Source organism: Arachis hypogaea, chromosome 18 (genome assembly GCF_003086295.3).
Source record: "Arachis hypogaea cultivar Tifrunner chromosome 18, arahy.Tifrunner.gnm2.J5K5, whole genome shotgun sequence".
Taxonomy (NCBI): Eukaryota; Viridiplantae; Streptophyta; class Magnoliopsida; order Fabales; family Fabaceae; genus Arachis; species Arachis hypogaea.
This window is the reverse complement of record NC_092053.1, coordinates 10458143-10600732: the sequence shown is the minus strand read 5'-3', so window position 1 is coordinate 10600732 and position 142590 is coordinate 10458143. Positions and strand designations below refer to the sequence as shown.

The 142590-nt window shown below is 33.8% G+C and overlaps 9 protein-coding genes, 2 long non-coding RNA genes and 1 other non-coding gene across 17 annotated transcripts; 7 read left to right on the top strand and 5 right to left on the bottom strand.

Annotated features, from left to right (window-relative positions):
- The first annotated feature begins 19042 nt into the window (after nucleotides 1-19042).
- LOC112769553 (protein FAR-RED IMPAIRED RESPONSE 1-like) lies at nucleotides 19043-21335 on the top strand. Its single transcript, XM_025814060.1, has 5 exons — nucleotides 19043-19407; nucleotides 19495-19904; nucleotides 20335-20420; nucleotides 21007-21088; nucleotides 21304-21335. The coding sequence occupies exons 1-5, from the start codon at nucleotides 19043-19045 to the stop codon at nucleotides 21333-21335; spliced, it is 975 nt and encodes a 324-aa protein (XP_025669845.1).
- A 4342-nt stretch (nucleotides 21336-25677) lies between these two features.
- On the top strand, nucleotides 25678-28140 carry LOC112771045 (E3 ubiquitin-protein ligase RMA1H1). Its single transcript, XM_025815614.3, has 2 exons — nucleotides 25678-25819; nucleotides 27084-28140. Exon 2 carries the CDS (start codon nucleotides 27125-27127, stop codon nucleotides 27869-27871), a length of 747 nt encoding a protein of 248 aa, XP_025671399.1. The 5' UTR covers nucleotides 25678-25819; nucleotides 27084-27124; the 3' UTR covers nucleotides 27872-28140.
- A 14462-nt stretch (nucleotides 28141-42602) lies between these two features.
- Nucleotides 42603-44521, bottom strand: LOC112773168 (uncharacterized). The gene is made up of 2 exons (XR_003187829.3): nucleotides 44182-44521; nucleotides 42603-43677 (listed from the first exon to the last, which is right to left on the bottom strand). It is a non-coding gene; the product is annotated as an uncharacterized lncRNA (long non-coding RNA).
- Nucleotides 44522-50983: 6462 nt separating this feature from the next.
- LOC112771992 (pentatricopeptide repeat-containing protein At2g20710, mitochondrial) lies at nucleotides 50984-53302 on the bottom strand. Its single transcript, XM_025816865.3, has 2 exons — nucleotides 52930-53302; nucleotides 50984-52392 (listed from the first exon to the last, which is right to left on the bottom strand). Exons 1-2 carry the CDS (start codon nucleotides 53191-53193, stop codon nucleotides 51166-51168), a joined length of 1491 nt encoding a protein of 496 aa, XP_025672650.1. The 5' UTR covers nucleotides 53194-53302; the 3' UTR covers nucleotides 50984-51165.
- Nucleotides 53303-56307: 3005 nt separating this feature from the next.
- LOC114925842 (uncharacterized) lies at nucleotides 56308-57065 on the top strand. Its single transcript, XM_029295213.2, has 2 exons — nucleotides 56308-56726; nucleotides 56805-57065. The coding sequence occupies exons 1-2, from the start codon at nucleotides 56334-56336 to the stop codon at nucleotides 56979-56981; spliced, it is 570 nt and encodes a 189-aa protein (XP_029151046.1). The 5' UTR covers nucleotides 56308-56333; the 3' UTR covers nucleotides 56982-57065.
- Nucleotides 57066-60384: 3319 nt separating this feature from the next.
- On the bottom strand, nucleotides 60385-63602 carry LOC112770877 (uncharacterized). Of its 5 annotated transcripts, none has more exons than XR_011875969.1 (5): nucleotides 63111-63473; nucleotides 61556-62848; nucleotides 61106-61366; nucleotides 60825-60916; nucleotides 60385-60728 (listed from the first exon to the last, which is right to left on the bottom strand). XR_011875969.1 is itself a non-coding variant. In XM_025815347.3 (5 exons), the coding sequence occupies exons 2-5, from the start codon at nucleotides 62672-62674 to the stop codon at nucleotides 60648-60650; spliced, it is 1578 nt and encodes a 525-aa protein (XP_025671132.1). In that variant the 5' UTR covers nucleotides 62675-62848; nucleotides 63111-63473; the 3' UTR covers nucleotides 60385-60647. The 5 variants fall into 5 exon arrangements, 3 of the variants coding, with proteins under 3 accessions (XP_025671132.1, XP_025671131.1, XP_025671133.1); XM_025815347.3 differs by having other exon boundaries at nucleotides 60825-60941; XR_003186802.3 differs by having other exon boundaries at nucleotides 61556-63473.
- A 26159-nt stretch (nucleotides 63603-89761) lies between these two features.
- TRNAV-UAC (transfer RNA valine (anticodon UAC)) lies at nucleotides 89762-89834 on the bottom strand. Its single transcript has one exon. It is a non-coding gene; the product is annotated as a tRNA-Val (tRNA).
- Nucleotides 89835-89932: 98 nt separating this feature from the next.
- Nucleotides 89933-91273, top strand: LOC112771530 (uncharacterized). The gene is made up of 3 exons (XR_003187105.3): nucleotides 89933-90329; nucleotides 90501-90575; nucleotides 90741-91273. It is a non-coding gene; the product is annotated as an uncharacterized lncRNA (long non-coding RNA).
- A 3565-nt stretch (nucleotides 91274-94838) lies between these two features.
- Nucleotides 94839-95537, top strand: LOC140181231 (uncharacterized). Its single transcript, XM_072224757.1, has one exon. The coding sequence runs from the start codon at nucleotides 94839-94841 to the stop codon at nucleotides 95535-95537; it is 699 nt and encodes a 232-aa protein (XP_072080858.1).
- A 2746-nt stretch (nucleotides 95538-98283) lies between these two features.
- On the top strand, nucleotides 98284-100970 carry LOC112771528 (uncharacterized). Of its 2 annotated transcripts, XM_072225700.1 has the most exons (3): nucleotides 98284-99076; nucleotides 99192-99279; nucleotides 99373-100970. In XM_072225700.1, the coding sequence occupies exon 3, from the start codon at nucleotides 99933-99935 to the stop codon at nucleotides 100659-100661; it is 729 nt and encodes a 242-aa protein (XP_072081801.1). In that variant the 5' UTR covers nucleotides 98284-99076; nucleotides 99192-99279; nucleotides 99373-99932; the 3' UTR covers nucleotides 100662-100970. The 2 variants fall into 2 exon arrangements, with proteins under 2 accessions (XP_072081801.1, XP_025672083.1); XM_025816298.3 differs by lacking the exon at nucleotides 98284-99076 and having other exon boundaries at nucleotides 99158-99279.
- A 7596-nt stretch (nucleotides 100971-108566) lies between these two features.
- Nucleotides 108567-110250, bottom strand: LOC112771529 (uncharacterized). Its single transcript, XM_025816299.3, has 3 exons — nucleotides 110090-110250; nucleotides 109214-109388; nucleotides 108567-108884 (listed from the first exon to the last, which is right to left on the bottom strand). Exons 1-3 carry the CDS (start codon nucleotides 110111-110113, stop codon nucleotides 108769-108771), a joined length of 315 nt encoding a protein of 104 aa, XP_025672084.1. The 5' UTR covers nucleotides 110114-110250; the 3' UTR covers nucleotides 108567-108768.
- Nucleotides 110251-117769: 7519 nt separating this feature from the next.
- LOC112772395 (pentatricopeptide repeat-containing protein At2g20710, mitochondrial-like) lies at nucleotides 117770-120013 on the top strand. The gene is made up of 2 exons (XM_025817332.3): nucleotides 117770-118187; nucleotides 118724-120013. Exons 1-2 carry the CDS (start codon nucleotides 117891-117893, stop codon nucleotides 119798-119800), a joined length of 1374 nt encoding a protein of 457 aa, XP_025673117.1. The 5' UTR covers nucleotides 117770-117890; the 3' UTR covers nucleotides 119801-120013.
- The last annotated feature ends 22577 nt before the right edge of the window (nucleotides 120014-142590 follow it).

Here is a 142590-nt window from a genome sequence, read left to right as displayed (position 1 = left end):
TAATTTTATCATTTTGTGCAAGTTTATCGAGTTCTATGAACCTTTAAATAATAGGGGATGTTCTCATAAAGACGCGTAAAACGTCTTTTTATAAAGATACTTATGTGTCGTATTATTATTGGACATATTAATGAATCGGTTATTTTTAAATTTTTTAACAAATTAAAATAAAATCAATTTTTTTATAACAATAACAATAAATTTAATTGTTATCAGATTCGGTCGAACCGACCAACATAATCTACTGGATCTTTTTTTTTAAATAAAAATCAGGGATATATTTGTCTTTTTATCAAAAAATTAAATATAATTCAGTTTAGATTATGTAAATTGATCAGATCAAATCGGGTCTAATAATTATAGTATGGACAATTGAGTTTATTATTGTTGCTATAATAAACCGATTTTATTCTGTTTTATTAAAAAATAAATTATTAACCGATTTAATAAAGATATCCAATAATATCATGACACATGTAAACGTTTTTAAAAAAAAAGACATTTTTAATATCTTTATCGAAATAATCTCTTTAAATAATTACTTGTTTACTATATATACTTAATAATTTTGACTAAATCAAACATTATAACTAAGTCAAATATTACAACTACCCAACTTATCCAAATTACCAATAAATCAATTTACTTCGTTACTAACGTGATCATATAATATTCTTGTTTTCTTTGATAAAAAAAATAGTTTACACTCTTCAAAAAAGATAAAACTGAAAAGAAAACTTATTTTATGAAGAGTAAGTAATTAATAGTAAATTAAAAAAATAATTATTTAATAGTTTCAAAATATTAACATCTGTATGTTCTATTTCATTGAGTATAAAAATCAACTCTCTTATTTATAATATGATATGTTTTCTCCATGCAAAACACGAGATCCTTTTTAACACTGACGTCCATTTTTCTATTCAGTATCTTTTTTCCTCTCATAAAGTCTTATATAATTAAAACCAGTCTATAAGCCAAGGGAACCGGTTACTTCCCATTATATTATATTACAAAGTTAAGGTAACAAGCAAATTAATTAGAACGAATCTATGTTGACTTCTCTTGTGGTAGGCTTAATATAATATTAGATAGGTTGACATTTATGTATGTGGTATATATATATAGTCATCAAGGCCAGCATGGATATGTTATTATTAGGCTCATTTTTTTTGTTATAGAAATTTCGTTTGTGTTGTACATAATTATGGATTTCTGGAGTGTTATATTAATATGTGAGATAGCTTTTGTTTAGTTTCAGTGTGAAAAATTCGAATTATACGAGTTATTTATATAAAAAATATGATGATCAAATTAAAGGGTCCGATTTGTATTTTTAAATTTTTTTATTTTTAAAAATAAAAATCAAAGGGTTTGATTATAACATTAATTTTTTTTTATTTTCTAAACCACAAATCAGACCGTCCGATTTGTGATTGTTTGTTTAAAAAAAACAAAACAATACAAAAAAATTAGAGGCACCGATTTCTATAACCCATAGCAACGTAAAACACTTCTCTTCTTATACCATCCTGTGATACACGTTTCTCCCTCTCACACGAAAAAGAATTTGCGTTATTATTATTGTTGGTAATGTTGTTGATGTAAATATTATTTTTTTAGTTTTGTAATTTTATTAAATTTATAATTAAATTTTTATATTTTTTAATTAAATTTTTATATTATTTTTAATTTTATAATTAATTTTTTATTAGTGTAAAATATATTAAAATTGATGAAATATTTTTACATAAATTAAAAATATTCATAATTAAAAATTTAATTAGATATTTAATAATATTTTTTAAAAGAATAATATTCTATTAATTTTAATATTTTTAACATAAAAATAATTTAATTACAAAATTAAAAATACTATAAAGACTCAATTAAAAAAAATAAAAAAGTATACAATTTATTTACAAATTTAATTAAACTACAGGAATTATCAGAATAATTAAATCTAATCAAAATATATATATATATATATATATACGTATTATATCTACTAAATATTCTTGAATGTTTTTTGCCCTTTTTTTTTTTTACAGAAAAGCTCTGCATACAAGCCATTAGGGCTTGTATGCTTTACAAGTTCATTAACGAATAAATCCCAAAAACGCGCTGCAAGGTCTACGTCCAATACACGCGCTATATAAAGATCCCGCGTATATATAACTACCAAATTTAAAAGATTTGTTTCCTTCTTCGTCCTCCTTATTTCTAGATTTGCTCGTTCTCCTTATTTCGTTCTTCGTTCTTCTTCTCGTTCTTCTCTCTTTGTAACTCCAGTTTCGTTTTCTATTCGATTTTTTGTTTTCTGAAATCAAAGTTTGAACTCGTTTTGAAGATAATGGATGATTCAACCTCAGATTGTCAGCTGAATCAAGGCGAAGTGGATTATGAATTTGAATCTAACGAAGTTCCTGAGGTTTGATTTACATACGATTACTCTAAATTTTGTTGCAGTAATTTGTATAGTATTGTGTAGCTGAATAATTCGTGAACATTGACTGTGAGACTAACGCGTCAACATAAATCTATGAATTGAATGTAATGTATTAGTTTTGATTGATTATCTGGAATTTATAGCAGACGCTCGGGTGTAGATCAGAACTTTTTTGGGTGTATTTTTTTGGGAAGTGTGGGTGTATTTACAGTTTATGGCTTTTTCTGTTATTTTAGCTGAGTTGTTGTTGTTCGGGTGTATTATATCAGACATGATTGGGTGTGTTTTTAGTTTTTGACATGGTGTATTCTGCAGCCTGTTTATTTACAGTTTATTGTTTTTTTTGTTATTTTAGGTGAGTTGTTGTTGTTCGGGTGTATTATATCAGACATGATAGGGTGTATTTTTATTTTTTGTCATGGTGTATTCTGCAGCCTGTGTATTTACAGCTTATGGCTTTTATTGTCATTTTAGTTGAGTTGTTGCCGTTCGGGTGTATTATATTAGTAATGATTGGGTGTATTTATAATTTTTAATATGGTGTATTCTGCAGCCTCTCTCTGTTGTTGATGACCAGTTTGTTTCGAAGGTTGGAATGACCTTTACCACCCTTGAAGATGCTGGAAAATTTTACAGGAACTACGCCAAGGCTGCAGATTTTTCTACAAGAGTTCAGAGCACAAATAGGAAGGGAAACGAGATTAAGAATCAATTGATTACATGTAGTAGAGAGGGAAAATGGAAATCTAAAATATCTCTGACCGAGAAGACGAATCCGACAGCCGGTTTAAACTGTCCTGCAAGAATTTATATACACACATTGAAGGATGTTGGTGCTTGGATCATTTAAAAGGTTGTGCTGGATCATTCACACCCTTGCTGTCCAAGTAAAGCAGAGATGCTCAAACAGCACAGGGAACTAAGCATGTCCATTCGTCGTACAATAGAGAATAACGAGGAGGCTGGTATCAGACCAAGCAAAACTTACCAATCATTTGTTGCGGCTGCCGGGGGTCACCACGAGTTAAATTTTATTGAAAAGGATGTGAGGAATTACATTACCAGGGAAGTACGGAATGTTTCCGAACAAGAAGATGCAAAGGAATTCGGAAAATATTTGTTAAGAATGAAAGAGAAGAATCAGAATTTATTTTTTGAGCTTGAACTCGAGGAGGATCAATCAATTAAGCTGGCTTTTTGGGCCGATGCAAGAAGTCGAGCTGCCTTTGAGTATTTCGGAGATGTTATTTCATTTGACACCACCTACAAAATAAACAGGTAACAAACTGTCCGTGTTTATGATGCTAAATTAATGTATTTTTATGAATCCGCAGCAGAGGTGTATATTGGCTATTTTTGGGTGTATACAAAGCATTTGTTGGGTGTACTTAATGATTTTCTATTCTGCACTATGGTAATTTGTTTCAGGTATAATTTGGTTTGTGGTTCTTTTGTCGGGGTGAATCACTACGGTCAGTCAACACTTCTCGGATGCTCTTTGATGAAAAACAAAGAAATTGAATCATTCAAATGGTTATTCAATGTTAGCTTCGTTGCATGGGAGGAAATGCTCCGAAAGGGTTTCTCACCGATCAATGCGCATCATTGAAAAGGGCTTTAGAGGCCTGTATGCCAACAACAATTCACCGTTGGTGTATTTGGCACATCATGAAGAAGATTCCAAGCAAATTAAACGGGTACAAGGGACATGCAGATATTGAACAAGAAATGAGCCAAGTTGTTTGGAACTCTCATAGCAAAGACTCATTTGATAGGAATTGGAATGATTTTCTACTAAATTTTGGTCTTGTGGACAACAAGTTGCTTTCAGGTAGTGTTTGGTTAAAATCTACAGCAGAGGTGTAAATTTAATTTTTATCGGGTGTATTTATAGTCTGTTTTTGGGTGTATTATGCAGATCTCTATGAAGACTGTCATATATGGGTTCCAATCTATCTGGATCACCACTTCTGGGCAGGGATGAGAAGCACACAAAGGAGCGAGAGCATGCATTCATTTTTTAACAAGTTTATTACCCGGAACAGCTCGCTTATTCAATTCGTCAAACAATACGATAATTGCCTCGGAAGCAGGGAGCAAGCAGAGAGAGAATCAGATACTGCAGATTTTCATACGGTCATACCGTGTGCAACCAAATCCTCCATTGAAGCTCAGTTTCAAGATGTGTACACTCATCAAAAGTTTAGGGAAGTCCAAGCGCAATTCAGAGGAAAGGCGAATTGCATCACTAGATTAACGAATTCTGCTCTAGGCTATTCAGTATATGAGGTTGGAGAACAAGTTTCCATCTCAATATTCAACAAGTTTGTGGTTACTTATGACTTAGTTGCAGCCGAGGTAAAATTCCAATTCTTATTATTCGAGTCGAGAGGGATACTGTGTCGTCACGCACTAAGCGTGTTAAGCTTTGAACAAGTAAGCCAGGTGTCACCTAGATATATACTGGAACGATGGAGCAAGAAGGTAAAGAGGCGACACACACACATCAAGAACAGCCACGACGAGCCACTGTTGGAGCCAAGAAGCAAGAGGTTTGACCAATTGGTTTTTCGTTTGCAAAATATTTGCGAATTTGCATCCGAATTGGAGGAGCTGACTGTAATTCTACACCGTGCGTACGATAACGTCATGGCTGAGATGGAATCATTGAAAGTCAAAAGGAAGGGGACATCTTCTTTATCTCACGAAGACGCCAACTTGGAATCTATTAACGAGCTTCAAAGCCCCCCAAGGATTCGAACAAGAGGATGTCCAAAAAATAGGGTAGCTTCAAAGTTGGACAAATAGATTGCAAATGCCACAAAGAAGAAGAAAACGAAAGTTTTAAGCGAGGTAAAAGTGATGTTCTTTAAATTTGTGGTGATTGAGTTTATTTTTCTCGTTAATAATTTAGCTAATATGTGAGTTTGTTATATTCAAATAAACCTGTTTGATACTGCATCAGTGGTGCATTCAAATTCCAGCCAATATCAAGGACATGTTATGAATTATCAGTTCAGGGTACCAGCAGCAGGGGATAACTCTTTGGGTGTATAGTTACAGAATATGGGTGTAAAAGAACTGTTCTTTTGGGTGTATTTTTGTGAATTTTCTTGTGATTCACATTTTACATATAGATACATATATATACTTCAGAATCTTGTTTTTATGTTATAAAATACTGTTTTTTTTTTTTACAACGGTTTAAGGGTTTTAGGTATTAGAGTTTAGGGTTTTAGGGTTTACAGGTTAGGGGGTAAGGGTTTAGGTTTTAAGTGTTTAGGGTTCAGGGTTTTAGGCACAAAGCATCAGGGGGGATAGATTTCAGGGTGTATATTCAACTTTCTTTGGGTGTAAAAAATGGCAGGTTATGGGTGTATATTTGATTTGATGTTTTCCTTCATATTATAGTACCTGTAATTCATACATTTTGAATACAGAAGACAGAGTTTAATTATTGAAAGAAATTTCACAATAAACTGTATTATAATTGTCAAATATTTACAACATGTCTTCCATTTGTTACAAGACTATATAACATTTACATTAAGCAGTGTCAACATCCTGAGAATCTATCTGACAATATGGACTCAATAACAACGAGGATGGCTTGGACAGTCTGATTGCATTACTTCCCCTAATGGCTTCATCTTTGTCTAGATTCATGTCATGAAATAGAATTCGGGAAGCATATTCTACACTAAAGTGGTCCACCTCGTCCTACAGTAAAAAAGAATATTCTGTTTAATCAACCATGTTAATTGAGTAATGTAATACAGAGTTATTTAGTTTTAAACATATTTACCTGGGTCCATTTGTCCCACTCATACTTCCGCCTCTTAATGTTTGCGGGTTCAAATATCTCAAGCCACTTCATTATGTAAATAGCACAGTCATAGCTGAAAACAGAAAAATAAATTATAAATTACATATAGGAAAGTTTAATTTTCAGATTAAAAGATTTATACCTTGTCTTTTGGCCCGAGATGTGAGGGTATGGTGCTACAATTTCCCTGTCCTTGTCCTTTGATTTCAGAGGTGCCCCCCAGCATATACTTTAATTCGTGAAATTACGTATCCCTTAAAACACAAAACAAATCAGTAATAAATGAATAATTTCAATAAAAAGATACACCCAAAGGAGTTAATAGTTACCCCTTATGTTAAACAGAAATACACCCAACTATATATATATATATATATATATATATATATATAGAGAGAGAGAGAGAGAGAGAGAGAGAGAGAGAGAGAGAGAGAGAGAGAGAGAACCAACTTACAACAAATGTATTCACCACAGTTCTCGCATCGGAAGGAGATTTGTTGTGTAATAGGTCGACTATATAAAATTTCCTCTTGCTTGTATCAGATATCCATAACCACCAATGATGTGAATGGTAAACATGTGTAAATATCTGAAATATGTTCAGATTAAACACTGTTTTAGTTTATTTGGCACATAAGTAAAAAATGGTAATAAGTAGTTTTAGAAATGAAAACTCACATAACGATGTGATTTTAATTTTTGAAGGTCCAAGAAGGGTATGAACATTGGGTAGTCTTCCACCCTGAATGGCTTATTATTTTTAGGCTGTAAGAATACCCCCTCTGGATGATTTGCAAGGACCATGTTCTGCAAAAATTGAGAACAACCAAATGAATCCAGAAAATACACCCAAACGAATAAACAACTGACACCCAATTGAACACAGAAAATACACCCAAATGAATAAATAGAATACACCCAATGTAAGAAAAAAAATACATCCTAAGGAATGCAGAAAATACACCTAAAATTCGTTGAAGCAACCCTTGCCACAATATCTGGGGGGAGACAGTATACTTCTTCTTGAAACCTTTGAATATTTTGTTGGTTTACGATGAAGCACATGGCAGAGACAATCTAGAAAAAGATGCCAAAATCAATTTTACATCAATCAGGATTGTAGTTAATTTGGTGATAAAAAAATTAATGTTGTTGTGATATTACCTCAGCTTCTATATGCATTTTAGGCGCGAGTGATGCAAGGTGGAATTTTGACAGAGTGTATATATCTTGGGCTTGGAGTCTGCAGATGTTGTCAAACTCATCAGTTAGCCCATCTACGTAGGTCTTCACTCGTATAGCCCAGTGGTAGCATTTCTGTTTCATGTCAGTAGTATTTAAATTCGGCCTGACATGAGTTTCAAACTTCTCGAAACTCTCTGCCCCACTCTCCTTTGGAATCTGCGGACTTTTTTCTTCTTTTGTCACCCCACCACTTGCAATTTTATGTACCAGATCCTCTAATTGTTCTAACAGTTTTGGGGTTTCTGGAGTTTTTGCCATGTGTTCATCTTGCGTTGACGCCCCCTCCTGCGTTGTTGTTTCTTCTTGGCTGGAATCAGTGAAGCCAAGGCTGAATGATGGCATCGGATTTTTTTTAGGAACGTACGATGCTGTACATGCCATCATCATCAACGCAGCAGCGTCTTCTGGGGCTGGATTACTGCGTGATCATGTATAACATATTATAAGAATAAGAATATACGGATGATAACCAAAATATTGATTTTACTCTAATGAACTTACATTTTAGATGGAGCTGGGGGAAGTGTGGGTGTGCTTTCTTCAAGTTGTTGGGGGATTCAGGAGTGCTGCACGGCACATAAAATTAATCATGACGTAAAAAAAACTATTCAGGGGCAATATACACCCAAACTGTAACCCAATATACACCCAAATTATAAACAAATATATACCCAATACTGTTTCTTACGTTTTTGTAGTTCCTTCAATTTGTAGCAGAGGGGTTGGTTCATATTCTGTCTCAGGTGTTTCTTCAAATTCTGGCACAGTGGTTGTTTGGGACACTGGTAGACAAACTTGAATCGGAACTCTAAACAAGAAGAAAAATGAAAGGTTAACAATGCCTTTGAAAATAAAAAGGTTATAAGGTTGAAATATTCTTGAAAAACTCACATTGCAAGCCCTTCAGACGGTGTCTCTTTCCTCACAACCATCATATTCGAATCAGCCGGCTCACTGGCTGACTCTTCAACCAGACTCAACCTAAAATACACCAAAAAAAAGTCAAAAATACACTCGAACAATTCAAAAGAAAGACAGGCTTTGTTTTTTGAGAACTTACATACTTGCAGTTTTTGCTTTTTTTTTCCTGCCTTTTTTTTCTCGAATAAAACAATAAAGGGTTTTTTTTTCTAAAAAATATATATACAAAATTAGAAGTAGAAGGTAATAAAAGAACAAAAGTAACAGTTATTTGAAAGAGAAATTACATGCTCTCTGCCGGTCTGTTTACACTACTTTGTTCTATGTGTCCTTGAGAGGAAGGATCATCACTTTCCAAGTTTACGTCCGGTATTCTAAACAGAGTTTATGTTATTCAGACAAAATATCATACGGTTAAATCATGATAACAAGATTTTATCAAATAAAGCTTCTTACGTTTTAGAGGAGACATAGTGACCTTCCGTCGATCGCAGGTCAGCTTCCTTCTCCCTGCGAAACAAGAAATAATTATTAGCAAAGAAAACACCCTAAAATCTGAAATATATACCCCAACAAGACATACCCCTCTGCAGCAGATTTTTCATTGTTTTCTCTTAAGAATTCATCTAGATCTTCACTTCCAATTTCAGATATGACAGTACATGCATAAAAGAACATGTTAATAACAAAAATAATCTTGATGATAGACGGTAATATAGCTTACAAAGTATTGTATCCATGATAGGATTGATCTTGTTCAGGAGATGAATGCTCAACAACAACCTTTTTTCTTTTTGGATTGTGTCCTGGGTGGGAAAAACAAGTATGAATCAGAAATAAAAAATTAATTTTATCACAAAATATTATCCAAAGAAGTGCTTATTTTTTTGGTATTTTGTGTGTCTTTTTCTTTTTTTCTTTTTGCTTCTTCACTGGTGATGATTCTTTGCTTCTATAAGTTAATAAGAGATACTTCAGTTAATACATGAAATCTTGATAATAAAGCCAAAAGAAAGGAGTAATAATTTCAGAACATTACTCATCAGTTGATTCAGATTCGGAATCAGAATCCTCTTGACTCTTCTTTCTTTTTTTGGAGTCTATTCTGAAAAGCAAACAATCATTATTTAAAACATACTAAAGATATAAAATACACCCAAATGAATGCACAAGATACACCCAAATGAATGCACAATATACACCCAACATAATAAACAAAATACACCCAACTTAATAAACAACATACACCCAACTTGATAAACAAAATACACCCAAATGGGTCAACAAAATACACCCAACTTGATAAAAAAAAATACACCTAAGTATGGTACTTACTTTTTTCCTTTTTTGCAGGGTTCTTTTCTTGGTGAATCCTCTGAGTCTTCTTGAGTCTCAGACTCAGAGGTAGAACTGTCACTATCAGTTGTTTCTGTCTCTGAAGACGATGTTGAACTTGCCTTCCTTTTTTTTTTGTTTTTTTATTTCTTCTTTTTTTTCTTTTTTCTCTATTTTTTTCATTTTCTCTCTTGTTTCCGCCATCTTTACAATCCCTTGAAACATTAGAAATTTTAGTTAGCAGCATTCATGTAAATAAAATACACCCAACATATTATGTTCACTTACCATATTTTTCTCTATTTCCGCCCTCATTCTTTCAACCAACTGCTCCTTACTCCAGTTGGCAATTCAGGGTTTTGGAGGTCTTTCTGCCCTCTTCTTGTCTTTATTTTTAGAAAGATGAAAGTAAATTATCATCAGGGCAAAGAGGCAGCCATCAATTGCCTTTTCTTTTTCTCCTTGTAATTGGTTATGCCCTTGATGATAAAACTCAAAACATGCTCTCTCCAGTTTCGCTCTGTTATGGTGTCCATCTCAAAAATTGGGGCCAGATGCACAGGTGAGATTTTGTTTATTGTCGTTGGTAAAAGGAATACCATCTGTATATAGAGGATGAAAATCCTCTTGAATATTAGGCGATCCTGTTCGTTACCAACGCCAATATCCATCATCTCATCTGTAAGATTTTTGAGGGTCTTACTTTGGAATCTTCTAAAAATTTCTTTATCATCCTCAGAAAGTTTCTTATAATTAACTTTATGAGGAAATAGATCCCCTACAAAAAGGAAAACAACATAGTATGAAAATCAGTTCAAATACACCCAAGCATCAATTTAAATACACCCAAGCATCAGTTAATATACACCTATAATTTTTAGCGAGTTACCTGATGCGTTGATGCCAAGCGTATCACCTATTATTTTTGGTCTTATTTTAAAAGAACCGTAGCCAGTTTCCAGTCTGTTCTCCCCTAATTTGAAGTTGTTAGCCAACTCCCTTAATACTTGGTGATGCACCCTTAGTGGCGGAATGTGCATCAAGCCACCGAATCCCAAATCCCTAACAATCGTTTTCTTCTCCTCACTCATGTTTCTGAATTTCTCACTTAACAAATGTATTGCACATTTAAGGTCTTTGGTTTGCTGTAAACAAAAATAAAATTATAGTCAGATGTATTTCTATTATATAAAACTGATTTCATCTAAGACATATATTTGTTCTTACATTTTTTTCAGCTTGGTTTCTCGCTGCCATTTTTTCTGAAATGAAAAATACACCCATAGATATTAGTAAGATACACCCATAGATATGAGTCAGATACACCCATAGATATCAGTAAGATACACCCATAGATATGATTCAGATATACCCATATATATCAGTCAGATATCACTCAAACATGCATTAATATACAAGGTCAAGTAACATTACAAGGTCAAGCAATATACACCCATGGAAAAGCAAATATAAGAACATTTGCAACTGCTGACTATTACACTATATCAGTTCAGAAATATACACCCAACAATTTATGCCATATACACCCAACAAATTATTCCATATACACCCACCAAACTACGGAATATACCCCCCAAAAATCAGTTACCAGAAGAACTAGAACAACAAGAACAGTAACACCTAGAAGAACTAAGAAGAACAGTGTAACATAGAACCAAGAATAACAGTAAAACCTAGAACAAGTAGAACATTATAAATTGTAAAATGAGACGTAGAACAAGAAGAACAGTAAAACGTATAACAACGTAGAAGAACAGTAAAACCTAGTTCTTCGATTTCGAAATGTGAAAAATATACAGGATGACTAAAATAGTAACGTAACGTACCTTGAGTATTATAACTTTGTTTTTTTTGGAGATTCTTGTTCGAGAGTTCTATGTTGTGTTGATGGCATTTTCGAATCTTAGCGACGAGTTGTATATCTTCAGTTTCGAATGTTGCTCGAAAATGGAATGATTGTGTTTTCTTTGAATGGCTTTGAGAAGTGGAAGAGTGCGCCATTAAGGAGCGGTTTACGCGAAGTGCAACCGTTTGAGTGGAGCGCGTGTAATGACGTTCCATTCAATGTAATTCACTGCGCGTGTGCAAGGATTATGAGCTGAAAACTTGTATGACTTATAGGGTTTAGGAGGCCCGTATTAAATGATCCTGCATTAATACTTATGTCTACCACCGTCACCAAATATTGTTCTTACACAATCATTCTTAATTCAGAAATCAGAAGTTATATAACAATTGGTGTACAGTTTTTTCTTTTTTATTGTGTTTTACTTATCCCCATTTTGAGCATTTTTTTGGGAAAAAAGGACAAAATTTAAGGGAAAATAGAAGTTTTTTTTATTATTTTTTCTTGGTTCTTATTCTGTATATTTTATAATCTCTCAAGTGTTATAAAAAAAAAAAGAAAAAAGTTTATCTATTTTTAAGAAATAGGTTAAAATTTTATATTTATTAAATAAAAATATTTAAAAAAATTTATTGTTTATTATATATCTTAAATACATAGGAACGGATCTATTGTTGAATTCTGGAAAGATAGTGATCAAGAGGGACGGGTCCACATTGAAATTTAAGGGGTATTTGCCCCCACTAAAATTTTGCAAAGCAAATAAAAATTATATATGAATGTATATCTTTATCTTCATCATTATATTGTTTTTGCCCCATAATAAATTATAATTTTTTTTAGTTTCATGTTAAAAAAATTGTTTTATTAAACTTAACATACAAAAATATTTATCTTGTTAAATTTAATTTAGTATCAAAATTATAAATAAATAAATAAATCAATTCAATAAAAAATAATAAGTAGTGATAATGTATTTTTTAAACTAAGCAATTAATTAATTACTAAATTGAAGCTTAGTTTTTTAAATATAAGTAAAATTATTAGTATTTTTTTTTCAAAAATTAGTTGAGATAAAATAATTTATTAATTATATTTTTATTTTAAAATATATAGTGTTTTTTATTTTAAATTTTTAAAATTATATAATATTTTTATTTTAACTTTTAAATAATTTTGCTTATAATAGATTTTTAGTTAAAAACGTTTTTAATACCATAAATATTATAACAAATGAATTTTTTTAATTGTGTGAGACTGTGGGAGATAATCAATAGTTAAAACTTGTAATTAGCAGTAAAGTAATTGTTTATAAGAGCATATAATTTAATTTTAATGCATTGACAATATAAACTTTTATATGTAGTCATTCAATCATATGTTTTTATAATTATTCATGACGAATATAAAAGATTAATTTTTTTATTTGACAATACATAATTGATTAGATGTATAAAAATCTTTAAATTAATAATGTACAAAAATTAAATTAAAAAATATTAAGTTATTTTGAAAATAAAGAAAAAAAATTTATTATAAGTTAAGTTTTTTTATTTTATATAAATATATTTTTTATATATAAATTTAGTTTTTTCTAATATATTTATCTCCACTATTAAAATTTTTTGGATTCGTCACTATAATCTAAATTAAAGAAATGAAAAAGAAAAAGAAAAATTGTGATTACTGAAAAAATGAAAGAGTTTGGTACAATTAAAAAGTGAGAATTCTCCCGAAACTAATTAACTAAGCTACCAATAAAAATAATATGCAACTAATGCAAGTAATACCCATTAGGAAACATCTATTACCATTATTGTGGAAGCAAGCACTCCGAATCTAATTTAATTTTTTGTTAAGTAGTATATGATAATAAATATTATTTGTTTTTATTAAATTATTGAATTTGGTTTTACAATAATTTTTTATTAAATTTTTCATACTTAATAGTTAATTTAAAAATTTTAAATATTAAATATTTATTAGAATAATCAATTCTTAATTTAAATGAAATTTAAAAGGGTATTATTTATCTTTTTTTAAATTAATTTTAATTTTTTCGATAAAAATTACATTAATTGAACAGATTTTTTCAACTACAAATATCAATCAAAGTTTGCTTTTAATTATATAAGAAACAAATTTTTAAATAATTGTTACTAACATATATAAAAAAAGAAACATTTTAATTATATTGTTAAAAAAAATTACTCATTTTTTAAAATATAAATCTTAAAAAATAGAATTCTATATTATATATTATTATTTAAATTATTATTTTAGTATTTTAATTTATAAATTAAATATTTTAAAATTTAATTATATTTTATAATAACAAAATATAATTATAATAATAATCATACTATATATACATAAAAATAATTATTTATATAGAATATATATAATATTTGATCACTAATTTTTATATATATGTAATATTTTTATGATAAAAATTATTATTATATTATATATATATATTTTCTTATTAAAATTTTTTAAATCTATCACTAGCTAAGAGGTCAGTGCCAACACTCAACACACCAAAAGGAGTGAGAAGGAGAAGAAAAACAAAAACAAAAAGAAAAATAAAAAATGAGCAAGAAGCAACAAAGTTGGTACTTAGTAATGACTTCACTGCATAAATTTGATGGGGAATAATAATTTAGTTATTGCATAAGATTGTCTTTGATTAAATACGGAAAAAGTCTTACGTTAATTAAATTACAGAGACGAAAATAGAATTACTATGTACAGTGCTGTCTATTAGACTGCGTTTATTTATAAAAATAAGGGTAAATATATTTTTTGTTTCTTAAGTTTGATAAAAAATTTTAAAAATATTTTTAAATTTTATTTTAATTTTTTTTTTAAGTTTTTTATTTGTATTAAATATATTCTTGACAGCTAATTTTTTAAAAAATTTAAGATCAATTAAACAATAATTTTATAAGAACAATCCTTCAATATAAGCAAATCAAGCATAATTTCCATGCATTATTGTTATATTGGTCTTAAATTTTTTGAAAATTTAGACGTCGATGATATATTTGATGCAATTCGAAAACTTCTGAGACAAAATTGAAATAAAATAAAATTTAGGAGTATTTTTGAAATTTTTACCAAACTTTAGAAACAAAAAGTATACTTTACTCTAAAAACAAAATACTAAAATAGGAACACAGAAATATAAAATTATGTTTAACAAAAGAGACATAGATAGAAACTGTATTTAAAAACACTGAATTGATATATTTTGTGTTTATCTTGATAGAAAGGACAAAAAATACTAACAAAAAATACAACTTATTTTTTATTTTTTTATTATTTCTGTTAATTTTTCATAAATATATTTTTTGTTAGGGATAAGTATTGTTTTGGTCTCTAACGTTGAGGGTCAAAATCGAAACCATCCCTAACGTAAATTTGGATTTAGAATCATCCTTAACTTTTTTTCGTATTAAAATCGTCCTTTTAACTTTTTTTGGACAAAAATGCCCTCCACTACCATCAGCACATTTACCTCCACCACCAAATTCAACACAGAAGCAGAAATTCAACACAAATTCAACAAATCCAGAAATCAGAAATTCAATAAATCAACACAAATTCAACGAATTCAACAACCAAATCAACACACAACAACAATAAAATTAGAAAACAACAAATCAAAATCAAAAGCAAAGGCAGTCACAAAAGTAGAAGCAGAGGCAGTCATAGAAGCAGAAGCAGAAGAAAAAGAAGAAGAAGAAACAGATGCAGAACTATCAGCGCTTGGCCACCCATCACTAGCGGCGGCGGCGGAGCGTGCGAGGACCGGCGATGCACTCCACCCTCAGATCCCTCTCTCTCCTCGGCCACCCATCACCACCAGACCGACGACGGAACATGCGCAGACCAGCTCAGCCTCGGATCCTCCTCTCTCTCCTTCGCGCGCCGCCCTCCTCGCGTTGGGCTCCTCTTCCCGGCGGCGCACTCCACGGCGGCAGAAGCATGCATGAACGGTCCTCCCCTCCATCAGCGCTTCCTCTCTCTTTCTCCTCTTCTCTTCTCCCCCGTCGCAGCCCCCTTTCCTTTCTTCTTTCTTTCGGCGACGGCGATGGCAGCTCCAAGCTTTGCCGGTGCCGTCCCCTCCCCCCTTCCCCTTCCCCTCTTCCTTTCTCCTTTCCCCTCTCCCTCCCCTCCCCTCCCCTCCCCCCTTCGTGTTTCCTTTCAGCCTCCCCAAAACGCGTTTCCTTCCCCCTCCCAAAATGCGTTCTTTTGTTTTTTTTTTTATTTTATAATTTTTTTATTAAAGTAGGCATATTTTAGAAATAAAAATAAAAATTTTATTAGAAATGACAATTTAAATACAGAAAAACGTTAAAGATGATTCTAAATAAAAAATTACGTTGGGAACGATTTCGATTCTGACCCCAACATTAGGGACCAAAACAATGCTTATCTCTTTTTATTATTATATTTTTCATCTCAAATTTTTTAAATAAAATAAATAAAAATAAATTAAATTTTTATAATTTATTTTATTTTATCATTAAATAAGATATAAAAACACAAAATTTTATATTTCTATTATTTATGTCTTATTTTTCATGTTTATTTTATCCTATTCTTATAAACAAACACAATTTTACTGACTTATAGTTGGAATCTCAAATACGTAGGACATACTTATTCCAGTTAATCATCTTATTAGTTTAGTTAATATATAAAATTTAATATGTTATTAATATAAAATAATTTTATATAAATATTTAATTATATAATATTATATTAATAAAAATAATTATTTTTAATATTAATTACATAAATAATTATTTAAAAACAAATATAATTATATAATTGTATAAAATTTTTTATATTATTAATGTATTAAAATTAAATTTTAATATATATCTTAAAAATATATATTAAATTATTAATTAAATATTTTTATAAAAAATAAAATTTTTAAATTTTTAATATATTTATTTTATTTTTATTAAAAAAATTAAAACTTTTATTAATAACAATATAAGAACGCATGCTGCATCATACATTGATTAATCATTATCAGCATTTATTACCATTTGGCCCATTGTATTGAAATTTCTTTATGCATCGGAAAATTAATTAACCTTCGATCTATACTCTATAGTAAACAGTAAACTATGGGTGGTTCCGTGGTGATGGAAGAAGAAACTAGAAAGTATCATCCCCTAGAAAATTAATGAAAACAGTGGGTAGGCATAGAACAACAAAACTTCCATCTATCAAAATATCCGTTGCATAGCCAACTGTTTAAAAGGTTCGTTTAATCTGGGGTCAGTAAATGTGTAAAACACTAAAACTGCCTTTATTTATAGATATAAGACATTAAAATAAAAATATAAACTTATATTTTGTGTTTAAAGTCATTAAAAATATAATATTTTATGTCTAAAAATGTTATATTTTTAGACATTAAATTAAAAAAATATTATGTTTAAAAATATTAAATTAATATATTTTGTATTTATTTTATTAAAAAAAATATAAAGATACTAATAATAAATATAATTTACTTTTATTAAACTTTATTATTATATTTTTTTCAATTTTTTTAAATAAAAATTTAAAATAATTATATTTTATGTTTTATTTTATTTTATTTTTAAATAAAATATAAAAATACTATTTTTTATATCTCTCTTGAGAACCAAACGCAGCTAAAAATTAATCTATATATGCGTGTATTATTATTAGACACAAAATATATCTATTAATCTACTTTTTCCTTTATTTAAATATATAAACTAATAATCAGTACAGTATTAACTAAAATGATAAATATCTTATATTTAATTAAACTAGTTTAAGTTTAAATATTAGAAATAATAAACAAATTTTAATAAATGCTACATAGAAAGGCAATTATTTAACAAAAAATTAAAATATATACCAAAATTTCCTAAATTATATATATCAGTAGATAGTAGATGAAAAAATGATGATGATAATGATGACGACTTGATGATGATGAAATTAAAACAAACAAACAAATAAATTATTATTATATCATTGGAAATAAGTGGGTTAATGGTAATAAGTGATTGAGTAATGAAATATAACAAACTTCATTTTGGATAAATAATTTAACAAAAATGCTTTATATTTATGTAAAAAATGCATCTAAGTTATTCAAGTCTTTTTTGACAAACATGCCTCTCTCATCTCCTCACTCGTTTGTAATTTACGCACCACATATAACGTAAATCTTTTTTGCGTTGCAACCTAAACCATTACTCAACGTAAACCTTTTACTGCAACCTAAACCTTTTTCTCTGCTCGCGTTTTCTTCCTCTTCTTCTTTTTCTTCTCTGCTCGCGTTCTCCTTCAATGTAATAAGCTTTGTTGTTCTCCTCTGGTCGCGTTCATCTTCTTTGTTTTCTTCTTTAGATCTGCTTACATTGCATTTATCTTCTTCCTATTGTTCTTCGTTTTCTTTTTCGATATGCACTTCTGAATCGAAACAATGAATGACTAAACTTCAAATCAGTTGAATGAGAGCGATTTGGATTATTCTTCTGAAACGAATCAAATTGACGAGGTTTGGATTATTCAACTTTGAATCGAATTGAATGGACGGTGGTGTACTGAATTGAATTGATAATCTGTAAATTGTAGATAGAGCTGTTTGAATTTGATTTTATATAATGGATTATGTTTCGTTCACTCAGTACTATACAATTGTTTCACCATGAGTACGTTTTTGGTTCATTATGCAGAAAGCTGTTTGAATTTGATTTTATATAATAGATTATGTTTCATTCACTCAATACTATACAATTATTTCACAATGAGTACGTGTTCGATTCATTATGCAGAAAGCTATTTGAATTTTATTTTATATAATGGATTATGTTTCGTTCATTCAGTATTATACAATTGTTTCACTATGAGTACGTGTTCGGTTCGTTATGCAAAAAGCTGATTGAATTTGATTTTATATAATGGATTATGTTTCGTTCATTCAGTGTTGGACAATTGTTTCACCATAACAACATGTTCGGTTTATTCTGCAGACCAGGTGTTTTGTGGATGAACAATTTGTCCCCAAGATCGGGATGATTTTCAAGACATTAGAATAAGTTAGAAAGTTCTACAAAAATTATTCCAACTTGCTGATTTTTCTACCAAAATAAGGAACATGACTCGAGACGGAGACAAGATTAAGAATTAACTAATTGTATGCAGCAGAGAGGGGAGGTGGAAATCCAAGATATCTCCTACTCTGAAGACAAATCCCTCAGCCAGCATAAACTATCCAGCCAGGATATACGTACACATATTGAAGGGCGTGGGTCTCTAGACAATTTCCAAAGTTGTTCTGAATCATTCACACCCCTGCTGTCCAGACCGGGCAAAGATGCTCAAACAACACATGGAGCTAAGCATGTTCGTGCGTCGCACCATTGAAACCAACGAGGAAGCTGGAATCAGACCTAGAAAAACTTACCAATCATTCGTAGCAGCAGCCGGCAGTCACCGTGAATTAAGTTTTATAGAAAAAGATGTGAGAAATTACATCACACGGGAAGTACGGAATGTGTCCGAAAAAGACGATGCCGAAAAATTCGGGAAGTACCTATTAAGAATGAAAGAGAAGAACCACAATTTCTTTTTCGAACTCAACCTCGAAGGTGATCACTCCATCAGACATGCATTATGGGCCGACGCAAGAAGCAGGGCGGCATGCGAGTATTTTGGAGATGTCATTTCATTCGACACCACATACAATACAAACAGGTATTCAGTTCACCCAAATTAAGTTTGTACATTCACCATATGTACACATTTCGGTTCACCAATTTGTTAGAGTGTGCATTTATGCAGGTACAATATGGTTTTTGGTTCTTTTGTGAGCGTGAATCATCACGGTCAGTCGACACTTCTCGGATGCGCGCTGATGAAAAATGAGGACATCCAATCATTCAAATGGCTATTCGAGTGTTGGCTCCGTTGCATGGGAGCCAAGGCACCAAAAGACATTCTCACCGACCAATGCGCATCAATGCAAAGGGCCATTGAGATGTGCATGCCAACAACAATTCACCACTGGTACATCTGGCACATCATGAAGAAGATCCCAAACAAACTAAACGCCAAGCGACATGAAAAAATGGAACAAGAGATGAGCCACGTCGTTTCGAACTCGTTCACAAAAGAGGCATTCGACAGAAACTGGAACGATTTTCTCACAAGGTATGGCCTCGAAGGCAACAAGTGGCTCTCAAGTAACCGAGGTTTTAATTTGAATTATTTTGGGTCAAAACATGCACAGATTTTGGTTTAGTACAGCTCATTGGTTCGGTTCATTTTGCAGAGCTGTCCGAGGATAGACATATATGGATTCCAGTTTGCTTGGATCACCACTTCTGGGTCGGGATGAGAAGCACACAAAAGAGCGAGAGCATGCACGCATTTTTCAACAAGTTCATCACACGCACCAGCTCTTTGAGTCAATTCGTAAAGCAATACGACAATTGTCTAGCAAGCAGAGAGCAAAGAGAGAGAGAGAATTCAACGCTGCAGATTTCATGCCGTCATATCGCGCGCAACAAAATCACCAATAGAGGTGCAGTTTCAGCACGTGTACACCCACTTCAGGAAAGTTCAAGCACAATTCAGAGGAAAGGTGAAACTGCATCACAAGATCAATGCATTCCACACTAGGTTTCACAAGATACGAAGTTGTAGAGCAGGTTTCCAACTCCATATTTAATAAGTTTTTAGTCACCTACGACGCAGTATCACAAGAGGTAAAGTGCTAGTGCCTATTGTTCGAATCAAGGGGCATACTGTGCAGCCATTCCCTAAGCGTCCTAAACTTCGAGCGAGTGGATGACGTGGCACCAAAATACATACCGGAGCGCTGGAGCAAGAATATAAAGAAGAGGCACACACACATCAAAAGCAACCAAGACGAGTCTCTATTGGAGCCAAGAAGCAAGAGATTTGACGATTTGGTGTTTCGGTCGCACAATATATGTGAATTTGCATCCGAGTCCAAGGAGATGACCGAAATTCTACATCGGGCGTTTGACAATATCATGGCCGAGATGCAATAATATCAAGCGAGAAGTAAAGAAAAAAGTTCGTTATCCCATTAAGAAGCGACGTTGAGCGACGTGAACGACCTTCAAAGTCTGCCACGTGTCAGAACAAGAGGTTGGCCCAAGAACAGACTTGGATCAAACCTGAAAAAAAAGATCTCTAACACCACGAAGAAGAAAAAAAAAAGCCAGCTCCAAGCGAGGTAAAATTGATTTGCTTTCGATTAGGAAAACATTCATTTGTGCATTTTGCTAATATACAATTTATTTTCTTTTTTTTTTTGTTTTGCAGTTGAATCTTTTAGACGGCGGACCAACGATTCAGCCAAGTTTAAACTTTTACAATGCACCAGATATGAATTATCCCGGAGAGGGTTATACGAGTTTTTATTAACATAAATTTTCTTTCATCTATGAGCACATTTTGGTTCACTGAAGTTATAGGAGGGTTAATTTTTGACTATTGTTAGTCTTTATTGAATAGTCACTTTTTTTGGTTTTGTTTTTTATATTAGATTTTGTGAAATTCTTTATTCAATAATCACTTTTTTTTTGTTTATTGAATAGTCAATTTGTTGTGTTATGTCAGAAAGTTCATGTGCTTTTGAAACTGAATACTGATATATATATTGATATATCTCTTTGCTATATTGATATATACTGATATATACTGAATAATGAATAGTCACATTTTCGGTTCACTGGGTGTATTAATTTCGGTTCATTTGTTTATTTGGGGTTCATAATGTTTGATAAACACCCTGATTCTATTCACTGTGATTCTGGAACAAAATAACAGCCAGATAGTTCCAACAGATATATACATCTTGAATCAGATATAAATATTAACATTAGATATATACATTAACATTAACATTAGATAATATACATTAAGATTTACATTAATATTCAGATATATACATTGAAAGAAGCAGTGCTTTTTTAAACAAAATAGTGTTAATTACAACCAGTCAAACAAAGTATATCCTATTTACTACTATATATCCCTAGATGTGAATTTACAAAAAGGATTGGAGAGGGCAGCAGATGGTTTCGAGAGTCTTATTGCTTCACATGCCCGAATGATTTGGTCTCTCATTTTTGTTCAGTTTGTGGAAGATAATATTTGGACCATATTCAAGCCTGAAAGTATCAATCTCTTTCTACATTTCAATTGACAGAAATTAGTTACATAAGAAATGAATCCAACTCAATAAGAATTTTATTTTATTAATTTTGAAACTTACTTGTGTCCAAACTTTATATTGATACCTCTTCCCGTTTTTGATCTTTCGAGGATCAATTGTTTCAAGCCATTTCATGACGTATATGCCACAATCATAGCTTACCACTAAAAAGTGATAAACATTCAATCATCAAAAAAATCATTCATGCATGCAAAAGGACCAAACTGAACACACTAACAATCAAGTAAATGAAAATGGCCAATCCCATTGAACCGAACGACATTTATGCACTGAATAAAACATGATAAATTATGAAACACCTAGAAAAGTATTTCTGCATGCAAAAGAAGCTACCTGAACACACTAACAACCAGCTGAATAAAAAATTATCAACTCCATTGAAAAGTGATAAACATTCAATCATCAAGAAAATCATTCATGCATGCAAAATGACCAAACTGAACACACTAACAATCAAGTGAATGAAAATAGCCCACCCCATTGAACCCAATGCCATTCACGTGTTGAATAAAATGTAATAGACATTGAATTAGCTACAAAATCATTTTTTCATACAAAAAGATCCAACTGAACACACTAACAATCAAGTGAATCAAAATGACCAACTTTACTGAATTGAACACCATTCATGTTGTGAATAAAATGTGATAAGCATTTAATCAGCAACAAAAGCATTTTTGAATGCAAAAAGACTCAACTGAACACACAAACAATCAAGTGAATGAAAATAACCAACTCGATTGAACTGAACGCCATCCATGTGCTGAATAAAACATGATAGACATTCAATAATCAAGAAAAATATTTCTATATGCAAAAAGACTTAACTGAACACACTAACAATCAAGTGAATGAAAATGAGTAACTCCACTGAATCGAGCAACATGCATGTGCTGAATAAAACATATAAACATTCATTCATCAAGAATAATATTTTTGCATGCAAAAGAACTCAAGTGAACATACCAACAATCAAGTGAATAAAAAATAGCAACTCTACTGAATTGAATGAAAATAAGAACACATTTAATTTCAAGCCCTTGTTACGCTGTAAAAATGGAATCAGAATATGTCGATCTACTAAATGAGGCAACTCTATCCAGTAAACCTAAAATGCAACTAGGAGAAACGCGGGATTGCAATATTTAAAATGAATAGTAGTTTTTTCTCATACCATCGTCAGTCTTTATTGCTGTGGTGGTTCATTTTTGCTTCTTCCTTGCGAAATCTTCTCGCGATTTTTCTCTAGTAGTGGTTTCCGCAGAGAACGTGAGTGAAGTTCAAGTGATTTTGAGAGAGATTCGAAGAGAAGGAATGGTTTCATATGTGTTGAAGAAGAAGGAACATTTTTTCATAATAAAGCGCGAATAAAGTAGCGATTTCGTGTGTATTGGACGCGTGTATTTCACGTTTCATTTAATGGTATTGGATTTTTTTAGTGTTGGGTCAGCTTGGATAGACTTAAATACAAAATTACATGGATCATAGATGTGTAGCATGAGCGATAATTTAATTAAATTTTTTTTTGACAAAAAATTTTAAATAATAAATATTTATATTAAAAACAGTTTATAAATAAATTATTTTGTATTTGTTATTTTAGTTTTAAAAGTGTTTATTTTAAAAGAAGTGATAAAAAAACTCTTTATTAAAGAGAAGTTATGTTTTTTAATTTTTTTATAAACACTTAAATAACTTCTTAAAAAATTATAATTTGATTTTGAAAAATACATTAAACATTAATATTATAATTTTTTATAAATTAAAATTAAAAAAAATTATTTATAAATCTATTCAAACTGACACTAAATATAATATAATTTTTTTATACGAAAGATAGAAAGACTCAAATTCACAATTTTTTAATTAAGTATAAAAAAATTATACCATTTGAATTATAACTAATTAACATAATTGTTCTGTTGTTTGGAATTATGATTGAAACAGTATATAATTTAATATTTTATTAAAACTCCTTTTACTATAGTTTCGGTTCCCTTTCAATCAAGGAATCAATTGGAATGGAAATTCATATATTAATAAAAATAACGATTTAACAAATTTTAAAAACTTTTACTAATAATAATTTTATTATGTATCCTAAAAATACATAATAACTAAATCCTAAAAATAATTAGTTATTTACAAACACATTCTAAAATATTTGATCAACTATTTTATATGTCTGATACGAAGATATTAGAAAAATCATCATCATTTCATTTAATTGGAATGCATTTTAACCACCAAATTACAATATTATCTCCTTCTATTACTAAAATATATCCAAACAAAATAATAGAGAAATTAATTAAGTTCTTCTCACTCCACTCTATCTTCAGATGCCTTTAAAGTTGAATAGGATTCATTGGCTTTGTGATAATAACGATAACAAACAAACAATGACTCTCATTTTATAATATCGCATGTCGGCTTTGGTTGATAATATAATTTATATAGCTTTAGCGCAAGTTGAATACTTGAATTATATATTTATATGTATAGAATTTAGATAATATTTTCAATTATTTCTAATCAATTTTTAAAGATTTCAATAAAATCCATAACATTAGTTATAAATTTGAGATATTAATTATTAGCTATAGTTGTGGTGCACTTGGCAAAATATCATCATGTGCCTCACAAACTCTCTATCAATTACGTTAATAGACATCACATAACAACTAATTTGCCTTTTGAGTTTTTATTCATTAAATTAATTAGAGAATAAAAATTCAAATATGAAATTGATTCTTATTTCTATATGAATATATTAAAATTTAATGTTTTCTAAATTTTCACTTTTTAGTTTCTTAAAATAATAGTTAGATTTAAAAAAATTCACTAATTACAAGGTGGCGCGTAAGTTGCTATAATTGGCGGCATATTGACTGTTGAGTATGGTATGACTACCTTTAGTGCTGCGAATATTTTTTATTATTATTATTTTCTATTTTAAGGCTGTTTTTAATATTTTCTACATCAAGAATTATGAGTTAGAAGGAGTCAAATCCAATTTAATCCAATAAAGAAATCACTAAATCATCAAAACGAAAGTTGCTTAGCTGTGAAAATCTTCCATCTTCATTTTAAATATCGAAGATTCAAGTTTTTTCGCGTTATTTTAGTATTTAAAATTTTAATAATTTATCTATTTATCTTTTTTTTATGAAGGATTATTTTATGTAAATTCACGAATACTTTGTATGTGGGTATAAAGTAAATAAAAATTTTATTTTCATTTTTAAAAATTTAATATTATTATTCTAAAATTTCACTAAATGAAATAATTTTACAATTTAAATTAGATTTAATTATTATATTTATCTTTATAGTTTTACTATTTTTTTAATCAAATCTTTATAATGTAAAAAATTTATAATTAAATTTTTATATCAGATAAAAATTTTAGTTAAAGTTTTTAAACTATATTTTTAAAGAATACACATTTTTTTTGGAGTATTTATTTTGGTGTTTAATGTAGAACAAATTATAAGTTATTCTAAAATATTCTAAGTAAAAATTAATAAAATTTTAATTACAAATTAAGTATAAAATTTAAGTAAAAAAATAATAAAACAATAAATTAACAAAATAATTAAAATTTTAAATTATATTTGGAGTTAATTTATTTTTCTGACATTCATATTTGGGGGCCTCTCAAAGAGTCAAATAAGGAAGCCACATTTGAAGCTTCTTTAAGATTTTGTTACTACTTTACACACTCTCTCTCTCTCTCCTATAAAATCAAAATCAAAGGCTTTCTCATACCCTCTTTGTTTCTCTCTCTCATTCTTCACCTTCCAAATTCCCAATTCTAAATCCAAAACGCAACCTTTTTCTCTCCTTCTTCAACCACTACTTCTTCTTCTTCACTTCGCTCCTTATCTTATCGCTGTAAGTTCTCAAATACCCTTCTCTTTTAATTCTTCTCCTTCTTCTTCTTCCTCTTCTTCTTCTCTATCGCTCTCTCGCGTTAGCAGCATGCAATTCAAAGTTTCTTTGTGATTTCTGCTTGATTTGTTTGCTTAGGTTGTTGAGTTCAGCTGCTGTTTATATTTCCAAAGAAAAAGGCCTCTTTTTTTTTGTCTAATGCTACTGAATTGATCCTTTGCTTTGGGGATTTCGGATTTTGGAACAATTTTGCAATAGATTGTGATACTTTGCGTCTTTTCCTGATATATGTTCAATCATCTTCTGTATTGGTTAAAGTTTGCAGAGATTTGCGTTCAAAGCTACGAACAAATTGTTTATACCTTTTCTTCTTTTCTTTCCTTCCCCGTTTGTTTGTTGATCCGCATTTTCTATTATTTTTAATTAACTTTCTGACCCGTTCTTGTTCAAACTCATGGAATTTCGGACCCTCTTTTCTTTATATATATAATTATTATTGCTTAAGCTTCAGATCAGTTTATTTGGCATTTGCCAAAATATCTCCTTTTTTTTTCTAGGTTGGCAAGAATTTGACTTTAACTCCTGAATTTTCTGCCATATAGTACATAGTAATTTAATTCTTTAATGTTTCCCTAAGAAAAATTTAGTGGTTAGAGTTTCTCTTATTAGTTTCTTCCTAGATATTTGATTTTATTATTTTAGTTAGGTGGTTAGGTGAGCAATGATTTCTGACACTCAAATTATGAAAATTATGTCTAGCTAACCAACCTCTTAGTATTTGCTCGGAAGGTTCTATTTTATTTTTTCTTATCCTTTATCTCTCTTAATGTAAGAGATTTAATCTGTTAGGTTATCTGTAATTTCTATCCCTTTTTCAAGAAAATTAGAAAATTAACCATATTGTTGTTACCCTCTTATTGCGTGCTGAAATAAGTTTTAACATAATCTTTGTATTAACTATTAAAAGTTAACAAAATTGGTTAGGTAAGGTCATGTTTTCCTTCACTGCACCTACCTAAACTGCTTTCGCCCTCTGTCACTTTATCCATTAGAAAACTAGCGGAGAGGTTACAGTTTGCATCATAAATACAAGTGGAGTTAACAGATGGATCTGTTAAATCAGATTTCATACTGATTATTTAGTGGCATAGTATGAATTCTATATAAATTTGTTGATTTGAGTGCAATATTATGTCCCCTCTTTTTTCTTTTTTGGGTCAATCTGTTTGATCTTATTAATTTTTATATATTTGCATTCCCTTTTCAGATTCAGGCACTGCTATAATACATTGTAGAAACGCAAAAAGAATGGATTTACATCAGTATTTTGAAGGGGGTATGCCCCAAATGGATTATTTTGAAGATAATTCATCTCTGGAAATGTGGAAATGTGCTAGTGATAGTGATGCCATTGCAGATTCAGATGGAAATGCCTCTGGTGGTGGCTTTGAATGCAACATCTGCCTCGAATGCGTGCAGGATCCGGTAGTCACTCTTTGTGGTCATCTCTACTGCTGGCCCTGCATTTACAAGTGGCTTAATTTCCGAAACATCTCTTCCGAAACCGGAGAGAAGAGGAAGCCACAATGTCCAGTATGCAAGTCGGAAATTTCTCAGTCCTCCCTTGTTCCCCTATACGGCCGTGGCCAAGCTAGCTCAGCCTCAGAAGACAAGGCTCACCAAGCCGGAGTTGTCATACCGCGGCGACCCCTTGGTCCAGGATCATCAAGTACTGCAAACGTTTCCCAACCTTCATCTCGAGTTTATCATTCCCATTATCCTGATCCTTCTCAACAATTCAACTCCATTCCAGGTAGTTACTCTTCGCCGCTAACAAACTCCTTTAACACCACATATGGAATCATTGGCGAAACAATATATGCAAGGGTATTTGGAAACCAGGTGACCAACATATACACATACCCCAATTCATACCATCTTGCTGGGAACAATAATCCAAGGATTAGAAGGTATCTAATGGAAGCTGATAGATCACTTAGCAGAATATGTTTCTTCCTCTTTTGTTGCACGGTTTTGTGTCTTCTCTTATTCTGATCACTATTGCATTCTTTTTTTTATCCAATACATTCCTGTATAGATTACAAGCCTTGTGAGGGTCCTGCCATATGTATCATAGGTTAGAGAAGTTGCATATTCAGCTATGAGATATGTGTAATTAGTATGTTACCGATCTCCCAGATATATATGAAATAGAAGTCTGCATTAATTTGCTGTTGCATTCAATTTTGGTTCTCAGCTTGTTGTATACTGAACTATGTCATATAGTTAAGAATTTATTATAAATCATATAGGAAAGTAATGTATATGGCTTGCGTATTTTACTTGTAATTCACTGATTCAGGATAAGATGGCTTTGCTTATGGTTAAGGGTAGGCACAGGATATCTTAATTAATGATTAAATAGTTGTGTTCTGTTACTAGTTAAATTAAAAATAACAAGTTGCCTACAGCATAAGTGTTTATAACGACATAGAAACTTGTTTTGGTTGCGTTTCTTTTTCTTGGTTCTGGTAGTGGTTCTCTTTTGTGATGATAAATTGAAAATAACTGTAAGACACATAAGAAGCAAAGGAAGAGTTCAATCAGCAACTAAAGCTATAATGATCTGAGTAGTAAGATTTTCTCCAAACGCAAATAATTTGCCTTACCAAACGTGTTTTTCACTTTTTCGCCCTTAAGATTTGAATGCTTGTCAAGAAAATGAAATTGAGAATAATCTTTGAATTAAAAGAAATCCACCTTCATGAGGTTTTTCAGAATTTAATTTTAATGGACTAGAATATGAAGTAATTGGAATTTTTTCATTTATAAAATAAAAAAAATTATTATTTCCCCTAACATAATTTTTGGACTTTTAAGTCCTCAAATACAATATTTTTTTTTTTGGCATTTAAGCAAGTTTGTCGGACTCCGGCGAATTCTATAAAAATTGGCAAGTTCGCCTAATCCCGGCGAACTCCCTTCTAAGTTTTTTTTTTAATTTATAATAAAAAAAAAATCCTTGAAGAAGCCATGATTGTTCTCCGTGTATTTTTGTGTATTTCTATATACTGTTTGTAGTTCTATATACTATTTGGAGATGATGATAATGAATTAAAAATACGGAATTGAAAAAAAACTTAAAAGGGAGTTTGCCGGGAGTTAGGCGAACTTGTCAATTTTTTATAGAGTTCGCGGAGATCTGGCGAACTTGCTTAAATGAAAAAAAAAAAAAATCGTATTTGGGGAATTAAAGTCTAAAAATCATGTTGGGGAAATAATAATTTTTTTTATTTTATAAATAAAAGAATCCTGAAGTAATTTTATACTTTAATTGTGTGAATAGTTATTTAAAAAATTAAATAAAATTAAATAATTGTCTAAAATAATTTATGCTATTAGTGAATTAAAATTAATTTTTTTTATAATGTATTTTAGAAATAAAGTTTCAATTTAACTATTTTATTAGGCTTATTTTAACCACTCCTTAAACCTACTTTTATATTATTAATATCCACAAACCATATAAAAAAAATAAAAGACCCAACATAGTCTAGTTTCAAACATAACATTGGCTATCATTTTCAATAAACTATTTAGTATGAAAAGACTAAAAGGAAATTAATTGCCATACCATTGAAGCAATATCTTTTCTAGAGGTAATGCCACAAGTAACTTTATTCTGACGCATTGCATATGAATTACAAGTTTATGTATGAAGAGTGAGGACAAGACTTATAATTATATAACGTTGGTTTTCTTTTTATCACATGAAAGTGACTCCTCAGCCAAATTATTGTGAGTTGGTTGAAGCATAATAACTGCTATATATGATATATTTGACAAAAAAGACCAATTCTGCTCCTATATCAATTTCATTGCCTAAATTGGAGAAGACATTGCACCGAGAGAGATTTTAACCTTAAACTATATTCTAGAAAGTTACATAATTTAGGTGGGAAATGCGTCATTTTTTTCAAACTTTTGCTTATAAGCTGTGTATCACAATTTGAATAATATCATAAAAAAAAAGTTGGATGCGTGACTTTACTCTCAGAACTTGTAGATGAGATAAAGGATAAGCATTAGTGGGACTGCCCTTTAAAGAAGCAACTTGGACATGGTTTTTGTCTTCATTTGCTAGATTCTGAAATGCAACCGCTTGCTGATGCTTTATTTTTATTTACTTTATTGAAAAACAATTAGAATATAAACTAAAGTTCTATTTGTTGAGTCAGTATTACGCTACATGATATTTTATGGATCAACGATGATGCATAACTTATATTAGTGAGAGATTGCTATGAGCCATTTTCCATGTGACTAGCCAGTAGCCACATTTACCGTGTTTTGTTATGTTTATTGTTAGTCATGTCTTTGCAATTTTTATGTCCTTATACAAACAAACTTTTATTTGTTGGGTAGATTAGTATGAGAAGATGACAAAATGTTATATTTGTGTAGTGGTTTTAAGGCACGATTAGATCGTTTTTTTATAGAGATATTTGTTTCCATACTTAGTTGTTATAGGGTTGATGATAATACTCTCTCAGGATACAATGAAACCTAAGAATTTCTTAATTAGCAATAGTAAAAAATTTTCAACTCTTTTGAACAAAGAAAATTTCTTAATGGTTGATTAAAATGTACACTTAGTACTTGTATCTCTGAAATAGTGGACAAGGACTTATTTATACATATTGCACATAGCAATTATGATTAGTTACGAATACAAATAGTTGTGTCTTTTCTATTGCCAATAGATACAATGTTTTGAATGTACACAATTTTTAAAGAGTTGTGTCCCTTTAGCCAATAGACACAATATTTTGAACATACACAATTCTTAAAAGGTTGTGTCCCTTCAACCAAATGGTACTAAACGGTTAGTAACTGTTTATTAATATTAATAATAATATTAATAATAATATCAATAATATTAATAATATTAATTAATCAAATTTATAAATACCCTTCAATCCTCCATTATTTATAAAATTTAAATGTCATACAAGTATATGCATAAAAAATGTGTCACTAAGATTAAACATTCTTTTAGTGTAAATTTTAAAGTTCTAACGAAGTAATAGGTGTCTAATCGATTAAACTTATACTCCATATGCTAATATCAAAAATCACACACATTACTTATACCCTTCAAGTTCAAGAGTTTACAATTTTAAGCACTTATATGGCCTTGTGCTCATCCTGGTTTCATGAATATTTATGAGAATAAAACCTCTAAAATTCTCGATTAGAGCGGTACTACTCTTATATTTATATAGGTGGAATCTTTTGATAGATAATATTATCATTCCATTAAGATTTTAAACTCACCCTCCTAATTTATTGTAAATAGCATTAAATCATATACCTTAGTGCTCCAATTGCTAAATAACTTGTTATTGCCTATTAAACCTTGAAACTAGTGGTCTACTAGAATAAGGTTGGGTTCCCATCATTTAGCAATAATAGGTTTTAATTCCATTTTAGCAGTAGTCTCTTTGATTTTATCCCTTGATAAACCTTTAGTCAAAGGATCTGCTAAATTTCTTTGAGATCTTACATAAGTGATGGTAATTACACCATCATCTATTAGTTGCCTCACAAACTCATGTCTCAAACTTATATGTCTAGACTTTCCATTATATACCTTATTATATGCTCGAGACATGGTTGATTCACTATCACAGAAGATTGAAATGGTTGTCGTCTGCTGTGGCCACAGCTTTAACCATTCCGCTTCTTTACCTGCGGCTGATAAAGCTACAAACTCAGCCTCCATAGTAGAATGTGTAATACATGTTTGTTTCTTTGAGACCTAACTTATTGCTCCACCACCTATGGTAAAAATCCATTATGAAGTGGATTTGTTATCACTAAGATTTGTAATCCAACTTGCGTCGGAATAACCTTCTAAAACTGCGGAATAATCACTATAATGTAATCCCAAGTTTATAGTTTTCTTGAGATAACTAAGAACTCTTGTTATATCTTTCCAATGTTGATTGCTAGGCTTTCCTGTAAACCTTGATAATTTGCACATAGCAAATGCTATATCAGGTTTAGTACAATGCATTGCATACATTAAACTTCCTATAGCACTAGCATATTCTAATTGTGCTATAGGTCTTCCCATGTTTCCTTCTAATTTAAGATTAGGATCATACGGCGTATTGGATTCTTTAATTATGAGATGATCAAACTTTTCCAATACCTTTTTGATATAATGAGATTGACTTAAAGTAAAGCCAACTTCATTCTTATGCACCTTTATACCTAATATTGTATCAACTTCATTCAAATCCTTCATCTTGAATTTAGAAGTTAGATACTCCTTCGTTATACGAATTCCTTCTAAATTTGTTTCGATGATTAACATATCATCAGCATATAAACAAATGATTACTCCATAATCTTTAGTAAATTTTGAGTAAATACATTTATCCGCACTATTATGTGAGAAGCCATTTGATAACACCACTGAATCAAATTTCTCATGCCATTGTTTAGGCGCTTGTTTTAGCCCATACAAAGACTTAATTAATTTGAAAACTTTCTTTTCATTTTCGGGTAGCACATAGCTTTCCGGTTGCTCCATATATATTTCTTGTGAAACGTTAGTATCATTTTGGGAAAATTCTAAATTAGAAGTTGAATAATTGATAAATTTGTTTTCAATAAATTCTACATCTCTTGATTCAACAACTACATTAGACACTAAGTCTAATATTTATATGCTTTAGAATTTTGAACATATCCTATAAAAGTGCCTTTTATGCCTCTTGGCCCTAATTTGGTTCTCTTTTGATCAGGAACTCGATAAAAGGCTAAACACCCCCACACTTTAAGATAATTTAATTAGGTTTCTTTCCTTTCCAAATTTCATAAGGAAAAACCTTTCTATGTCTTGATGGTATCCTATTATGGATATGACATGATATCAATAATGCTTCACCCACAAATTGTAAGTCAATTTTGCATTTAGTAACATTGAATTAACCATATCCACTAAGGTACGGTTTTTCCTTTTTTTTTTCTTTCCGCCAAACCATTTTGTTGTGGAGTATATTGAGTGGAAGATTCATGAACAATACCACATAATTCACAAAAATTATCAAATTCATTAAAAAAAATATTCTTCACTTTGTAGTGTTTCAGGGATCACCACTTGTAGATCATGAAGTCTACTTACAAGGATTTGTAATTCATGAATTTGATCCATGACAGACATAGTATCATTCATAATAAATTCAAAATATTTCATCATAATAAACTTATTTGTTCCTTGTCGCTTAGTATTGTACTTTTCTTCCAAAGATTTTCAAATCTCCAACGGTGATTGAATTAACATATGACCTCGACATGCAATAGTATCTGCATCACGTTTCTTCTTCAGTTGAACAATCTTTTCTTCCTCTTCCAGTGTGAAATTTTCAGCAGCATTAGCAATTGGTGTAGTCTTTGAGTTAATCACATATGCAAGATTGAGAACTGAAAGAAGAAACGCCATTTTGTCCTTCCAACTATTGAAGTTCGTTCCATCAAAGCAATCAAACTTGACAAACTCTTGATTTATGACCTTGAACATGGTGTTTTGATCTTGTGCCATCTTCAAGAAATATCTCTCTAAAATTGTTGGGTAAATTAGTATGAGAAGATGACAAAATCTTATATTTGTGTAGTGGTTTCAAGGCACGATTAGATCGCTTTCTTTAGAGAGATATTTGTCCCCACACTTAGTTGCTATAGGGTTGATGATAATACTCTCCCAGAATACAATGAAACCTAAGAATTTCTTAATTAGCAATAGTAAGAAATTCTCAACTCTCTTGAACAAAGAAAATTTCTTAATAGTTGATTAAAATGTACACTTAGTACTTGTATCTCTGAAATAGTGGACAATTATTTATACATATTGTACGTAGCAATTATGATTAATTACGTATACAAATGGTTGTGTCTTTTCTATTGTCAATAGATACAATGTTTTAAACATACACAATTCTTAAAGAGTTGTATTCCTTTAGCCAATAGACACAATGTTTTGAACATACGCAATCTTTAAAATGTTGTGTCCCTTTAACCAAATAATACTAAACAGTTAGTAACCATTTATTAATATTAATAATAATATCAATAATATTAATAATATTAATTAATCAAATTTGTAAATACCCTTCCTTATTATCATGAGTTAGGCACATATAAAAATCTGGTTCAGCCATCTGGATGATTCTTCTAGAAGTCAAACGGATTGGTTCAATTTGTTCGAAGTTCGAACACGTCCGTTTTAATATGTTTAAGCCGGACGGTTCAATTATATATCAAATGAAGTATACATGAATATCCAAAATAAAAATCCCCCCATTTAAAGGAAGATGAATGCTATAGTATCTATTATATTATATTTAAATTATTAAAAAGGATAAATAAATAATAGTTAATAAATTTTATATAATTTATTTTTTATTTTAAAAAATAAATTAAACAATTTAGACACCATAACAAAGACACCATAAAATTCACTTTAAAGAAAATTCGTTGAACTAAATGAATTAATCCCTTTTTTTTGTCTAAAGGAATAACTTTTAACAAAAAAAATCTATTTTTAGGTTAAAATTTTTTTGTCTGATTTTTTTTTTGCCTTTTTAATAAGTTATTGACTTAAAATTTGAGATATTTTGATTAAATCATGAGGTATTTGTGTTGGATTATTAAAAAAATATAAAAAAAATGAGAAAAAAAATAAACGGACTAAACAAATCATTCCGTTTATTTCACACAGCAAGTCCCTTTAATTCATGGGTTAATTTGATTGAATTTGTTAAATGTCTTATTTTAGGGATCTTTCTTAGACAAAAATTACTCATTTAAACTTTTAAAAGTGGTTAAACAGGATTCTAGAGTTTCGTTTATTTTAGTCATGATGATGAGTTAAAACTCGACTAAGATTGTGTTTGAAATTTGTATTTAACACACAAATGAAGAGATAGAGATAGAGACATATATTTTCTGTTTTTACAACAAAAAAGCTGTATCTTTTTTTCATAACAAAACAGATTTTATATATACGATTTTGTTTCTTGAGAGACTCAATTACCTGAGAATCTTGGTGGTATTCACTCACGGATTCAAAAAAATTTTGTAGCGAAAACAACAATATTACAATGGTGGCTACTCTGATAAAGTTGTCAGTTTCATCTTTTTGTAAAGACGTTTTTTATTTTGTGGTTGTTATTGATTTAAAAGCGTATCACTAAAAGTGTTACTTAAAGAGAAAGTGTTATCCTTAATCGTTAACTTGGCTCTGATACCAATTTTTCAATTTTGACTTTTCTTTTAATTTCTTTTTCGAAATTTCTACTAACTCTTCATATTTTGCTTCGAATAAGTTTATAATTTGTATAGATTCAATTGGTGGTGCTTTATTCAAAGGATTTTGATAAAAATAATTTGCAACTTCGTAATTTAAAGTATTAACCATTTCTACAATTTCTCTTGTATTTATTATATGATTATTTATTACTAATCCTTGATGTATATTTATAATTCTGATTTCGTACTTATAGTTTTTTAATTCTGTTCTAATTTCTATCATTATAATATTTTTTTACATGGATTATTATATATAAAATCTTTTATCTGTTTGTCTTTTTCTTTAATATAATTTCTCAAATCCTTAAAAATTTCTTTTATTTCTACACTTTCTCTTGTTTCTAAATATCTTTCTAATTTTTCAATTTCATTCTTCATTTTTTCTTTCAACAGCTTTAATTCTTTTAAATCGTAATATGGTTTCCAGGCATTTATAAATTTCTTAAATTTAATTCCAACTTGTTTATGTTTATTCTTATTTCTATCCTTTTTATTATAAGATCATCAATTTCGATCTAAAGATTATTTAATTCTCTTTTATACTCCTCTATTTTACTTTTTAATTTTCTCGCTCTTTTCCTTTTTATTTTATTTTCTGATTTTTCAATCTTTTTATGCTTTATCATAATTCCTAAAAACAGTTTTGTTTAACATTATTTATTTTAGAATTTCTGCAAACTCTATCATCGATTCATCACTATTTTCTAGAGATTCTTTTAATTTATTTAGCTCTTCAACTTCTCTTTTCAACTTGTTATAGATTATTTTTAGAGCTTCAAATGCTCTTTGATTTATTTCAGAAAACTGCAAATAATTCAAACGATTCTCTCTTTCAAAGAGCTCTTGTTTCTTATCTTGATAAGTTACATATATTTCTTCTTTATTTATTGTCATAATTTAGTATTTAGGGTTTCATTTAATTTTTTGACCTTTTTTGTTAATTCTTTTATTTCAGAATTTTCTTCTTTAATCTCTAACTTAGATAAATTTAAAGGACTATTAATTTTAGATTCTCTTATTTAAAAATTCGATGAAACCAATTTTCCTGATGGTTCTTTTAATAATAGAACTGGGTTTTCAATAGCTTTATATTTTGGTATTTCTGTTTTTACAATTTTCTGAAATAATTCATCGACATAAATTCTTTCTCTATTTTTAAATATTATACTATGATAGCTATTTGTTAAAGCATAATTTATTGCATATGTAATTGAAAATGGTTATTCATCTTGTTCCATTAGATTCTTTCTGTGAAATTTATAAGCCAAACTTATAGATCTTCCAAGATTTTCAGTTGATAAAGGTATAGCATATCCAAGATGGGCATTAAATTTAACATTTACATTTGCCAAATTTCCATGAACAATTCCAATTATTTGATCTATTGGGTTATCAGTAATTCTTTTGTCACAGATTGCTAAACTTATTGGTGAATTAATTCCTTTCATATATGTAGATTTGATTAAGACTTGTATGGTACTAATATGAATCCATCCAATTTTAGATCTTTTTTGTTGATCCTTAATTTTCTCAATCTGTTTACTCAATTTTTCATCATTTATCAAAGCTATTTCAAGTTCTCCATTGGCAGATTTTATCTTTATAGGGGTTTCAAGTTGAATTTTTTCATAGTATATTATATTTTTTCTATTAAAAACTTCTTTTAAAAGACTTTGTTTATTAAAATTTTCATTTGATTTGAGATTTAATTCTGTTTTTAGAACAGCCTGTTTTTCATTATCTAATAAAGCAGTTAATCTATAATAATCAGATTCTTCCGTTAATTCTAAACTTTCTAAATAATTCATAACTAAAAGACTAAGATGAAGATGTACCTTTTTGGAGAAAAACTTCCTTTATTTAATATATTTTACATAAGGTATTTTTATCTCCAAAGGGGAGATTGTAGATACTAACTCCAGAGGGGAGTTTAGAACTATTTTTCCCTAAGGGAATTCTTTGTCAGACTACAGAATTGCCTCGGTAGCTTCCTCCTTGCTCTCCTAGTATATGAGTACTCTTAGCCTTCTGCTTTCTGTTTTCTGATACCCTCTTCAATTGCCTAAGCAACCTATTTATAATAGTTGGGTCTGATGGACAATTCCCATCTTTACCCTTCTTATGACGTCATTGCTTACGTCATTGTTTATTATCTTGCACCAGCTACATTATTGGTGCTTTATGACCTAAGCGCTTACGTCATTATGCAATAATGTTGAAGGATGCTTCAGATGCACTGTCCTCTTCTTTTATCGTGTGGGCTTCAGATGCACTGTCCTCTTCTTTTATCATGTGGGTTGATTCCGTTTCATTATTGCTTTCTTCATATATTTCTGAGGCACATAGCTGGCACTTGTAGTCTTCTCTATCTTTTATCAAATAGCAGAGATTCCTCTTTGTCCCTTCAGGGAGCTTTTCTAAAAGTCCAGATAAATTATAGAATGCTGATTCAAATTCCACCAAGAGTCTCATCTCTCTTTCTTCGATTTCATTTCTTTTACTGGACACAAGCAGAGTATTTCTACTTTTATAATTAATCCTTGTGTGAGATTCCTTCGTTATTTTTTGAGTTCTTTCAAAGACCCTTGCTAATGTGCTGGCTAGTCTTCCTTCATGACTGTAAATTGTTAAATCTTGAATTCGATCAATTGGTTAAAAATTTCCTGGAAAGACGGACATGAATATTACTTGGTGTGCTGGAACCAAGCATTCTTCTTCTTCATTAAAAATAGGTTGACTGTTTGTAAATTTTAGGGATACATCCCTTGGATTTATATTGTCAATCATATTTTTAAATCTCTTTACTGCATCAACAAATCCTGCAAGAAACTCACTAATAATTTTTAGATCATTAAAAATTAAAATTGTATCAATTAATCCATACTGGAAAAACTGATAAGTGTCAGATGGGGAAGCATCTGGAAAGATAACCAGCTTTGTTAGCTGTTCTTTGGCAATAGGATAATATTCCAAAATTGCCCTTTTTTTTTCAGTCCAATTCAGGACTATATTAAGGGTTTCTTTGAGATTTGATCTACAAACCCTTTTCTTTTTCTTCATTTCAGCCCATGTAGGAATGTTTCTTATTATTCCTGTTCTCTGAGTTTGAATTGGAGCTTTATCTGCTCTTTTTAGGGTTTGCTCTAGATGAAGAGCTTCATATTCCCTGAAGGATTCCTTTGCCTCTTCCAGTGTTAAAAATCCTCCTTTATGAATTATCCTTGATTGATGTGTGAATGGTGCTGCTTTTTTCCAGGCATCATATACTCCTTTCATGGGGCCATTATAAATTACATAATATTTTTTATCTTGGGTGAATTTTTTAATAATTTCAGCAATTGTTATATTTTCTGAAATTTTTTCTTCACCTGATTTGTCCACCATGCTTAGCTGGCTGAACTCTGATGGTTTCGCTTGTTGTGTTGATTTTATTGCTTCAATGGCCTTCTTGAGAGATTGGATCTGTGTTCTTATTTGCTGACAATGCTTGCATTTTTCGAGTTCTTGCTCATATTTTTGAATTTCTTGATCTAATGCGTTGTAGACGAACTCCATTCTCTTGTTAATGTATCTGCAATAACATTTTTGTCACCCTTAATATATTCAATCTTTATTGGATATTGTAACAAAAATAATTGCCATCTTACCAATCGTCCATGATTATAATCAACTTTTAAATTATATCGTATGAAACCTGTTAGGTAACTTGAATCTGTCCTTAATGTAAATTCTCTTGGTAGTAAATCAATTTTCCATTTTTTAAGAGATTTAATTGTTGCTAGAGTTTCCTTTTCATGAGTAGTATATCTCTATTCTGTTGGAGTAAAAGTCCCTGAAATATACCTGCAAAGTAATTCCTTTGGGGAATATTTAGAATCTAGTGATTCTTTTTCTTGTTCCAAACTTTTTATAACTTTCTTAGCTTTTAGACATCCTGACCAGGTTATGTTCGAAGCATCTGTTTCTACTATTAAGTAGTCGTTTTCTTCTGGAATATAAAGTTCTGGAAGTTTTTCACATAATTCTTTGACTCTTTGAATTTGTATACTATCTTTTTCTTCCCATTTTCATTCTTTTTTAGTATTTATTTTTGAGAATAAGCTTTTAGTGTATTCTGTTATATTTTTTAAAAATCCTTTATCAGAAATATAATTTATACACCCTAAAAATCTTTGTAATTGTTTTCTATCTTCTATTTTATTAGGAAATAAATGTATCTTTTCTAAAATATTTGGTTGAAGTTTTAGCTTTCCTTGAGTGGATAGAATTAATCCAAGAAACTCTATTTCTTATTTTGCTATTCTTGCTTTCTTTTTGCTAAGAACTAATCCTTTTTCTTTACATCTTTCTAAAACTATTAATAATTTTTGAAAATGATCTTCTTTATCCTGTTTTGTAAAAATTAATATATCATCAATGTAAACTAAAACAAATTCATTTAACTCTTTTAAATTTTCTTCCATAAATCTTTGATAAATACCTGGGGCTTGTTTTAATCCGAATGGTAATACATTCCATTCATAGAGCAACACACTTGTTGATTCTTTTGTTGGGCAAGTAAAAGCAGTTAATTTCTTTGTTTCTTCGTCTAAACGAAGTTGCCAATATCCTGATTTTGCATCAAGAGATGAAAACCAAGTTGCTCCTTTGATTTTTTCTAAAATAGAATCTTTTCTTGGAAATTTATGAGCATCACCAATAGTTGCTTCATTCATCTTCTTATAATTAATTACCATTCTTCGTTTTCCTCTTTTAATTTTATTATTGTTTTCGACATAAAAGGCTGGAGTCGCATGAGAACTTTTACTTAATCTTATAATTCCTTTTTCCAAAAGATCTTTACATTCTAATGAGAACTCTTTTCTATCTCTTGCGGAATAAAGAATTTTATTTGGAACATTTATTTCTTTTGTAGGATCTTTTAATTTAATGCTTACTAATTCTTTATTTGTATTTTTAATATCTAAAGGATTTTCAGCGCAAATTTCATCCAAAAGTTCTTCTATCTTTATTTCAATATTATTTTTTGGAATATTTATCTGAAAATATAAATTTAAATAACATGTTTCTAATATAGAAAATATTTTAAATTTTAAAATCTTATCTATAGTAGTAGTTGGTATTTTTATACGTTTTGATTTTTGATTTATTGAAGAATCGTGTGGAGCTTTTAAAACTATTTATGTTAATTCTTGAATGAATGGATGATATAGCTTTAAAAAGTTATTTCCTATAATAAAATCCATTCCAGAATCTAACATATATATAGATGGAACAATGAACCTATAATTTTGAATAAATATTTCAGCCATCTCTGCTTTTTGGTCAATTTTATGTATTGATTTGTCAGCTATTCTAACTCTTAATGATTTCTTTAATTTTTTCCAATCAAGTTTTATATTTGTACTAGCAAAGCATTGTGTTGCTCCAGTATCTATGAAAGCATTTATAAACTTTTCTGTTATTTTTATAGTAATAAATGTGGCATTATTACTCAGTCTCTGAGTCTGTTTCTGAGACATATTCAAAAATATAGTCTAAGTTATCATATGATTCTTCTAATGGTTCCATGAAACAAGACTTAGCAATTTCTATTTGTTTGGTAAGGTCCTTTTTATCCTTCTTTTTTGGACATTCATTTGCATAGTGTCCTTCTTCTTGGCAATACCAACACTTATAATTTTCTTTTTTATTTGGACAATAGTCATTTTTTTGTCTTTTATTTTTATTGTTATTTCTTTTTCTAAAATACCTATTTTTTCTCCAGTTTGGATAGTATTTTCTTTTTCTAAATTGATATTTTCTTTTTCTTTGAAAATTTTTATTAAGACCATATTTTTGAGGTATTTCTTCATTATCCTGACAGCAAATTCTAATTATATTTGCAAATCTTTTTTGAGTCGCTTCTTGCATACAACGTTCTTTTATTTCCTCTCTTATTGCAGAGGTTGCTCCACCAAAATTATTTTCAATTGTCCCTCTATTTATTTCTCTTATAAATCTTTCCATTATAAATTCATTAGCAGGATATGGAAGTTTTGTTATATACATACTAAGATAATGGTCTTTATCTTCTTCTTTTAATTTATAATAATGTATTCTATATTCACATATATAAGATTCCACATTACATAATCATATATTTGAATATTAGCTAAATGGTTTTTTTGCTTCTTGATATTCTTTATTATAGACTTCTTGTCTATGATCTATAATATTTTTTCCAAAAAATTCTTTATATAGAATCATCATTATATGTAATATCTTGTCATAAGCTGTTGTTTTTGTTGCTAATTCTTCTATTATTTGGTTTTCTATTGATGTCATATAATCTCTTACAGTTCCTTTAGTATGAAACCCTATATAATTCCAGATATCTCTTCCAAACAATTCACTAAGTTTTGGATTAGTAAAGACTTCTAATAAAAAGGAATTCAACCAGTTCTCGAAAATTTCTTTTTCATTCTTTTTACAGTCTAAATCGAGCATTCTTTCTCCTTCCATTTCCTGGATTTTAGGAACGTATTTTGATGGTATTTTTGTGTACTTTGAATCTTTATTCATAAATCCCTTTTTAAAAGCATAATTTTCAAAACCTGTTTCCCATTTAAATTGAGATTGATTATCCTTAGATGTTCTAGCTTCATTTTTTACTTGTTTTGGAATTGTTGGTTCTTCATCACTTGAATAATCTAAGATGTGTTCTTCATTTTCTATATTTTCAGAATTTACTAATTCTTCTTCTATTTGAAATTCTTGTTCTATAATATTATTTTCTTGAGCCATTTTTAATTGTTTAAAAAGCATTGTAACTTCTTCTATTTTTTCTTCAATATTCATAATTTCAATGGTGGTTTTACTTTTAATTCTGTTATATTGATTATATTTTGAAAATTTTCTTCTTTGGGATTCTCTTTCTGAAAATATTTATTTAATATCTGTTTAATTTTGTTTATATTAGATTCCTCTTTTTCCTTATTTCTTTGAAATTTTATGGATACTAATATTTCTTCAAGCATATCTACTATAGAATTTAATTGTGGGTTAAAAGTATGATAAAGATGTGGGGAATAATTTCCATGGTAATATTTTTTAGAAATTCCGTGTGAAAAATAAGTTTTTTCAGGTTTTTGAAGTCCTTCAATAAAACTTATAGTAAAATAAAGATTTTGAGAAAAATCATTTTGCATTGATTTTAAGAATTCGGTGTCATTGCAATTAACATTAGTTAAAATCATTAGTTTTTGATCTATTAATTTTGATAATTTAATTATTTCTCTCTTAAATCTTCTAATTTACTTTTTTCCATTAGGTAACGCTTTTTTTATAAAAAGCTATGGTTCTAAGTGTTTTGTAGTGAAAAGTGTGGCTTTAGAATGTATGGTTTAGGTTTTGCCACGTAGGCGTCTTTAGAAAAAGTTGTTTGTAGGATCTTTATTTGAGTGGTGGCTTATTACAATAGTACAAAAAAAATGATAAAAAAATTAATATCTATATTCCAAAGTATATAAATAAATTTTTAATAATCAAATTAGTAACACATCAAGAATAGTCTTTCATTGCTTGAACTGCTTTCTCCATATTATTATCCGCGCAGTAGTGTTCTGCCAAACTTTCCCATGTAGACGCTTGCAATTGCTTGCCGCTATCCAAAAGCCTCTTGATACAAGCCTCAGCCTTATCCAACATACCCAATTTACAATAACTATGGATCATAAGATGTGGAATTCTGGTATCGAAAACTTTGTAATTGGACTCCCATTCTTCCATGATCTTCTCAGCTCCAAAAATGTCACCTAACTTCACCAAAGAGCTTAACATTAACAAGTGACCTTGGTTGTAAAATCGCTTCCTGAGTTTGCACTTCCCCCAAATTCCATAAACCTTAGCCTTATTACCAATACCAGCATATATAGTTAGAATAGATAAACAGGCAACAGGGTTGCCTAAAGCTAGCTGCTCTGATTTCTTCAGTGCTGACAAGGCCTTCTCGACATTGCCACCTTTCAGATAACCGTTTTTCTGCGTAGGTACGCCAACTAACAGTTACCAGAGGATCAACTTCCATCCTGATTAGTTACTTGTCTATCCCTTGTATGTCTGCAGCAACAACATGTGCATTCAAGAGAATAGTATATGTACCAGGCTCGCGTAGGTCCTTTTCCATCATTTCTTGCATTAGGCTATCCAATTTCTCATATTTGCCTAACTCTGCATACAGTTTCAACATCTTATTGTAACACATGGGGGAGGACATGGGATAAATCTCCCTGATTTTCTTCATCGGAGCCTCCACTTTCTCCAAAGATTTATGCTCTGCATAGCATTCCGCGAGGCAACATTTATCTTGAATTTAATTCGGGAATTAGGAATGTCTTGGTAGAAGTTCTCAGTTTGTTCAAGGCCACGAACTATCGATAGCAATTTGAGATGTCTGCTGAGGTCAAGTCATATTTTTCTGACTCACGCATCCATTCTGATAACTAACAAAAGCAATGTTCCATCAACTCTCCATATTAGGAGTCATTAGTCAAGCACAGCAATACTATAAGCATCGTTTAAAAAATTGAACTAACTAGTGAAACCTTGCTATCAATTATCATGATTCAATTGACTTACCCGGTTGAAATTATAATCGAATCAATGGTTGGGCAATACAAAAATATCAAAACACAACTATAAGTAAACCCTATCCTTATCCCGTTAGATTAATAAAACAAACACCACCATAGTATCTTGTCGTATACCATAAACTAACTAAACAAACTAGCATCGAAGTAACATAGAACAGAACATCATTTTCAACTTGCACAAACTTTGCCTAAATAAATGAAACAAAACAATGATCCGATTATAACTTATATTGTCAGTCACTACAAGACGAACATGAATCCCAATCAGAAACCAGCTGCATTCAGTGTTTTAGATGAAACTATGAAAGGGTACCATTGAATAAGCTTCACTATATCGTAAAAGAAAAGTAAAACCTCAAGGGCGTGCGTATAGCAACGTCTCCGACAGAGGCATGCGATGAGATATCGGATATTTTCGTGAGTGATGGATCCGCCATCTTGAACCCATTGGTTGAGAATGGAGGTCACTGGGGTTGTGGGGTCCCGATTATCCTGGACTATTTTAGCTTCGAGTTCATCGAAAGAATGAAAAGAAGAAATCAGTGATTTTGTTGAGTATAATTGATAGGCAGAAAGACGGGAGGTATTGAAAAGTTTGCAAATTGATCGAAATAACATCATCACTTCCACTCTCAACTCTCGACTCTGCGTTTCTCTCCTTCCTCAGAAGAAGGCCAAATATACGATTACGAATGAGAGAACGTGAACAGGCCCAAAAAAATAAAAAATAATATTAAAAAATAATTAAAAAATAATATTACGAAATTATAAGAGTTTGTCAATAAAAAATAATTCTTGTTTTATCAAAAAAAAAAAAAAGAATTTAAATAGTATATTTATCTATAATAATATTATAAAATTATAAATTTTTTAAAATAAATTAGATCTCAATATTTATCTTTTTTATAACTTTGAAAATTAATAATAACAAATATAAAAGATTTTATAAAATAAGAGAAAGAAAGGAACATAAGATTCGTATTCTGCTTTGACACCTCCTGTATAGTGAACAATATATATTATAAGTTAGCATTTTTTTTGTTAATAACACTTCTCTGATAAACGCTTTTGAAAAAAATATGTACGACAGTGAGATCTGAATAAATAATTTAAAAAGAGTGACATTTTGGTAATAAATTTTAAAAATTATATTCTAAGTAAAAAAGTTAAGAGAGATAAAGTGAATACTGAGTAGAGAAAAGGAAATTTTTTTTTTAATTTTAAAAAAAATATATTTCAATTGTAATAAAAAAATTAAAAAAAATGTTATGTGACATATTTTTATTATCAATTTGATAATATTAATAGATTTTAGTTTCACTTACAATAAAAAATATCAAGTGACATATTTCAGTTATTAAATTAGTAATTAGTGATAAAGAGTGTTAAAGATTAGTAAATTTTGTAATTTTTAGCCATCAATTAGTTATTATTAGTATTTTTAATGATATGAAATTTTATCTAATGGTATGAGATTACTCATTTTTCTTTTGCTGATTAAGTATTGGCCAAATTTTAATAAAAATACTGATTACCTAAATTTCTCATTAGTGATAATATAAAAGAGATAGAGTGAGTAGAGATAAAACAGAAAAGAAAAGAGAAAAAAGGAGAGACTCTTTTATTTTAAAAGAAAAAATTTAATTCAATTAAAATTTTGAGAGTATCATGGATTAGTAATAATATATAATAGAGTGAATATCCCACTCGGCACCTGAAAATTATCTCGAAAGGACAACGAGGCCTCCAAGAAAAAAAAACATTCAATCTGGCCTCTGATATTTTTTTTGGGACTGATTAGTCCCTATACCAAAAAAAATAACATTTAACTTTTTTTGGCATAAGAGTCTCGTTGTCCTTTCGAATTAATTGTCAGAAACCGAATTGAATTTTTTTTTGTCAAAGACCTCATTATTTTTCGAGGTAATTGTCAGAGGCTATTTTAGATTTTATTCTATATAATATATACAATGAATTAGTAATAACATATAAAAAAGATAAAACGGATTAAAGAGAGACAGAAAAACGTAAATGGAGAGTGCTTATTAAAGTGCATTTAAATTGCATTTTTATTTTTTATTTTTATTTTCATTTTCAGTATTTTTTTATTTTTTGAATTTTATGAAAGAAAAGAAAATAATGAAGACAATAAAATTCTGTTTTCACCTTTTATTTTCTTTTTTTTTTATAAAATTCTGAAAATAAAAAATATTTAAAATAAAAATAAAAAAATAAAAACATAAACTAAACACACTTTTAATTTTAGAGAAAAAAATTTTATTTCAATTACTCTCGTGTTAAAATATATAATTTAAAAAGTCAGAAGAGATAGAATAAATAAATGAGGAGGAGAGAACTTTTAGTCTTAAAAAAATATATATATCATTTTAAGGTACATGCTATGGTAAAGAGATGATTTTTTTTTGGATAGATGGTTTATATATCTATCTAAAAAAATGTGTTATATTATTTTTTCATTCATTTTTGAATTAAATCATGCACTCCTTTTCATTCGCTTTACGCAAAAACCTCTTTATTATAGAATTATTCATTTTAATTAATTATAGTGAGATAGAGTGTAATATGACATATTTTTATTGTCAAATTAATAATATATAATATATTTTAATTTTAGTTATGATAAAAAAATATTATATGATACATCTCGATTGTTTAATTAGTAGTTAGTAATAATATATATATAAAAAAATAAGAGTAAAGTATCGTTTTCGTCCCAACGTTTGGGGTAAATTTTATTTGTATCCTTAACGTTTATAAAAGTAATTCAATATTATCTTACTATCAATTATATTAACAAATCATATTATATTTTTCAATTATTCTCACTGAGATGTATTCATTCTCAATTAGGTCTCACTTGGATGTGTTTTATTTTAATATTATATCCACTATTTGTGTTTAGATTCAATTATGTCCCTAGAAAAGTGAATTATGTAAATGTTGTAGGGATTATTTTCAACATTTGATGAGCTATTTTTCGGAGTAGATCATCGATTTTATCCCAAATATTTGTATTCTAACTTTAAGAAGAGATTTTTTAAACTCAAACTAAAGCAATCATGATGTGTAATTGACAATAGGATAACATTGAATCACTTTTACAAACGTTAGGGATACAAATAGGACGATTTAAATGTTAGGGACACAAATAGGATTTACCCCAAACGTTGGGGACAAAAATGATACTTTACTCAAAAAATAAAGTATGTAGAGAAAGAAGAGACATAAAAAAAAGAAGAAGAATAAGAGATCTCTTTGATTTTGAAGAAAAAGATTCAATAGACTTCAATTTAATTATAACGAAAGAGTGTCATATTGCCATGTAATAAATTTTAGTTGTAAAATTAATAATATAATAGATATAAAATTTAACTAATATATTCCTTAAGGATATATTTTTAAAATATAATAATAGAAAATTTTTAATGTTTTTGATGTATTTAATGCATTGAAAATGTAAAAAAAATATTTTTAATAATAACTGTTATAAAACATTTTTTTATGGTATGCTTAGGATACAAGTTAACAAAACTCTAATATATAATAGATATACATTAAGCGATGATTCGTCTATTTAAATTGGCTTTTAAATTACGTTTTTTAAAATTAATTATTTTTATTTATGTGACCATTATATTTGTGTAAAACCTAAACTCTTTAACATCAATATTATATGAAAATTAAATTTTAAAAATATGTCATTTTCTTATGAAAAAATATCTTTTTTGGTTTTTGATTATTTGTCTAAAGAACAAAGTGACCGTTCGCAGTTCAAAATTTTTTAATCGTTTCCCAATCATTCAAGTAATTATTCTAAATGGTCCTTAACTATTAAGTAATTGGTATAAGTAGCTTCTGCAAATGATAATTAGTGAAGTGTCAAAAACTATTTAGACACTACGGTTGAGAACCGAATAGAAGTTTTCAAATTGTATCAGTCATTTTATCTTTTGAATAAATAATCAGATCCGAAGATGACTCTTTTATTATCTAGGATTGATTAGGTATATAATTAGGTTTTGATACGTATAAATGCGCAATAATATAAGAATAAAGTTTTACATTTAAATAAAATATTTAATTAAGTCTAACTAAATTATTATAACAACTTTTGAAATCACGCGCCTTCTTCTTTTCTGTTTTTTTCTCCTCTTTCTCTTTCTTTCTCTTCTTTTTTTTTTTACTAACATCTCAGATGCTGTTTTTTCTTCTCCTTAGTTTTTCTCTTTTTTCTTTCATTATTGTCGTCACCACTATCATCGTTACCTTCTCCTCTTTTTCCCTTTTTTCATTCAATTTTTTCTTTTCATTTGTTTTCCTCCTCTTCCTTCTCCATCATCATCATCATCGTTATAATTATATCGTCGTCATTATCGTCGTTATCGTCATCTTCTTTATTGTTATCGTCGTTATTATTACCGTTATCGTTGAATTTTTGTCATATTAACAACGTTGTCCAATCCAAAATTAATTTGGATGTGTTTTATTTTTGTTCATAATTCAGTCATGTTTGTGTGCTTATTTTCGAAATGAGTTTGCGTGTCGTAATCATTAAGTAATTTCGGTATAAAAACTAAGAAACTTATGTGTATTTGTTAAGAAATTTCGATGTATTTTTATTCTGATAAGTTCTGCATAATTCAAAATTCAGCACAACGATGAGGGGTCAAACCCTTCCTTCTTCAAAGTAAGAAAGAATATTATCTACAACCCGACCAAAAAGCACACAATTATCCAATTATTCTCGCACATTAACTTGCTAATGAAATGTCGCAGTACGAAAGTGTAAATCATTCCATAACTATTTGCGTTAGGCTATGATAAATTACTCTAAGTCTTGCAACTGCTTCTTCTTAGCTTCTTCTTCTTTTTCATCATCATCTTCTTTTTTTTCTTATTCATCTTTTTCTTCTTGTTTTACACTCTTACAAAGAATAAAAATAATGAACCTACATTCATTCAACTAAAAGAAAGAAAGAAATAAAAAAAAAAAAAGAAAAAATGCAGCATTAAAGAAGACACTTTTGTTTTTTTTAGCAAAGTTTCGGTGTAAAAACTAAGAAATTTATGTGTATTTATTTAGAAATTTCAGTGTATTTTTATTTTGATAAATTTTTGATAATTTAAAATTCTTCATCTTCCTCCTTTTCCTCCTCTTTTTTTCTTATTCATCTTTTTCTTTTTGTTTTATCTTCTCAAGTTTCTTCTTGTTTTACTCTCTTAATAAGAATAAAGACAAAAAACATAAACAAAGAAGAAGAAAAAATAGATAATGGTGCAAAATTACTAGGAAGAGGATAAATCTACGTTCATTCAACTAAAAGAAAGAAAGAAATAAGGAAAAAAAATATAGCATTAAAAAAGATATTTTTGTACTTTTGTAGTAAAGTTTCGATATAAAAACTAACAAATTTATGTGTACTTGTTAATAAATTTTGGTGTATTTTTATTCTAATAAGTTTTGCATAATTTAAAATTCTTCTTCTTCCTCTTCTTCCTCCTCATCCTGCTTCTTCTTCTTCATTTTCATCATTATCTTCTTTTTATTTTTATTCATCTTTTCCTTCTTATTTTACCTTCTCAAATTTCTTCTTGTTTTACTCTCTTAACAAGAATAAAAAATTAAAAACAAAAAAATTAAATAAAGAAGAAGAAACACATAATGCTGCAAAATTATTAAGAAGACGATGAACCTACATTCATTCAACTAAAAGAAAGAAAGAAATAAGGAAAAAAGAAGAAGAAAAGAAATACAGCATTAAAGAAGATATTTTTGTGCTTTTGTAGCAAAGTTTCAGTATAAAAACTAAGAAATTTAGGTATATTTTAGTGTATTTTTATTCTGATAAGTTATGCATAATTCAAAACTCTTTCTTTTCCTCCTCCTCATATTCTATTGCCTTTTTTTCATCATCTTCTTCTTATTTCATTATCTTATAATTCTTTTTGTTTCACTCTTTTAAAAAGAATAAAAAAAAAAGAAAAATCAATGCAGCAAAATTACTAGAAAGAAAATGAAGAAAAGAAAGAACGCAGCAACAACAATAAAAGAACAATGATAAAGAAAAAACATGCAAAGAAGAAGAAAGACCGCAACGAAGAAGGAGGAGGAATGCCAAAAAAAAAAGAAGAATACAAAGAAAAAGAATGAACGCCAAGACGAAGAAAAATATGTTTACATTAGTGAAGTACACGTGTACACGTATAATGAAAATGATTTTTGTTGGATTTAGACTAATTTAGTTACACTTGGTTAGCAAAAAACTTAAATATATAGTATTATTGTTAATTACTGCCGTATAACGAGAATATGACTACTACTGTTAGTTTGTAGAACAGTCATATTACTATAACTATCTACATTTTGTCAATACATTATGCCAGCTAAATGTTTTTTATTAAGATTTTTGCTAAAAAGTCATCTAAATATTAATTAAAATTATTATAAAAGAAAAAATTTCATCATCTTCTTACCGAGTATCTTTAGAACACTAAAAACACTCTTACCTAAATTTTTACTAAACTATTAATTTGAGTTGTATATCCACACGTGTCAATTGGGGTATTCGGACTTGCAATTGACGGCAGTACCATGGATAAGAGGATTTACCGGAATATTTGCAGTAGCTTCTTCCGAGTTGAATGCTTTGGTTTGATGTAGTGATGATGATGAGTTAAGAATCGACCAAGATTACGTTTGAATTTTGTATCTAACAGAGACGAAGAGATAGAGACAAAGAAACAAACATATTCTTTCCTTTTTTTTTTCAACAGAAAAACTGTGTCTCTATTTTTTTCTTCATAACGAAACAAGTTTCTATATCTATGGTTTTGTAACTTGAGAGACACTCCATTACCTGAAAACCCTGGTGGTAGCAACTGTAATGCATCAAACCACCCATGGGATGATGTCCAAAACCAGCAATAGCAGAAAGAATTTTTTCTTAATTGCACAATTGAAGAGTGATATAGTAATCCAGTTAATTAGTTGTAGTACATTTAAATTAACTTACTTTATACTTAACATAATCTACGATAAAAACAAATAATAATTATAAAAATATCTATAGACGCTTAAAATCATGGAGGGTGAAATAAAAAAATGCATTTCCTAAACATTGTTTAAAAGTTGAAGTGAAAAAAATAGATCGCTGATTTAATGGCAAATCATGATGAAAGATTCAACTTCAGTCTCTACTACATTAAACAAAGGTGGACAAAAAGTAATCACTAATCTGTCAGCTATGACTACATAATCTACTCTTTCTTGGCCACATTTTGAGACATGTAATTTAGTTCTGCGACTAAACTTTACCTTCAAACATCATTTGTATCCTCATCAAGATGTTCAGTGTCTTCATCTAATTGATTTTCCACTCTAATCAGATCAATGGCTTTTGCATCAGGGATTTCACCATGAACATAACTTACTAGTTTATCATAGGTTGCAACAGAGAGATAACCACCATCACTATAGAACTTGAGAATCTGAAGCACTGAGTCCAAATCTCCTTTTTCCTTCAGGTACTCTAAAGATGCAGCCAAAACTAAGGGATTAGGCCTCCATCTTGGTCTTTTTGCCGAGAGCACATTCTTCATTGCTTGAACTGCTTTCTCCATATCATTATCTGTGCAATAGTGATCTGCCAAATTATCCCATGTAGACGCATGCAATTGCCTGCCACTATCCAAAAGCCTCTTGATATAAGCCTCAACCTTATCCAACATACCCAATTTACAATAAGCACGGATCATAAGATGTGGAATTCTGGTGTCGAAAACTTTATAATTGGATTCCCATTCTTCCAAGATCTTCTCTGCTCCATCAATGTCAGCTAGCTTCACCAAAGAGCTTAACATACAGAGGTAATCTTTGTTCTGAAATCCATTCAAGGCTTTGCACTTATCCCAAATTCGATAAACCTCATCCTTATTACCAATAGTAGCATATATAGTTTGAATAGATTCATAGGCAAGCCTCTTGCTCCTGCCTACAGCTAATCGCTCTGATTTCTTCAGTGCTGACAAGGCCTTCTCGACATTGCCACCTTTCAGATATCCATTTGCTGCAGTAGTGTAAGTATACCAATCAACAGTTGCAAGAGGATCAGCTTCCATCCTCATTAGTAACTTCTCCATCCCTTCTATGTCTGCAGCAGCCACATACGCATTCAACCGAATAGTATATGTAGCACCGTTGCATATGTCCTTTTCCATCATTTCTCGCATTAGACTATCCAATTTGTCATATTTTCCTAACTGCGCATAGAGTTTCAACATCATATTGTAACACGTGGGGGAGTTCACAGGACAAACCTTCTTAATTTTCTTCATGATAGCCTCTGCTTTCTCCAAAGATTTATGCTCTGCATAGCATTTCAAGAGGGCAGCATTTACCTTGAATCCAATTAGGGCATCAGGAATGCCTCTGTAGAAGCTCTCGGTTTGTTCAAGGCCACGAACTTTCGATATCAAGTTGAGATGTTTAGCAACGTCTCCTGGGGTCAAGTTATATTTACTTGACTCACTCATCCATTCTGATATCTAACAAAAGCAATGTTTCATCAACTCCCGATATTAGGTGCCATTAGTCAAGCACAACAATACTATAAACATCGTTTTAAAAATTGAACTAACTCGTAAACCTCCCTATCAATTATCACGATTCAATTGACTTACCCGGTTGAAATTATAATCTAATCAATGATTAGGCAATACAAAAATATCAATAACAAGTAACAACTATAACTAAAACTTATCCTTATCCATATCCCTTTAGAAGTGATAAGATTAATGAAACAAACGCCACCATAGTATCTTATCGTATACATAAACTAACTAAACAAACTAGCACCAAAGTAACATAGAACAGAACATAATTTTCAACTTGCACAAACTTTGCCTAAATAAATGAAACAAAACAATGATCCGACTATAATTTATATTGTCAGCCACCAAAAACGAACATGAATCCGAATCAGAAACAAGCTGCATTCAGTGTGTAAGATTAAAGGGGTACCATTGAATAAGCTTTACTATATCCTAAAAGAAAGGTAAAGATTGGAACTTGAAGTGTAAAACCTGAAGGGCGTGCGTGTAGCGACGTGAATAAGAGAGGGTTGAGATGAGATGTTGGATTTGCTTGTGAGTGAGGGATCCGCCATGTTGAAGCCATTGGTTGAGAACGGGAGTCAGTGGGATTGTGGGGTCCCCATTATCCCCAATTATTTGATGATGGAGTTCTGAGAAAGAAGAAGAAGAAGAAAGAAGTGATTCTGTTGAGTATAATTGATAGGCAGAAACACGTGAGCTATTGAAAAGTTTGAAACTTGATCGAAACAACATCGTCACTTTCACTCTCAACTCTCAAGTCTGCGTTTCTCTCCTTCCTCACAACTAGGGCGAGTATACGAATGCCCAACAAACACTGACCGATGATTCGTGATTTTAAATTATTTTTTAAACAGTATATTTAAAAACTAATTAAATTATTTTTATTGATGTGACAATTATATTTATGTAAAATCCTAAATTATTTTACATCAACAAAATATTATGATGTACAGACAGATACGAGACACGATACGATATGAGATATGTGGATACATGAATTTTAAAATTTTATAAAACATGGAGACACAACATATATATAAAATATAAAGTATTTTTTAGATAAATTATAATAAAATTTTTGATATTTCATTAATATTAAAATATAAAATAATTTTTTAACCACTTTTAATGTCTTTTAACTATATAAAAGTATCTAAAACATTTTTATTTTAATATATAATAATATATATTATTTCTAAACTCATTTTAAGAATACATATTAAGAATAAGGCTGGACACACTGATGGCATTTAAGTGTATCCAAGTGTGTCCAGAGAAAAAATTTTTATTTTTTAGTAAGACACGGTTGGACACGGCAAACACGCGTATCGAACGAGCGTCGATGAGTGTCATATCTGAAATGTGTCCAACACGCGGACACGACAACTCAACGAAGTGTCCATGCTTTATAGACAAAATGTGAACATTAAATTCTAAAAATATGTCATTTTTAATTTTTGGGTAAAGTACATTTTTTATTTTTAATATTTTTGAACTTTTTTAAAAATATCTCTAATGTTTATTTTGATTTAATTTTGTCTCTAACGTTTAAAAATATTTCAATTGACCCTTCTTCTTTCTCCTCTTTAATGATTTTATTTGTTGTCTGAGAATAAAATTAAAAAATCAGAAAAAAGAATAAGGCTCAATTCATCGTAATAATATAAAAGCAACGGCTCAATTCACCATAATTATATAAAAATAGCAACAAATTAACGTATTATAATATAATAACTGAAACTAAAAAAAATTAAAAAGCTTACCTGATAATGTGAAGACAAAATGCGGAGGGAGAATAGGGAGACCAAGCACGATGATGCAAAGACTGATGAGGAAGAGGCAGAAGCGACACAAGCAGCGATAAAAGCCCCATCGGATAAGGACACGATGATGACGATGAGAGACACACAGTGGCACATGAACAAGTAGACGCGACAACGTAGCAAAGGCGAGCCACGGACGGAGACAACAGACGTAGTGCCGGAGATGCACAGGAGTCGGGACAAGACGTAAAAGAGACGGTGACATGGAAGCAACTGTGCGGTGGGTGGCGACAGATTTATGAGTGTGCCTGTGTGAGAGAGTAAGCAGGAAGCGAGATGGAGGAGAAAGGCGAGACACGATTCGTGAGTACACGATGTGGTAGATCTGGCGAGAGGCGCAGTAACGATGAACTGAGGTGAAATAGAGAGAGTTGGGGGTTTACTGTTCAAATTAGGAAGAGAAAGAAGAAAGGGGTCAGTTTGTGTAACAAAGGAACTAAAATAACGTCGTTTATGTGTGAACAGCAAAACGACGAGTAAATACCCATAGTAGTCCCTGAGATTCACGCAATTACTCATAGTAATCCCTAAGATTTCGAATTCCCTATTGTAGTCCTCCAGATAGAGCTCCGAGCACTCAAACTAGTCCCTGGCCATATTTCAGGTGATGACTCATCACCGGAACGCTGACGTGGCCTAAGATTGCCACGTGGGACATGTCCAAAACGACGTCGTTTTGGGTTTGGCGCCCTTGAAAGCCAAAAACGACGCCGTATAGTTGTTACTTAATATGAAAAACAGTTTTCTCCACCAACACAAACACTTCGTCTCTTCTTCTTCCACCTTCTGAGTTCTTCTTCATCTCCCCAACAATGGCGTAGCCGTAGGGTTGTATGTGCTGGGTTAACAAAAATTTAAGAGAAGAAGTCATCTGATCAGAAGTTGTTGTTGCTCTTCCCTTCCCTTCGTTCACCACAAAGACGAGGTTCTGACGTTGTGATCAGACTCAAGGTAACCTTTTTTTTTTAAGTTTGCATTTTGAATACAGTGTTGTTTGATGATAGCATTGGTCAGTGTTGTTGAGGTTCTGGAGTTTTGGTGTCATTGTAGTGTCTAGGGTTTGAATGTTGGTTGGGGTTTGTGGGGTTGCTGTAATACCAATGAAACAGGGAAGAAACAGGGATTAGTATGGAGGTTTGGAAAAAAAAGTTTTCTTGTGGTGATTATTTTTCCTTTTTAATGCATGAATAGGCTTTCAAATTCTCCCTATGTATTGTAAAAATTTTAAATTTCTTGCAGATGGAGGAGAAGTTGGACATCATGTTTCATCATGGGGGTGACTTCAAAAAAAATGCAGAAGGAATTATGATATATTCTCCGGACAATAAGGCCTGTTTAGGTGATCTAGACACTGATACTCTAGATGTGTTCTACATAAGGAACTACCATAGGGAGCTTGGGTACAATGACATTAAACAGTGCTGGTGGCATGTTCCTGGAAAATGTTTGGAGAAGGGGTTGAGAAATGTAAACAGTGACAAAGACATAAGAGACATGGTGAATTGTGCTAGAACAAATGAGGGATTGATTGATATATATTTCGAGCATACAGTGTCAGTGCCGGAGGTGTTAGAGGGAGATAACACAGTTGTGTACTTGGATGATCATGGTGGAGAGGGATGTAATGCAGGTACAGATACTGATGTGAGTCCCCCAGTTACAGAGACTCATGCAATCATAGTTGCTCCTCCTATCCCTAAGGTTGTACCCAACACTTCTTGCAAATCCAGTAAAAAAAAAAACAGAACATCTCCACGGCAATCACAACCATCACACTCCAAAACTGCCAATCCTTCCAAGACAACCAAACCTGTGAAGAAGAACAACTCCCCAAAAGTTACCAAGTCCACCAAGCCCACCAAGCCCACCAAGCTCACGAAGCCCATCCAGCTCACCAAGCCCACCAAAATCAGCCAGCCCACGAAATCCAGTCAGAACACCAAATCAGATAGGAGCAAGAAGCAGAAACTGTCCAAGAGACCAAGTATTTCCAGGAGACCATGCACACGGTCTGCTGCTAAAATCAAGACAAAACCTGGAAAACTAAAGATGAAGCGGAGGATGGATGCGGACGAGAAGAGTGCTTCTGGAACTAAGAAGCCTAAAGTTGACCCAAAACTCTCAGGCAACACTGCAGATGGTGTACACCTAAAGAGACAGCTGGGTGCATTTACATGCAGTTACTGTGGTGATAAGGGGCATACAAAGAGAGGCTGCAAAAAGAAAAAAGATGCTGATGCTGCTACTGCTGCTGCTGCAGCAGCAGCCGCTGCCGCTGCCGCCAAGGCAGCTGAGAAGAAGAAAAATGATGAAGTTCATACTGTGCCTGAGAAGCCGGTTCATCAGCCCCAAGACGTGTCTGGCCAAGCAGATTTGGGAAGCAATCCCCAGGAGATCGAATTAACTCAGCCTTCTGCTTCTGAGCAAGAGGATTCTGAAAAGGTAACTAAAATTTTACATTTGAGTATGTTGTTATTTCCATGCATAAATAGTAGTTAATGCCACTTATTTCTCCTATAGGATCCTGCACCGAAAAGACCTTCCAAGCTGTCACCACGAAGACGATCCTCTAATCAGCCAACCGCACCAACAGTGAATCCCTTGCAGGGTGCATCTTCAGCAACATCTTCAAAGTTTGCCAACTTGATGCAGTTCATCCCAACGCCAGGATTTAGGCCTCCAAGAAAGAAGAATTGAATACTAGATATATGTACTTAGGAGTTTCTGTTTTGTGTTTTGTTATTAGTATTTTCTATCGTATAATGACTAGATGGTAAACTGTGATGCAAAGGCCTTTTTGGTATGCCTTGGCCTTGCTTTTGATGAAACTACTGATAGCAGCAACATGGTTTCTAGGCTGCCTTTTACAGTCAACTTTTATTGTTTCTTGATAGACAATGGAATTTATGTTAATATGCTATGCTATGTGCTTTACCATTCAAGAAGCAGTTTCTTTATTTTTTTTCATACACAATGGAATTTAAATTAACAACAATTTCATAGTTAATAACACTTTTCATTCCATCAAGAAGCAGATTTTTACAAATGTTGATAACAAGGAACCCAAAACCACCAATTCATTCATCATTTACAATACAGGATCACCAACAACACTGTCAATACACACACACCTAACACTAACAACTGGGTCATCACTTTTTGCATCTGGACATCCTCCTCCAACCTTCGAAGCCTCCAATCAACGTTGATCTTCACTTCATCACCACATGATTCTGACTTTTCAACATGTTCCTCATTCACAGAATCTGCCCACACAAAAAGCCCGCACCATCTCTTCCCACTTGTCTGCAACCAATAAAGGATCAAAGTTTGGAGAGGAACAGCACAAGAATAGTCAGGGGAGGCATAACAACACAAGAACAGTCAGGGGAGGAGAATAACAGCAACAAAAGTGATTACTCTAACCTACATTATAATTGGGGCAGCCATAGAACGGTTTGTTCGGATTCGAATCTGTGCCAGACCATCTGAGAACTGGCCTACAGCCACAGCCGCACCATTCTGGCGGCGCCGATCTTCTGCTCTTCGTTTGCGTTCTACTCCAATTCCAGCTAGATGGGGAACGAACAGAGCTTCCACCTCCAGTGCTACCTCCACCAATCATCGACATCAGTAGCAGCCCCGGATGAGAGTGCATGAACAGGAACAAGTGTATGGAAGAGGAAGAAGAAGAGGTGAACAAGACGAAGAGGGGAGGTGTATGAGAATTTGGGGATTTAGGGTTAATTATACTACGAGGGACCAATCTGGGTAAAAATTGGAACTTAGCCAGCTCAGCTAGCTGCAGCAGTCCAGCGTGGCAATCTTAGGCCACGTCAGCGTTCCGGTGATGAGTCATCACCTGAAATATGGCCAGGGACTAGTTTGAGTGCTCGGAGCTCTATCTGGAGGACTACAATAGGGAATTCGAAATCTTAGGGATTACTATGAGTAATTGCGTGAATCTCAGGGACTACTATGGAAATGGACGGAGGGCCAACTTGAGTCATGTCTTAAAATTTCAAAGTATAATTTGGGTCAATTGAAAATTAAAGGACTAAATTGAGTTGGAGGTCAAATTTCAGGGGTCAGTGTGAGTATTAACTCTTATGACGATGAACGGGCGCTAAACACCATTTTAAAAATTCACAAGTATAAAGTTCAAGATTCGTCGTAACTCTAAACTAGAATTCAACCCTCTTCAAAGTTTAGTAAAAGATATCATAAATTCAAATCAATAACCGGGAGTTTAATCCCGAGTCGTTCTCTCTAGAAATCACAATTGAATGCTCAATTATTGCCTATGAAAAAAAGGGGTTCGTTCATAATTGACAAGAATTGAAATAACAAGAAATTAAAGAGCAATGCAATATCTAAACAGCAAGAGAAATTAGACTAAAAGCAATTAAGAAAATTAACTAGAAAATGAAAACAAATTCAAATGCTAAAATGATCTTTATAAGGGTTGAGGGTTAAGGATCACCATCCTTGTCACTAACCACAACATGATAATTACAAAGAGTAAATCTAATTAGTGTAAAAGATTAGCATCAATGGAAACAAGATTAATTAAAATCTCTAAATTATCAATCAACTTGGGCATTAGTAACTCAAGATTACCCAGATTTCCAATCCAAGTCAAGAATGAAAAATAGACTCTATAACTAATTCAAACATTTTGTCAAACACTTGGTGTGCATAAAAGAAAAACATCATAAATTACTAAAATTAATAAAAACTACAACTAACTATTACAAGAAAGCAATAATAACAACTCAATTAAGTATGAATAAAACATAAAACATCAAGTTGCATTAAAGAAAAATTAGAATTCAACAATAATTCATAAACTAAAAATAGCAAAATAGAGAAAGCAACAAAAAAATCTAAGAAACTAAAATAGCAAAATAAAAAATTATAAGCTCAAAACTACAAGTAAACAAAACTAAAATCTAGAACTAGAGAAAATTAACTAGAAACCCTAGAATTCTAGAGAGAAGTTGGAGCTTCTATCTCTAGAATTTTAACTAAAACATCATAAAACTAAACATGAGACTATTTAGTGTTTTCCCTTATATTCTTCGTTGAAATACTTCAAAAATCTGATGCTTGAGGCCTTTTTGGGGCCCAAATCGCAAGTCTACGTGCTCATTCATCCAGGCACGTAACAGCACTGTCGCTTAAGCGAAAAATTTCGTTTAGACTAAATTTTCTCGTTTGGGCGAGACAAAAAATGCTGAACTTTTTATTTTGTGATTCTTTTCTCTTTTAGCCATATTTTCTACTCTCCCTTAAACCTAAATTAACCTAAAACACTAACAAACATATCAAAATACCAAGTAGATGATTAAAGATTCAAACCTATTTAATTTATGGCCAAAAATCATAAAAATTTCTCATTAATCACATTTAGAATCAAGAGTTACAAATCTAGTCACTTAAGCACAAAAAGTATAAAAAAATTACATAAAATCCCTAAAATGCATACAATAATTCACATAAAATTAGACTTCATCATGCAACTACTTTTAAAAATTTGGACACTGATACTACTGTAATTATCTATATATCGTCAATACATTATGCCAGCTAAATTATTTTTATTAAGATTTTTCTAATAAGTGATTAAATATTAATTAAAAAACTATAAAAGAAAAAAATATTAAAAATTATTCAAAAGACTATTTATGCATTAAATACACAAAAGATAACCAAAAAAAAACATTATCTTTTTAACAAGTATATTTAGAACACTAAAATCACTTCTGAACTAAATTTTTATTAAAATATTAATTTGACTTGTATATCCACAATACACAAAGGTGCAAATTGATGGTATTTGGGCGTACAAATGACTGTAGAATCATAGATAAGAGAATTTATTAGTCAATTTACCCGAGATACTTAAGACGGTTGAGCCATCTTTTAAGTTTCTAAATTAGTTTTGCTTTGGTGCAAATATGCTAATTTATTGTGTTGAGTTGCAACTGAGTGGCTATTTCTTTCGTTTGCCACTCATGAGACCTCGTTCTCACTCTTTTGTTCAACTCTCCGATACAGTATTCGTATTTCATACGCAACTAAGCTATTATATGTTTGATTTAGAGTAGCAACACTGACTTCACTGTGATTTAGTTTTCGAATTATGTACTACTTACATTGTACACGTATGTCATCAATGTACAATCCCAATGCTTAATCAGGTCTCTAGTCTACGAGGTTTATATATCCAAATCTGGCAAACCTACCTTAACCTGAAAAGCTACACAATTACTCATAGTTCTTACAATTATTAACAGACGGCAATATGTAAAAGATTATCTAATTGTTATGTGAGAATCAATCCCAGGGTAAGCAAAAATCCTATGCCCCACTCTGAGCACCGTCACCACACTCAAGCTCAGCACGATAAAAAGGCAGCAATTTTATGGGTTCAACTTTTTCCTACAAGCACAGCAAACGCAATATATTACCTTAAGATGCAAAACGCAACATTGCCCAAATTTATATGAAACTAATGCATAAAAAAGATTTGGGTACCTGAAATACCTCCTCCGATGGAGGGAAGTCAAGACCAATTGAGCAATTCTGCACCACTTCGGGATTTTTTATCCAATTCAGGCGTCCATGAACTGTCAGCATTTGGAACTTGAATTTCTGAAGATTTTCGAATAATCTTATTTTGAGACACATCAAATATTTACCAAAGGAAATATTGATACTGAAACAATTTATTTGTTCTTTTCCTTAAAAAAATGGGCTAAAGCATGTTTAATAAAAGTTGAAAGACGAAGCAAGGATTATCCAAGTAATGATCAAACCTCATCCAATGTAAAGGGTGTACGCTCAAGGCTATGCTCATCAACATCAGTGGTGGCCATACCAGTACCCTGGCACTCTGGGCAGAATACACATTTAATTCGTTTTTCAGGGTCATCTCTTTTCACAGTTTGGTTATCGCTAACTACAGCCTTCTTCTTTGCTGCTCGTCTAGTTGGAAGTACTAGTCGATTTTTTATTATGATAGATTCACACATGAGTATCCAGTGTATAATGCAGGAAGCATGAAACACATGAAATAACTGCAAGTAAATGTCACGTGTCAGTATTGTTTTAATCTGATAAATGTAACACATGTAATACTAAAAAAAGAAAAAAAAAAAAAAAAAAAAAACCATTTTTTGAAATGTAATTTCAAATTCAATATCACAAGATTCTATTTCAAGTTGTATTAAACCAATAACTAACTCAAGATAACAAAATGTCCTTACCCCAATCTTATTCCGAGTACTGCATGCTAGTTTTCCAGTCTCTAAATTCAGAAGTGCTGCTACATCTTTACCAGGAAACATTTTTTGATGACATACATTACATAGTTTCTCTGCTGCTATCCGTTTTCGCCGTCTCAATTCTTTTCTTGCAGCCTTGCTCGAAATTATTTGAGCAAGAAGCTGCTTGTCATTTTGATCAATAGGCAATCTTGTCGTGGAATCCTTTGAGGTTTCTGTAGACGAATCATGTGATCTTTTCTTTCTCTTTCGGCCTCCATCTCCCTCACTTTCTGAGTCTGACACACTAGCAGATGACAATGACGATATTTTCTTTCTCTTTCGGCCATCATCTCTCTCACTTTCTGACTCTGACATACTAGCAGACGGCAGAGATGACTTGTCTTCTTCAAATATCCGCCCCAAGTCACCATTATAGGAGAAAATAACAAGAGCAAAATCATGCTTTGTAACCTTGCCATAATCTTGTTCAACATTCTTCTCTTGTCCTAACCATTCACACCATATTCTTCTAACCCCGCTGACCCGATGATCCTTCTCAAGGAACCTGGCAGCAATCTTTCCCCAGCCTATATTCCTGACCTTTATATCAACATTTTCGTCCCCAAATTGCAACTTCCGAATCACCAAAGTATGACCATCATCCAGTGTATCATCAGCTGAACTTGGTTGAACATCTGACTGAATGGGTTCATCAATCTTCACAAGAGAGAGATCCTTGTCACTGTCAATGTCTGTAAGCTTCAACAGCTTTATCCGACTAGCATCTGTTGTTTCCAAGTCTTTATCTGTTTCACTTGAATTATGAAAGAAAACAAGACCATCATTAAAAGGCCAGGGATTTGGTTTCAGAAGAGTGATCTTAGCAGTAGACAGTCTCAGCGTATGCAAATTGCCTCTCAAATGTTGATACAGAACATCATCAGTGAAACACGTCTTAAGACACAGAATGCAGAAAAAAACGTTGTTCTTCTTTCCAAGCTTACGTAGCTCAACGTAGGGATGCCCTTGTGCTCTAACATTTCTCAGTATTTTCTTTGCCAATTGTTCTTTCAGCTCAGCAATAGTAGCCTTCGAAAGTCCTTTATTCTTCCCTCTCATTTCGAATTTCCTCCAAAAGCAACCAAATCCAAGATTCAACACCACAAACTTCAAGAACCACCACAAACACTCAGATACAACGAGAATTGCTCCAAAATTACAAAAAACACAAGCTTCTAACGCTTCTTCCAGATCAAGATTCCACGAAAACTCATGCTAGCTCAGCTCCAAATCCTAGGGATTCCAATTTCCACAACAGCAAGACAGAAAAGATTTTTCATACTGACAACAGTTTCAATCGACAGGAAATTTGACTAAAATTCAGCTCCCGCACAAGCATTGACCAACACAAACAGCAAGAATTCGAAACGCATGGCAAGAAGCCGCAAGTCAACTATCCTAATTCCTGGAATTTCGAGCTAAACAGCGAAGAACAAAAGACGAACACCGAAAAAGCGAGAAGAGTAAAACAGCTAAATCGAAGTGGAGGAAGAACCTTTTCAAAACGACGTCGTAAAACCAGATATTCGTTGCGTGGCACGTATAGAAGAAGTGTTAGGTAATTGCGGAGATCGAGCATGTCTGATGAAGGCGTCGAGGAGCAGTGAGAGAACTTCACAGGAGCGCGAATCCTCCATTGGCATCTCCATCTGCCGCAGAGAAACGGAGAAGGGGAAGGTGTTTGGACGGAGAGAAAGCGCGATAAAGTGAGGGAAAATTGAGAGGGAAAGAAAGAAAATAAACCAAGAAAATGAAAAAGAAACTGGAGAGAGAGAAGAAAAAAGGGAAAACTAATCGTAACTGAAATTTCAATTGGAGAAATGAAGAGTATTTGTTATGGCTATGAAAATGTGATGGTAGTAGCACGATTCTCGTGGTGGATTAAATAGTGCCCCGCATCGGTGGGTGTGAGGAGTTTGGTGATCTGTGCCGGATTCGTTTCTGGCCGTTTGATTCTTGTCGATCTAACGGTGCTTGAGTGCCGTTGAAGCTTTTTGGATAAGGGACTACCAGATTACTGGGAGTTGAAGCAGATTCGAATTTTGAATTTAGATGCTTTTAGACAATTTTTTTTGTTTAATTATTGATTTGATATTTATAGTTTTGCGAAATTTTTAATTAAATTTTTATATATTTTTTTTTAAATTGGATATTTACACTAATTTATTTTTTTAATTAAATTTTTATATTTTTTATTTGAATTTCTGCACTAATTTTTTTTAGTCAATTTTTTATATAATTAAGCTAATTAAAGATTTAATTAAAAAAAATTTAGTTTAAAAATTTAATTAAAAAAATATAAAGACCTAATTAAAATTTCGCAAAACTATTGAACCAATAGAGTAATTAAATTTTTTTTTTCACTATCCTAGTCTCAAATAATTTCATAATTTCTAAAACTAACCTAATTATTATTAGCATTTAGCTCTAATGCTCTACCATAGATAGATATGAAAGATACACATATCACATTATTTTAGTTTGTTGAATAATTGAGCACAATATATAATAAACAGGTATATTTTATATTTATAAGATGGTATAGTTTTTTTCATTATTGAGTTGGTATAAATCTGGATCTCATATTTTATTTATTTATTTCCTATCTTAATCATATCAAGGAAGGCATAATAAGAGTGAATATTCCATTTCATCCTCTTTATTCCCACCCATAAGAAAGAGGTTCAATCAAAAGGGCATGACTTAACATTAACAGTGACACACAAATATTGTGATCTGCATTTACATAGAATCGTAGATCATGAGAATCAACCGTTTTAGACGTCTTAATATTTTTGGTTAATTGATATGCAAGTTTCTTCAATTTTATTCAATGTTCAAATAAGACTCTATCATTTAAAAAATCGTAACTGAATTATTACTTTTAACAAATTTTTACAGTGATATTAGAGTATGATGTGTTTAACTAGAGTGTGAACTATAGATTATGCAAATGAGACTAAAAGATTTATCATTTTAAATTTTTAAAAAATTTATAAGCACAAATTTGACCTATAATATAGTTTTATTCTTTGAAAGAATAGTAGAATATACGATACCAACAAGGTGTCGTTTATGGTGTCCATAAATTTTGATGGCTATGTTGGAGTGAAACCCCATAATGGTCCCTCAGATTCAGCCCGTGCACCAATGTTACCCCTGACTTTCGAAATGCTCTAATTGCACCCTTCAGATTGAGCTCCGTGCGAAATCCTGGTCCCTCCACCCAATTCCGGCGTGACTCAGCAGCCGGAGCGCTGAGCTGGCAGCTTATTGTCCACGTAGGCAGCCTTAAACGGCTAGCTGATGTGGAGGATCTTCAAGCAATGTCGAAATTCACTGAATTAGTCCCTGGTACCAACTATAAACCCTAAGTTGTTCTTCCCTCTTCGTATGTGAATTGGTTCGTCGTCCAACTCTCCCTCTTCTTCCCTCTTATTCTTCTTCTTCGTCCTCTCCCGCCATGAGTGACAGTCAAGCTTCTCGTAGGTCGAATCGCTCATCTGCGACTGGAATCTGGAGAGGGAACAATGTGCGTGCCCGGCGTTCAGGAGTTCCCGAGTGGTGTGGTTGTGGGTGTAGGCCTATGCTTCGGTGGTCAGGGACGGAGAGTCATCCTAATAAGCCGTTCTTCGGGTGTCCGAATTATAACGTGAGTGCAATTACTGGCTGACATTTGGCTGAAATTTATAGTGTTGGTTACTTGAGGTAGTTGTTTGATAAGGTTGATGCATGTTTGCAGACCAGTGGAAAGAATTGGTGTGGGTTATTTGTCTGGGCAGATGCGGTAAAGGATGAGGTGCCGCTGAAGTCTGATGAAGAAGATGAGCAAGGTGGGATGAAGATGAACATTGCATGGAAGGTGGGCAAACTGGAAGCAGATGTGAGAAATGTAAGCTGATGGTCCAAGTGCTTGGTTTAGGGGTATTTATGTTAGTTGTGTTTGTGTTGATGTTACTGTTGAAGGTTTGATTAGGGTGAGAGCTGAAACACAGAACCAGTGTAATCCAGTTTATGAACAATGTAATTAACATTAGATTGTTTTTGATATGTTGAATGACTATTTGGTTTTGTTCTTGTAAACATAATTGATATGGATAAGCAACAGTAGGATGAGCTTACATAAGGCACAATTCATAACTGAATCACAATAAAAATAGTTCATATAAAATTTTGCAATAATGCATTGATAACAATAACAAGCCAAAAAATTCTGAGCATTGTTTTAGGTAGATTCTAGCAACTTAATTAGTATTTAAAAGTTGCAGAGGTGTCTATAAATCAATCACCATGACCAAACAAAAGAGACTAAGATAATTGTTTCACAAAATGTTACAATCTGTCATAATCTCAACCTAACGCTAGGATGATATTCACTTCTTTCTTGGCGGTTTGAACCCTGGGGTTGGTACAAACTTCAGGAAGTTGGCAAGCCTTGCTGCAGTTGCCTCACTAGCTCCCTCCATTGGATTGACTGATGCAGAGCCAGCTGGAGGAGGTGACCTTCTTCTAAGTGGCAGTTTCCCAGGTCTTGTAGGTGTGTTCATGGTTTGTTCATGCTGCTGCAATACAGAAAATATTTGACATAAAGCCTATAAAATAAGACAAGTAATAATAGAAACATTACATGAAACATTATTAAACAAATACCTTTTGGGAGTTTTCAGCTTCAGAGTAGGAGGGCTGCGACAAATCAATTTCAGCCTGCTGGACATCCACATCCACAAGAGTGGCAGGAGCAGGGGCAGAGGCAGTAGCAGTAGCAGTAGCGGACGCTGTTGCAATTCCAGAGCCTGTAGCAGTAGCAGAGGCACTTGCAGTTTGAGGTGCATTGGAAGTAGTTGTTGTAGCTGACGCAGTGGCAGTTGCAGTTGCATTCTGAGCAGCAGCCTTAGGATCTTTAGCAGCAGCCGCCGCAGCTTTCTTCTTCTCAGCCTCTGCAACCTCAGACGCCTTCTTCTTCTGACACCCCCTTTTTGTATGACCTTTCTGCAAGCAATACTTGCAAGTGAATGGTCGTAGCTGTCTCTTTAGAGTGGTGGTTGGCTTGGATTTCTTGCTAGAGTGACTCCCCTCATCCGCGTCCTTCCTTCTCTTGGTTTGGAGCTGTCCAGGTTTCCTCTTAACCAAAGGTGCCAATGGTCTGTTGGCCTCAGATCTTTCCCATAATTGTTGGCCAGGTAAAGGATTTATGTGGTGGGAATAAGTGGCTTTATAGGACTCCATTGTGAGGAGCTTGTGGCAGAAATCCTCTGGCCACTTGTTGACCCTAGCAATAGCAGCACATGCGTGCACACATGGGATTCCTGCAACACCATCATCAACAATAACAAGTAGGTCCAGAGTAATTAGACTCACTAGGCAGAGTATTAAAATAAATAAGCCACAGATAAAGACATTACCTGTTAGCATCCAAAACTGACAAGTACATAGCCTTTTCCCCAGATCCACTACATGGTGTGTAGGGTGTCCATGTACCTCGAACTTCTCGTATCCGGTGTCTCCAGCCCAGATTGGTTGCCATTGCCTAGATTCCTTCCTCAGCTTCTCCAGCCTGCTCTTGATCACTGGGGGAAGTATCCCCACATGATTATCCAACTTCACTTTATTTTTGGCCATTGTCCTCATAACGAACATCCTAACCTCTTCCAGCAGTGTGATTATAGGCTTCCTCCTAGCTTCCTTAATCTTTGCGTTGAATACTTCGCACGCATTGTTACATATTGAGTCCAACTTTGGCTTGTGACTGAACTGAGATCTTGTCCAAGAATGTGTTGGCCACTTTTCCAGGTATACCCATGCCTCCGGATTAAGCCTCTTTAACTTTTCCCTATGTTCCCTGAATTCCTCGAATGTTGTGGCTCGTGCACAATCCCATAGCAACCCTCTTAGCTCTAGATCTTTCCATTGCTTGTTGAAATTCTTCCACAAATGCCACACACAGAAACGGTGATGCACATTGGGCATCACCTCCTGTACAGCATTTATGAGTCCCTGCAACACAGAGTGGATGCCAATAATAATTAACACAAATACAGCAGAGAGAAGTCTCTTGAATGCATAGTTATATCCTCACCCGTTTAGACCCCTACTTTCTTTATTATCACCATACTAGTCCCTGACTTTTTTAATTTTCACCATAATAGTCCCTGAGTTTCTAACAAAGGCACCATAAATGTCCCTAACTTTTACTATCGTGCATCTACATTAGTTCAACTCAGATATCAGCAGGCCTCTTACAGATCAAGGATATTGTAACACATTGACGCAAATAAACTGGAAACTAAATCAGATGGGATTAGCAGTAGTGTACCTTTTGCATATCAGATATGAAACACCAACCATGTGTCTTGTAATCTCCCAAATCTGCGTGCAGTAGTTCGAGGAACCATTTCCAGTTGGCAGTATTTTCAACTTCTACAACTGCCCAAGCAATGACATATATGTGGTGGTTTGCATCCTGCCCAATAGCTGAGAGAATCTGCCCTCCAAAGACAGTTTTCAGGAAAGCACCATCAAGTCCAATGAGTGGACGACATCCTGCCTTAAATCCATTCTTGCAGCCACTTAAACACACATACATTTTCTCAAATATCACTTCACTGTTTGGCTGTGGGATGGTGCAAATTTCCACAGTTGAACCCGGGTTTGTCTTCAGCAGTGTCTCCCCATAGTCCCTCACCATTGCATACTGAGCCTTTTCATCACCGTATACAAGGTTTCTAGCATCAGACAATGCCCTAGAAATCGAGTTCCTATTCAATGACAGATCATACTTGGTCTTGAAGAAGGTGTTTGCATCACAATGCCTGAAGTTGGGATACTTTCTGACTTTCTTCACCAGCTTACTAGCAACCCAGTTACGATTGGCTGCTCTGTTCTTATCCTCCCTTGCACAGCTGTGATCATCTCTGAAAGTCTTCACTTGCCAGCAAGTATTGTCTCTGTCCTTGGAAGCAAAGATGACCCAACCACATTCCTTCACTTTGCAAACTGCCCTAAGCCTATTCCTATCATTTTTATTGAACCGAATACGCCTCCCCTCCTGGATGGTGTACTCCCTAACAGCCTCTTTGAAATCCCACTTTGTATTAAACTTCATTCCAACCTCCAAGTGAAGCTCCCCGAACCTAGCCCCCTCTCTGAAAATAGGAAACACCTCATCAGACTCGGTCTCCTCTTCTAGTTCGTCTTCAGAATTGGGTGGGGTTTTCATCTCCAATGAATGCCAAGAGTTGGCACCATCAGAATCAGTCCCAGGATCGTATGCATCATAATCATCATTCTTATCAGTTCTAACTTTTCCAAAATCTACTTCAACATCAGAATTACCCTCCACATAAGCATCTTCATCAACACAAATCTTCTCCTTCATCTTATTCTTTCCCTTACCCTTATCCTGTGAAGCACTCCCCTTACTTGTTTTCTTCTTACCCTTTACCTTAGGTGAAGGAACAGGGTCCGCAGCACATGAATCAGATGAGCTGTCTTCACTTACTGGTTTATAGGGCTCATCTTCTGAACTATCATTTGTTTTAGAGGACTCCTCATCAGATGACATCAACATCACTGGGATCTTGCTACCCTGCCCTCTTTTCTGAGCCTTCGTGCCTCTTATCCCAGTGGCAGACCTGAGGCAATACCTCCTATGAACTTTTGTTTGACTTTGTTTCAGGGTGTTCTTGACCTGCTTTTTAACTTTTTGTTCAGATGGCACCTTAACAGATGCTTTTACCCCTTCCTCTCTAGGTCGACTCACATTAGCAGTAGGATTATTTTCATGATTTGGCCTAGAACCATCTTCTGGGGCAGCTGCAACATTTTCCTTAGCTTGAGTCCCAAGGTCCCTTATTTGATCATCAATGTATACCATAACCTCCTCCCCTTCTATCAGTTCAGGTGACGAAACCTGATGTTCAATGTAGATATCAACAAGCCCGGCATTCTGTGAACCCATCTCACACATCTCTCTTAGGTCTGCATCACTATTTAACTTCCTCAATCCCTCCCCTATGCTCTTTCCAGGTACAAGCCACCAGACTTCCTTCATTCTGTCATAACCTAGCTCCTTATAATAGTTTCTCAGGTAAAATACATCCAACCTATCCACCTCAACATCACCTAGGCAGTTTCTGTTGTCCGGATAGTAACCAATCTTTCCATCCACGCTCTTCTCAAAACTTCCTCCATGATGAAACATAATGTCCAGTACTTCATCCATCTGCCAGATAAGTTAACAAACAAATTAAACACATGCAACCTTTCTTTGAGGAAGAAAAAAAACAGAGCAAACCAAACCCCTGCCTAACAACGTAACCACAAAAACCTAACAACACAGAAATCTAAACAAGACACCAAACGAATATCAACTCTGCTTCAATCAAGACACCACGTGAACATCCATCAGTGAAAACCAAAAAAAAAAAATTTAAACTTCAACTACACATTCTGTATTACTAACCTTGTTGTAGCTGACGATGACGATAGCCTCTGCTTCAACCACTTCGTACCTGTGGCGTACTTCCTTCTCCTGGCAATGAACTCACTCAAGCAATAGCCAGAAAGAGCCCTAATGTCACACCATTCTCTGGACGACAGCGAGAGGAAACGTTTGAAGAGAAGTAGGAGAAAGCCTAACGAATGATCAACCCCCTCCTCAAGCAACGTTTCAATTCCCCTCCAAGGCAAAACGACGTCGTGCTGATTCATAAACGCCATCCACGCAAAACAGCGCCGTTTAAGGCTGCCTACGTGGACAATAAGCTGCCAGCTCAGCGCTCCGGCTGCTGAGTCACACCGGAATTGGGTGGAGGGACCAGGATTTCGCACGGAGCTCAATCTGAAGGGTGCAATTAGAGCATTTCGAAAGTCAGGGGTAACATTGGTGCACGGGCTGAATCTGAGGGACCATTATGGGGTTTCACTCGGCTATGCTGACTATCGATAAATAAATCACCTGGCACGGAAAGAAAAAAAAAACTATTGTTTGACTTATTATTTTGTCGATTTTAAACAAATCGATGGTGGTTTGATTTTAATAGTATGGGAGTAAAATCTACTCTTCTTTTGTAGATATTAATTTTCTATAAATATATCACAGGCCCTCGAATTAGACAAGAATTAAGATAAAAAATCAATTCAAAAAGTGCAAAAGACTAAAAGAAGTGTAAAAGGATTCGAAAAGTAAAAAAAATCGAAATGGTTTGCATTTAATTTTAAAGAAAGCGATTAAAATACCTTCGATTGAATCAAAGGACTTTAGAAACGGAAATTAAACGTGCTAAAATGTAAATTCGACATGGAAATTAAACAACACTTGAAAGATAAATTTGCTTAAAAAATAAAGTTTGCAACAAAGGTAAATTAAAAAGATAAAAACATGGAAGGAACCCTACAGAAAAGAAATTCGATTGCATACTCAGAAATTCGTTGGAATATGAGTGTGCTTGAGTTTGCCCGTTCATGTCCATTCTCATCATCTTGTGCTAGCATACACCCAATTGTGTTTGTAGATGCTGCAATGTACAACTTCAAAGGCTCATGTGGACAAACATTCGCCATTATTGGGGCCTTAGATAAATATGCCTTTATCGACTCAAATGCCTGTTGATGCTCATGTGTCCATTCGAACTGTGCATCATTCTTTAGTTTTACTAAAGGCGCAAACACTCGAGTTCGATCAGAAAGATTCGAAATAAAATTTCGAAAATAATTTACTTTTTCTAGGAACGAGTGCACTTCTTTTTTCGATTTAGGCAAAGACAATGTTAGTATTTTTTGAGTTAAGAAATTAACTAAATTAATTAGTGATGACAAACATTATTTTTGAGTAAAATAAATAATTAGTGTTGATTATAAATAAGTGTGTGTTACTAATTATTTATTATATGTTGCAGGCCAAAACTTAGTTTAGCAGCCCAAATTGGTATGAAAATAATATAGCAGGGTTGGTGGGTCAATAAATAAATAGAGCCCATGAGAAAACAAGGCTGGAAAAATCAAAACGGGCAAAAAGAAGTGATCCGATCCAAGCCCGAGTTGATTTCACCAAATCCCTCCAACTTACTCCCAAAGCAACGTTCTTCTCTCCTCTGTCTTAGTCAAATCACAAAACTCAGAAAAGTGAGAAAGAGAAAGAGAAAGCCTCTTCCCTAAGGTGATCATCAAAGAAGCAAGAAAGAGAAAATCCAAGCTTGAAACACAGAAGTCTAATCAGCAAATTCAAACCATATCAAGCTTAGGTTAAAGGTAACCCATTTCCTTTTACATGCAACACACTTTCTTCTCTTCATCTTCAACTCTCTGCCACTTCGTTTCGAGTTATATGGAAAAGAGAATTTCTGTTCCTCTCTGCTGTAAATCCACGGTCTCAAACATGTCTTGGGGACCAAGTTGGTTTTCAAGGGCTTAGATTAAGTTGACCATTGGAAGACTCTTGTGGTTGCTGCTTTATGGCTTTCGGTCAAGATGGAGAAGTCAGAAGCAAAGTTTCTACTCTGAGATTTAATGAGAAAAAGTGAGTCTGTGGGTTGGTGAAGCTCAAGGCTCAAGGAGTTGACCTAGGAAGAAGAACCCAGCAACATGCAAGGAGATAAAAGAAGACTTTCTGCTCATTCAGAAGCAAGGAGAGAAAACCAGAGTTTGAGAGTTGTGTTCTGAAAAGAAGTTCCTCTACTTGGATAATGCTTTCTTTCAAAGAAGCATTCGGCCAATACTGAAGAACTCAATCTGAGGTTTGCAAATCTGATTTTGCACATAGCGAAGAGGCTGTTGATGAAGTCAATCTCCTTCATGTTTTACAGATTGTGATGTACTTTTCTATGTTTATCTTTCTGTAATTTCTTGTGAGAAAAGGCATTGTGAGTAAGCTCAAGTAAAAGCCATGAGTGAAAAAAGGGTGAGTAATACACTTGAGAGAAAAGTCTAGAGTTATTTTCTGGTTTCTTTAGGTATGTCTATGTCTTGTATCTTGTACCTGTGAGGTATCTCTTTCTTAGTTTGGTTAGTACTAAGAGTGAATAGTTAGGTATTAGCATAGCCAATGTCAAGTTAGGTTAGAACTTGAGTGTGAAAGGATTGGGTCAATCCTGTGAAATTAGTGTATGTAATACTGTTAACTATAGTGAAAATTCTTCCATTGTTGTGGAGGAGACTGGACAGGTTGCATAGCACAAGGCAACCGAACCAGGATACATACTGGTGTTAGCTTTTCTCTTCTCTGTTGTGTTCTGTTTTCTGATATTCATGAGACAAAAATAAATTGTCTCATAAATTTTCGCTGCTGAGTACAACCAGAATCAGAATTGAAAGTTTGTTTTAAAAAGGTCATAACAGCAACTTAAAAGGAAGGCATATATTCAACACCCTTCTCTAAGCCTACCACAACCTTCAGTATTGCATCGGCCTTGATCTTATCAATTGCAATCCCTTTTTTCTGAACAACAAACCCTAGGAAATTCCCAGCCGACACACCAAAGGCACATATCAGAGGATTCATTTTAATCCCTTTTGTCGCATAGTAACAAACGCTTTCCTTAAGTGATCAATGTGTTGATCCACCGAAATCGATTTGACCATAACATCATCGATATATACTTCCATAAATCTCCTAATATACTCATGGAATATGGTATTCATTGCTCGCTGGTAAGTTGCACCGGCATTTTTCAAACCGAAAGGCATAACTACCCACTCATAAGTGCATAATGCCCAGGGACAACGGAAAGCAGTTTTGGGGACATCATCTTCTGCAATGAAGATTTGGTTATATCCTGAATAACCGTCCATAAAACTTAAAATTTCACTTTCCACTGTAGAATCGATCAGCATATATCTGCTATTGGCATGAAATACTCATCCTTTGGGGTGGCATTATTCAGATCTCTGAAATCAATGCACACCCTTAATTTTTCATTTTTCTTCTTTACGGGAACAATATTCGAAACTCATTCAACATAACGTGCGGTTCGAATAAATTTTGCTTTAATCAACCATTCTATTTCTTCCTTAATTTTGTGATTGATTTCTGGAGCAAAACGTCGAGGAGTTTGCTTCACAGGTCGAGCATTTGATTTCAATGCTAATCGATGTTCTACGAGAGAATGATCGACATCAGACATCTCATGATAATCCCAAGCAAAACAATCTTTAAATTCATGTAAAAGATGAAAAATTTCAGTTCGAAAAGGATCCGCAAGATCTTTACAGATATAAGTAATTCGAACATCATCAACAGAATCACAAATTAATTTCCTCTAAGGGATCTTAGGATTCAAATCCTTTTAAATGATCATCATCTTTTACTGAATATTTTTCAAAACACAAAGGTTCTAAATCATAGATGCAATCGAAAGAGAAATCAACAGATTAAACAGAATGAACTTGATCATTTGCTGGTTTAACAACAGCTTCATTTTCAATATAATGAACTTCTGCTATTTTATCAGCAGTATGACTAATAATATCATTCGAACTACATAATGAAAAAAAAACTTAAAACATGACTAAATTCGATTGAAGACATCGAACTCTTGCTACTAAAAGAAGAAATTGCATTCCTAAATGATCCAACTTCATCAGAAGAACCAACTTTATTCTCTACTGAAGGGAAATCACTTATATAATTATTTAAAATTACCAGGTAATCCGAGACATCTTGAGCATGTTCCATCGAATAACTCCTCGGATCCATTCTAAGATGAACAATCCCAACCAGTTGGGAAAACAATAAGATGTGGATGGCGCAGTTTCACGTCAGGCCTTCTGAAGACAAATAACAACCCTCACAATTATAAGAATTTAACACCCTGTCAACATTTAAAGGCTTCAATTTTGGACTATATACCCTAAAATTGACATGCAGCTACTCGACATACAAATTCGAATCAGCCTTAACAGTTTCAGGCTTTCCATCTTTTGTCCAAAGGAGGACACTCTGATGCACAGTAGATGATACAGCTCCAACACCGTGAATCCAGTCTCGACCCAATAAAGCATTATAACTTGCCTTCGAAGGCACCACCACAAAAATAGTGTTTTGCTCAGAAGATTCCACTTTCACCCCCAAAGTAACCAGACCGTTCGCGGGAGTAGAAGCACCGCTAAAGTCTGTCACAGCAATGTTGGTGGAAACCAAATCATCAGGATGCTTACCAACTTTCATCAGCATCCTCTCTAGTAAGAGACTTATTGCTGCTCCACCATCAATTAAAACTTTATTTACTTAATTCCGCTTAAAGTAGTAGTAATATGAAGTGGGCGAAGATGAGATTTTTGTTTTTCAGAAGGCCTCAGAAAATACCCTGGTTCACCCCCATATTGGATGAAAGAAAAAGATTCTTCAGCATCCATGTCATAATCTTCTTCAGGGTCGCCTTCATACTCACCCAAGTATTTCAGTTGGAATAATTGAAATAGTTCCAACCATTTCATCATATCCTTCCTCGAAATACTCTTCATCCAAGTCAACATCCTTGTCTTTGTCAGCCCCTGAAGTATGAACTATCGCCTTGCCTTTATCCAACTTCGCAGGGGAAGGAATACCCTTTGGGCATGTTTCCCCATCAGAGGGAAAAACTATTCGGGAGTGCACCGAAGGCATTGCCCCCTTGCCTTTGTCAGACTGAGGCTTCTTATTCTGAGGTGGACTCCTTCTTCCTCTACCTCTCGGGTATCCTCTGATCCGACCACGTTGATAGGGATATTGGTTTCGAGGAGGCCATCGATGTTCCCAATGTGGATTTTGCCGATATTGAGCATCTCAATTCTGAAATTCTTGACAATTCCGAATCAACTGGACACATACAGCCTGAGAACGGCTCATCAGAGTGATAGCATTCTGCTGAGGAGCCTTGGAACTTTGTCCCTCTACTTGCCGAATTGGTTGCCTCTGACCAGCCTGCTCCTCTTTATGAGCCAATTTTTTCTTCATCTTTTTTTTTTCAAAAATTACCGCAGCCTCAGCGTCAAATACAGCATTACATCAAGGACACAAAGATACGTCTCGATCTTTGATCTTTTGCTGCACCAAGAAATCTAACAAACCATCCCCTGCTCAAGGATATACTGATCAAACTTGTGACTCAAAATTACCTAGAGCCACATCAAAATCATAAGACATTCCAACCATATTTACTCCAAAATATGGTTCAACAAAACCGGCTTCATCATCGAAAGGATCAGCATCAACTTTCATCTCTTTCTTCCCATCATCAAACTTCAAATGTCCTTTTATAATTGCCTCATGAATCAAGTCCCTGAAACGAACACAACTGTTAATCGAATGACTAGTTGCTTGGTGAAATTTACAATAAGGTTTCCCTTTTAAATCTTTCACCGAAAGTAAAGTTCTACCCTCAGGCAGAATCAACTGTTTATCTTTAAGCAACACATCGAAAATCTGATCAAATTTCGAGATATCAAAACTATAATTCTTTCCACTCTTTAGTTTTCAATCATTCGATTTTTCACCACTAGGGAGCTTTTTAAGTAAAGAGCAAACATATGGAGGACCCTTCATAAGTTTAGCCAAATCAACCTCTGCTTGGAGATTGAACTCCTCTTTCGAGGACTCCATGGTCACATAAGCAACCTTCTCCTTTCGAGTAAAAGGTTTAATTTTTAACCTTTGTTCATTCTTGTATTTCTCCTTTTCCTTTTTCATAAGTTCGACCTGATGAACCCTTTCAGCCAAATGAGCTAAGTCAGGTATATACACATTAAGCAGTTTTCGACGCATATAAAATCCTAACCCCATAACTGCTATTTTCACCACTTCACTCTCAAATAATTATACGTAACATCTACTTCTAGCGTTTTTGAAACGTATCATATAATCATCGATAGTTTCACCATCTTCTCGTTTCAAAGCAACTAGATCAGTAACTGCTACATTCAACTCCCCTCAGTAAAATTGAGCATCAAAAGCAGTTTCTAACTGATTCCACGTTGTTATCGAATTTGGTCTAAGATTTAAAAACCAAGTAAACGCATTCTTCGTTAACGAAGAAGGAAAAAAACTTCATTTTCAAATTCTCATCATTGGCTAAGTTCCCAATCTCGATCAAATATCGAGCGACGTGTTTAGTAGTCGATTCTCCAACTTTTTCTGCAAATTTTGTGATTATTTTTGGATTTTTTACCCCTCTTGGCACTTCAGCTATTTGAACAACTTGAGAAAAAGCAGAGACAAAATGGGGTCGGTTCATAAAACCAACGTTCAAACCAACTCGATTGAGTACCTCTTCCACAATTCTTGTGACCTGATAACGTTCACCACCATGATTAGCACGTAATCGGGCTAAACCATCATCTGCATTTTGACCACGAGGAATTATTTGAGGATTCTCTCTGTTTAAAATATTGTTTTCATTTTGAAATATGTTTTCGAATCCCTCATTATTCCCCCTGACATCATGCCTTTCACCTTTATCATAATCAACAATTCGAGCAATTCGTTCAACTTGCCTTGTAAGCCGTTCGAATTTTCGATTCGTGATCAGCCATCATAGTATTTAGAATTGTAGTCATTTGTTGAGTCAATAAGTTGACTAAATCATGATGACTTTCCTCTACATGTTGTCGAAATACCGCCATGGAATTAGAAACATTCGATGTAGAGCCCATATTATAATCACGAGAGAATTCAGAATGCTGTTGTGGGTTTTGAGAATTATTTACTCCATTTACATTTCCAAAACGAACAGAAGGAACAAAACCATTCACCGGTGGAGTATAACCGGGAGGAAGGCTATAAGGAGGCCAACCAGTGGTTACTGGAGGCTGGACTAGTGGTAAGTTACCATGTGAACAAATATTAGGTCCAATATTTTCAGTTTGTACGCTAGTAACCACTGTACTTTCACTTACAACCAAGCCTTCCGAACGTGAAGTAACGTCCGAAGATTAGGGGTGACAACGGAGCGGGTAGGGGCGGGTTTTTGCTCTACTCGACTCCGCCCCGCCGTACAACAACCTGCATAGAACCCGCCCCACTTCTACCCGCGGGTAGTAAACATTGAACCCTAACCCGCCCTTGCAGGTACCCGCCCCGCCCCTATAATTATTAAAATCCAATAAATAAAATTAAATTTCAAAATTTATATAACTATCATCACATACATAACATAAATTAAAGTAAAAATTTAAATATGATACAATATTATTAATTATTTACTAATTATTTTACATATATTATACACATTATATATTAAAATCATATATATTATATATATAGCGGGGCGGGTATCACCTAAACCCGACCCCGACCCCGTCCCGCTGAAAACCCGCCCCGGTGCGGGGCGGGTAATTACCCGCCCCGAGCGGGTAGGGGCGGGATGGGTACCCGCGGGTTCGGGTAGTATTGCCATCCCTACGGCGAAGATTGCACAGTTACTGGTATGTTGTCATTAGTGGACAAACCACCATTCACATTTGACACTTCATCAGCCATATGAATAATCCTTCCACTTCTCAATTGCATACACCAAATGACACAAAAAAAAAAATCTTTTGACACACTTCAGTTTAAAACTATCCTACTGGGCGTGCCAATTTGTTTTGTCGATTTTAAGCAAATCGATGGTAGTTCGATTCTATTGGTCTGGGAGCGAAACCTACTCCTCTTTTGCAGGTACCAGTTTTCTATAAGTGCATCAATGGCTCTCGAATTAGACGAGAATTAAGATAGGAAATCAATTCAAAAAGTGCAAAAGACTAAAAGAAGTGTAAAAGGATTCGAAAAGTAAAAACTGACTGAAATCGAAATGGTTTGCATTGAATTTTAAAGAAAGAGATTAAAATACCTTCGATTGAATCAAAGGACTTTAGAAAAGGAAAAAGGTGCTGAAATGTAAATTCGACATGGAAATTAAACAACACTTGAAAGATAAATTTGCTTGAAAAGTAAAGTTTGCGGCAAAGGTAAATTGAAAAGATAAAAATATGGAAGGAACCCTATAGAAAAGAAACTCGATCACAGACTCAGAAATTCGCTAGGATGTGAGTGTGTTTGAGTGTTTTTCTGAAGCAAAGTTCCAACCCCTATTTCCTAAAACTTACTAATATTTATAACTCACTTCCATAACCGACCATTAATTGCATGATGCTGCCTTGTATGCGAATTCCTAGGTAACTGTTTCTGCTCTTTTGCCCATGAGCGTTACCAACAAATTCCTGACTCAGAGAAAGCCTTCGACTTCCCTATTCGTGTAACTGCTCGATTCTCCATTCGAAAAACTATTCGATTCTTCATTCAAGTAATTGCTCGATTTGTCAAGGTATTAAAATCGAGTCCGTGTCAAATAATTTCCACTTAACGCTTGCACGTGCGTCTTTTCGGCCTCTACTTCCTTCCTGATCCTTCACCAGCATTTCGAATCTTCGAAAATAATTATTTCGACTAACTCTTACTTATCACTTTTAAAATAATTTTACTTGTTACCGTAATTTTTTTAGTTTTAATAACAGTAAATTAATTTTTTCTTTTTGATTAGAATCCATTTTTTTTTAATTTTGAACAAATGGTATTCCACATTAAAAAAAATTAATAGAACAAAGAAAAGAAATTACAGCAAGAAATTAAGATGGTCAAATCAAACAACTCAGAAAGACAACAACTCGGCTTCTTACTGTCACTCAATCAAGGAACGGAGATATACGACGATGGAAATGTAAAAGTGGTGAGTATTGCTAACAACCTCTCTGTGGTGGTGGGGTTGTTAGGAATACCAATAAAAAATTGCGGTTCAAAGGCTCGAAGATGGGTATGCGACGCTTAGGTTGTTGAAGCCATCGTTTTCGTGTCCTATTATTGAAGGCGGATTGACATGACATCCATGGAGATCGGTTCAAAAGACGCTACAGAGAAGAATAGGGAAACATCGCTGTTTTAGAAGATACGATGACATTGAAGAGTAAGCCATGTAACCCGAGACAGCAACAGCGTTGTCAAGTCAAATGGCCGGAGGTTGCACCAGCAGTGAACGGCGGAACCTCAGATTTGATAAGATCCATTAGCCACCATCCATGGAGCAGCGCATAGCATCCTCCGAAGAAGATGGTTGATCAGGTCACAGAACATTGTGTCTCGGGTCGGATCTGTTTGTTGACCTGGTCCATGACCTCTTCCCAACAAAAAGTCATCTTTAACTTCAAGTTTTTTCTCCAGTTTTTTTTTTTTGGTGACTAAATAGAAAAAAAAAAAGAAAAAAAAAGAGACAAAACCAAATTAATTGGCTAGGGTCATATCTAAATCTATTAGATGTTGAAGCTCACTCCATGGTTGGCTCCAATTCGAGTGAATGTCCTCGACAGAAGCAGCTGCTTTAGCCATACAATCTGCAACACTATTTGCAGTCCTCTGAATTAAAAGAATAGAGACTCTCCAATTCCAATTCATAACCTCCTGTATATGCTTTGCCAAATCCCATTCCGGAATATCCTTACCAAGCATTCTTTGGTTTACCAAGAAAAGAGCTTCTAAACAGTCTGTTTCACAAATAACCTCACGAAATCCACTCTCCCAAGCAAGAAGTAAGCCTCTCCAAATTGCATACAATTCAGCAAAAAGAACACTGCACACTTCGACTTTCCCAGTGCAACCTTTCAACCAACATCCATCAGGATTACGAATGATACAACCAAAACCAGCATAGCCAGAAGGAGGAAACCAACTAGCATCACAATTCAATTTAACAGAATAAACTGGAGGTGGAACCCAATGCAAACAAAGTGAAGGAGGAGACAGAGATTGATGCATAGCAAAAATAGTGTGAAACTCCCTTACTGAACTACGAATCAAACTCACCACTTTACTAGCACTCCATGAATCATCTATATTAAATAAGTCATGATTCCTGCTTCTCCAAATCCACCATATGGTCGAAAAGAAAAGAAAAATATTTTCACTCCTTGCACCTCTATAGAGCCAATCATGTAAATTCGAGTTATCTGAATACAGGCCTAAAAGGTTCCAGACTTCCTTGGCACTAGGGCACTCCCGAAGACAATGAAGAATTGATTCAGAACCATTCTGACATCGATGACAGGTGCTAGATAAAGCTAAACCACGACCCAAACGAAACTCTGCCGTAGGAATAGCATTATGAAGACTGAGCCAAATCAAGAACTTGTACTTCTCAGGAATATGCAGTTGCCATACCCACAACCAATTATCATGCTCATTCCAGTCAAACTTTCTTTTGGCTAGCCAACTGTATCCACTCCTAGCTGAGTAAAGTCTAGAAGATGCCACACCCCACGACCAACCCGAACTCTCTCCAGCATTCAAATCCGGATTATAAGCATTCAAACGCTGTTTTTTCTCCAGTTTTATTATCTGCTTTTATATATCAAAAAGCTAAAAAATAAAATATTCACAAATGTTAGTTCAAAAATCTCTACACTACTATCGGAAAAATCGTTCCCTCTTGCGCTGGAAATGGAATCACCAATGCCCCTGAAAATACTTACACTACATTAATCTTTTTCTTCATTTTAGTAAATAATCATTTATACTTTTTATTTTTAATTAAAATAACCATTTTATCTTGAAAAGTTTTATGGTGGCATTGATTTTGGTGACTAAAGGTGCATAAGTTTGACCTACAAATAAAATATTGACCCATAATAAAAAATTAAATTTAAAACTAAAATAATTCTCTCTTTCTTTAAATTTCTTATAATTACTTTTATTAAAATAATTTTTTAATTATATTTATAATTATTATTTTATTATTATTTTTATTTTTAAAAAAATTTCTTATAATTATTTTTACTAAAATAACTTTTTATAATTATTTTTATTTTTTAATTATTTTTATTATTATTATTTTTAATAATTTCTAAAAATAATACCAAAATTATTTTTAATTATTTTTATTATTATTTTTTTATCAAAATAAATTTTTTTATAATTATTTTTTTTTTGTAATTTTGGAAAACTTTACCAAAATAATATTCTCTTATCATTTTTTATGATTATTTTTAAACTAACATCAAGAGGGAGAATACCATTTTGGTGTTAGCTTTTCGAAAGTACAAAAAAAATAATTATAAAAAATTATTTTTTAGAAATAAAAAATAATAAAATAATTTTGGTGTTATTTTTAGCAATTATTAAAAATAATAATAATAAAAATAATTAAAAAATAAAAAAAAATAATTATAAATATAATTATAAAATTATTTTGGTGTTATTTTTTTGAAATTCTTTTTTATAATTATGAAAATAATTATAAAAAATTATTTTGATAAAAATAATCATAAAAAATTATAAGAGAGAGAGAATCATTTTAATTTTAGATTTAATTTTTTTTATCATATGTCAATATTTTACTTGTTGGTCAAACTTATGTCACCCTTAGCCACCAAAACCAATGGCACCATAGAACTTCCCTTTTATCTTATAGTAAAAAATCTAAAGTTACTTTCGTTAATTAAGCTTTAATACTAGGGATCGGATTCGATGGTCCCAGAACGTTTGGACTATTAAATCGTTTCAGAACAAAACATGTTTTTTAAGTTTTTTAATAATTGCTAAATAGTCCTTATCTAATTTTAATTATAAATTAATTTTTTATATATTATTTAATTATAAAATTTATTTTTTATTTTATAAATTATTATTTATCATTCATCTATCATATTTATTAATAATAAAAAATAAAATCAATAATAAATTAGATCTTCTATTAATTGTAATAATCTTTTTGACAATCCAAATCGATTAAAATTTTATCTTTGATCCACTATATCCGTATAAAATTGTAAAATTGTGTTTCTTAGAAAATTAATCGATTGGATTCACAAAACAATTGATTGAATTTCAGTTTCCCATAATTCGATCGATTGAAATTCTGATTTCCCACAAAACAATCGATTAAATGTTGAACGATAGTATGATTTTTTCAAAAATCAATCAATTATAACTTTTACACAATCAATTAAACGATACTTAGAATGTGAATTTTTTTCCTAATTCAATCGATTATTCATGTTAAAAGCAATATGAAGAAACACGAACTTCTCCTTCAAAATTGAAAATATATGCATCTTGATTTAGTATTATATATATATGAAATTTAGGATAATTTGAGTATTTTATCGTCCTTTTAATATTTCATTAGAGATTGTAATTTAGGTTGAGTTATTACTTAAATATATATTCATTGTTGATTGAAGCAGAAAACACTTTTGATCGAAATACTCCTTCCTTCAATGAAAAATAATTTATCAATTAAGCATCAGTGGGTGATTCTAAATGAAAAGATAGATATGCATGCGGAAGTTTTGTTTGCATTGATAGTCTCAAGCTTGCGCTATGTTCCCAAACTTAAGGCCACATCCAATACTCCTGCTACAACCTTTTCTTTTCCATATTCTCATCTAATTGGGACACTGCCTGAGTGTTGAGACAGTGAGATAAATTTTTTCAACCGGTTTGTCTCACTGTCGAGTAATATCTCTTTTGGCGGCGTGTTTGTGAGTTGAGTTTTTGCAGCCAAAGGAAGTAAATGGACGATTAAATAGATTCTCAATTACTCTTCAAACCCTTCTCATTCCTTCCTTTTCCTTCTAAAATCTCAACTCGGATTCACACTCTGCGAATAACACAGCTTACAAAAAATAGTGAATATATATTAATCTCATGTTCAATCGATTGAATTATGAGAAATCTGAAATTCAATCGATTGTTTTGTTAATTCAATCGATTGATTTTATAAGGAACACGATTTCAAAATCTTCGACGGATGTAATGGATCAAAGATAAACTTTTGATCGATTGAAATGGTCAAAGTTATTACAATCAATGGAAGATTTAATTTGTTATTATTTTTATTTTTTATTATTAATAATATAATAAATGAATGATAAAATAATAATTTATAAAATAAAAAATAATTTTTATAATTAACTAAAATATATGAGATTAATTTGTAATTAAAATTAGAAACAGACTATTTAACAATTGTTGAAAAACTTAAAAAACATGTTTTATTAAGGGACCATTTAATGGTCCAAACGTTCTAGAACCATCGAATTCGATATCTTAATACTAGTAAAATGAAATTCACAATTGCTAATTACAAAAATATCATGCCATGTATCACTGTTGGATTGATAGGTTAATGTACAGGCATCTATAGTCACCAAATTAAAAGCCACCATAGTGCCCTGCTAACAATGGCTTTTTATTTTGGGGCTTCACCAAGTTCTTTCCTCCACGAAATCGTAGTATCACAGAACTATAATAAGGCAAGATAAATTTGGAAAATTTTAGGATGAGTAAAGTATTGTTTTTGTCCTCAAACGTTTGGGATAAGTTTTAAAGTTATTCCTAACATTTCAATCGTCCTATTTAAGTACCTAACGTTTTAAAATTGACTCAATGTTGTCCTACCGTTAGAGATCCGTTAACAGAATTAATGGCAGGACAAAATTGAGACGATTTTAAAACGTTAGGGACTTAAATAGGACGAAAACGTTAGGGATAAAAACGATACATAAAAATAAATTTTAATTTAATTTTATCTTTCAATAATATTAATTTTTTAATGTACATAGTATTCAATTATTTTTCAATTACATCTAAATAAATTACAATTAATCACATTATTTTCATTTTAAATAAATTAATTTTTTTATAATTTTAAAGAATTTTGATGTATTAGAGACAAAAAGTATAATTTATATTTTATTGTATATATATTATTTTTTTCTTTTCTGCAAGTTTATATACTAGTCATTCTACAAATATTTCATAATAACTAAAAATCTTTAAGAGTAAAATTATAAAAAAAATTAATTTATTTAAAATGAAAGTAATATGATTAAGTATAATTTACTTATATGTGATTAAAAAATAATTGAATACTATGTATAGTAAAAAATTGATATTATTGAAGGATAAAATTAAAATTTATTTCTATGTATCATTTTTGTCTCTAACGTTTTCGTCCTATTTAAGTCCCTAACGTTTCAAAATCGTTTCAATTTTGTCCCACCGTCAATTCTGTTAACGGATTCCTAACGGCAGGATAACATTGAGTCAATTTTGAAACGTTAGGGACTTAAATAGGACAATTGAAACGTTAGGGACAACTTTAGAACTTACCCCAAACGTTAGGGACAAAAACGATATTTACTCTTTTAGAATTTAGTGAACCACATTTTTTCAATATTCAATACTTCAAAGCTGAGTCTTCGAGGAATGAGGAACAAAATCTTGTATAAATTTACTTTTGAATTGTAGTGTATTTGGATTGACCGCAATAAAGATGTCATCATCAATAAAGAATCCTTTATTCTTTCAGTGGATTACAAAGCTTAGACAACGACATAAATTTTGAAACAAATCGAGATATTTAGCAGTTAGCACCATATGAGAAGACACGACCGAATAAATTACGAGAACATAAAACGAGAAGATACCACATCTAACTCAAAACTTTAAGGTATTAAGTTAATAGGTGTCTCATCTTATAAACTCCTCACTCTTCCATGCTTTCTTTGATGTTTGACTAATTTCAACACTCCTCACATTTGCAACACTAACATGTGTATTACCGGAGATTTTGACGATTTGACATGGTTGGATGATGACTTTGGAGGTGGGAGCCAATCGTGTGATTTGTGAATTTAACTCGATGGATGCCTTTCTCCCTGATAATCATTGGTGCTATCCATAAGATCATGAGAAAAGGGCATTGTTGCAAGAAATTGGTTGAGATCAAGCATCTTTCACTTTGGCAGCTGCATTTTGTTCTTATACAACTAAGTGTGTGTTTGGATTACAGTTTATAAATGGGAGTTTGCATAGAATTGATTTTGCAAATTTAATTTTGATAAAAAATAAGTTTGTGTTAAAGTTATTTATATTTGGTATTTTTTGTATCAAAATAGATTATAGTAAAATAAATATTGTTTGGTTTATACCATTCAAAATCACTTCTGGATAAAAAATTACTAAAATGGACATCAACTTAATTTTTTTTATATTATTCTATTATTTTAATTTAGATATTTAAATAGATCTTATTAGTTAATTTTATAATAAAATTAATATCTACTTACTAAAATAAAAATAACATATAAAAATAGATAAAATATATTTTTAAATAAAAATAAAAAATATAAATTTTAGATATATATATATATATATATATATATATATATATAATCAAATATGTTACATTTTTTAAATATTAAATGTTACTTTAGTATTTTTTTACATCGTACTCTTATTCTAGTACTCTCAATAATCTTATTCTTAATATTAATTTGAAATCCAACGTTTATAATTTTATTATTATCTATGATTAATTTTTTATTTAATTTATCTTTTTTAATAGAATCATAATCTATATTATAAAAATTACACTAAAACATAGTATACAAGAATTACAATTATAAAAGAGAGTACTGAAAATAATAAAAAAAAAATATTTACTTTATAGTGATTGAAACAAATTTAAAAGTTCTTGATGATCTTTTTATATAATATATTTTTAGTATTTTTAGTACTCTTTTTTTAGTATGTTATAATTTTTTACTATTATTATTATTTACAGTTAATTTTTTATTTAATTTACTCTATCTAATAGAATCAATAAATCATATTATAAAAAGATAATAACAAACATAATATACAAAAATCACAATTATAAAAGTGTATAATGTCAAACAAACAATTGAAAAAAATAAAAATAATAAATAATAGAAAAATAGAACTCATATAAATAGAAATAACAAGAATTTTATAAATAATACAATAACATATATGAAGGATAAAGTTGGTAAAAGGTAAATAAAATGTTAGTATCTATGGCCAAAAGTGCGTTAAGAAAACGCAGAAGTTAAAAATAGTTGCTTCTTGTAAACGTGGTTTTGGCAGCAAAATCACTTTTACGTTCAAGAAAAAAAAATTTGCCAAACCAAAAGTTGAAGCTTTCAAGAAACTTAAACGTGCTTCTTCCCTTCCAACGGATTTCCCAAACACACCCTAAGTACGAAGGGAGTGGCGAATTGGTCGGCCAAACAAGGAGTCAGTGGAGACTTTTACGCTAGAAACTGACTTCAGCTCTCCCTACTTTGATTGCTTCAGGACTAGAGACTATATTTTTCATCCTTGTGTTCTTTTATTTTCTTTTTTTCTTAGCTTATGTTCACAAAAAAAATATTAGATATATACTAGGAATGCTCAAGACTTGAACTGGTCTGAACCCAAAACATATTTGTTCTGGTTGGAATTGCCGATTTTTGTTTTGTGACATTTTCGAATCAATTTGGGTCATATTTCAAATATATCTAACTGGATTTGGATCTTTTAAATTTTATTTTTTATTTTTTATTTGAGAGAATAAAGTGTAATTTTTTATTATTTATTTTATAGATGAAACAAAAAAAATATTTAAAAATAAAAAATTACATTTTACTTTTTCAATTGAAAAATAAAATTTTGAGAATCTAAATTTTATCCAATTTAACCTGAGCTAGAATCATAATTTATAGTTAAAATATATAATTTACGTTAAAATTAATAATAAAATATTATATTCTCATACCTTTATTAATACTTTTTATATTTTGTAGTGTTGTTTTTGTTTTAAAATAAGTTATGTAGATATAAATATTATATAATATTTATTAAATTCAATCTTTAAGTATATCCAAAAAAATTTAATATTTAAAAATAAAATTTTATTAATTTGTTATAGAAAATTTACAAAATTATATATAGTACTTATGTATCGGGTTGACCCCGATTTTATTTTGGATTAATATAATAAATTAATTTTATTTTAGTATACATATATAAGATGCATAATATGGTGTGTCTATTTTTAAGCATAAAAATATACAAATTCTTCTTTTTTCTTTTTTTACCAAAGATATAGAGACTCAAACTCGTAATTGAGTATGGAAAGACTATTCCATTTGAGCTATTGCTTCTTGGCATATATAAATTCTTCCATCATTGTAAATTTAAGATCAATTATATAAATAGAAATTTTAGGGATAAGAAATTTAGTAATTTTGGCCATTTTTTAGTCTGTATAAATATTAAATTTTAAATTTTATTAATTTATATGTATAAATTTTAAAAAATATGAATATAAATTATATTATCTATGTGTATAAATTTTCATAAATATAAATATAAATATAAATTTATTCTTATGTGTAAATACTTATAAATGTGAATACAAACTATTATTGATTAATACGGACAAAAGATGATGATATTTGTTGCTAACGGTTATAGATATTATATAAAATCAACCATTTATTTGAGTTGGATTACTACTGAACTGTGGTATTGAACTATGCTCTCTTTTAGTGGCACCTATCCTGACCAGCATTAAAATTTCAAGCACTCATCCTTCCCAAACCACCCATCACTATCACAATTGTCGATCATCCATATCATTGTAATTATAAGATCTGGATCAGAAGATATATATATACAATTAATCAACATTAATTTTATCATATCAGTTAGTCACCCAAAATTGTTGGACAAATTTATAGGTTGTTAACATAGCATTTTTGTAATGATATATAGTCAGCATCCCTTGTCATCAAGAATGCAGAGTGTTCGACTAGCAACAATAATAAGCAATATATCCAGGAATTAGGATATATGATCTAACAACACTTTTGGACACAGGTAGCAAATTCATCTATTTCTTCTTCTTATTCTTCATTATTATTTCTATGATTGACAAATTAAAACGGATCAATTTCTTAAGGTAATCACTTTGCATGAGTTAGAAGACTATCTACTACCTTAATGTGGGTAAAGGCTAAAATTGCATAATATGATCCTCAATAAAGTTGGAATGTTGAGACTTAGAGTGTGTACAGAATTAGACTGAACAAACAGAAACAGCAAGATCTTTGAAACGAGTTCTACATAACAGAAATAATGCAAAAAAAGGTATTTATCTATTTATATATAACAACAAATTTTCTTACATATGAGAGGAAAAGAAACAAATTAGATAGCCCAAAATTATATCCTCCAACAGGGATGGAAACAAAACAAAACAAAACAAACCAAACCAAATCAAATAATAATGTAAGACTACGTTTGGGATTCACATGAGGAGATGAGACTGAATCAGCGTTTGATATGCTTGACTTTGTTCCAGCCTTTCTTGCATGAATCTCCCACAAACTTGACTCCCTTTTGAAACAGATGCTTCAGCTCCTTGGCTCTCTCCTTCACCTGCTCTTCAAACTCACCCATAATTCTTCTCACAAATCGGTTGAAGAGATAGATAAATAGATAGATATATATATATGGTGCTAGCTAGAACTAGAACCAGAACCAGAGCCAGAAGGTGCTAGAAAGGAGTGGGATATAGATATGGTAGAACTGCAACAACAAAAAACTCTTTTAAAACAAGGAAACCTCGTGGGATCCAACTCAGCACTGACACGTGGTGTTACTTATATGGGCCACGTTCGCTGGAATTTAGCACAAGCATCTTTCTTGATTGAAAACTACTATCATAATGAACAGCAGTCCAGCTTAATAGTGTAATTAATTAATTAATTATACTATAAATGATTGATTAATACTAATTAGCTAGTAAGAAATTGGTGTGGTAGTTAGTCTTAGGAACAGAACAATGGAAAAGCGAAGTGAGGGTAGCTGGCTTATTATTCCGTTGAGCACAGGCTAGCTTTGATTTGCAGGGAGGGACCACTAACTACTTTGTAAGTGGTTTCAGCATTTCACTACTTAGGTTAGATTAGATGTCTATTATTTTTACTAGCTTTTCTATATATGTAAGTCATATAAGAAAATAATAACGAGTAAATGAAAGGTTGTCCAAGTTGGTATATTCCAGCTGTATTTGTAGTACGAGTGAAGGAATGGTTTCGAATCAAAAGCAGAAAATTCTTTGTGCCTGTCTACACAGTATTCCTGTCCTTTGAATTTAAACAACGGGAATAAGCATAATTATAACATCTGTCATCATTTTATTTTGTGTTCCTTAAAAACTTTAGAATCTGAAAAGAAAAGTTACATATGCCATGTGAATTCAATAATCTTCCCGGTTTAGTATAAGCGTCCGTTGGACAGCAAATTGGGGAAAGTAAAGATTTAAAAAAAAAAAAAAAAATAGTGGATGTTAGTGTTGCTGCCCAGGATCGAACTGGGGACCTTTAGTGTGTAAGACTAACGTGATAACCACTACACCACAGCAACTCATGCTTCCCTTTTGATATCTTTTTGTTAAAGACCATAAACATAGTAGTTTCTTGCAACAATATAAAGCAGCACCTCAAAATATAAAAACCAATAATTTTAATTAAAATTTGTGCAAAACTGAGGGTTTACTTTACTCAGAACAAGTACCTTTGGTGACCGTGAATCCGTGATGCACACTTGTGACTTTCACCAAAAACAACCATTTTTTCCTTTTTGGGGTCAAGGGCTTATAAAAAACTAAAAAACTAAAAAAATTCAAAAACTCATTCTCCTCGCTCATCAGATCTCTCTCCGCCACTCATCGAAGAAGAAAGCACTTGATCTGTTTTCATCCAGCAGTAGAGATGAAGAACAATAAGCCAGAGGTAACGGTGGTTGTTGATGCAGCGGCGAGGAGAAAGAACAGCAGAAGCGGTTAGTGGTGTTGCTGCCGTCGGTGAAGAAGGAGCAGCTGCCAGGAAGTTGACGACACCGGTGAAGAGAACGGTGAAGGTAATTTATTTTTTAGAAGTTAGAATAGTCACACAAATCGTTGTGTTTTGTGCGAAATGAATGAAACTGATGAAGTGTTCTTTGACCATTAAGCTTCTCCGAAAGGTTCGTTTTCATAGATCTCAAAAACAACACCACGTTTTGATATTTACTTGATTTCCATTCATTCAGATCACTGAGGATATATCTAAGCTGCCGATTGCATCCCTCAAGGATACCATTGTGTCAACTGTTGAATCTCACCAGGTTAATTTACTATTTGCTCTGTAAAATTGTCTTAGACATGCTTTTGCTTGATAGCTGGCTTGATGATTGAACAATAATGAAGCTTATCACATAATACATTACATTAATTTATTATTGCATATTATAGTTAAGTAAGACTTTTGTTTCAAATCCATTTCAATATAGGAATTAATGAAGTGCACAATATAAGAATTAAACAGAAGTCTCGGAAATCATCGCGCATCACCTTTTGCTTTTGTTGACCTTTGGCCAATGCTTGATTCGGATTTGTTTTTGGCATTGTCCATTGTCCCCCTGCTTTTGGTGAAGATGATTTCCGAGTTTGCATTGAGAAGCACATTCTTAGGAAGGTTAGTACTGCTATGAACTTGAAATTGTTAAAAGGTATGCTTCTCTATGGTGTTTGATGTCAGAACCAACTTGGATTGTAAAATCATTTCTGTGGGGGAGTTTGTATGCATCTGTTTGTAAAAGAACATGTAGATCTACTAATTTTTTAGACCATTTTATGTTGCTGGATCCATGTTTACAAGTTTCAATTTTGTAAAACTGTCATGTTTGTTGTTGTTATGTTTTATTTATCATATACCAAATTGAAAACTACTATGACTGTTTATTTATCTTGCATGTGCTACTCCATTTTTGGTTTGTTAAGGTGGAGTTATTGAAAGAGAAATTATTGGAAAATATTCAGCAGACTTACTGGTTATTGGTTTATAATATCTTGCTTGCTCATTTTTCACGTGAACTGATTATTTATTATTTGATCTCATTTCATTCGTTCCCATTTGCTGAAGGTGTATTTTTTGGGAATATTTATGTTGTTCCTAAGTGTTTTAGGATAAGCGATTGGTTTTTCTGTCATTCCCATTTGGGAATATTTCTGTTTTTTCACAATTGGTTTTTCTAAGTAAAAGTAAGATGTATCTTGGTTTGATCATCCAAAGTCCAAACAGATGGAAAAATAGAAACAAAGCATAAAAAAAATGTGGTCAAAGTGAAATGGTGCTTCACTGCTTCAACTATTATTACTTTTGCAATATTACTTTTATTAAAAATAATTATATAAAGTTGAGTAATTTAATAACTTTTAAAATTTTATATTCGAATAAAAATAATTATATAGAGTAGTCAATGACAATATCAAAATGATAAAAATAAAATAAACATATATCATCTATCTACAAATAACATAATTTATAAAATAGTTATCATAATAGTATTCTAGCTCCTTCTATCTAACTCAAAGTAAACAAAAAAAAAAAAAAATATAGAAACACTATTATTTACAAAAAATGAGTCATATTCAAAAGTCATGTATATTTATTTTTGTTTACAGAATTTATTTTTTTAGTAGTGACCCTATGTGCGGATCTATATTTGAAGAAATCTTTCATGTCCTTACAAAAAATGCAAAGAAAAAATAAGGGCAAAAAACATAAATAAGCCAAGGGGAGAACAATTTTACACAAATCAGCCAAAGCAAAATCTGATTCATTAATCAACCAAACCACGTTTACATGTAGTTCGAACCTACCTGCTTTGAACTTTGATTGCATGTAATTCGAATCAAGTAGATTCGAATTACTCACTGACATACAAAGCAACATAATTCGAATTCAGCTGATTCGAATTACACAGTAACATGTAATTCGAATCAGGTTGATTCGAACTACTTCCAATGACGCAGTTCCATGTAATTCGAAGTGGGTTAATTCGAATTACACAAAGTATAGTTCGAACTAGGCTGGTTCGAATTATAAGGGAGCAGGGGTGTATATATATGGTTTGAACGTGAGTTGCTTTCATTAGAGGGGATAATGGCTAGTGAAGAGAGTTTTGTAGTGTTGGTTCACCACAGAGGATCGATTAAGAGGAAAACACGTTCCGGTGTGAAGTTTACTGATAAGGATCCTCTCAGTATTTTCGTGAGGCCTACGACGAGGTATGATGACCTTGTTAATTCTGTAGTGCTGAAACTTGGTCTGGAAGGTGTGAAACGGGTTAAGAAGTTTTTCTATCGCAGTCCAATCACGGTGCTCCAAGAAATCGTGAAGTATGATTGTTTCACGATCGGGAGTGATGAGGACTTGCAGGTCATGTTTCATTGTCACCGGCAGTTTCCCGAAGTGAGGACACAAGAGCTGTTGGCAAAGTTGGTTGATGTAGTATCCAGCTCGGGGGGTCGAACCGGAATACACCCACTTTAGGCACGGTAGCCGGTTCTAGCTCTAGACCTGACGTTGCTTCTTCGTCCGTCCCTGTGTACGAGCCACCCGTACAGCCTGTCGCCTCCCTTTCGTTCGCTGTTGATCTCAACGGCAGTGTAGGCGGCGAGGTTGGAATAGGGGATTTTGTGCCGACCTCTTTACAGTGTGCTGCACCGGATGGGGTTGGAGATGGATTGTTGGATGATCCAGAGGATGATGATGTGGAGCCGGATATGATTGCTGATGACAGTGGCGATGATATTGGAGCGAGTGAGCCTGCAGAGGCGGGAGGTGGTTCTAGCTCTGGCACACAGCAGTACCCTCCACATTTTTCATCTTTGGACTTGGATGCCATGAGGCAGGAGGGGGTTCCTGGGGAGGCTGCTGAATTTGGCGCTAGAGATGCGGAAGGGTTTGCAGGTCTGACAGAGTTTCAAGTTGGTCAGCAATTTCAGGATAAAGATGAGGCTGTGTTAAGTGTCAAGACTTACAGCATCCGATGAGGGGTACAGTACAAGGTAGCGGAGTCTGACTATCGACGGTATGTGGACAAGTGTTCTGAGTTTGGGAATGGGTGCACATCGTTGATTCGGCTGAGTCTTTGGCAGCGCAAGGGCATTTGGGAGGTCAAACGGTACAATGGACCGCATACGTGTCTCTCGAATTCCATCTCCAGCGACCACAGGAGTTTGTATTATCATGTGATCTCGGCATTCATTATGCCAATGGTTAGGGCTGATGCATCCGTCAGCATCAAGGTGCTCCTAAATGCCACGGCCACACACTTTGGGTTTAGGCCGACGTACAGGAGGGTCTGGTTGGCGAAGCAGAAGGCTGTTGCCTTCATCTATGGTGATTGGAATGAGTCGTACAACGAGCTCCTTAGGTTGATACTGTTGCAGTCCTTAGGACGAGCCCTGTTCGAGTTGGGGGACAGCTGGACGAGTCCCAAGCTTATTTTCACCGACTGTTCTGGACGTTTCCACCATGTATCAAAGCATTCCGTCATTGCAAGTCGTTGGTTAGTATTGACGGCACCCATCTGTATGGCAAGTATGGGGGAACGTTGCTTGTCGTGATTGCACAGGACGGGAAGTCCAACATTCTGCCTGTTGCATTCGCACTAATCGAGGGTGAGAATGCTGAGTTGTGGTCCTTCTTTCTCTCCCACCTGCGTCAGCACGTGACACCGCAACCAGGTCTGCTGGTTATATCGGACAGGCATAACGGCATCAAGGCTGCGCTTGAGGCTCCCGACGGAGGATGGCTACCTCCAGCTGCATACCGTGCATTCTGCATTCGACATGTAGCAGCAAATTTTGCCCTAACCTTCAAGGGTAAAGACGCAAGGAGGCTTCTTGTGAATGCAGCGTATGCTAAAACCGATGAAGAGTTCGATTACTAGTTTGATATTCTGCGGTCTGAAGACTGATATGTGCTTCAAATGTTCGTGATATAAAGAGTTCAAGAGTTATTTAGAAGATATTTTAGTTTACATTTTTAGAATATTTTATTTAATGTATTTTGATTTTTGTTTATTTAATTACTAGATTGGGCCTTATGTTTATGGGCTTTAGGGTTTTCTTTGTTTTAACCTAATAAGAGGTTATAAATACCTCCTTAGCTATTGTAGTCGTAGTATAGAATGATTTAGAGGTTTTAAACCTTTTTTGGTTTCGTGATGAAACCATGGTGTGGACAATTGAGGTTGAGGAGTCCTTCTCTTGTTGCATCGGGGAATCGGTTAGAAGGTTGAGGAGTCCCTTCGAATCAATTTCCGAACTATGGCGTTGACATGTTAGGTTGAGGAGTCCCTTTCTTGTTGCGTCAAGAAATTGGGTAGAAAGTAGAGTGATTCTCTTTGTACTCAATTTCAACTTATCTTTTTTGTTCCTATTTTAATTTCAATGTATCTTTTTATTCAGTTTGAATCCTTATTTTCTTATTTATCTTTTATTTCCGTATCAAAGACCCTGCCATGTGTGAGTGGGCGAACCGGATTGAGTATTCATTGTGGACACAGTATTGTGATGAGGGTTGGAGATTCGGGCACATGACGAAAAATATTTCTGAGTGTGTTAACTCAATCCTCAAGGGGGTCAGAAACTTCCCCGTGTGCTCGCTGGTGGAGGCAACATACGGAAGGTTGGCCGAACTTTTTGTCCGCAAGGGGAGAGAGGCTGAGGCCCAGCTGGGTACCGAACAACAATTCATTCAACACCTGGTGAAGTGTATCGAGGCCAACTTGAAGACGGTGAGGTGCTTCACGGTGACTTTGTACGACAGGGATAACTCGGAGTTTACCGTCGCAGAGACGACTCTCACTGGTTCTTTCTCACTGGGTAGCTACAGGGTCTCACTTGGATCTCAGACTTGTGATTGCAGATACTTTCAGGCACTTCATTTCCTGTGTCCTCACGCCCTGGCATGCTGTGCCTACTCACGGCTTACTTGGCAACCGTACGTCCACCAGGTGTATCGTCTTAGTTCGGTGTTCAGTGTGTATCGGATGGGGTTCACACCTCCCATTCTGGAGGGTTTCTGGCCACCATATGATGGGCCGACAGTGATCCCAGACCCGAACAAGAGGCGTGCGAGGGAGGGTTGTCCCAGGTCGACTCGGATACAGACCAATATGGACGAGGCAGATCCGAACCGGCCGAAGAGATGTGGCCTCTGTCGGCAACCTGGACACACACGTCGGAGTTGCCCACAGGTCGGAGGACCAACCCATACAAGGGGACATCAGTAGGTGTATTGTTAGCTTTGGTACTTTGTTGATTTCACTTTGGCGTTTAGATGCCACTGTTATAGGCTTCCTTAGTTGTAGTTGATAAGTGTTAAAATTTGTTAAACTTAATGCGATGTACTTTGCATGGGATATTAATTAATGAATATGTTCCGTTTCCGAAGTGAAGCATGAAATGTTCGATGAATACGCAAGGTAAAAACGCCATTTACAAATTACATGAATAAATGATGGGAAAAATATCCTAATAACTTAAAGAAATAATAAACACCCATTTTCAAAGTAACGGAAACACGATAAAGCAACAAAGTACTCAAACATAAATAACCAAAATACAAGTTGGATCGTAGAAGTACATGAAAGACATAAATAAAGGTGGCTAAGATACAACCCTGATAATCAAATAAAGTCATACAACATACACCAATCATCTGAACAGATGCGAACCGGTGAAGCAACGACGGGGTACCCGTGTCCCGTGGCTTCTCCGGATAAGCGGCTCTTCGTCCTTGATCTCATCCTCGTCCTTATCCGGGGCAGGCTGTGCAAGTGGCCTAGGCTAGACGGGTGCCCCAAACGGCCCGGCAACTGAATGTGACGCAGCAGTATAGGTGGAAGGAGGGGTACCACCCAATGTAAAATAGTCAGGAGAAGGCATGGTAGGAGGCTCGTTCAGATCGAAATCTAAAGGTGCCTGTGTGCTCGACGTCTGACCACGCCGACGGGCTGCATCATCCTCCTGCATGATGCCACTAATCTCATCTAGGAAGTGTGACCCGCCGAAGTCCGCATCAAGACCATCACCGGCCAGGAAGTCTGAAAACATCGTCGTCGGGCTAACCCATGGCGTACTCTCCTGAAGTGTCTGGTCATGGGCGGGGAAACCAACAAAGTAATTGCCTAGCGGCCCTGAGCCAAGTCCACCATCACCCTAGTCAGCCCCATCACCCATACTGGTCCCGTATCACTCTCCACCATGCCCGCCATAATAGGGACTAACACCCCCAACTCTAGCATGCCCTCCAGCGTCCCCCCACAGGTCCGTGCTGATCGTCGTCGTCTTCACCATGATCACTGTGATGTGATCCGCAGCACGCGCTCTCCGTCTGCCTCCATGCCCTCCTCGTCTACCACCACGTTTACCGTCTGCATCACCGTCGTCCACAGCCTGGTCCAGCCACCTCCACTCACGCTGGCTACGTTATGTCCCCACACGAGCTCTTCTCTCAACCCGACGCCTATCCGGCATGTCGTCAACATGATCCATATCAGGAACTCGCCCAGCACCCCTCTGCGTCGCCTCCACAGGAATAAGAACGGCTCTCGGATCTCCCAGGTACATCTCTGGTTACAAGAACCTCTTTCTATGCTGACTCCACCACTCCAAGAAGTCATGTGAGGGTCCAAGGTCTGCGACAACATCGAACTGGAGAACGTGGTCCGCACGGCTCTCCTAATGAAGATGCTAGAACTGCAAACTGTACGGGAACCAACGATCACCTCCTCTCCCGTCCTTCGACATCAGAAAGTCGATGTTCAGGGCGGGCTGGGGACGGGGCTGGACTCCGTCGAACTGCGGTAAAACCCTATCTATCTGATGCCACTCTATCATGGCAAAATATATCAGTGACGTCACAGACCGTCATAACCCCGTATGACGAGGCTCCAACACCTCCGGATGCACAACCTGTAGTACGTCAGAAGAGCTATACGGTATCCAGATGAGCTGCAAAAAGATTTCAACATTGTCAGGCCAATTCATGATCCAAAGTCATAAAGCTTAATTAATTAAATAAACATTGGCGGTTAGTATACTCACATATCTGGCCTGTAACATGTCTATCCCCAGCCTCTACATCTGAACTCTAGGTCCCTTTTCGCTACCGGAAGGGTTGTAACCTGACCACCTGCATCTCACATCGGTGTTATAGTAATTACAAGCGTACATGGAATTAATTAATTAAACTTGAAATAGAAAATCCGAGAATGGTACCTCGAGGCCAACGGCCAGTTGCACATATCATACCCAGCAGGCCTAAACCTAGGAAAGCGCCAAAAGATCCAAGACTAATGTAACTGTAATGGGCCCGCTAACTTCACCACATGTATGTTGGCCACTCGGCACATGCACTGGTACAACCATGCTAGTGCTGCAGACCCCTAGCTGTAGCCACTCATCTCCTCAAGCCTAGCCACGTAAGGTAGCCATCTGATGTGAATACGGTTGCCCGACTTGTCGGCAAACAGCTGAGTGCCCAACAACATCATGATATAGGCACGAGTAAAGCGCCGCATAGTCTCCTCATCTGCTGCCGTGGGGCACTCTCCAAAAGTCTCTTGGAACCAGGTGCAGTTTACTGCGAACTTCTGAACTTGGTTCGGAGGAGGAATCACTCCAAGCAACTCCTGGAACCACACCCAAGCTGGACGGCCACCTTGGATGTATATCTAGAAATCTGTCAGGCAACCACTAACAAAACGCCCGTCCACTGGCAACCCTAACTGGTACGCCACGTCCTGAAGTGTGATCGTGCACTCTCCGAACGGCATGTGGAAGGTGCGTGTTTTCGGACGCCACCGCTCGACGAAGGCACTGACAAGGGGCTCATCTAATCGGAACCATCTATCGTTCAGTCTCGCAAGATGGTATAATCCGGCCATCTGCAAGTACGGAACGTATCTCTCATTGAGTCCCATGCCCTGCTGTCGCTGCATGCTCGAGATGCAACGCTGGGGCTGCGCATTACATGGACCGCATTACATGGCAATGCTGGGGCTGGTATAATTATGCGGTCCATGTAATGCGCAGCCCCAGCGTTGCATCTCGAGCATGCGGCGGCAGCAGGGCATGCGACTCGATGAGAGATACATTCCGTACTTGCAGATGGCCGGATTATACCATCTTGCGAGACTGAACGATAGATGGTTCCGATTAGATGAGCCCCTTGTCAGTGCCTTCGTCGATCGGTGGCGTCCGGAAACGCGCACCTTCCACATGCCGTTCGGAGAGTGCACGATCACACTTCAGGACGTGGCGTACCAGTTGGAGTTGCCAGTGGACGGGCGTTATGTCAGTGGTTGCCTGACAGATTTCCAGATATGCATCCAGGGTGGCCGTCCAGCTTGGGTGTGGTTTCAGGAGTTGCTTGGAGTGATTCCTCCTCCGAGTCAAGTTCAGAAGTTCGTAGTAAACTGCACCTGGTTCTAGGAGAGTGCCCCGCGAAAGCTGATGAGGAGACTGTGCGGCGCTTTGCTTGTGCCTATATCATGATGTTGTTGGGCACTCAGCTGTTTGCCGACAAGTCCGGCAACCGTATTCACATCAGATGGCTACCCTACGTGGCTAGGCTTGAGGAGATGGGTGGCTACAGCTGGGGGTCTGTAGCACTAGCATGGTTGTACCGGTGCATGTGCCGAGTGGCCAACAGACATGTGCTGAAGTTAGCGGGCCCATTATAGCTACTTCAGTCTTGGATCTTTTGGCGCTTTCCTAGGTTTAGGCCTGCTGGGTATGATACGTGCAGCTGGCCGTTGGCCTCGAGGTACCATTCTCGGACTTTTCTATTTCAAGTTAAATTAATTAATTCCATGTACGCTTGTAATGTTATACAATTCTGTCACACTTTTAATTAGCTATAACACCGATGTGAGATGCAGATGGTCAGGTTACAACTTTTTCAGTAGCGAGAAGGGACCTAGAGTTCAGATGTGCAGGTTGAGGATAGACATGTTACAGGCCAGGGATGTGAGTATACTAACCGTCAATGTTTATTTAATTAATTAAGCTTTATGACTTTGGATCATGAATTGGCCTGACAATGTTGAAATCTTTTTGCAGTTCATCTGAATACCGTATAGCTCCCCCGACGTACTATAGGTTGTGCATCCGGAGGTGTTGGAGCATCGTCATACGGCGTTATGGCGGTCTGTGACGTCACTGATATATTTTGCCGTGATAGAGTGGCATCAGATAGATAGGGTTTTACCGCAGTTCGGCGGAGTCCAGCCCCGTCCCCAGCCCGCCCTGAACATCGACTTTCTGATGTCGAAGGACGGGATAGGAGGTGATCGTTGGTTCCCGTACAGTTTGCAGTTCTAGCATCTTCATTAGGAGAGCCGTGCGGACCACGTTCTCCGGTTCGATGTTGTCGCAGACCCTGGACCCTCACATGACTTCTTGGAGTGGTGGATTCAGCATGGAAAGAGGTTCTTGTCACCAGAGATGTACCTGGGGGATCTGAGAGCCGTTCCTATTCCTGTGGAGGCGACGCAGAGGGGTGCTGGGCGAGTTCCTGATATGGATCGTGTTGACGACGTGCCGGATAAGCGTCGGGTTGAAAAGAGAGCTCGTGTGGGACACGACGTAGCCAGCGTGAGTGGCGGTGGCTGGACCAGGCTATGGACGACGGTAACGCGGACGGTAGACGAGGAGGGCATGGAGGCAGACGGAGAGCGCGTGCTGCGGATCACGATCACAATGATCATGGTGACGACGACGACGATCAGCACGGACCTGTGGGGGGGACGCTGGAGGGCATGCTGGAGTTGGTGGGTGTTAGTCCCCATCATGGCGGGCATGGTGGAGAGTGGTACGGGTCCGGTATGGGTGATGGGGCTGACCAGGGTGATGGTGGACTTGGCTCAGGGCCGCTAGGCGATTACTTTGTTAGTGTCCACGCCCATGACCAGACACTTCAGGAGAGTACGCCATGGGTTAGCCCGACGACGATGTTTTCAGACTTGCTGGCCGGTGATGGTCTTGATGCTAACTTCGGCGGGTCACACTTCCTAGATGAGATTAGTGCCATAATGCAGGAGGATGATGCGGCCGGTCGGCGAGGTCAGACGTCGGGCACACAGGCACCTTTAGATGTCGATCTGAACGAGCCTCCTACCATGCCTGCTCCTGACTCTTTTGCATTGGGTGGTACCCCTCCTTCTGCCTATACTGATGCGTCACATTCAGTTGCTGGGCCGTCTGGGGAACCCGTCCAGCCTAGGCCACCTGAAAAGCCTGCCCCGGATGAGGAGGAGGATGAGATCAAGGACGAGGAGCTGCTTATCCGGAGAGGCCACAGGACACGGGTACCCCGTCGTTGCTTCACCGGTTCGCATCTGTTCAGATGATTGGTGTATGTTGTATGACTTTATTTGATGATCAGTGTTGTATCTTAGCCACCTTTATTTATGTCTTTCATGTACTTCTACGATCCAACTTGTATTTTGGTTATTTATGTTCGAGTACTTTGTTGTTTTATCGTGTTTCCGTTACTTTGAAAATGGGTGTTCATTGTTTCTTTAAGTTATTAGGATATTTTTCCCATCATGTATTCATGTAATTTGTAGATGGCGTTTTTGCCTTGTGTATTAATCGGACATTTCATGCTTCATTTTGGAAACGGAACATATTCATTAATTAATATCCCATGCAAAGTACATCGCATTAAGTTTAACAAATTTTAACACTTATCAACTACAACTAAGGAAACCTATAACAGTGGAATCTAAACGCCAAAGTGAAATCAACAAAGTATCAAAGCTAACAATACACCTTCTGATGTCCCCCTGTATGGGCTAGTCCTCCGACCTGTGGACAACTCCGACGTGCGTGTCCAGGTTGCCGACAGAGGCCACATCTCTTTGGTCGATTCGGATCTGCCTCGTCCATATTGGTCCGTATCTGAGTCGACCTGGGACAACCCTCCCTCGCACGCCTCTTGTTCGGGTCTGGGATCACTGTCGGCCCATCATATGGTGGCCAGAAACCCTCCAGAATGGGAGGTGTGAACCCCATCCGATACACACTGAACACCGAACTAAGGCGATACACCTGGTGGACGTACGGCTGCCAAGTAAGCCGTGAGTAAGCACAGCATGCCAGGGCGTGAGGACACAGAAAATGAAGTGCCTGAAAGTATCCGCAATCACAAGTCTGAGATCCAAGTGAGACCCTGTAGCTACCCAGTGAGAGTCCTCTCTGCGACGGTAAACTCGGAGTTATCCCTGTCGTACAAAGTCACCGTGAAGCACCTCGCCGTCTTCAAGTTGGCCTCGATACACTTCACCAGGTGTTGACTGAATTGTTGTTCGGTACCCAGCTGGGCCTCAGCCTCTCTCCCCTTGCGGACAAAAAGTTCGGCCAACCTTCCGTATGTTGCCTTCACCAGCGAGCACACCGGGAAGTTTCTGACCCCCTTGAGGATTGAGTTAATACACTCAGAAATATTTTTCGTCATGTGCCCGAATCTCCAACCCTCATCACAATGCTGTGTCCACAATGAATACTCAATCCGGTTCGCCCACTCACACATGGCAGGGTCTTCAGACCGCAGAATATCAAACCAGTAATCGAACTCTACCTCGGTCTTAGCATACGCTGCATTCACAAGAAGCCTCCTTGCGTCTTTGCCCTTGAAGGTTAGGGCAAAATTTGCTGCTACATGTCGAATGCAGAATGCACGGTATGCAGCTGGAGGTAGCCATCCTCCATCGGGAGCCTCAAGCGCGGCCTTGATGCCGTTATGCCTGTCTGATATAACCAGCAGACCCAGTTGCAGTGTCACGTGCTGACGCAGGTGGGAGAGAAAGAAGGACCACGACTCAGCATTCTCACCCTCGACTAGTGCGAATGCAACAGGCAGAATGTTGGAGTTCCCGTCCTGTGCAATCGCGACAAGCAACGTTCCCCCATACTTGCCACACAGATGGGTGCCGTCAATACTAACCAACTACTTGTAATGACAGAATGCCTCGATACATGGTGGAAACGTCCAGAACAGTCGGTGAAAATAAGCTTGGGACTCGTCCAGCTGTCCCCCAACTCGAACAGGGCTCGTCCTAAGGACTGCAACAGTACCAACCTAGGGAGCTCGTCGTACGACTCATCCCAATCACCATAGATGAAGGCAACAGCCTTCTGCTTCGCCAACCAGACCCTCCTATACGTCGGCCTAAACCCAAAGTGTGCGGCCGTGGCATTTAGGAGCACCTTGATGCTGACGGATGCATCAGCCCTAACCATTGGCATAATGAATGCCGAGATCACATGATAATCCAAACTCCTGTGGTCGCTGGAGATGGAATTCGAGAGACACGTATGCGGTCCATTGTACCGTTTGACCTCCCAAATGCCCTTGCGCTGCCGGAGACTCAGCCGAATCAACCATGTGCACCCATTCCCAAACTCAGAACACTTGCCCACATACCGTCGATAGTCAGACTCCACTACCTTGTACTGTACCCCTCATCGGATGCTGTAAGTCTTGACACTTAACACGGCCTCATCTTTATCCTGAAATTGCTGGCCAACCTGAAACTCTGTTAGACCTACAGACCCTTCCGCATCTCTAGCGCCAAATCCAGCAGCCTCCCCAGGAACCCCCTCCTGCCTCATGGTATCCAAGTCCAAAGATGAAAAATGTGGAGGGTAGTGCTGTGTGCCAGAGCTAGAACCACCTCCTGCCTCTGCAGGCTCACTCGCTCCAATATCATCGCCACTGTCATCAGCAATCATATCTGGCTCCACATCATCGTCCTCTGGATCATCCTATAATCCATCTCCAACCCCAGTCGGTGCAGCACACTGTAAAGAGGTCGGTACAAAATCCCCTATTCCAACCTCGCCGCCTACACTGCCGTTGAGATCAATAGTGAACGAAGGGGAGGCGACAGGCTGGACGGGTGGCTCGTACACAGGGACGGATGAAGAAGCAACGGCAGGTCTGGAGCTAGAACTGGCTATCGTGCCTAAAATGGGGGTATTCCGTTTCGAACCCCCCGAGCTGGATACCACATCAACCAACTTTGCCAACAGCTCTGGTGTCCTCACTTCGGAAAACTGCCGGCGACAATGAAACATGACCTGCAAGTCCTCATCACTCCCGATCGTGAAACAATCATACTTCACGGTTTCTTGGAGCACCATGATTGTCATGCGATAGAAAAACTTCTTAACCTGTTTCACACCTTCCAGACCAAGTTTCAGCACTACGGAGTTAACAAGGTCATCATACCTCGTCGTAGGCCTCACGAAAATATTGAGAGGATCCTTATCAGTGAACTTCACACCGGAACATGTTTTTCTCTTAATCGATCCTCTATGGTGAACCAACAATACAAAACTCTCCTCACTAGCCATTATCCCCCTTTAATGTGAGCAACTCACGTTCAAACCATATATATACACCTATGCTCCCTTATAATTCGAACCAGCCTGGTTCGAACTATACTTTGTGTAATTCGAATTAACCCACTTCGAATTACATGGAACTGCGTCATTGGAAGTAGTTCGAATCAACCTGATTCGAATTACGTGTTACTGTGTAATTCGAATCAGCTGAATTCGAATTATGTTGCTTTGTGTGTTAGTGAGTAATTCGAATCTACTTGATTCGAATTACATGCAATCTAAGTTCGAAGCAGGTAGGTTCGAACTACATGTAAACGTGGTTTGGTTGATTGATGAATCAGATTTTGCTTTGGCTGATTTGTGTAAAATTGTTCTCTCCTTGGCTTATTTATGTTTTTTGCCCAAAAAATAATTATGTATTTTTTTTGAAATTATAGATCAAACTATAAGAAAAAACGTTAAAATAGTTTTGAAGTAGTTTTTGAATTTGTATCAAATAAAAATCTTTCACAATTTTTTATATATCTCCTTATCAATAAATGTTCAAGTCTTGAAAAATTACAAAATTTGTAAAATTGAAATTTCTTGTTTGGTATTGGATTTTCTACCCATACACAACAAAAAGAAGCCATTAATCCCTTTATATATCATTCAAATCTATTTCTATCCGATTTCTTTTGTGCTCGATTCCTTAATATAATGATAGGTATCTACAATGTTATTCTTTATTAACATGAGTTGGTTGGCTCCTGTGAGTTTATTGCTGAAAAAAAAATTTTAATTTACTATCACTATAAAATTGTTTTTTTAACTTTATTCAACATTGGCAACATAATCTCCGTTACAACTCTCTATTAATAATTTAGTATTAGATTAGATTAGATTTAAAGTTCGAAAAATTTAATGTTGCCCCTTTTTATATATGCATCATACAATCCTAAGTCACAAACCACTCTGATTCTCTGAATACGCACCTTCCGTCCTCTCTCTCACGCTTCTCTTCCCACATGTCGCACCACTGTCTTATCTCTGGTACACCACCATCGTCACCCTTCCACGCATGCAACCAGCTTTCCCACTCGCCGTTTCTCCACCGCATGTCCTCCATTGTAGTTGTTACGCGTCGTGTCTTGTCCTTGCACCAGTCAACCCCAGCGCAGCCGCCGCATCGTCATCCATTGCAGGAGAGTTCTCGAGTTTTGACGAAAGACAACCACCACCTTGCCGCCGCTCACCGTTCGACATTCCATCGATGCTAGTTCGCAAGGGAACAACTAGCGGCGTCATCTCCCTTTCCATCCATGCCCGTGTCTTCGAGCACGTCATTGCCCTCGTCGTCCGCGCAGCGCTATCCCCATCCTCCTTTCTGTCATTCCTCGCTCGCATCGTTGTCCTCCATCACGCGGCGCTCTCGTCCTCGCGTCTTCCTTTACGTTGCCGTCCTCCATCTGGTAAAGAAAAAGTGATATGAGATTACGTGAGAGACCATACAAATAATGGGTAACATGAATGTTAATTTATATAGTATATATAACAAAGAATAACTATAAAAGGTTAGAATGAATTAAAATTTTGCTCAATTTATACTAAAGCTTTAATTTTTCAACCGTTTATGTTATTAGAATTAGGATCAAGCTCTTCTAAAATGAGAAAATTGGTAAAATGATAAAATAAAAAATTAATCATTTTTAAATTAAGATAGTAGGCTGTATATTTTATAAAAATTATAAAATCATAGTGATTAACCCTTTTATTTAACCCTCTACCAACTTTATTTTAAAAGATTCAAATTCTAGAATTAGAGTGGGTAATAAGTAAGATAAAGTAGGGTTTAAACTCTATTTTAACCATATTTACATATTTAAATTTTTTCTAAAATTCAATCCTATTTTATTCTCGGGTTGAGAATTTCTGAGCGTATTCGATTCTATCTTACTCTACTTGTAATAAATTATTTTTTAATCAAATACAATATTTAATTATTTCATAAATATATTAATAAAACACAAAATACAAAATTAAATTTATATTAAAGTTAAAAACGACAAAATATAATAAAATTTATATTAAAATTACAAAAAAAGGATGTGAATTCGATGTCAACTTCATTATATACATTTGCATATGCAGAATATGAGATGAAACTATTATTACATATTTTTAGTTATGTTGACAAATTTTGAAATATTGTTATCATCATCATTAATATATCATATATATAAACATGGATGATGATTAATAGACTACTATGGCGTGCATGTGATGAACTAGACTAGATCTACTAGCTACTATATATTTATATTTTAAGAAATGCAAGTAGCATTATATTATCCTGTAATCCGTTATATTAAAGTGCATGTTGTTCCTCTTAAGAGAATAAAGAAATTATATAAATGATGATTATATAGTTAATCATCTTACGTATATATATAAAAAATTAATTACTAATAAACTATTACGTATATATAAATACGTATTTGATATTTTATAAATTTTTTATTATATTACTACAAAAAGATTTAATTATTTAATTATTTTAATAATTAATTATTTAATTAAAAATTATGTAAATTATTTATATAAATATACTCATATAAAATAACTTATTTTTTATGTACACTCACATTTTTAATTACAAAATGTATAGAATCCGTATTCCGTAGAGCTTTTGATGCCGTGCTCTATCAAATATTATTGGATCAGAAATTAAACATGGAAAAAAGGGTCATAAGCATTTGTTCATTTTTTATTAAAAATACGGAGATTCGAACCCAGAATTTTTAAGATAGTGTTTGGCGGAGAGACATAAATTGAAAGGCTGAGATTGAAAGATAGTGACTAAAATAAATTTCAGTATTTTGTTTGGTGTAAAATGGGAGACAGAAATTGAAACAAAAATAAATTTCTAATTTAATTTACACAAAGAATAAAATTGAAATTAATTAAGTATAAAATATTATTAAAGTTTCAGTTTCTGTCTCTAAAAATTTCAGTCTCCTGTGTCCCTACTTTTTGGAGGTACTAAAATACTGAAATTTTGGAGACAGAGACAGAAATTTTAGTACCAGTCTCTAAGCCAACAAACATGATACTGAGTCTGTCTTTTAATCTCTGTCCCAATACCTCAAAACAAACGCTATGAGTATGTAGAGACTATGTCATTTAAACTATAACTCATTAACATAAGTATGTATTTGGATTACAATTTACAAACAAAGAGTTTGTATAAAATTGATTTTGTAAATTTGATTTTAATAAAAAATAAATTTGTGTTAAGGTGATTTATATTTGACAATTTGTATATCAAAATAGATTATAATTAAATAAATGTTTGGATTATACTACTCAAAATTACTTTTAGATAAAAAATTAGTAAAATCACTTTTAGATAAAAATTAATAAAATAGATATCAACTTAAATTAATTTTTATATATTATCTTATTATTTTAATTTAAATATTTAAATAGCTCTTATTAATTAATTTTATAATAAAATTAATATTTACTCACTAAAATAAAAAATAACATAAAAATTGGCAAAATATATTTTTAATTAAAACTAAAAAAATATAAATTTTAGAAAGTACTAAAAATAATAAAAAAAATTAAATATTTACCTTTGAAGTGATTGAAATAAATCAAAAAAATTTTTTTGATGTTTTTTATATAGTATATTTTTAGTACCCTTAATACTCTTTTTTAGTATGCTATAATTTTTTACTATTATTATTATTTACGATTAATTTTTTGTTTAATTTATTTTATCTAATGGGATTAATAAATCATATTATAAAAAGATAATAAAAAATAATATACAAAAATCACAATTATAAAAGTGTATAATATCAAACAAATAGTTAAAAAAATAATAAATAATAAATAATAGAAAAAGAAAATTTATATAAATAGAAATAATAAAAATTTCATAAATAATACAATAAAAGGATAAAGTTGGTAAAAAGTAAATAAAGGTTTAGTGTTGATGGCTAAAAGCCCGTTAATGAAACGCAGAAGTTAAAAATTGTTGCTTCTTGTAAACGTGAATCACTTCTGCAGTTTGCCAAACCAAAAATTGAAGCTTTCAAGAAGTTTAAACGTGCTTCTCTTTTAACGTGTTTGCCAAACACACCCTAAGTTGTTAGAAGGTACTAGAAGCACAATTGTGACTGATAACTTAAAGAATTTGTAAATTAAAATCTAGTAGAGTGATCACGATATATATGTAATTGTAACTCTAATTAGCAGTTTTGTGATTCCATTTTCTTCTGAGATGTAGAATACAATATTTAGTTTCTTTTCACATTCCTTCAGCTTCTTTTCTTTTCTTTTCTCTTTTTTTCTTTTGAGTTCTTCTACCACTTCACCTTAATTATTCTTCTCTTCATATCCAACCTCACACAATAAAGTTGATGAAGGTTGCTCTGCTTCATTTACAACTCTTTATTATGGTGCGGTGAACATGGAGAAAACAGATGTCCCAATCACGAGATTAGATGTAAAAGGTCAATATCTCAGAAATTCTGCTACAAAAAAGTGTAAGCAAGCGATGAATCTTGTACTAGGGGTGTTCGCGGTGCGGTTTGGTTCGGTTTTTGAGAGAAAAGTCATCCGATCCGATCGTTTAATTAAAATGCGGTTCGGTTTGGTTCGATTTTTTTCTCGAAGTCATCCGAACCAAACCAAACCAATTAAATTCGGTTTGGTTTGGTTCGGTTTGTTCGGTTTTTTCACTCAATTAAAAAAAATACTACCATATTATTTCACAAGTTATAATATTGAAATCGACAAACACAAATACACAATAGCTAACAATAATAATAATAATAATAATAATAATAATAATAATAATAATAATAATAATAATAATAATAATATAGCACTAGTAGAAAAGCATTCTAATCTAGTTATACATTCTAATAATAAAGAGACATTGAGATGAATGGATTAATAGCAGGGTAACAAACTAACAATGTATCAGAATTGAATATATAGATATCATGAGTCAAGAGGAATGGAGTAAGTACAACAGACATTGAGATGAATGGATTAATAGGGTAACAATGACATCAATCCAGCATTCCAGCTCCCCTCACTGAAATTGTAAGCCTAAACATTCACTAGCCTGGTCACCATCCATGATGCCATAATCTCTAAGATAAATTGTTTCAATGACATGCTTACGCCCTTCATAACATAAGCAAAACTGCCCCCAAACATGAGCCCTACAATTCAAAAATCAATGGAAATATAATAAATCAGCTAAGAAATTATGATAATCTGGTAAATCAACTACACCATAACACCACCTTCTGCTCAAAGAAGATATTATATTGGAAATTACACTTGACATCTAGTAAGAATAATTGAAGATCAAAGTGTGACTTGTTCCAACAATATTCCAGCATCAATAATATGAACAATAAAATGAACAATAAACTGATTTCAATAAACTGAACAATAAAATAGATTGAAAAAATAAAATAGACTGAACAATATTCCAGCATCAATAAACTGATTCCAACAAGTCCTCAACAAAAGCAATAAACTCAACTGAAGTTTAAATCAAGCACAGAACCAGCAATAAACAAGCAGCTGAAGTTTAAATCATTAAGCACAGAACCAGCACTGAACAATGCACTCGGAGATCTGATGCTTGTGGATTCATTCGGAAGAGGAACTGGCGGCAATCCGGATTCGCCCATATTCTCACTTGAACTGGCGTCAAACTACATAAATACAATAAATCAAGGCCAGAAACACAACAACAAATAAATTAATAACCAGCAATAAACTGCACAACAATTAATCAGCAAGTTATCAACATTCAACATTTAATCAGCATTCAACAAATAATCAGCATTCAACAAATAAATTACCAAGTTATCAACATTCAACAATTAATCAGCAACCAGCAACAGCAAGGCAGCAAGCAGGACATTTCCAATATAATGAACCATTAAACAACAATAACATGAACCATTAAACAGCAACGCAGCAAGCGCCAAGCAGGACATTTCCAATATATTCAACCATTAAACAGCAAGCCACTGAGCCAGCAACAAAACTTAGCCAAAAATTGAACCATTAATACTTACACTAATGAACAAATCAACAAAACTTAGCCAAAAATTGGTGGTCAGATACTCAGATATATAAAATTGGTGGTCAAATATATGAAATTTAAAAAATTATAAATTTAAAAATATCAATTTTGAAGATCAAATTTGTTAGTCGTGTCTACTCGGCCAATTGCACGTAGTTCATCTTTTTCTCCTCAACTATTTTGTTTATTTTTCACATAGTGTAAGAAGTTCAACACTGAGCCAGCAACAAAACTTAGCAACAAATCAACAAATCAACAGTAGCAACAAATCAACAGTAGCAACAAATCAACACTAATGAACAGAATGCAAATGGTAAACATTACCTGAATCGGTGGCTCGGGCTCCATATTGACTTGGGAGGAAGGCTGAGTGGGAGATTGGGAGGTGCTGCCGTGCTGGGTTGAACTGACGGGTTAGGGTGGTGGCGTCTCAACGGCGGCGGCGTGGTGCTGTGTTGCCGTGTCGAGTCAGTCGGTGGTGGCTTCGTCTTGACCTGATGTGCGACGGCATGGCTTCGTGTTGGCCTGAAGAGGGAGCGCTGGTGGGTGGCTGGGTGCGATGAGTACTGAAGAGGGAGTGGTGGCTGGCTGGCTGGGCGCAGGTCGGCAGCCGGCAGGTGTGGAGATTTGGAGAAGAGGGAGCGATGAGTACTGAAGCCTGAAGGTTAGGGTATGGAACTATGGATTGTGGATTTGGGGGTTAGGGTAGACGGTTAGGCGCAGTTTCGTTTGGGGGGTGGGGGTGTCGCGCAGTTTCATTTGAAAGCGGGGGGGGGGGGGGGGTATGGGCGTGTCACGCGTGTGGGGCCATGGGGGTGGGTTAGTAAACGTTTAGGGTTTTTTTACTAACCAGTTCGGTTCGGTTTGGTTAGGGTTTTCAGATTCAAAACCGAAAACCGAACCGAACCGGACAAAAAACAGCAAAATCAGTTTTTTTCGATTTTTTCGGTTATCGGTTAATTCGATTTTCGGTTCGATTCGTCGGTTTAGTTCGGTCCGGATCGGTTTTGAACACCCCTATCCTGTATCAAAGCCAACAATGGAGAATCCGATTGGAAATCTTGATATTCAAACAATTGCAAACCTAGTGAATCTAGTGAATCAACTACAGTCTATGACTACTCGCACAAATGTGAGTCCAATTTCAAATCTGGTGAGTCCTTACTTCTTGCATCCTAGAGAAAGTCCAGGAACTCCTTTAATTTCTATAATTCTTGGACCTAATAACTACCACGCTTGGAAAACAGCAATGTCGCGAGCTCTTATGTCTAAGAATAAGTGGTAGTTTGTTGATAGATCTATACCTAAACCAGCAAGAGAAGATCCATTGTTTAGTGTTTGGGAAAGATGCAATATGTATATTGTTTCTTGGTTGAATTTGTCATTAAGTCCTGAAATTGCACATAGTGTTATGTGGATTACTGTAGCAGAACAATTATGGAAGGATCTTAGGCATAGGTATTATTAGGGAGACGTTTTTCGAATGGCTGAGTTGCAAGAAGAGTTATTTGCAGCAAAGCAAGGAGATTTGAGTATCACTTTATATTTCACAAAGCTGAAAGGAATTTGGAAGGAGATGGATAACTTTAGTCCAATTCCGAATTGCAAGAATTGTACTGCAATCTGTGATTGTGGCCTAGAGGTTTGCGAACTCCAAAAAAGAAACTTATGTGGTGAGATTCTTGAGAGGTCCTAGTGATTAGTTTTCAGTGGTAAGATCTCAAGTGATGCTTATGAAGCCACTCACAAAGTTAGATGATGCTCTTTTAATACTGCTGCAACAAGAAAGACAAAATGCAGAAATAGGTGAATGCAAAACATTGATTACCACTACCAATTCGAGGGCTAATTCTCAAGGATATCAAACAATCAGAGGAGAAAGGAACTTTCACGGCATAGGTAGTAAAACAAATGGTGGCAGAGGCGGCAGAAGCAACAAACAATGTACTTTTTGTGGAAGAAGTGGTCATATTGAAGATGTATGCTACAAAAAACATGGCCTGCCACCACATTTAAGAAACAACAATGGCAGCAACATGATTAATAATGTGATAGCTGATGATAAAATTGAGAATATCAGCAATATTGCCACATCTTCTCAGGTAATAAATGGGGGTTTTGAGTTTCAATTCTCTATCGACCAGAAAATGGCACTGTTAACACATTTGGAAAAGGAGAATTCACAACATTCAAATCATAATAGCAACAACCATGTAGTCGCACTACCTTCTAATCAAGGTATTGCATGCATAATGTCTTTATCAATTTTTAGCCTAAATTCCTGGGTCATAGACTCCGGAGCCACGCATCGTTACTTTTTCAATGAAAGCATTTAGGACAATATATCACATTAAACCTTTGCATGTGAATCTACCAGATGGAACGCAAACCATAACTGACATAGCAGGCATAGTACAATTTACAGATTAATTTCACTTACTGTATGCATTATACATTTTGAAGTTCAAATTCAATCTCATATCAGTGTCAAGGTTGGATCTGATCTTAGATGCAGATTCATTTTTAATGATTCTTCTTGTGAGATCCAGGATCGTCTCTCCAAGAGAATGATTGGAGTAGCTGTGCAAAAAAGAGGACTTTATGCTTTTGAGAACCTCACAACAGTTGCATCCACAAGCATAGCATCAGTATTAACATCGATAATCTCACCTTGCAAGTCCAACAAGAGTGACACAGTCACACAGAGACACTTTGGCATTTTATACTAGGACACCTTCCAGATCAAAGATTGAGAATCATGCAACAGTTTTATAGTTTTTTAGAAAATAAAGGATTAGTTGATCCTTGTGACTCATGTCACTTTGCAAAACAAAAATGACTTCCTTATTCACTGAGTGATTCACAATCTATATCTTTGTTTAAATTGATTCATATGGACATTTGGGGGCCAATTGCAACCCCATCCATTGTAGGACATAAGTATTTTCTTACTATAATTGATGACAAGAGTAGACACACATGGTTATTTTTCATGAAATCAAAAGCTGAAACTTCACAACTTGTTCAAAACTTTGTGTATTTAGTTCAAAATCAATTTGATGCATCAGTAAAAAAAATTAGAATAGACAATGGATTGGAATTCAAACTTAACAGTTTTTACAATTCAAAGGGCATAGTGCACCGACTACTTGTGTTGAGACTTCTTAGTAAAATAGCATTGTAGAATCGAAACATCAACACTTAATTGAAGTGACCAGAGCTCTGATGTTTCGTTCTGCATTAGCAAAACTTTTTTGAAACTATGCAGCTGCTCATGCAGTGCACTTAGTTAACCGAATACCAAGTATTGTGTTGCATAATTCATCACCATACCAGATTTTAAGAAACAAATTACCATCCATTGATTACTTAAGAGTTTTTGAGTGTCTTGCATATGCTTCTACATTAAATGCCAATAGAAAAAAATTGAATAAAAGAGCTAGAAAATGTGTATATCTTAGTCATAAAATTGGAGTAAAAGGGTACATATTGTATGACTTATCAAGCAGGGATATTTTTGTGTCACAAAATGTGTTTTTATGAAAATCTCTTACTGATAAACTCCAATTTTGTGGTTTATATTGTGTTGAATTTGGTGGGTTTTATCAACTTTTCTCACATTTATTCAATGAAATAGCATGGTTTTGTAATTCTCCCTAATTTGTGCTTAAGAGTGAAAACATACTTTTTAGACCTTTAAATTGCTAATTTTAATTCACTTTAATTCTATTCGATGTCTTGATATGTTTGTTTAGTGATTTCAGGTTTATAAGACAAGAATTGGATGAAAGAAGTGAAGAGAAAAGCATGCAAAGTGGAGAACTAATGAAGAAATGAGGATTTGCAGAATTTAGGGCAACGCGTATACGTGACCCACGCGTACGCGTGGGAAGAAAGTTTGCCAAGTGACGCGTACGCGTCACCCACGCGCACGCGTGACGTTGGTCACGTGACCTCATTAAAGTGAATATGCTGGGGGCGATTTCTGAGCCATCCAGGCCCAAATCCAACTCATTTCTGAGGCTATTTGATGCAGAAATCAAGAAGGGTCAAGGGGGGAGGGGGAGAATTAGTGTAGCTTAGCAACATGTCTTAGGGTAGTTTTCTAGAGAGAGAAGCTCCCTCTTCTCTCTAGAATTAGGGTAGATTTAGGTTAAAACTCTCTTAGATTTAGTGTTTAATTATTGTTTTGATTTATTTTTCCTTGCAATTTATTGTTCTTACATCCTTACTCTTCTAGTTTTATTTGTCATTCCCTTTATTTTGTTGCCTTTATGTTTATGACACTTTGTTGCTTTTGATTTTCATTTAATGCAATTTATGTTTTATGTTCCTTTATTGTTTAATTGAATTCTTATTGTTATTTTCTTGCATTGGGTAGTTGTAGATTTAACATTTCTTGCCAATTTACCATACTTTCCTTCTATGCCTTCCAAGTGTTTGATAAAATGCTTGACTTAGGTTTAGAGTAGATTTTGTGCATTCTTGGCTTGGAAAAAGAAATTAGGTGCTCTTGAGTCATTAATACCCAACTTATGTTGGTGATCTAAAGTTGTTAGTTAATATTGTTTCCATTGACGCTAATCTTTTGTTAATTCAATTAGTAAGTTGATTAGGACTTATAGATTGAGATTAATTAGTCTTATTTAATTTTCTTCCGATGTTGGAGATAACGAAATAGGATTATCTCTTGGTAATTATTGTGATATGATTAATGACTAGGATAGAAAACTTTGATTCTCAATCCTTGCCATGAATGTCTCTTTTTATTCATTGTTATATTTAGTTGTTTGATTTACTTACTTGTCACTTTATTTTTCTTGTCATTTAAATTCTTACCTTTTTAATTTCTTGTTTTATCAACCTACCCCGTGAAACTCATAACCAATAATTAAGCACTTGATTGTAATTCCTAGGGAACGACCCGGGACTAATACTCTCGGTTATTTTTATTGGATTGAACTTGTGATAACCAAATTAAACTTTGATTGAGGATTATTTGTCGGTTTGGAACTATACTTGCAACAAAGTGATTTCTTTTATCGAGAAGAAATTCTAAGCCGACGATTTTTCTCTTTCACTTACCTTTTATAAAACTCAATTCTATTGAATCTAGAAATTGCACTCACAATGTCACACAACAAGCACCTACCTAAGCACCAAACAATTTCACACACATTGATCCTTTTGACTTTTCATTTTATAATTACTTTACATCATCTGCATCACCAACAACACATATTATCACACACAATACAACACATACACCCACCCAATCTCATGATTCATCTCATCATGTCCATTTGGTAGTTGCCATAGTGATCATATTGTCTCTGACATACCTGAACCAACAATTGATATTGTTCTTAGAGGATCAAATGCCGAAGTCTCTAGTTCAAATGGGCAAACAATCGTAAGTCCACATGAAATAGTACATAACATTCAAAGGTCAGATAGACAGCGTAAACCTCTCTCTTATCTAAAAGATTACCACTGCATGCTTGCATCCTCTAATGACTCAACTAGTCTCAATGCATCATCTAAGCACTCATACTCTCTCTCACAAATAGTTTCTTACAATTCTCTTTCACCCAAACATAAATCATTTTCATTAGCTGCATCCATGCATGTAGAACATAAGACATATGATGAGGCTGTTGTTGATCCAAATTGGAATAAAGTTGTTGATATTGAACTTTCTACTTTAGAAAAGAATAACACTTGGACTCTCACTAAACTACCTGTGGGGAAGAGGACAACATGATGTAAGTGGGTGTTTAAACTAAAGCTTAATCTGGATGGATTTGTGGAACGGTATAAAGCCTGGCTGGTTGCTAGGAATTCTCACAGATGCAAAGGGTAGACTACAGGGACACATTCAGTCCTGTAGTCAAAATGAACACATTTAGGATAGTGATGTCTATTACAGCAATAAAAAATTAGCATTTGCACTAATTAGATGTGAATATGGTATTTCTTCATGAGAATTTAGATGAAGTAGTGTATATGAAACCTCCTCTCGGATTGTCTCTCCCAGTACCAGACTTAGTATGCAAGTTGAACAGGTCCCTTTATGGGTTGAAGCAGGCAAGTCGGCAGTACAACACCAAACTTGCTGCCTCACTCATTGCGCTGGCTATCAACAATCGAAACATGATTATAGTATGTTTACAAAGTGCTCCAATGGTGCTTTTACTGTGTTGCTTATGTATGTAGACGACCTTGTACTTGCTGGGGTAACAATTTGGCAGAAATTCATCGTATGAAACAGTATTTGCATGACCTGTACAAAATCAAGGATTTGGGAGAACTCAAATACTTCCTTGGAATGGAAATTACTCGGAGCAAGAAGGGAATAGCTGTTTGTCAACACAAATATTGTCTTGATCTTCTCCAAGATTATGGCATGTTGAGAGCAAAACCAATTTCTACACCAATGGACTACACTCACCACTTATTGAAAGGCTCAAAGACTTTACTCGCTTCTAACTCTGAATATCGAAGACTAGTTGGACGACTGTTGTATCTCACAAATACCAAACTAGAAATCTGCTATGCTGTCAGCAGATTAAGTCAATTCCTCGATTGTGCCACTGATAAAAATTTTGGAGCTGGGTTACGAGTTCTAAAGTATCTAAAGGGAGCACCAGCAAAGGGGTTGTTCTTTTCATCCACCACTGATCTCACCCCATCTGATTTCTCTGACAGTGATTGGGGTACATTCCTAGATTCTAGAAAATCAGTCACGGGCTATTTTTTCTTTTTGGGGACTTCTATCATTTCTTGGAAGAGCAAGAAATAAGACACTGTCGCAGCATCCTCATGTGAACCTGAATACATGGCACTCATTTCAGCAACTCGAAAAGCACAATGGCTCACCTACATGCTTAAGGAGCTTCAGGTCAAACGAACTAAGCCAGTGGTCATCTACTGTGACAGTCAATCTGCCTTACATATCGCCACAAATCCGATTTATCACGAGAGGACAAAGCACATAGAAGTTGATTGCCATATTATGAGAAATAAATGGAAAGAGGGGATGATAAAGTTGATGCCAATTCGAAATAGTGAACAAACTGCTGATATATTGACTAAAGCTCTAACACCAAATATGTTTAGTGTATGTGAAAGCAAACTAGGACTATTAGATATACATAGTCCAAGTTTGAGAGAGGTGTTACATAAGCAAGTTGTTAGAAGGTACTAGAAGCACAATTGCGACTAGTAACTTAGAGAATTTGTACATTAAAGTCTAGTAGAGTGATCATTATATATATATATAGTTGTAACTGTAATTAGCAGTTTTGTGATTCTATTTTCTTCTTAGATGTGGAATACAATATTCAGTTTCTTTTCATATTCCTTCACCTTAATTCTTTTTCTCTTCATATCCAACCTCACACAACAGAGTTGATGAGAACTACTCTACTTCGTTTACAGCTTTTCATCAGCACCATACATATATAAATATACCTCTTTTTTATTTGTCTTCTAATTTTACTCTAAAATTAAAGAGTTTTTTTTTTCACTCACTCTATCTTTCTTAACTTTTTATTTAAGATACCATAATTTCTAAACTTATTATCAAAATATAACTTTCTTTTAAATTATATATTGTTCATTATACAAAAAGTGTTGAAGCAGATCACAAATTTTATATTTCTTTTTTTCTCTTATTTTATAAAATCTTTTATATCTATTATTATTTTTAATCTTTAAAGTTATAATAAAATTAAATGTTGAGATTTAATTTATTTTAAGAAACTTGTAATTCTATAATATTATTATAAATAAAAATATTAGTTAAATTTTATTTTTTTGATTCAAACAAGAATTATTTTTTTAATTAAATATGTTGTTAATATAATTAATTTTAATTGATTTAATAGTTAACTCATTAATTTATTTAAATAAATATTAAAATTTGATTCAAAATTTGTACATATAGCAATTTATTATACGGTCACAAATCTTTAAATATAATTTAAATTCGCATATCGGACTTGAGAATGACTGAGAAAGAAAAAAATAATTGTAGATGGGCCTGTTAACGTTGGTTCATTCGTGCTCACTCTTCTTCTGAGGAAGGAGAGAAACGCAGACTTGAGAGTTGAGAGTGAAAGTGATGATGTTGTTTCGATCAAGTTTCAAACTTTTCAATAGCTCCCGTGTTTCTGCCTATCAATTATACTCAACAGAATCACTTCTTTCTTCTTCTTCTTCTTCTTCTTCTTCTTCTTCTTCTTCTTCTTCTTTCTCAGAACTCCGACATCAAATAATTGGGGGTAATGGGGACCCCAGAATCCCTGTGACCCCCATTCTCAACCAATGGCTTCAACATGGCGGATCCCTCACTCACAATCAAATCCAATATCTCATCGCAACCCTCTCTTATTCGCGTCGCTACACGCACGCCCTTCAGGTTTTACACTTCAAGTTCCTACCTTTACTTTTCTTTTAGCACATAGTAAAGCTTATTCAATGGTACCCCTTTAATCTAACACACTGAATGCAGCTGGTTGCTGATTCGGATTCATGTTCGTTTTTGGTGGCTGACAATGTAAATTACAGTCGGATCATTGTTTTGTTTTCATTTATTTAGGCAAAGTTTGTGCAAGTTGAAAATGATGTTCGTTCTATATTACTTTGATGCTAGTTTGTTTAGTTAGTTTATGCATACGATAAGATACTATGGTGGCGTTTGTTTCATTAATCTTATCACTTCTAAAGGGATAATAATAAGTATAAGGATAAGGTTTAGTTATAGTTGCTGTTATTGATATTTTTGTGTTGCCTAATCATTGATTCGATTATAATTTCAACCGGGTAAGTCACTTGAATCATGATAATTGATAGCGAGGTTTTACTAGTTCAATTTTTTAAACGATGTTTATAGTATTGTTGTGCTTGACTAATGGCACCTAATATCGGGAGTTGATGAAACATTGCTTTTGTTAGATATCAGAATGGATGAGTGAGTCAAGTAAATATAACTTGACCCCAGGAGACGTTGCTAAACATCTCAACTTGATATCGAAAGTTCGTGGCCTTGAACAAACCGAGAGCTTCTACAGAGGCATTCCTGATGCCCTAATTGGATTCAAGGTAAATGCTGCCCTCTTGAAATGCTATGCAGAGCATAAATCTTTGGAGAAAGCGGAGGCTATCATGAAGAAAATTAAGAAGGTTCGTCCCGTGAACTCCCCCGCGTGTTACAATATGATGTTGAAACTCTATGCGCAGTTAGGCAAATATGACAAATTAGATAGTCTAATGCAAGAAATGATGGAGAAGGACATACGCAATGGTGCTATGTTTACTATTCGGTTGAATGCGTATGTGGCTGCTGCAGACATAGAAGGGATGGAGAAGTTACTAATGAGGATGGAAGTTGATCCTCTTGCAACTGTTGATTGGTATATTTACACGACTGCAGCAAATGGTTATCTGAAAGGTGGCAATGTCGAGAAGGCCTTGTCAGCACTGAACAAATCAGAGCGGTTAGCTGTAGGCAGGAGCAAGTGGCTTGCCTTTGCATCTATTCAAACTATATATGCTGCTATTGGTAATAAGGATGAGGTTTATCGAATTTGGGACAAGTGCAAAGCCTCGAATGGATTTTGGAATAAAGATTACCTCTGTATGTTAAGCTCTTTGGTGAAGCTAGGTGACATTGTTGGAGCTGAGAAGATCTCCGAAGAATGGGAATCCAATTACAAAGTATTCGACACCAGAATTCCACATCTTATGATCCATACTTATTGTAAATTGGGTATGTTGGATAAGGCTGAGGCTTATATCAAGAGGCTTTTGGATAGCGGCAAGCAATTGCATGCGTCTACATGGGATAATTTGGCAGAACACTACTGCTTGGATAATAATATGGAGAAAGCAGTTCAAGCAATGAAGACTGCGCTCTCTGCAGAAAGATCTAGACGGAGGCCTAAACCCTTTGTTTTGGCTGCATTTTTAGAGTACCTGAAGGAAAAAGGAGATTTGGAATCAGTGCTTCAGATCCTCAAGTTCTATCTATAGTGATTAGAGTGGAAAATCAATTAGATGAAGACACTGAACATCTTGATGAGGATACAAATGATGTTTGAAGGTAAAGTTTAGTTAGCAGAACTAAATTACATGTCTCAAAATGTGGCCAAGAGAGAGTAGATTATGTAGTCATAGCTGACAGATAAATGATTTCTTTTTGTCCACCTTTGTTTAATTAAGTAGCGACTAAAGTTTAAGTTTTCATCATGATGTGCCATTAAATCATCGATCTAACTTTTTCACTATCATATATGTTAACCTTTAAACAAGGTGGATACTCTAACGAAGATTTTATAATTGTCATCATTTAAAGATATTTCATTTTTGACTATTGGATCATAAATTCTAGAGTTTGATTTTCATATGTTATAAAAATGTTATCTTTGTTTAAAGTGACAAAACCAATAAGTCATACTTTTTAAACTAAGATCATTATGAAAAAATGTTTTTGACATCTTCATTAAAGTAATTGCCATCAAACAATGTTTAGGAAATGCATGGTTTTATTTCACACTACATGATTTTGAGCGTCCACAAGATATTTTTTTAAGTATTATTTGTTTTTATCATAGATTATTTTAAGTATAAAGTAAGTTAATTAAATGCAGTACCTCTAACTAACTGGATTACTATATCACTCTTTAATTGTAATTAAGAAAAAATTCTTTCTGATATGGCTATCCCATTGGTGATATACTGGCATTGATGATTTGATCTTTGATGCATAACAGTTGATACCACCAGGGATGCTCCTGGCTAGGAATTTGGATCTTCTAAATTTTAAATTTGTACTTTAGAGGGTAAAGTGTGATCTTCTACCCTTAAATAGTTTTTCTTTTATATTTATTTTTGGTTCCACCTATAAAATAAATGGTGAGATATCACACTTTACTTTCTAAAATGAAATTCAAATTTTAGAGAATTCAAATTCCCTGGCTAGTGGCTAATAAGGTGTTGGGGCATGTGGCTCATTGGATTTTGGAAAAGATAATTATATGTCTGTATATAATGCTCCTATTATAATAAATTAATAATACATCGCTCTCATATTTAAAAAAGAAATTTATTTAATTTATGTGCTAAGGGCATAATAAATTATTATTTGAGGAATGTTAGGGGTAGTAATTTTGGTGTTTTGTAACCATCAATTGGTTATCAATAGTGTTTTTAATAGTGGAAGATCACTCACTTTTGTTTTGATGGTTAAATGCTGGTCAGAAAATACAAAAGTTGCTGACTTCCTAGACTTTTCTTTATTTTTTTAAATATAAAAATTTAAATTTTTAATATATTTATCTTTTAGTTATTAAATAAAAATATTTAAAATATTTTATTAATAATAATCTTATTATATATCCTTAATACATATATTAGCTAAATTCTTAAAAAAATTTATTTATACCTGGTAAAAAATTATCTTATTATATATTAATACAATGATAAGAGTTATTGGATTATATAACTTTAATTTATTGAAATTAAAAAAATAAAATCTGCTCAAACAAAAAAAAAAAACAAATAATAATAATTCAATTAAATAATTATTTTGTTCATGCTCTGGTTCAATACTCTCTGGTTTAGGTTCAAGTAAGCTAAAAAAGACCCAGTCCAAAGGTTAGCCCCTACTGCTTACCCGACCTCCTCAAAGAGGTCAGGTTCGACATAAGCCGATAGATAGCACTTATTCAAATAAGTAACTGTCTCCTAAAATCTCTCATCCACTTTTAGAAGAGATATCTCAACAACCCTAAGATAAAGGGACAGTTATCCACCTTCAGAAATGGAACTACTCCAACGGTGGTTATTGGATCATCACCTATAAATACACTGACACACTCAGGTAAAGCTAAGTTCCAATACATTCTAAACCTGCTTATCCCCTTGCTAACTTAGACATCAGAGTGTCTTTGCAGGTACCACCCCTCCCCTCTCCCCCTATTCCTTCAAACACACAACTCGGACGGAGGCTCCCAGACGTAAAACAAGTCGAAGGCCACATTCTTTCAACATTCGGGCCTTTCATTCGAGCCCAATCATCCGGTTTTAGGTAAGCCCCAGAACATTGGCGCCATTGCCGGAGACCTAAGAGATCAACTCACAATGGCGGATGACCAAAACGAGGACGAACATACTGCATCAGAATCTGAGCAAGAGCATCAAGATGTAGTCACCAATGACAAAGCAATAATATCTCTGCAAGGAGCGGACAGACAATATAGAGAAGGTCCCTCAGGCATTCAGGATTCAAGAAGAATCTCCTCTGAGGTGCACGAGCCAGAGAAGGAGGGACAACCTCACGCTGCCGATCTCATGGGACTGCTACACGGCCATCAAGGACGGCTAGAACAGCTGAAACAAGAGCTGGAACGACAACGAGAAGCAGAGATAAACCTAAGGAGAGAAGTTGAGCGACGAAAAGAGCTTGAATAAAAGCTCTTAAAACTAGAATTCAACCTCTGAAATAAGAGTTCTCGCGTTGACCGAGAAGACACCCCATTGGGGGGAGATGATTCGTTTAGTGAAGATATCATGAGGGCAAAAGTTCCAAGGAAACTTCAAAAGCTCTGACATGGATCTGTACGACGAGACCATCGACCCAAAACACCACCTCAGCAATTTCAAAAGTCGGATGTATTTAGCCGACGCCTCTAATGCTACCCACTGCAAAGTCTTTCCAACGACTTTGACAAAGGCGGCGATGAAGTGGTTCGACAGCCTCCTCCCCAGGTCGGTCACCAGCTTCGACGACCTCTCGCGTAAGTTCTTTATGCGGTTTTCGATCCAGAAGGATAAAGTCAAGCATGCACCTAGCCTACTAGGAGTAAAACAGGAGGTCGGAGAACCCCTGAGAGATTACATGGAAAGGTTCAACAAAGCATGCTTGAAAATTCAAGATCTACCTACGGAAGCAATGATCATGGGCCTAGTAAATGAACTCCGAGAAGGACTCTTCTCTCAGTCCATCTCGAAAAGGCATCCGACTTCTTTGAGCGATGTACAAGAAAGAGCCGAAAAGTACATCAACATAGAGGAAAATGCCAAACTGCGGAAGTCGAGCTGGCGATCCGGGCACCCTCACCCATCAAGGGACAAGGAGTGGGAGCCCAAGAAGAAAGAAGAAGTCGGGTCTGAAAGGCCCAGAAGATATCATTCTTACACTCCCTTACGAGTCTCCCTAGTCGATATTTACAGAAAAATTTGTCACACTGAAAAACTACCTCTCCCTCGGCCTATCAAGAACAAGAAGGGGGAAGTCAGCGAATACTGTGAATATCACAGGTTATATGGACACTCTACCAATGATTGTTACGACTTAAAAAATGTGATAGAAAAGCTGGCCAGGGAAGGTCGGCTTGACAGATATCTCATGGAAAGGTCGGACAATCATGGAAAGAGGAAACGAGATGAAGAAGATCGGAGAGATCCGCCACCACGGACCCCGGAACAACATATACATATGATCTCGGGAGGGTTTGCTGGAGGAGGACTCACCAAATCATCTCGTAAAAGACATCTGAAGGAAGTTTACCAGATCGGAAGCGAACTGCCGACCTCCCAACCATTTCTTTCACAAAAGAAGACGGACAGGGTATTGTTCCTGGACATGACGATCCGATGGTAACTACCATGATTCTCGCCAACGCCCATCTACATAGAACCCTGGTGGATCAGGGGAGCTCGACAGACATCTTGTTCAAGCCAGCTATTGACAAGTTGGGATTGGACGAAAAGGAGAAGTATAGGTAAACAACTTCTAGCTGGCTAACTTTAAATAACTATAATTAATAATAATTAATTTTGTATTTTAAAAATAAAATTTAAATAATCACTAATTAATGACAATTAATTAGTATGAAGAGCAATTCAAAAATACTTGTTGGCTTATTGTTAGTTAGATCCCTATTGGTTATCTAGCGAGATTGATTCAAAAAATTTAATTTTGACCCCTTTTTATATATGCGTCGTACAACCCTAAGCCACAAACTACTCTGAGTATATGCACCTTCCGTCCTCTCTCTCACGCTCCTTCTCCCACACGTCGCTCCACTGTTTTATCTCTGGTGCACCACCATCCCTCACCCTTCCTCGCGTGCAGTCAGCTCTCTCACTCGCCAATTTTTCACTGCGCATCCTCCATTGCAGCTGTGTGCCTTGTCCTTATACCTTTACGTCGCCGTCCTCCATCGCGTAAATAAAAAGAGATATAAGATTATGTAAAAGAGGATAAAGAAAATGTGTAACGTAAATGTTAATTTATATAATAGATATAACAACGAATAAATATAAAAGGTGATAATAAATTAAAATTTAATTCAATTTATACCTATTAAAAACTTTAATTTTTTAACAGTCCACGTTATTAGAATTAGGACTAAGATCCTTGACAAACCCCATTTGTAGGATTTATCTTGTATTGATTTTTGGGGATTTTATCACCTTTTACCCATATTTATTCAAGAAATAGCATGGTTTTGTATATTCTCCTTTAATTGTGCTTGAATGTGAAAACATGCTTTTTAGGACTCAAAATAGCTAAATTTATTTCACCTTGATTCTATTAGATGCCTTGATATGTTTGTTAAGTGATTTAAGGTTTAGGAGGCAAAGATTGGATCAAGGGAATGAAGAAAGAAAGCATGAAAAGTTGGAGAACTCATGAAGAAATGAAAGAACCGGAAAGCTGTCAAGCCGACCTCTTTGCACTTAAACGACCATAACTTGAGCTACAGAGGTCCAATTGATGCGGTTCCAGTTGGGTTGGAAAGCTAACATCCGGGGCTTCGAAACGATATAAGATTTGCCATAGTTGCATCGCGCATAGGGGCGCGCACGCGCACGGTACGCGGACGCGCCGATGGTGGCACATGACCCACTTAATGCAAACGTGGCCAGCGATTTTAGAAGCCTTGTGGGCCCAATCCAACTCATTTCTGATGCTATTTAAGCCAAGGATTGAAAGGGAATCAACATACTTTTACATACTTTTCATACTTTTACATACTTTTCATACTTTACTTACTTTTGACCATTAGTTTAGTTTTAGCTTAGTTTAGTAGTTAGAGTTAGTTTCTAGAGAGAGAAGCTCTCACTTCTCTCTAGAATTAGGATTAGGTTTAGTTCTTAGATCTAGATTTTAATTCATCTTCTTTTATTTCTATCTTCTCAATTCCTTGTTGTTACATTCATTCTTCTTCCATCCTTTTGTTGTAATTTCCTTTATGTTGTTCTTGCATTTTGTTGTAGATCTACTTTTGTTCCTTCCTTTCTCTTTCAATTCAATTCAAGGTAAATCATAATAATTGTGTTCATTTGATTTGTTGTTGTTTAATTCCTTGCAAATTGAGTAGTGTAGATTTGCTTTTCTTACAATTTTACTATGCTTTCCTTTTATGCCTTCCAAGTGTTTGATGAAATGCTTGGTTGGATTTTAGAGTAGAATTTTATGTTCTTGGCTTGGAAAGGTAACTTAGGAACTCTTGAGTTACTAATGTCCAAGTAATTGATGATTGGGATCCATTGACTCTAGTTCTCACTAATTGAATTAGTAGAGAGTTAGGACTTATGGACTAGGATTGACATAGCTCATTTGACTTTTCTTTACTACTAGTTAGAGGATGATTTAATGAGATTAATCCTTGCCAATTCTCATATTGTGGTTAGTGATTAGGATAGAGATCCTTGACCACCAACCCTTGCCAAGACCTTTTTAGGCCTTAGTTTACTTTCTTGCTATTTATCTTTCATGTTTCTTATTAAAACCCCAAAAATAACTCACAACCAATAACAAAACACTTCATTACAATTCCTAGGGAGAACGACCCGAGGTTTGAATACTTCGGTTATTAATTTTAGGGGTTTGTTACTTGTGACAAACAATCTTTTGTATGAAAGGATTATTGTTTGGTTTAGGAACTATACTTGCAACGAGAATTCATTTGTGAAATTCTAAACCATCAAAAATCCATTCGTCAATCCTCTAAAGTGAAAAAGTTAATAAAGTGATAAAAATGAATAATTAATTACTCTTAAATTAAGATAGTGGGGTATAAATTTCATGAAAATTACAAAATCAATAGCAATTAACCTTTTACTTTATCACTTTACCAACTTTCTCACTTTAAAAGATCTGAATTCTAGAATTAGGGCGAAAATGCATAGGACAAGGTAGGGTTTAAACTCCACTTTAACAACTAAAATGTATCACTTAACATTTTCTCAGCGCAATTAAAATTAAAATCTTTTTTCTTTAAAATTAAAGAATTCTCTTTCTTTTTTTCACTCACTTTATCTTTTTTGACTTTTTATTTAAGATACCATAATTTCTAAAACTTATTATCATAAAATCCTTTTTTTTTTCAAATTATTTATTCAGATGTTGACGTTTTTTCATTGTAGCACATGTTATTTTTTTCAAAAGTATTTATGAGAGAAGTACTTCTAATAAAAAAAAAACGTTAACTTATATTGTTCACTATACAAAAGGTACTGAAGCAGAACGCAAATCTCATATTTCTTTCTTTCTCTCATCTTATAAAATCTTTTATATTTATTATTATTTTTAATCTTTAAAGTTATAATAAAAATTAAATATTGAGATCCAATTTATTTTAAAAACTTGTAATTCCATCATATTATTATAGATAAAAATATTAGTTAAATTCCATTTTTTTGGTTCAAATAGGAATTATTTTTTTTTAATTAAATATGTTGCTAGGATAATCAACTTTAGTTGGTTTAGTAATTAATTTATTAGTCTACTTAAGTAAATGTTGAAATTTAACTTTAACTTTGTATATATAGCTATTTATTAAACAACAAACCTTTAAATAAAGTTTACATTCGCATAACAGATTTGAGGATGCCGTGGAAAAAGAAAAAATAATTGTAGTTGAGCATGTTCACGTTGGTTCATTCGTACTCGCCCTTCTTCTGAGGAAGGAGAGAAATGCAGACTTGAGAGTTGAGAGTGAAAGTAACGATGTTATTTCGATCAAGTTTTAAACTTTTCAATAGCTCCCATTTTTCTGGTTATCAATTATACTCAATAAAAGCACTTTTTTTCTTCTTCTTCTTTAGGTTTTACACTTTAAGTGAAGGTCTAGACAACTGGTGGAAGCTTTTAGATATAGAGATTCAAATGAAAGGACCCACTCGATAACACAGATAAAGGGAGAGGGGCCTAGCTTCCCCCAGGTACATCACACACTTACCCTAATTAGCCTTCTTTCTGTACTGACACTTACTTTAGTATCGGAATGTCCTTGCAAATGGCCCAACCTGCCAATCTGTCGACGAGACCACCAGCTTTCCACTCTTCAGAGTTCGCATTCAGAATTCGATCTCCATCCTACATAACCTTTCACCCAAATGGACCCTTGAAGAACCGAACATAATTGAATTGAAATCTTTCCTTTTAAAATTAAAGAGGTCTTTTTTTCCTTCTCTTCGTTTTTTATGTTTCACTTCCACCTACTCTGTCTCTCTTATATTATTACTAATTGCTAATTTAACAAATAAAATATATCACTTAATATTTTTTTATTGTAACTGAAATTAAAATATATTAATATTATCAAATTAATAATAAAAATATTCCACATAGTAATTTTTTAGTCTGTCTTATTGTAATTGAAATAATTTTTTTTAAATTAAAAATTTTTTTTCCACTCATTTAAAAATTAAAGAATTTTTTTCTTCATTCATTTTATCTCTTTTTTTTTTTTTACTTAAAATACCATCATTTCTAAAATTTATTACTAAAATATCACTCTTTTTTAATTTTTAAATTATTTATTCAGATGACATCATTCTTTCGCCGTAGTACATATTTTTTTTTTTCAAAAGCTTTTAGAAAAGTGTTTCTAACAAGAAAAATGCTAACCTATACATTGTTTACTATTCAAGAGGTGTCAAAGCAGAACACAAATTTATGTTTCTTTCTTTCTCTCATTGAAAAACCTTTCATATTTATTATGAAACCACTTTAATAAAAATATTAAAAATATCTTTTAAAGACATTTACATATGTAATGTTATTATGGGACATTTTTATTAAATCGGTTAATAATTTATTTTTTAATAAATTAGAGTAAAATCAGTTTATTATAACAACAATAATAAACTTAATTGTCCGCATTATAATTATTAGACCCAGTTTAATCCGATCAATTTACACAATATTTAAATTTTTTGATAAAAAGATAAATATATCCCTGACTTTTTATTTTGCAGATATTTAAATCCTTAATAATTTAAAAATATAATTAGGTTCCTGAAAAAAAAATCCTAACCCTAACCCCTTGTCCCTGTCCAAACCCAAATCCAAGCCTAATGTTTCATTAATCTCACTAAGCCCAGTGGGTTATATAAATTCGTCGGTTCGATCGAGTCTGATAACAATTAGGTTTATTATTATTGTTATAAAAAAATTCAGTTTTATTCTGGTTAGTTAAGAAATTAAAAAATAACAGGTTCATTAATACGTCTAATAATAATACAACACGTAAGCATTTTTACAAAAAGATGTTTTACGCATCTTTATGAGAATATCCGCTATTTATTATTATTAATTTTTAAAGATATAAAAAAATAAATATTAAGATATAATTTATTTTAAAAAACTTATAATTCATAATATTATTATAGATAAATATGTTATAAAATAACTAAATAAATAAATAAGGAAGATGTAACAAATAAAATAAAGAAATATAATTAGAGAAAGAGAGATAGAAGAGTATTTTATTGCTTTTGTTGTAGTGTATATTGCTTCAGAGCAAATCCCTATTTATATACATATAAGGGGTCACATTTTTCAAACTTCATTAATGGTAATCTCTCTTGATATCCTAAGCAACATTGAGAAATAGGCATCCACCTTATATCCTACTCACACTTATCACAACACTCCCCCTTGGATGATCATTTAGGATTATGCCTCGTTAAAACCTTACTAAAGAAAAACCCAATGGGAAAAAACTTTAGTGAAGGAAAAAGAGTACATTATCCTTTGTGATGGGAACTGCCTCGTTAAAAACCTTGCCAAGAAAAATCCAATGGGAAAAAATCTGACCAAGAAAAAAAGAGTACAGTCTCCCCCTCTTGTCGACATCATTTAATGTCTCGAAATCGGCGCATCCTAATCTCATGTATCAATCTTTCAAAGGAGAATTTTGGGAGTGACTTTGTAAATAAATCTGCCAGACTATCACTTGAGCGGATCTGTTGGAAATCAATTGTCCCTTAATTTTAAAGATCATGAGTGAAGAAGAATTTGGGAGAAATATGCTTTGTTCTATCACCTTTGATGTATCCGCCTCTAAGTTGAGCAATGCATGCTGTATTATCTTCAAATAGGACAGTTGGAGCTATCTTATGATCAATTAGCCCACATGATGACAGAATATATTGAATCAGACTCCTCAGCCAAAAACACTCGCGACTAGCTTCATGAATCGCTAGTATTTCAGCATGATTAGAGGAGGTTGCTGCTATTGTCTGTTTCGTGGACCTCCATGATATAGCTGTACCACCATATGTGAACAGGTATCCTGTTTGAGATCTCCTTTTATGTGGATCAGACAAGTAGCCAGCATCTGCATAGCCAACTAGTTGTGACTTGGATCCATAGGGATAAAACAATCCCATATCAACCGTTCCATGAAGATATCGAAAGATTTGTTTGATTCTACTCCAATGTCTTCTGGTTGGAGAGGAACTATATCTTGCTAGTAAATTCACAGCAAATGATATATCTGGTCGTGTATTATTAGCAAGATACATTAGCGCTCCAATGGCACTAAGATATGGTACTTCAGGACCAAGGATATCTTCATTCTCTTCTTTAGGACGGAATTGATCCTTCTCCACATCCAAAGATCTTACGATCATTGGGGTACTCAAGGGATGTGACTTATCCATATAAAATCTTTTCAAGATCTTCTCTGTGTATGTTGTTTGATGAATAAAGATCCCATTTTTTATATGCTCGATCTGCAGGCCGAGACAAAATTTAGTCCTTCCAAGATCTTTCATCTCAAACTCTTCTTTTAGAGTTTTTATAATTGTTGGAATCTCTTCAGGAGTCCCAATGATATTTAAATCATCAACGTACACAACAATTATAATGAATCTAGATGTAGATTTCTTTATGAAAACGCATGGACAGATATCATCATTCTTGAATCTATTTTTGGCCAGATACTCAGTAAGACGATTATACCACATTCGTCCAGATTGCTTTAGACCATATAAAGATCTTTGCAATTTGACTGAGTATAACCCTTGCGAATATTCATTGGATGGTTTAGATATCTTTAGTCCTTCAGGGACTTTCATATAGATATCTCGATCTAATGAGCCGTATAAATAGGCTGTTACCACATCCATTAAATGCATATGCAGTTTATGATATGCAGATAAACTGACCAAATAACGCAATGTTATCGCATCCACTACAGGGGAATACGTTTCTTCATAATCTATACCAGGCCTTTGTGAAAAATATTGTGCCACAAGTCGGGTTTTATAGCGCACAACTTCATTTTTCTTATTTCTTTTTCTCACAAATACCCATCGGTATCCAACAGATTTTACATCTTCAGGTGTACGGACTACAGGTCCAAAGACTTCACGTTTCGCAAGTGAGTCTAATTCAGCCTTCATTGCTTCTTCCCATTTTGGCCAATCATTTCTTTGTCGACATTCTTCGACTGATCTTGGCTCAAGATCCTTACTTTCATGTATGATATTTAATGCCACATTATATGCAAATATTTCATGATAATTGTCTTATTTCGGTCCAATTTCTCTCCTGTAAAGACATAATTTATCGAGATCTCGTCATTTTCACAATTTTCAGGTACCTGAACGTCTTCTGACGTTAAAACTATATCAAAATTTTGGACAACTGCAGGTGTCTCTACTTTGTCTTTTTCAACAGGAATCATATTTACCTCTTTTCTTTTTCGAGGATTTTTGTCTTTGGAACCGATAGGCCTGCCACGCTTTTGGCGTGAATTTGTTTCAGTGGCTACTTGTCCTACTGGGACATCAATTCGAATTGGGACATTTTTCGCTGGTATATAAGATTTAATTATCCTCTTTGTATTAGAAAATGCATCAGGCAATTCATTTGCTATTCTTTGCAAATGTATAATCTTTTGAACTTCTAGTTCACATTGCCCTGATCAAGGATCTAAATGCATCAACGATGATGCATTCCAATTAAGTTCCTTTTCAGGAAGCTTATTCTCTCTTCCTAATGTTGGAAATTTTGATTCATCAAAATGACAATCCGCAAACCGGGCTTTAGATACATCTCCAGTTTATATCTCAAGATACCTCACTATAAAGGGAGAATCATATCCAACATATATCCCCAATTTTCTTTGGGGTCCCATTTTGGTGCGATTAGGTGGTGCAATGGGAACATATATTGCACACCCAAATATTCTTAAATGGGAAACATTTGGCTGCTGGCCAAAAGCTAATTGCATAGGAGAGAACTTATGATAACTCGTTGGCCTCAAACGAATAAGTGCTGCGGCATGTAAAATAGCATGCCCCCAAACCGAAGTTGAGAGATTTGTTCTCATAAGTAAGGGGTCTAGCAATCAATTAGAGGCGTTTAATAAGTGATTCTGCTAACCCATTTTGTGTGTAAACGTAAGCTACTGGATGTTCAACATTTATTCCACTAGCCATACAATAAGCATCAAAAGCTTGGGAAGTAAATTCACCAGCATTATCAAGACGAATTGCTTTGATTGAATTTTCTAGAAATTGTATTTTTAACCGAATAATTTGAGCCAGTAATCTCGCAAACACCAGGTTGCGAAAAGATAATAAGCACACATGTGACCATCTCAAAGATGCGTCTATTAGGACCATAAAATATCTAAAAGATCCACATGGTGGATGAATAGGTCCACATATATCACCTTGAATCCTTTCTAGGAATTCAGGGGACTCAAATCCAATCTTTAATGGTGATGGCCTTAAAATTAACTTTCCCTGAGAACATGTAGCACAACAAAATTCACTAGATTTAAGAATCTTCTGGTTCTTTAGTGAATGTCCATAGGAGTTTTCAATAATTCTCCGCATCATGGTTGTTCCCGGATGACCCAATCGGTCGTGCCAAGTTATGAATTCATTTGGGCTAGTAAACTTCTCATTTACAGTGGCATGTGATTCAATTGCACTAATCTTGGTATAATACAACCCAGATGAAAGTGAGGGTAACTTTTCTAATATAACCTTTTTATTTAAATCATGAGTTGTGATACATAAATACTCATGATTTTTCTTATTCATTGTTTCAATATGATATCTATTTTGGCGAATATCTTTGAAACTCAATAAGTTCCTCAGAGACTTGGTAGATAATAGTGCATTATTTATTATAAATTTTGTTCCTCCAGGAAACTATAGCTCTTCCGGAGCCTTCAATCACATTGCCTGAGTCAATAATAGTATTAACATATTCTTCTTTTGGCACAAGATGGGTAAAATATATATCACTTTTAAGAATAGTGTGCGAACTTGCACTATCCGCAAGGCAAATATCTTCAGAATATGTCCTTACCATTTTTCTTCAAAAACAAATGATAATAATAATAAAATGAGTAGAAGTGCATGCACAATAAAATTATTCACATGAATACTTAACAAACACATACATATATCAAACTATTCCATCATTGATCAAATAGCCAATATTTCCTTCAGAATCCTTAAAGAAATTAGATACATCATAATGAGTGGTGGCATTTTCATCATTTGAAACAAAATTTGTTTCCTTTCCTTTGTCATCCTTTTTCAATGATGCTTGATAAAGATCAACTAGGTGCCTTGGGGTACGACAGGTACGTGACCAATGGCCATATCCACCATAACGGAAGTATTTATCCTCAATTGATATATTTTGCCCATTGTTTCTTTCTTTATCCCACTTCTGGTGAGATCCTCTCTTATGAACATAATTCATTTTCCTTCCATAAATTTTCTTGCTACCAAAGCCTTGCCATTTACCTCTTGGGGTTATGATTTGCCGCATTTGCTTCAGAAAATGGGGTGGCACCAGCTGGGCGCACTTCATGATTTTTAAGAGAAACTCATTGTTGCGCTCAGCAACAAGAAGGCAAGAAATTAGCTCAAAAAATTTTTAAATCCTTTTTCTCGATTGCTACTGCAAGAGCACATTCGAGGCATGGAAGGTCGAGAAAGTTTTCTCTAACATATCGGGGTTGAGGAAGTATCACATGATTGTACCTTTCTTCAAGGTCTTTCCACAGATCTGCAGGATCTTTTAATGTGGGATATTCATTTTTTTTAATCATACGTTAAGATGACGATGAAGGAAAATTATATCTTTGGCTTTATCCTTCTGGAATGTATTATTTTTAGTCTTAATGGTATCTTCAAGATCCATTGAATCAAGATGGATTTTAGCATATAGTATCCATGATAAATAATTATTTCCAGATATATCAAAAGTATTATATTCAAGATGAAAGAGTTTCGACATAATAAAAATTTGTTACATGAAGTCTTCCTAAAATTTCGTTAGAGCTTCGTGCTAATAACGTGTTATAAAATAACTAAATAAATAAATAAGAAAGAGGTAACAAATAAAATAAAGAAATATAATTAGAGAAAGAGAGAGAGAAGAGTGTTTTATTGCTTTTGTTGTAGTGTATATTGCTTCAGAACAAACCCATATTTATATACATATAAGGGATCACTTTTTTCAAACTTTATTAATGGTAATCTCTCTTGATATCTTAAGCAACATTGAGAAATGGGCATTCAACTCATATCTGGCTCAATTTTATGGAAATGGAGGGCATGTGTGTGCTATGCTTCGATATGGATTCATGGGGGTCTAGACATATATGTGGGACAGTTTTTTGTCAGTGTGAGGTAAAAGAAATTGGACCGTGCGTGTTCTTTGGCTTTAAATTTTTGAATAACAAATTGCACATTCCGAGTTGTATGCTAAGGGAATTAAATTTTCGTATCGTTGAAATCGGACCCTACGATTTTCTTAGTATGAAATGTGAGTGCAAATCGCATGGTCCGAATTCCATGCTGAGAATTCGAATTGGGGAGCATTGAACTCGAACCCTCTGTTTTGTGTGAGGGTTTAGATGAACTCGGATGGTCCGAATTGGTTCCTATTTTTTTTTTTGGGTTCAGGTTAACCTAGTCGAAGGGTCCGAGTTCATTAGAGATGCCTATATAAAAGTGTGAAGTGAACTAGTGGGAGCTTAGTGGCGTCTTCTTCCTTTTTGAACGGCTGCTTCTTCTGGTTCTTCTATCTGGTTTTTTCATTACTTGTTTTGATTTTGAAAATCTAGTAGCTAAGGTTATGTTTCTTTTTTGGTGAGTGAAAAAAATGAGTGACAGAGTATTACTAAAAATATATTATTTTGGTCAGATTTTGTTACAAACGACTGAAGGAGTAAAATTTATTTGTGAAAATCCGCTAGATGTTATTATTCCTTTTATTATCTCATTTGAAGAGCTCAAAGGTGTGATCTATGAAAAGATTGATTCTGAGAGGGCAAGAAAGATATCCTGTATTCTATACAGATATCCCATACCGGTGTTTGGTGGATTCGTCCAGTATCAAACCAAATATGTGACGGACGAAACGAGCATGCAGGAGATGTTTTTAATGTATATTGAAAACTGGTCTCAGATCTCGTTCATCGAGTTGTATGTTGAGTTTGAACAATCTGAGGCTGACCGGAATATTCTACGGGAAGATTATAATAGTGATAGTGAAGAAGAGTTCGAAAGCAACTACGAATTTGTTGGTCTAGATGGAGATTAAGATCAAGGTGACAGAACCATGGCTGCAGATGTGACAGAAGTGGCAAATGCACTCACAAACGAAGTGCCGTTTGAGGAGCCATCATTCATGCGAGTTTTGGACTTGGAAGCCATGCATGTTCTGAAATTTCTGGAATATATGACTGCAGATACGTAATCATGGTATTAGTGTTTTTTTAGTTAGTCATTGATTGACTTATGAATAATTTACTTTTTATTTTCCATTATTTAATCATGCGTTGAAGTAGTTGTCAGGATCGAACCGGTGCTCGAACCATTCAGGTGTTTTTGAATTTTTTATACTGTTATATGCTACAAGTATTTATTAGAAAATAATATTTAAATTCTCTATAATATGGTTATTACAAATTGCATGAGTTTGTAATTAATATTCGCACAGGTTCGATCCGTTGTACGATTCATACCCCATGAACCGGACTGGTCCGGTTCGTTGGGTTTGCCGGTCAAACCGACCGATCCGGTCCGGTTTTTACATTTACTGCTGATGTTCTTATTTTGTTTAGAGTGACATAATAACATGTTGTAAGGTTAGGATTTATAGCATACTAGCTGCAGTGAAATTTGATTTACCTTTAGTATCGGTTTTGAAATATCTGCGTATTAATGTAATTTTTCCTATGGTGGTTGTACCAGCAGAAATTTCTATTGTCGCAGATGGTGAATTTGCCGTTGGTATGGAGTTCAATTCCAGAGAAGCTGTTATTAAGGCGGTAAAAGAGTATACCATACGACGAAGCGTAGACTACCGGGTGTATGAGTCTGAACCGTTGACATTTTATGCCAAGTGTACACAGTATGGGTCAGGGTGTGATTGGCTTATCAGGGTTAGCTTGATTAGCAGGAAGTACTGTTGGATTATAAGGAGGTATAATGGTAGCCACACCTGTACCAGAGCCACCATTTCACAGGATCATTCGAAGCTGGATTCTATCACAATTGCAGAAGCAATAAAGCCACTGGTTGAGGCTGACCCCTCCTTAAAGATAAAATCGATTATAGCAGAAGTGCAATCGAAGTTCAACTACACCGTCAGCTATCGAAAAGCATGGTTGGCTAAGCAAAGGGCAGTAGAAAAAAAATATTTGGAGGTTGGAAAGCATCGTATGAAGCGTTGCCTATATGGTTTGAGGCCATGTGTCATAAGGAGCCATCAGCTGTTGTCCATTTTGAGACTATGCCTGCATATCAAGGCGATGACTTGGTGGGTGATATTCGGGTACTGCATCGAGTATTTTAGAGTTATTACCCTTGTATTAGGGCATTCAGACATTGTAAGCCAATTGTCCAGGTGGATGGGACTCACTTGTACAGAAAGTATAAAGGTTGTCTACTAGTGGCAGTTTCACAGGATGGCAACAACAATATCGTCCCAATTGCGTTTGCTATTGTGGAGGGAGAGACTTCTGATGCATGGCACTTTTTCCTTAGTAACCTGTATCAACATGTTGTAACTCGGGATGGTGTGGGTCTAATATCCGACCGGCACGAATCCATCAATGCAGCTGTGGAACGCAGTAACGGAGCTTGGTCACCTCCTAGAGCTTTTCATATGTTTTGCATCAGGCATATAGAGTCGAATTTTCTGAGAAAGTTCAAGGCACCGTACCTCCAAAAATTGGTCGTCAACATCGGTAACCATTTAGTAAATTTAAGTAAGTTTTTAATAGATTTCCCTTAAATAATTGTATTGACCTCTATTACTTTTCTTTTTTTATGTTGTGATCCACCAGGATATTCGAGGACGGTGCGGGAGTACGAAGTGCGTTACTAGCGATTACGGGAACGGGGCGAGGCGTACACAAACTGGTTAAATCGAATTCCTTGCGAACAGTACGCATTGGCCTTTGATGGTGGGTACCGATGGGGTCACATGACGACGAATCTAGTGGAATGCATCAATTCGGTATTGAAGGGTACACGCAATCTCCTCATTACTGCTCTTGTGAAGGCAACATTCTACAGACTAAACGAGTTGTTCACCCGAAAAAGAGCGGAGGCAGAAGTCCGGATCAATGCTGGCCATGTGTTTTCTGATATCGTGACCTCGAAGTTGCATGCAAACCAACTTGCATTAGGAAACATTCAGGTTAGTTGCTTTGACCGGTAGAACGAGGTCTTTGAGGTGCGTGAGATGCCAAGCGGACTGGAGTTTGCAGTCGATCTACGTGGCCTTCGATGTGGCACATCACATACCTCTGTATACTGATTTCATCAGTCAACTCTAAATTCTCTTTTAGATTTCGCAGCCAGGTCAGTTTTATGTAGCTAGATCTACAGTCCTCCTTACGCGGTGCAACGCCAAATTGAAGCAAACACTCCGCTTCCATGGCTTCAAAACTACTCATTGTCATCCCTGTGACTGGAAGACCATCTATGGGAAGACCAAGAATTAGAGCCACATCTTCAAGAGTCACGGCACATTCACCAATGGGAAGGTGAAACGTATGTGTGCCTTTGTGCCAACGTTCGATTAGAGCATTTACCAATGCTTTCTGACACTGCACTATCCCAATCTGAGATACATGATAGAAATCGGTAAGTCGTAAATGCTCCTCCACCCTATCGTTGTACCGATCCGAAGGAACTTGGTGGTTATATGTCAACATTCTTAATTCCTACAAAAAATATAACAAATTACTAGTAAGATAATTAACAATTACTAACTTACCATCATCAATAATAAAAAATATTAGTAATCAGTATATGCCATCATTCATATTCTAACAACGGTAACAATTAACTTGCTAATAATGATGACTACAATTAAAAAAATTTAAATATTCTCATAATAAAAAATCTAACGTGCCTTAATAAAAATAATCCTACTAATAATTTGGTACTAACAATTTCTCACAATAATAATAACATTTAACTTCATCCATAACAGTTATAATTAATTCTTTAAAAAAGATTTAAAAATGATTAACGTTCTTTAAACATAATTATACTAAAAATTAATAAAAAATTAAAAACAAAATTACATTCTTTACTAAAAGACCTTATCAATCTGTTTACTTTTTTATATTCGAAAACTAACAAGAATAATAATAATGAATTTCCTAATAATAATATTTATAATTAAAAACCTGTAAAAAATATTTCAGAATAATCTAACAAATATTGAAAAATAGTAATAATCATCATTCTATTTATATTCTTAAATTGCATTTCTAACAACAATCATAATAATTAAATTTTTAACAATAATAATTAATTATAAACATAAAAAATTTATAAAATTTAAAAAATTTCAAAAAAAACTTACATAATCAGGATCACTGAGATAATGAATAATATGAAGCTCAGATCGATCAACATCTTTAATTTTATATTTTTTTGGCATGATTATTTCTCATCCACCATGCAAAGCTCCACGCAGATACAGAGAAAGGAAGAAGAAGGTCAAGTTGAGAGTGAAATATGAGAGTGAATTGTAATCGGATGGTGAGAGAGGGTTGAAGGGTCTTTGTTTAGTTTCAGGGCACCGTTTTGGGGAGCAGCAACAGCGCGACGCGTGTGCAGGGTTCCCTCAACTCGGACCGTGTGATTGGTGCAATGCAAATTGGAGGGTCCGTGAGCTGTTTGGAACTCTGAGGGTCCGAGTTCTAATCTCCCCTAAACCAAAAACTTGTGAAGCAACGCTTTTCGGAGGGTCCGTGTTGTGCTGGGAACTCGGAGGGTCCGAGTTGTTTCTCCCCTGACACCACAAACTTGTGAAACACTTCCCACCACCATATCAGAGTCCTACACCATGTGTGCATCCATATGCAAATTAAAAAGCGCCTCATATCCTACTCACACTTATCACAATAAAATATACTAATTAAATTATATTTTTTTTAGTAAAACAAAGTTTAATTTTTATTGGCAAATTCTTAAATAAATCTCAAATCTAGGCACAAATTGGTTCTTGCTCTAGCAGACTAAAGGATAGCATGTGAAAAAAAAAAATTGTTCCCACTATACGGTCCGTTACTTCATTTCAATTTGTAGTTGGGCATGTTCACGTTCTTTCATTCGTAATCGTATATTCGCCTTTCTTCTGAGGGCACGGATTCGGTACGCGCTCCCTGTTAGCGCACTGAAACGCCAAAAACGTGTTTGGCGCACCGATCAGCCAAAAAGTGTCAAAATAAAAATATTTGTTTTCTGGGGTCTTTTTTGCAATTACACATAAAATAATGGGGTCATTTTTTATTTTTTAAATGAATACTCATATTTAATTATCTATTACTGCTATTAATATTCTCCTCTAAGTTTTCTTCCTCCCCTTCCTCTGCCGTCGTAAGCGAACAACCTCCTCCATTATCTCCAACGCCAACAATGACTGAATCTCCAATATCTCTCCTCCTCGCTTCTTCGTCGCGCTACCAACTCCTTCTCCCCCGCTCAGTCATGGTGGCTTCGGCAGCCTCTTATTGGGCACGCCTAAAGTCCATTGCCCACATTCCACCGAAAATTTCAGTCTCATAACGTCCATCCCTTTAGAAGTACCCACATCCTCATGCTCAACAGTGGGATTCACTTCCATAGCATAGAAATTGGTGAAGCTATTGACCAAATTTGGAGTCTTTGTGAATCATTGTTGAAAAGCATCGCTGAGATTGTGAGTTTACTGGGTTGGATCGGTGGAAATTATGAGAACAGAGTTGTGAACAATGGCGAGAAGAATGAGAGTATTGAGCTGCATGTAGTTTTGCCAATACCACCTTTACCACCGAAGAAGACCCATTTGAGAGTTTCTTGGTTTAGAATGTTCTGCACCATTCCTTCAAATTCTGCTGATTCGCCATGGTCACACACCCACACTGTTCCTGTTTCTCTCAAATGCGGTTTTGAATAGTCCGTCAAAGCTTAAAAGAATATTCCGTTAAAGCTTAAAATGAGATTAGGCAATTTTTAACCATTAATTATATCTTTTGAACCATGAATTATCATTTATACAAATACAATTATATCTTTTCATAAATAAATTATTGAGCAGTTTAATGGGATTAATTTTGAGTATTATTTTTTACTTTTATAATAACTAAAATAACTTAAAATTAAAAATTAAAAATTAAAATTCGTATTAGATATTATCTTTAAAATAATACTGATATCATATTAAAATATACGTGGACACAAATATTAGAATATTGTAAGCACATCTGAATATTCTAAAATTAATCTCTTATTTGATTTATGTACAAAGATATGTTTTATATATCTAAATATTACTGTTGTCGACAATGAGTTATGACTCAAATGTCCATGTACTCATTTAAGAGATTGGATTTGAGTTTTCTATCATTGGTAAAAAAGAAATATTACTCTTATCTTATATATACAAATATCACTCTTATTTTTTTTATCTTTCTTTTATTAGATTTTGTGAAAAACAAAACAATTTTTAGAAAATATTACAAAAATTTTAATTGAAAAATTTATTCTCTATATCATTTAATCATAGTTAATAAAATTAATATAATAAAATTATTATTTTTAGTATATATATAAAATTAATTAAATTACTCTCAAAATTACTAATTTAAAATTTATGTGAAGTTTTTATTTGTGTAACAAAATATATTTATTTTTTTTAAAAAAAACAAAAAACTAATTATGAGAGTTTGGGAGTTAGAGATTAAGGGTTAGAGTTGAAGATTTAGAGTTATTGAGCTAATCACTAGATGATTAGACTAGTCCAACTTGGTTAAAATATATTTATTTTATTTATTAATTTTTATAGCATCTTACTATAATTCATACTCTATATAATTAATCATCTTCCATGACATATTTTTATAATTAATAAAATTAATTTAACATAATAATTAATTTCTCATATCATATTAACATAATTAATAAGATTATTTTAAAAAAAATTAATTTCTTAGATCATATTACTATAATTAATAAAATTATTAAAAAAAACTAATTTTTTATGTATTCTCTGTCATCTCTATGTACTCTCTGTTTGTACTAATTTTTATAATATCTTACTATGATTAATATTCTATATCTATTCACAAAAGTTACTGCTCCCTAGACTTTTTCATATAAAAATTAGATTTATTTTTGCACTTAATGATGGAACTGACGTGGCATGCTTCTGAAAGTGTTTTTCTACTTATTTCTTTCAATTCTGGAAAGTAAATTAATTATAACTAATTAATGATATCAATTAATTAATTTGATTAAACATTCAAATTTCACAATTTATTGTAATTTATATAAATTGATTAATTATAATTAATTATATCAATTAATTAATTTAGTTAATTATATTAATGATTTGATTTGATTGGAGTAAATATCAAATTATTTTAGTAAATAATAAATATGATAACGAAATATATGAATTAATTTAATTAGTTTATTTTTTTTCAAAGACATCTATTTATACGAAATCATAATGTATTTTCTACTCATTCATTCTCTCTCTTTCCGATCTCTTGTGCTTAGAACTTTAGGGTACAATTTTTGTAATTTATTTCATTTTTATTTCTTTTATCATTACTTATACATTTCATTTTTTTTATATTTTTTAAAGTTGTTGGTCTATTTTAGTTGCTCATCATTAGGTGCATAATTTTTTTCCTTCGAGCTTTTGATTAACAAAAGAGATGTGTCTTTTTCACGGTGTTTTTAAATAATCTTACTATAATTTTATTTTGTAATATTCTCTTTTATCATGTGTACTTCATGTGTTTAAGGAGTTGACTTGAAGTTATAATATGATATATAAAATTATAGTATGATTTATATTATGCTGAAATATTTGGACATTATCGTATAGATATTTTTGAATTTGTCCATTAAATTTAATCATATAGGATCTTGAAAATTATGCAATTATGTAATTATTTATTTTTTCATATAATTATTGTATTGGTCATTTACATTAATAAGACTATTTTTGTTATTAATATTTATAAATATACTATTATCTGTATAATTAATTGAATCATCTTATTCATTTAAGTTTAATTCTATTGAATTAATTATTCGAATGTCATGGCTATTTCTATTTTTAAAGATTTTTTTCTAATATTATTTAATAATTATAATAACATGATGATAGTTAAAAAAATGACAGAGAAAAAAAAATTCAATGTAAAAATAGGGTAAAAAAATAAATTTATTTAATGTGAAAATAGGGCAAAAAAAAATATATTTTTTTTATATAGATAATTATTGTAAGGCATCAAAAACTCTAACAATTATTAAGAATAAATGATCGTTATAAAAACAATGCAAATTTAAATGATATACAAATAAACCATGTCAAACATAACGTACAACTTAAAAAAGTTACTTATGAAAAAATATAGTTTATAACATTTATTTTTTTACTATTTATTTAAAAAAAAATCATAATTACTTAACAATTTTTATTTTTTAAATGCTGATAATTATATATTTTTTTATATAATTACTTAACAATCTTTATTTTTTTTTACTTGTGATGCTAATTCTTCTAATGATGTAAATGCTGATAATTATATAATTTTTTTATATAATTGATATATTATTAATAATGAATAATCATTAACCTCTCATATTTTTAATCAAAGTATTTTGATGATAGTTTCTATTTGTTGATGTTAATGGTTGATTTTTTTTTTAAAATAAAATGCATTATAATTTTAGGTTATTTCATAATTAATAATAATGCTTGATTATTTCTTTAAAATAAATGATATTATGATTTTAGGTTATTTTATAATACATAATTAATGTTCATAATACTAAATTACTCTAAATTTTCTATTTTTTAGGGTTAGTAGTTAATCCCAAATTGAAAAGATTATGTTGAATTATTGAATAGTCCAAAAGTATAATTGAGGTAATTAATTTAGTTTATTTTTTTATTAATATATTTTTTTTTGAAACAAAGAAAGCTCAACACAATAAAGTGGAGCAACGGATAAACA

Bases quoted from the DNA above. Each gene is read 5' to 3' on its own strand.
- LOC112769553 (XM_025814060.1), top strand. From the start codon at position 19,043: ATGGAGCTAAGCATGTTCGTGCGTCGCACCATTGAAACCAACGAGGAA. The intron at 19,905-20,334 runs GTTTTAATTTGA...ATTCCACACTAG, and splicing joins GTGGCTCTCAAGTAACCGAG to GTTTCACAAGATACGAAGTT. The intron at 21,089-21,303 runs GTTATACGAGTT...GTGTTATGTCAG, and splicing joins TATGAATTATCCCGGAGAGG to AAAGTTCATGTGCTTTTGAA.
- LOC112771045 (XM_025815614.3), top strand. From the start codon at position 27,125: ATGGATTTACATCAGTATTTTGAAGGGGGTATGCCCCAAATGGATTAT.
- LOC112771992 (XM_025816865.3), bottom strand. From the start codon at position 53,193: ATGTTGTTTCGATCAAGTTTCAAACTTTTCAATAGCTCACGTGTTTCT. The intron at 52,393-52,929 runs GTTTTACACTTC...TGCTTTTGTTAG, and splicing joins GCTACACGCACGCCCTTCAG to ATATCAGAATGGATGAGTGA.
- LOC114925842 (XM_029295213.2), top strand. From the start codon at position 56,334: ATGAAGCGGAGGATGGATGCGGACGAGAAGAGTGCTTCTGGAACTAAG. The intron at 56,727-56,804 runs GTAACTAAAATT...TTTCTCCTATAG, and splicing joins AGCAAGAGGATTCTGAAAAG to GATCCTGCACCGAAAAGACC.
- LOC112770877 (XM_025815346.3), bottom strand. From the start codon at position 62,674: ATGAGAGGGAAGAATAAAGGACTTTCGAAGGCTACTATTGCTGAGCTG. The intron at 61,367-61,555 runs GTAAGGACATTT...ATTTACTTGCAG, and splicing joins GTACTCGGAATAAGATTGGG to TTATTTCATGTGTTTCATGC. The intron at 60,729-60,824 runs GTACCCAAATCT...CTGTGCTTGTAG, and splicing joins CATCGGAGGAGGTATTTCAG to GAAAAAGTTGAACCCATAAA.
- LOC140181231 (XM_072224757.1), top strand. From the start codon at position 94,839: ATGACGAAAAATATTTCTGAGTGTGTTAACTCAATCCTCAAGGGGGTC.
- LOC112771528 (XM_072225700.1), top strand. From the start codon at position 99,933: ATGGACGACGGTAACGCGGACGGTAGACGAGGAGGGCATGGAGGCAGA.
- LOC112771529 (XM_025816299.3), bottom strand. From the start codon at position 110,113: ATGGAGCCCGAGCCACCGATTCAG. The intron at 109,389-110,089 runs GTAATGTTTACC...GTATTTATGTAG, and splicing joins AGCCCGAGCCACCGATTCAG to TTTGACGCCAGTTCAAGTGA. The intron at 108,885-109,213 runs GTTGAGTTTATT...TTTGAATTGTAG, and splicing joins TGTGCTTGATTTAAACTTCA to GGCTCATGTTTGGGGGCAGT.
- LOC112772395 (XM_025817332.3), top strand. From the start codon at position 117,891: ATGATGTTGTTTCGATCAAGTTTCAAACTTTTCAATAGCTCCCGTGTT. The intron at 118,188-118,723 runs GTTTTACACTTC...TGCTTTTGTTAG, and splicing joins GCTACACGCACGCCCTTCAG to ATATCAGAATGGATGAGTGA.